The sequence below is a fragment of the Calliphora vicina genome, chromosome 5, assembly GCF_958450345.1.
Source record: "Calliphora vicina chromosome 5, idCalVici1.1, whole genome shotgun sequence".
Lineage (NCBI taxonomy): Eukaryota > Metazoa > Arthropoda > Insecta > Diptera > Calliphoridae > Calliphora > Calliphora vicina.
This window is the reverse complement of record NC_088784.1, coordinates 25,225,994-25,363,085: the sequence shown is the minus strand read 5'-3', so window position 1 is coordinate 25,363,085 and position 137,092 is coordinate 25,225,994. Positions and strand designations below refer to the sequence as shown.

At 30.4% G+C, this 137,092-nt stretch overlaps 17 protein-coding genes and 1 non-coding gene across 24 annotated transcripts; 10 read left to right on the top strand and 8 right to left on the bottom strand.

Annotated features, from left to right (window-relative positions):
• Positions 1–5,200: 5,200 nt before the first annotated feature.
• On the bottom strand, positions 5,201–5,273 carry TRNAR-ACG (transfer RNA arginine (anticodon ACG)). Its single transcript has one exon. It is a non-coding gene; the product is annotated as a tRNA-Arg (tRNA).
• Positions 5,274–15,956: 10,683 nt separating this feature from the next.
• PCB (Pyruvate carboxylase) lies at positions 15,957–45,587 on the top strand. 3 transcript variants are annotated; one of them, XM_065513309.1, is made up of 9 exons: positions 15,957–16,098; positions 16,360–16,514; positions 34,579–34,696; positions 36,368–37,877; positions 39,716–39,763; positions 40,628–41,025; positions 43,045–43,304; positions 43,374–44,403; positions 44,591–45,587. In XM_065513309.1, exons 3-9 carry the CDS (start codon positions 34,598–34,600, stop codon positions 44,837–44,839), a joined length of 3,594 nt encoding a protein of 1,197 aa, XP_065369381.1. In that variant the 5' UTR covers positions 15,957–16,098; positions 16,360–16,514; positions 34,579–34,597; the 3' UTR covers positions 44,840–45,587. The 3 variants fall into 3 exon arrangements, with proteins under 3 accessions (XP_065369381.1, XP_065369383.1, XP_065369382.1); XM_065513311.1 differs by lacking the exon at positions 39,716–39,763; XM_065513310.1 differs by lacking the exon at positions 16,360–16,514 and having other exon boundaries at positions 16,076–16,098.
• A 1,359-nt stretch (positions 45,588–46,946) lies between these two features.
• LOC135961097 (transducin beta-like protein 3) lies at positions 46,947–49,498 on the bottom strand. The gene is made up of 2 exons (XM_065512586.1): positions 49,397–49,498; positions 46,947–49,329 (listed from the first exon to the last, which is right to left on the bottom strand). The coding sequence occupies exons 1-2, from the start codon at positions 49,420–49,422 to the stop codon at positions 46,986–46,988; spliced, it is 2,370 nt and encodes a 789-aa protein (XP_065368658.1). The 5' UTR covers positions 49,423–49,498; the 3' UTR covers positions 46,947–46,985.
• Positions 49,499–50,476: 978 nt separating this feature from the next.
• Prosalpha7 (proteasome alpha7 subunit) lies at positions 50,477–51,700 on the top strand. The gene is made up of 3 exons (XM_065512566.1): positions 50,477–50,638; positions 50,702–51,270; positions 51,342–51,700. Exons 1-3 carry the CDS (start codon positions 50,618–50,620, stop codon positions 51,511–51,513), a joined length of 762 nt encoding a protein of 253 aa, XP_065368638.1. The 5' UTR covers positions 50,477–50,617; the 3' UTR covers positions 51,514–51,700.
• A 2,322-nt stretch (positions 51,701–54,022) lies between these two features.
• Hao (Hydroxyacid oxidase) lies at positions 54,023–55,582 on the top strand. Its single transcript, XM_065513312.1, has 3 exons — positions 54,023–54,246; positions 54,313–54,585; positions 54,837–55,582. Exons 1-3 carry the CDS (start codon positions 54,110–54,112, stop codon positions 55,534–55,536), a joined length of 1,110 nt encoding a protein of 369 aa, XP_065369384.1. The 5' UTR covers positions 54,023–54,109; the 3' UTR covers positions 55,537–55,582.
• A 351-nt stretch (positions 55,583–55,933) lies between these two features.
• Positions 55,934–57,628, top strand: AsnRS-m (asparagine--tRNA ligase, mitochondrial). Its single transcript, XM_065511471.1, has 4 exons — positions 55,934–56,075; positions 56,149–56,356; positions 56,423–56,649; positions 56,705–57,628. Exons 1-4 carry the CDS (start codon positions 55,986–55,988, stop codon positions 57,563–57,565), a joined length of 1,386 nt encoding a protein of 461 aa, XP_065367543.1. The 5' UTR covers positions 55,934–55,985; the 3' UTR covers positions 57,566–57,628.
• A 712-nt stretch (positions 57,629–58,340) lies between these two features.
• Positions 58,341–60,246, top strand: NiPp1 (nuclear inhibitor of protein phosphatase 1). The gene is made up of 6 exons (XM_065510655.1): positions 58,341–58,493; positions 58,557–58,771; positions 58,839–59,056; positions 59,127–59,198; positions 59,257–59,779; positions 59,879–60,246. The coding sequence occupies exons 1-6, from the start codon at positions 58,465–58,467 to the stop codon at positions 59,998–60,000; spliced, it is 1,179 nt and encodes a 392-aa protein (XP_065366727.1). The 5' UTR covers positions 58,341–58,464; the 3' UTR covers positions 60,001–60,246.
• Pex6 (peroxin 6) lies at positions 60,178–65,967 on the bottom strand. Of its 2 annotated transcripts, XM_065510654.1 has the most exons (6): positions 65,823–65,957; positions 65,504–65,616; positions 63,378–63,887; positions 62,540–63,313; positions 60,626–61,874; positions 60,178–60,565 (listed from the first exon to the last, which is right to left on the bottom strand). In XM_065510654.1, the coding sequence occupies exons 2-6, from the start codon at positions 65,522–65,524 to the stop codon at positions 60,420–60,422; spliced, it is 2,700 nt and encodes an 899-aa protein (XP_065366726.1). In that variant the 5' UTR covers positions 65,525–65,616; positions 65,823–65,957; the 3' UTR covers positions 60,178–60,419. The 2 variants fall into 2 exon arrangements, with proteins under 2 accessions (XP_065366726.1, XP_065366725.1); XM_065510653.1 differs by lacking the exon at positions 65,504–65,616 and having other exon boundaries at positions 65,823–65,967.
• A 770-nt stretch (positions 65,968–66,737) lies between these two features.
• mute (muscle wasted) lies at positions 66,738–79,289 on the top strand. The gene is made up of 13 exons (XM_065513452.1): positions 66,738–66,977; positions 67,164–67,311; positions 67,381–67,662; positions 67,725–68,055; positions 68,119–68,190; positions 71,609–72,740; positions 72,800–73,142; positions 74,024–74,155; positions 75,714–76,917; positions 77,001–77,134; positions 77,196–77,524; positions 77,595–77,730; positions 77,847–79,289. The coding sequence occupies exons 1-13, from the start codon at positions 66,826–66,828 to the stop codon at positions 79,167–79,169; spliced, it is 5,718 nt and encodes a 1,905-aa protein (XP_065369524.1). The 5' UTR covers positions 66,738–66,825; the 3' UTR covers positions 79,170–79,289.
• Positions 68,875–71,422, top strand: LOC135961833 (uncharacterized). The gene is made up of 5 exons (XM_065513453.1): positions 68,875–69,011; positions 69,076–69,253; positions 69,311–70,275; positions 70,336–71,021; positions 71,088–71,422. Exons 1-5 carry the CDS (start codon positions 68,959–68,961, stop codon positions 71,351–71,353), a joined length of 2,148 nt encoding a protein of 715 aa, XP_065369525.1. The 5' UTR covers positions 68,875–68,958; the 3' UTR covers positions 71,354–71,422.
• On the bottom strand, positions 74,800–75,546 carry Ufm1 (Ubiquitin-fold modifier 1). The gene is made up of 2 exons (XM_065513455.1): positions 75,384–75,546; positions 74,800–75,276 (listed from the first exon to the last, which is right to left on the bottom strand). The coding sequence occupies exon 2, from the start codon at positions 75,242–75,244 to the stop codon at positions 74,990–74,992; it is 255 nt and encodes an 84-aa protein (XP_065369527.1). The 5' UTR covers positions 75,245–75,276; positions 75,384–75,546; the 3' UTR covers positions 74,800–74,989.
• A 405-nt stretch (positions 79,290–79,694) lies between the features above and the next one.
• LOC135961834 (glyceraldehyde-3-phosphate dehydrogenase) lies at positions 79,695–80,801 on the top strand. Its single transcript, XM_065513454.1, has one exon. The coding sequence runs from the start codon at positions 79,738–79,740 to the stop codon at positions 80,743–80,745; it is 1,008 nt and encodes a 335-aa protein (XP_065369526.1). The 5' UTR covers positions 79,695–79,737; the 3' UTR covers positions 80,746–80,801.
• A 647-nt stretch (positions 80,802–81,448) lies between these two features.
• LOC135961695 (protein C1orf43 homolog) lies at positions 81,449–82,883 on the bottom strand. Its single transcript, XM_065513236.1, has 4 exons — positions 82,500–82,883; positions 82,285–82,444; positions 82,014–82,230; positions 81,449–81,955 (listed from the first exon to the last, which is right to left on the bottom strand). Exons 1-4 carry the CDS (start codon positions 82,761–82,763, stop codon positions 81,529–81,531), a joined length of 1,068 nt encoding a protein of 355 aa, XP_065369308.1. The 5' UTR covers positions 82,764–82,883; the 3' UTR covers positions 81,449–81,528.
• Positions 82,884–84,322: 1,439 nt separating this feature from the next.
• Positions 84,323–86,744, top strand: LOC135960363 (uncharacterized). Its single transcript, XM_065511635.1, has 3 exons — positions 84,323–84,824; positions 86,167–86,389; positions 86,502–86,744. Exons 1-3 carry the CDS (start codon positions 84,431–84,433, stop codon positions 86,593–86,595), a joined length of 711 nt encoding a protein of 236 aa, XP_065367707.1. The 5' UTR covers positions 84,323–84,430; the 3' UTR covers positions 86,596–86,744.
• A 193-nt stretch (positions 86,745–86,937) lies between these two features.
• LOC135961152 (uncharacterized) lies at positions 86,938–88,383 on the bottom strand. The gene is made up of 4 exons (XM_065512649.1): positions 88,275–88,383; positions 87,547–88,104; positions 87,163–87,297; positions 86,938–87,098 (listed from the first exon to the last, which is right to left on the bottom strand). Exons 1-4 carry the CDS (start codon positions 88,381–88,383, stop codon positions 86,947–86,949), a joined length of 954 nt encoding a protein of 317 aa, XP_065368721.1. The 3' UTR covers positions 86,938–86,946.
• Positions 88,384–88,664: 281 nt separating this feature from the next.
• On the top strand, positions 88,665–90,425 carry 128up (GTP-binding protein 128up). The gene is made up of 5 exons (XM_065512260.1): positions 88,665–88,845; positions 88,959–89,082; positions 89,158–89,872; positions 89,966–90,088; positions 90,158–90,425. The coding sequence occupies exons 1-5, from the start codon at positions 88,804–88,806 to the stop codon at positions 90,258–90,260; spliced, it is 1,107 nt and encodes a 368-aa protein (XP_065368332.1). The 5' UTR covers positions 88,665–88,803; the 3' UTR covers positions 90,261–90,425.
• Positions 90,426–95,982: 5,557 nt separating this feature from the next.
• Positions 95,983–107,714, bottom strand: pds5 (cohesin associated factor B pds5). Of its 3 annotated transcripts, none has more exons than XM_065510989.1 (14): positions 107,273–107,714; positions 105,265–105,402; positions 104,811–105,196; positions 104,537–104,744; positions 104,309–104,477; positions 103,179–104,184; positions 99,606–99,699; positions 98,698–99,519; positions 98,493–98,629; positions 98,128–98,207; positions 97,774–98,042; positions 97,372–97,701; positions 97,221–97,305; positions 95,983–97,158 (listed from the first exon to the last, which is right to left on the bottom strand). In XM_065510989.1, the coding sequence occupies exons 2-14, from the start codon at positions 105,343–105,345 to the stop codon at positions 97,118–97,120; spliced, it is 3,708 nt and encodes a 1,235-aa protein (XP_065367061.1). In that variant the 5' UTR covers positions 105,346–105,402; positions 107,273–107,714; the 3' UTR covers positions 95,983–97,117. The 3 variants fall into 3 exon arrangements, with proteins under 3 accessions (XP_065367061.1, XP_065367060.1, XP_065367059.1); XM_065510988.1 differs by having other exon boundaries at positions 107,299–107,714; XM_065510987.1 differs by having other exon boundaries at positions 107,317–107,712.
• A 1,767-nt stretch (positions 107,715–109,481) lies between these two features.
• Mppe (Metallophosphoesterase) lies at positions 109,482–112,889 on the bottom strand. Of its 2 annotated transcripts, none has more exons than XM_065511404.1 (6): positions 112,437–112,889; positions 112,237–112,346; positions 111,161–111,260; positions 110,628–110,790; positions 110,061–110,565; positions 109,482–109,997 (listed from the first exon to the last, which is right to left on the bottom strand). In XM_065511404.1, the coding sequence occupies exons 1-6, from the start codon at positions 112,460–112,462 to the stop codon at positions 109,804–109,806; spliced, it is 1,098 nt and encodes a 365-aa protein (XP_065367476.1). In that variant the 5' UTR covers positions 112,463–112,889; the 3' UTR covers positions 109,482–109,803. The 2 variants fall into 2 exon arrangements, with proteins under 2 accessions (XP_065367476.1, XP_065367477.1); XM_065511405.1 differs by having other exon boundaries at positions 110,061–110,538.
• Positions 112,890–137,092: the final 24,203 nt, after the last annotated feature.

The window sequence follows — 137,092 nt, the reverse complement described above, 5'->3', positions numbered from 1 at the left end:
CATAAACAACAACATCAACAACAACAACTACACCAGCAATAACATAAACAAAGCGCGTCTTCTGTTAAATTTATGCCCAAGTATGTGTGTCTGATTGTGTATGTGAGTTGACAGTGATTGCCAAGTGTAACGGGTTCTATGTTAAACTAAAAGAAAAACCTACAAAAAGTAACGTTTATTTTTTTTAGAGTTTACAGACGACTGTTAGTGTCTAATATTAGTTTAGACGTAACAGTGTGGAAGAAAATAGTAATACTTGGGTTGTTTTCATAAAGAAATGTATTATAATTAGGGATAGAAAATGAGAAACTTAAAAAACAATTAAGAGAGCTATATTCGGCTGTGCCGAATCTTATATACCCTTCACCAAATTATACTTCAAAATACAAATTTGAAATATTTTTAGGTAAACAAAATTTATTTTTTTTCCAGTTGTTTTTTTAATTTTTTGTAAAAAATTTTTTTTTCGAATTGTTATTTTAAAATTATTTTTTAAATTTTTAATTTTTTTTTTAAATAATAATTTTTTTTTTTTTTAATTTAAAAAAAAAAAGTTTTTTGTTTTTTATTTTTTTTTTTTGGTGAAAAAAAATTCGGGTTATAATTTTGACCCATTGTAGGTCCAACTTACTATGGTCTTATATACGTCGTTGCAAAGGTCTTTGAAATATCTATCATTAGATATCCATATTGTAACCATCAAATAACCAATAAATAACCAAAAAAATTTAAAAATTCGGAAATTATTAAAAAAAAATCATATTTATATGATTGAAGAGCGATTGTAAGCAATTTTTAACTAATCTTTCGTTTCATCGATAAATTACTTTACATTTTTATTCGATTAATCGTTGAAATTATCCGAATAATTTTAAAAATTTGTAAAATGTTTAAATATTTTTTTACACAGTTTGATTTAATAATAATAAATATTGTTTTCTATTGAATTTTTTTATAACATTTGTCTAATTAATTTAAATTATTCAAATAATTTTCAAAGTTAGGAAATTATTTAAAAATAATTATATTTATATGATTTATGAACGATTTTTAATTAATTTTTGGATTAGTTGCTGATTTACAAAATGCATTTGATTAATCGAACCGAATAAATTTTAAAATTTGAAATTTTTAAATAATTTTAAACGGAATCTTATCGCAGAATAATAAATATTGTTATTTATTGAATTATCCTGTAATATTTATCCGATTAATCGTATACATTAATCGAATAATTTTTAAAATTTGGAAATTATTTTAAAATAATTATATTTATATGAATAAACAACGATTTTTGTGTATTTTAAATAAATTTTTCGATTAATCGTTCATTTACTTAAATTTTTATTAAATTTTAACCGAATAATTTTTGAAATTATTAACATTTTCAAATAGTTTTTTAAGCAGTTTGATTTAATAATAATAAATGTTGTTTTCTATTGAATTTTCCTATAATATTTGTCCGATTAATCGTTTAAATTTATCGAGTAATTTTAAAAAATTGGAAATTATTTAAAAAAAATATATATTTATGTATGTGAATGAACAAAGATTTTTTAGATAAATTTTTCGATTAATCGATAGTTTACTTTCCATTTTTTTTATTCGATTAATCGTTGAAGTAAAACGAATAATTTTAAAAATTTTTATCATTTTTAAATATTTTTTTACACAGTTTGATGTTTTCTATTGAATTTTCCTATAACATTTGTCCAATTAATCGTTTAAATTATTCGAATAATTCTTAAAATTTTGAAATTATTTAAAAATAATTATATTTATATGAATGAACAACGATTTTTGTCTATTTTAAATAAATTTTTCGATAAAACGATAATTTACTTAATATTTTTATTCGATTAATCGTGAAATTAACCGAATAATTGTCAAAATTTTGAAAATGTTTAAATAATTTTTTGCACAGTTTGATGTAATAATAATAAATGTTGTTTTCTATTGAACTTTCCTATAACATTTGTCCAATTAATCGTTTAAATTATTCGAATAATTTTTAAAAGTTTGAAATTATTTAAAAATAATTATATTTATATGAATGAACAACGATTTTTGTCTATCTGAAATAAAATTTTCGATAAAACGATATTTTATTTAACATTTTTATTCGATTAATCGTTGAAATTAAACGAATGATTTTTAAAATTTTTAAATAATTTTTTGCACAGTTTGATGTAATAATAATAAATGTTGTTTTCTATTGAACTTTCCGATAACATTTGTCCAGTTAATCTTTTAAATTTGTAACGACACGTTTTTCCGCTGGTTGCTGGGGTAGTCTCAGCGGAGTCCAGGGTCGTATTGTTGTCTTGATTGAAGAGAAGTTCTCCTATGTCGTCTCAGTAAAGAGAATAAAAGACGCAGTTCTCTTAAACGTTATAATACGTATCACTTTATTTTAATTTTATAAATAACACAAAAACTCAATCTAGAGAGTAACGCCAACTGTCTGAGTGGAGCCACGGGAAGCAAGGTAGCAACTAGTCAGTCGTGCTGAGATAAAATCTGCTGGCGACGACGCTGTTGGGCTAAAGTAACAAGCGACTATTGGGACTTGCCTACACCACGTCGCTAACGTCGTAGGTGTCGGACAAGAGTGTCACAAGATAGAGGTATAACCTCTGGATGTACCACTGGTTTCCCACTAGTGCCTCTTAGAATAGCCAATTAGTTGTACCCTGGTGAGCTAGATCAATAAGCTACTATTGGGACCTGCCTACACCACGTCGCTAACGTCGTAGGTGTCGGACAAGAGTGTTACAAAGTAGAGGTATAACCTCTGGATGTACCACTGGTTTCCCACTAGTGCCTATTAGAATAGCCAATTAGTCTTAAAATGCCTCTATTGGGACTTGTTTACACCACGTCGCTAACGTCGTAAGTGTCGGACAAGAGTGTTACAAGGTAGAGGTATAACCTCTGGATGTACCACTGGTTTCCCACTAGTTGCCTTTTAAAGCTAACCAATTAGTTAGTACTACTCGTCGCTAACGTCGAGTGGTTCTTACCGCTTGGCCTCCTGCTGGCAGACTGACTTCAATTTCACAGTGTGCCTTCTTTTATACCCGTGTCGGACAACTAAGTGACTACAACCATCGTTAGTAACGATCGTACTATGGTACTTTTATTACATTCTGCATGGTTGTATTTTGGGGTAGTGATATTAAATTGACTCTATTATTTACCAACAGATGGAGTACTCATATAAATGAAACCGTTAAATTTAAATACATAAAACAAATAAAATAATCAGATTAAAACTAAACATAAAATAAAATATATATAAAATAATATTTAATGGTGGCAAAAACGAGTCTACGACTTTTGTCATCACAAATTATTCGAATAATTTTTAAAATTATGAAATTATTTAAAAATAATTATATTTATATGAATTAACAGCGATTTTTGACCATTTTAAATAAATTTTTCGATAAAACGATAATTTACTTAACATTTTTATTCGATTAATCGTTGAAATTAACCGAATAATTTTTAAAATTTTTAACATTTTTAAATAATTTTTTACACAGTTTGATGTAATAATAATAAATTTTGTTTGCTATTGAATTTTCCTATAACATTTGTCCAATTAATCGTTTAAATTATTCGAATAATTTTTAAAAGTTTGAAATTATTTAAAAATAATTATATTTATATGAATGAACAAAGATTTTTGGCTATTCTAAATAATTTGTTCGATTAATCGATAATTTACAATAAATTTTTATGCGATTAATCGTTGAAATTACCCGAATAATTGTCAAAATTTTAAATAATTTTTTACACAGTTTGATTTAATAATAAATATTGTTTCCTATTGAATTTTCCTATAACATTTGTAAGATTAATCGTACAAATTATTCGAATAATTATTAAAATTATGAAATTATTTAAAAATTGTTATATTTATATAAATGAACAACGATTTTTGGCCATTTTAAATACATTTTTCGATTAATCGATAATTTACATTAAATTTTTATTCGATTAATCGTTGAAATTAACCGAATAATTTTTAACTTTTTTATATAATTGTTTGCACAGTTTGATGTAATAATAATAAATGTTGTTTTATATTGAACATTCCTATAACATGTGTCCAATTAATCGTTTAAATTATTCGAATAATTTTTAAAAGTTTGAAATTATTTAAAAATAATTATATTTATATGAATGAACAAAGATTTTTGTTTATTGCAAATATTCGATTAATCGATAAATAACTTAAAATTTTTATTCGATTAATCGTTGAAGTTATTCGAATAATTTTCAAAATTTTTAATATTTTTAAATAATTTTTTACACAGTTTGATGTAATAATAATAAATGTTGTTTTCTATTGAATTTTCCTATAACATTTGTCCAATTAATCGTTTAAATTATTCGAATAATTTAATAATAATACTGTAATTTAATAATTAAATTTTAACATTAATTCTTTTGCCAAACATTTTTCTACACCACTGTAACACTTACACTTTCTGTTAACATAAATGAAACACTTACTTAACAGATAAACTTAAAAAATTATAATTGTTATCAAACAATATGTCAGCAAACGACAATTTTTAATGCAAATTCAATCACGTTTATATGAATATCTCCAGACACATACTTGCCCACATACATAAATAAATAAAGAAAAAAATAAATTTATTATTTATCGACTCTATTTATTGTGCATAATTTAACAAAAAAAACATGTAACAATCAATGAAAAGTCCAAACAATACTTAATTTGAAAAGGCAGATTACAATAGGGAGGCATTTTTTTACGTTTAAAAAGCAGATACATATACATAATAGGCATACATAAATAAATTTACAATTTTGTTTAAAAAGGAAGAGGCAACAATTTTTATAAAATTTAAAAATCTGATGTCATTTATAATATTCGAATACGTATAAAAATATCAGCCTTATAAATGAATAGCACCTCAATAAAACGTGACACTACTAAGGAGTTGTCAAAATCAACAACAAAAAAATAGCTAGACAAAGTATTTAAAAAACGGGTTAGGGGGCTGGAAAATATAAATTGACACACACTTTGAAAATTTATGATCAATGTCTACAATAAATCATTTATTTTCTACTTTTACTATTTGTGTTCGTTGATCTTAGTTGAACTTGATCATTTAATATTTTAATTATTGGAAACAAATAAAAAAAAAATTAGCTGCGATCCTGCCAGGAGTCGAACCTGGAATCTTCTGATCCGTAGTCAGACGCGTTATCCATTGCGCCACAGGACCATATGTTTCAAGCGTATCAAGTTTCTATTACTGCTTTGCTTTCATATATAACTATAAATAAAAAACTATAAAAAAGCTTTATAACACATTTATATGAGAGTTGTTTGAGTATAACAACTTGCCATATATAAAAAGCTTTTTTTTATGATAGAGCTGCCACACAAATGTTTCAATTCTAAAGCTTAAGTTGCCATATTAAAAGCTCTTTATTGTTTCTATATTAAAGAGTTGCCAGAATTTAAAGTATTAACATTCCCAATTAAATTAAATCAAAATTCCACTGAACGTTCAGTGGATTCGTTTTATAGGCAACAATATGTAGGATATACAATTAACCTTATCTTATATACCCAAATTATACTTTAAAATAATTTCAAATATTTTCAGGTAAAAAAAATTAAGAAATTTTTTTTTTCAAATTTCGCTTATGAAAAATTTAGAAATTACAAAGAAACATGGTGAAGGGTATACGAATTTTATATTTTTCTGAAAGCTTAGAAAATTTACCGTTTACAAATACATGTCTCATAATTTTGGAAAAACATTTTAATGTCATTAGCAAGATGGCATAAAAATCTAGCAATATTGATAGCTTTTAACAAGTCTCAAATATTAACTTTAGCTGATTTTTTCTTTGAAAATCATAGTCCATCTCTTGCTTTATACACTTTTTCTAGTATTTATTTTCTGAATCTTAAATTTAGCAAAAGCTCTTTATGTTTAGCTTAATGTTTAGCTTGAAGAACCCCAGTCAAAAGTTTTTCAAATGGAAATTTTGTTAGTCATTATTTTTATTATATTATTACGTTTTTACCTTTTAACAAGTAAGAGATCTATATTCGGCTGTGCCGAATCTTATATACCCTTCACCAAATTATACTTTAAAATAAATTTTTTTAAATATTTTTAAGTAAACAAAATTTAATATTTTTTTAATTGTGTTTCAAAATTGTTTTTTTAATTTTTTTTAAAAAAGTTTTTTCCAAACTTTTTTTTTTTTAAAAAAAATTATGACAAAAAAAAATTTTTTGATGAAATAAAATTCGGGTTAACAAATATTTTTCCCGATTTTGACTATACTTACTATAGCCTTATCTACATCGTTGCAATGGACTTTGAAATATCTACCATTAGATATCCATATTGTCTATATTAATGACTTAGTAATCCATATATAGATAAAAAATAGATCAAAAATCGAGGTTGTCCCGGTTTTTTGCTCATATCTCCGTTATTTATGGACCGATTTTGCTGATTTTAAATAGCATACTTCTCGAAAGAATGTCTGACAGAATTATAGAAGATTTGGATCCCGAAGATATCTGGGGTCTTCAGAAAATTGATTTCAACAGACAGACAGACGGACATGGCTTAATCGACTCCGCTATCTAGAATATATATACTTTATATGGTCGGAAATGAGAAATGTTTAAATTTCAAACGGAATGACAAATTTATATATACCCTTCTCACGAAGGTGAAGGGTATAAAAACGGTGGATTGAACATTTGGCCATTGTTAGCTTTGACCTTTCCCATCTTTCTGGCAACATATGGATTCCGAGCCAAAAGAACTGTTCATCTATTAAGGTCAAGAACGAATCAAGCCAATATTGGATACTCTGTTCTGGAGTGAAGTAAATCCCAGAGATAGAATATTATGATTTTATGTCTGGCAGCAAATTAAGGGCGTTTTTCTACCAATGCTAGCTTCAAACGAATCAGGTGCATTACAGGTTCCCTGAGATGGTCTGGTCCCACCAAATACAGAAATTACCTTATCGTCGTGGATATTTCGCTTCACATGCGATCTCTTACGCTTCGGGTTATTGTAATGGATACATTTTTCATCGCAAGTCGGTGCAAAATTGATTTTCTTTTATAGCATTCAAACATCAGTTCAGACATGCAAAATCGTCTTTCAAGGTCTCTCTGCTTCAATTCGTATGGTACTCAATTCCCCTGCTTTTTAATGAATCCTACTTCTGATTGAGTAGCTCCGAATGATTTTGCAAGCTCTTGTTGAGTTTTACAACAATCTTCATGGATTAATGCCTCCAATTATTGGACTTCAAACTTTTTTCAATATGTTTGAAGTACTAAATTCTCAAAAGAATGAATACAATATGTTTAAAGTACTAATGAATTAAGCCTATAAATTAATTTATAATAAATTCTTTAAGATAATTGTTGTGAGATTGTATTAATATTCATTTTGAAAATTTAATTAACTATTGAGTCTTTCGAACCTTTGAACTTGATATAAGAACATACATATAAAGGGTCTTCCATTTTGCATTGACTCTGGCGCATAAATCATTCATAATTTGACCGATGACATGGGTTATGCTGACTTTGGGGGCCGCTGTAATATGTTGTTATTCGCATAGGCCTGCGAGTAAGAAAACCCCACAAGAAAAAGTCTACATCAGTTTACATCACTTCCACACGAGGTGACCATGCCCTAAAATCATTCTTGCAGAATGTCCAAATTGGCATGAGCTGTGTGTCACGTAGCGCTATCCTGTTGAAACCACATGTCGTTGGTGACCATATCATCCAATTCGGGACAAAATATATTCGAAGTCATCTCCTATAGCAATGATGACCTGGCCAACGTTCGTTCTCAATGAAATATGAACCGATTTTTTCGAAATGCATTGGACGCTCTTGGATCTCATGTGAATTCAACAATTTTGTATGTCAACGTACCCATTCATCCATAAATGGGCCTCACCGTAAAATGGATGAAGTACGCGAAACTTTGCCCGAACAGAACACCCATTTTGATGAAACATTTTTTATCATTTGAACGTGTTGTTGAACGCTATAACCATCCATGGAGATTTGGCAAAACAAACTGAATAAATGATAGCCAATGCAACAGATGTTGCTTCAACTGTCAAAGTTCGAAAGTCCTTAATGAAAGAGCCTTTATAATTTGCCGGTAGCAAAAATACTTCAATAATTTGATTTGTAGTTATTTAACAATAATGTGAGGAAAATAGCCAGTTTTAAATGTGTTGGGATAATTGCATAAATATTTAAAAAAAAACCTTTTGCAATGAATATAATAAACTCAGAAAAGTCACACTATTCTGCTCCCCTTATAAGCAGACAGCCATAAATCACTGTTACTTATCGGCTTATCCTTCGTTGTAATTCTCATTATTGTTTATTTTTTAATCATAAACTGTTATTTGTCAAAAGATAACACCTTGACACTGACACTTGCTTGCGCTTGACAATTATCATCACAGTCAGTGAGTGAGCGAGTGCTATTTTTATTTTAACGAGCTGGGAAATAGAGGTGTGTGCTTTTAATTTTTGTGCACTTTAGATAAGAACTCTGCTACTAGTACTATTTATAATATAAATAAAAAAATAATTTAACAAGATTTCAACATTTCTATGTTCCATTTAAATATAATAGGTAGATAAAAATATGAATATTTATACACATGAATAACACGTGTTCAAATTTTCATTTACTTAAATTTTAATAAAATTTTAGCATTAAGAATACTTGGTAGGTTGGTATTTTTTACCATTCTCATATCTCTTATTCGTTATCGTACACTAACAACTGTCAAGTTCGGCACACTTATTTATAAATTTATATTTGAAAACACATCCAACCAAATCACCTCCATCCATCCACTGACATAAACAAAATGGAAAATTTGCAAAAACAAATTTAACACTGGACCTGACATTGCTCTTTATTTTCGAACTAGTACTAAGCATAACGGTAACAATAACAACAATAATTGATAACACAAACAAAATAAAAAATAACAATAACAATAAATAATATAAATGTCAAGTCGTATGATTTGGTTTGTTGTTATTTTTGTCTCATTATGTTTTTTGCCTAGAAATCGAAGAAAACACTTTGAGCTTTTCTAAGCAGATAGTAGTAGCAATATTTAAAGAGAACCTGAGATCGTTATTCAGACATAATTTAAGTGGATTTTTCTAACGTAACAACTGCCAAGCATTGCGTGTGCTCTCTCTCAGTCAAACATACATAAATAATAATCATTATCAACATTTTCAATCTGAAAAATCAAAAACAATTTTGGTCTAGTGTTTAGACTTGCTGTCTAAAAGGAAAGTTTTTTAAATTGTTGTAATTTTTAAAAGATCTTGACAATGATATATATGATGTCTGTACTAAAAAATAAGTGTGTGTGTATATGGCCAAAAATGGCGCTAGATAAACATAGTGTTGTCATTTGGAACAACGGTAAATAAATACATAAATGTAAAGATAGATAGGAAATCAAAAACTAGTGATCGCACAATAGCGGATTTTTGAAGATAATGCTACGTTGGCTACCGCTACAAAACAGTAACAAGTAAGATATCTATGTATGTATATTCGGCTGTGCCGAATCTTGTATACCCACCATCAATATGTGACAATAAAATACTTTTCTGATATCGAGGTTATATGGGAAATAGGGTAAATTATGGAGCGATCCTCACAAAAATTGGTAGAAAGATTTAGGTTCATATAAAACTTGTTTATGACCAATTTCATCCCGATATTAATTATTATAATTATGAATGTTCAAGCCATTTTCTGAGGGGGGCCTTGTATGGGGACTAAGGGCAAATGCTAGCCCATTTCGTTTGGTCCCTATCGTGGATTCAACAGACAGATGGACATAGCTAGATCTCCGCTAGACTTCCGAACTTTTACAGTTGATAGCAGTCATGTTGTTAGCGAATATAATCCATGATAGACTGTCAGCTGGTTTCAGACCACACTAAGATCTGTCATATAAATAGCATATCGACTTCCCCATGCAATGGAATTCCACCTGAGCTAATCAACCTTATCAGAGCTCTGTATGGCAACTCAAAAAGCCGAGTACAGCATGAACGCATGTTAAGCAAACCGATTGGTATAAACACTGGGGTACGACAAGGATGAATCCTAACTCCGCTGTTATTCAATATTGTATTGCACTCAATTAGAAGAGGCATTACATGGGGTATGAATGGTCGAGTGGATGATGTTTACTACACTGATGATGTTTGTCTGCTCGCACATAATTTCAGTCAAATTGGATCAGATACATCAGCTGACACTAATGCCCAGTTTTTGACTTGTTATTTAAATACGTATTTACTTAATTTTTACTTAAAATTAAGTTGTATTTAAATACAGTTTGAGTTTTTCAGTGCTACATAATTTGTCTTATTTAAATAAGATAAAAGTATGGCAGCACTACTAAATATCAAAAAATTATCGATAGTTTTGCTTAAAACAGCTGTTCAACCAAAACAAAAATTGTTACATTTTGCCCAATAAGAAATGAAAGTTTATTAAACAATAAAATTATTGGTAGGAAAATGCACAAAAGAAGCTCCAATTGCCCCGCATCGGAATTGTAGTTTTTGCAAGACGCTTTTTTTTAGCAAAACGCTGCAGCGCGCTGCTGTTTGGTTTTTTTTTCACTACAATAGAGTCGAAAAAAAAACTAAACAACAAAAGTCAGCTGTCAAAAACATATGGTAGTTTATGAAACTTAAATAGAATTTAAATGGCCAACGTTGGCCATTTAAGTATCATTTAAAAAAGCACTGTGAAACTCATTTTCGTATTTAAATAGAAATTAAATATAATTCATATTTAAATACGAAGTCAAAAACTGGCTCTAAGGTTCTACGTAACAATACAACTAATCTCTCCAAGTTCAGCTTAAAATAGTATAGAGAAACAAGGTAATAAGCTAATCGGTATGTATAATGATGCCAATGTCAAATCCTTTCCTGTGTTCTGTATCATAATAATTTGGGAGATTTTCGAAAAAACTCCTTCAGACAAGTTTTCATTGGAAGGTGTTAATTAATTATATCCTGGACAATTTTTTAGGTTTAGATTGTCTTTTATGATTTTCTGAACATTTTCTAGACTAAAATTGATTAGTTCAGAATCCGTTTCTATACGAACAGGTAATTCTCCTAATACAAAATAATTTGTTGGGGTGTGATTGCCTTATACTTTGCACTCATTGACCTGATACCATCAGATATTCTTATCGGATTTTGACCCTCTACCGGTGGCTTAATGTACTTTGCTGCCTTCCAAAGGGAGGCTTAGTACTGGTTAAACTTTCAATATAGTTCCGATTTCTGCGATCCTCTTCCGAATGAAGGGCTATTTTTAATTTCTTACTTGCAGTGGACAGAATCTGCTTAGCAGCAGGAGATCTGTTATGTTGTAAATCTCTTCTACATCTCCTCAATTGGAGGAGGAGTTTATTAATTTCTGTATTAAAAATATAGGCCCATAATCATAGTCAAACACTAAAGTCGGTTCTTTTTAAAAACAACTTTAAATTAAAAACCCGATTTATATTAGTTCCCAACTATAGTCAAAATTAAAGTATGTTTTAAATTGAACCGACTTTAACTGGGTGCCACCTCAAATGTAGAAAATGTTTCATACTATATACAACAAAAGACAAGTGGCACCGCTGAACAGCTGACATAGAAAATTAAAACAAAAACCAAAAAAGGTAAACAATAAAAGTAACTTTAACTTGTATATGGTAGACCTAAAGTCCACTCTTAAGTAAAGACGACTTTATTTCTATTAAAATATACTTTATTTCTGACTATGATTATGGGCCATACATTTTCGGAATTTGTCACTTAGAGTGTTCCAAGACTTGATGTCTCTGATACAATTGTTGATATCTTCCTCACACTGTATGTTAAAATTAATCTTTAAAAATTAAGCTTCTGTATGAAACGGTGGATATTTTCCGTAATAGTTTAGTATAACGGAAGAATGATCAAAAGATAGTTCGTAGGACGTTTCTGCACTATTAGAGTTTCTACTTAAATTCCTTGTTATGCTAAATCTATTAGATCAGGAATATTTCTAAGATCAGAAGGACAATAAGTAGCCTAAGCTGTTTTTTCGATCATCTAGAGTTTTGTACAGCTGTCTGCCTTAAGGATTCATTAATCAAAATTCCCATAGCGTTGAAGTCCCCACAAGCCAGAAAACGATATGCTTCAAAATATTCCTTAGTCACCGAAAATGGTGTAGGGCAATAGCGTTAAAACTTAGAGTTAAATCTCCAACTCCGCATTCTAAGCAAATGGATGTTGCTTGCAAATTGTCTTTGTTGAACTTTCTTGGATATAATGTTTTATTCTATTAGAATATTTTGGTGCAATATCCTGTGTTCAAAACCAAATAAGTTTTAGGAAAATATATCGAAACTAGGGTACACTACCAATTTCGTAAAAGTTATATACAATTAAAACACTATTTGAACTTTGTACCTGATAGAATCCAAACTGTGTATAGCAAATTTAAACATTTTATGAAACTTAAAATTTCGTATTACCACAAAGAATCCGTGTTCTAAATTTCAATAAATTTATAACTTAATATTTAGACTATTTCTTTCCTTTAGCTGTTCAATACAAATCAATAATTTCCATCCAAAACTCTGCACGTTTAATTAGTTGGGGGAGAGATGATAACAAATCGCCTTATAATCGTGGCGGCATGAATTATTTTATTGTGCATTATTATGACTATTTCTAGTACTATTCAAGATCATCAATACATTTTTAATAAATATTATGGTGTCATATACATAACATCAACAATGTATATAAATATAATATTTTTAAAAAATTTTAAGAAGTGATCTTTGTACATTTATACTGATAATACACATCACGATGACTTAGCTGTGTAATGGACAGGGTAACAGAAAATTAGAGGGGATATGAATTTTCAAAGCTAATTTATAGATTTTATTTTAGGGAATCTTTCGTAATGAAAGTACTGGAAAAATAACAAATACCGAGTTCACTTGGCCAAGATACAGATTTTGATTTGTCTAATTTAAATCACAGTCGTTATTAACAAATGTGAACTCACTCGAACGAAAATTTTCGAAATGAGTGCTAAGTGAAATCATGGGCCTATATTGACCATTTTCAATACCAAACAAACCTTATCAACATAGAATATTTCAGACAGCTAGCTCCTTTAGTTTGGTCCCTTTCGTATTTTCTACAGACAGACGAACGGACATTGCTAGATCGTTTTAGAATGTGGGTCTGTGACTAAAATATTTTTATGTGTTACAAACGGAATGACATAATCAATGTAAGCCTCATCTTTTTTGATGGTGGGTATATAAAAAGGAAGCATTTGTCCCTAATTCACCATAACATTTTGTCGAATGTTCAAATCTTAAAATTTTTGAACTTTAAATATTATGAGCCCAACATTCGCATTAAATCGGCGCATTGTTGTTTCACTTTTTGCCCAGAATGATTATGTAGAACTCTCAAAAGCTTTTTCATCTGTTTGACTTCGAGTTTATGCCCTGTGCTTTTACTTTAATCCGTTCCAAATTCCCTTTCAATCATATAGTCCAAAAAAAAAACGTATTCATTATTATGGAATTGACGAAACAATGGAAACTTTAATTTCATTTTAACAAACATTTTCTGACCTTTTAGTGACACAATTCTTTGTTGGAAATCCCTTGTTTTATTACTGCTTCACAGCGACGATGTTTTGAAGCAATTTAAGCCGCACATAATAAAGATTTCTTCGTGGAGTAGGCATTCGGTTACAAGCCTAGAGGTGTGTTTTTGGCCATTGTCGTGCTGAAATCTCCAAATTAGGGGGATATTTTCATAAGCATATGGATATATTACACTGTTTTAAATGGTTCTGCATCCGATCCATGTCATAGTATATTCTATGAAGTGAATTTGACCCATACATTTCCATACAAAGCAGACCCACGCCTTAATATTGCCACCGTCAAACTTGACTGTTATTTGTGTACTTGGAGTCTAGACACTTTATCCCATTACTACCTCTTAAATTATATTTGGATTCATTCGAAAAGAGAACAGCACTTGTTGTATACGAACAGTATGATTTTAACGGAAATAAGATAATTTTTCTCGGGGCGATAGCAATCAACATAAGGTTCATTTGCCCTGCGGCTAACAGTTCCAAAATAATACAATTTTCTCATTTTATTTCTAGTTTCCTTCGTGTACGTACTATAAGGGCAGTAATAGATGGGGATCTTCATATTGAGCTCTGCAGTCCCCCAGGGCTCTGTTCTTTCTCCTTCCCTTTTTTAATTTTCATGAACGATTTACTAACAATCACTTCAAATCCTCTTTATTCTTTCGCGGATGACAGTAATATACATATGTCACTCATATTCATTCGACCATAGACCAACACTTTCTGAGATTAAACTCTCTAGAATGAATATAGACGACTCGATGAATCGTGATTTTACGACAATCTCCAGATGTGGTGAATTGAACACAACTGTTGAAGTTTCAGATAATCGTTTGATTCTAGGTACGAGAATACAGTGTGACGTCCGTTGGAATCGTCATATATTCGATGTTGCGAAGGAAACTTTTAGGTGCTAGGGTTTCTTGAGACGGTGTCGGACATATTTCTCCCCTTCTCATGATGGAATATTACGGTTTCATGTCTGGCCGCATATTCTGAGACGAATCAGTTGTGTCCAGTACAAGTTCCCTGTGATGGCCTGGTCAGATTTCATCAACTCATAATAGGACCCTTTTGCTCTCACCAAATACAGAGAATTACCTTAGCGCCATGGATATTTGGCTTTGATATCGATTCGGCTGGTTGGCCGTCTTCACATACGATCTCTTACGCTTCGGATTATCATAATGCATCCATTTTTCATCGCAAGTAATGATTTGGTGCAAAAATTATTTTCTTTTATAGCGTTCAAACATCATTTCGGACATGCAACATTATTTCAAGGTATCTCGGCTTCAATTCACATGGCACCAAATCCCTGCTTTTGGATGAATCCTGCTGCTCGCAAACGTTTTGAAAATGTTGCTTTAAATCCCAAATTTTTAAGTCATGCACCCAATAATAGGTAAAAAGTTTGGTTTTTGGTTATCCGAAATTACGCAATATAATTTTCATAAAAAAATTTCCATTGTATTGTCACTCAATGTAAATTCAAAACGAATATGTAGTTTGAAATTTGTTTGGGGTGTTTTTTCGAGGTACCATTTCAGATGGAGAAGATCGCAAGTTAAATTACTTCTCAACTTTTCATATTTTGTACAGAGTATACCAGAACCTTTGTTCTTTTCTCGTTTACTTAACAATCCGGCCACGTATAAAACTTACAAATTACTTTATTAGTACTTATTTGCTTATTTTCGAGAATATGATTCAAAATACCGGTTTTTTTCGCTTGTAAATAACAACAACTTCTATAAAATGCCAGACACATTGCGTATTAACGCTATAAAAACACAGGTAATTGGAAAAATAAAAAGCTTTATTAAGAAGAGCAATGTTAAAGCTTCTTTTTTTCTGTTTTCTTCCCCAAACTAATGGCGGCAGAGGTAGCAGCAGCAGCTGCAGCAACAATAACCGTTATCGTTTTGGGGGCTCACTCTCGTGCTCTTTGTGTGTATCTGTATGTAGCTCTCTCGTGTTGGAGCTCTGGTGGCTTTTAGAGAATTTTAGAACATATGTTGTGTGGTGTTGTTGTTTATATTTTTTTATTTTCTTTCTTGCTTTTTGTATATGTTTTGTTGTTTGTGATAATAATTTTGTTCTTCTTTTTTTTCTATATACGAATTTTTTTGCATGTAAAATATATAGATTTCTGTTTGCATTTTGTCATTCAGTTAGTCGGTCGTGAGACTTTGGTGCGAGTGGGTCGTTCTTAAAGATTTAAACGGAGTGTTTTTATTTTATACTTAAAGTATAACAAAAAAAAAAGAATTGTTTCTTATATTTGGTTAGTGATTTCTTTTTTTTTTTTTTGGTTTTTTTGATAATATATTTTTTTTTATTATAAATGTGCTTTTTTCAATTGCGTATGTGGAAAAGATATATAGTTTTTGTTATAATAATTAAAACAATTAACTTAACACTACCTAAAAAGTTGTTAATTTTGTAATATTTATGCAATCCACAGGCATATTGAAATTATTATTTAATTTTTGTTTTCTCTAATCTTTTTTTTTTCATTTTCTATATTATTACCCAAAACAATTAGCAATTTTCATTGCCGTGCAAAAATAAGACAATTTCTTTTACAAGAGGATTTAAATAATACAAAAAAAAAATTAAACGCTAAAAGAAAAATCACAAAATTCTAACACACAGCCAGAAAAAAAAGTTACGTCAAACACTTGGATTATTGAATAAAAGGTAAGTGAAGCAGCTGAAGATGAAAAAAAGAACACATGTCAATTTTGAACAAAATAATTTTGGTAGATTTTTTGAAGCAAAAGGATTTTTTTTATTAGTGTATAAAAGACGAGTGGAAAAATCAAATAATTGCAAATAAAATGTATTCACATTGACCTCTAATATAAACTTGAAATATTTTTAATGATATTAATCGTATGTAGATATTTTTCGATGTAGAAAACATATCACCGGTTTTTATTTGTTCTTAATTTTGGTGAAAAATACGCAAAACAATGATGAATTGTCAAAAATTATGAAACTGACATATACACACACAGTAGTTAAACATATTTTTATTGAGTCGGAGAATAAATGCGTGTGTTTGACATTTGTTGGCAACGTAATTAGTTTTTTGTTGTTGTTGTATTGTATTTAGATTTTACACACGCGAAAACTATAATGATAAGGGTTTATTTGGTTTAATTCCATTAGCTGAGAGAGATCTTTGGAATTTGATGTAAAATGTTAACTAAGTTATACCCTACACCAAGTAAAGGCAAAGTCTTAAAGGGGGTACTGTACCTTAACCTCAAGAATCAGCTGATTGATAACGAAATGGTACAGTACACTCTACTAACAGCACTCATCCAACTCTGTCCTAGTTTTTCCACACTAAACTCTAGTTTATGGCTACAAGAAACAAAATTTACTAAGTGCTGGTTCACACAAGTCAAGTTTACATGAGCAAGTCTTGAGTTTACAGAAGAGAGAGGAAGGAAAAAATGTCCAATCTCATCTCTATTCTATAAACTCCAGACTTGCTCAAGTAAACTTGACGTGTATGAACCAGCACTAATCCAGCAGTTCTAGGTGACAATCTCGAACTACTGATTTTACTCATCATTTAGAACTAGTTACTTCAATAGCTACATGACTAGTTATTTTAAAACGTGCATGTCCTAAGCAGGGGGTCAATTGACCCTTTTTGATTACAACGACCTGGTCTAAAGTAGTCAACGCTTTGGATTCACATACTGGTTACATAGAGATCAGCTACATAACTAGTTATTTTAACATGTACGGGTGCTAATTGACCGCAAATAGTCATCTAAAAAGACATATCGCTTACAGTCCAATAATCGATTGCTTGTAAACAAACCTTCCTCCTACAACAGTTTACAGTGACTTCACTATAGGATACTAATAGACACTAAAGTGGCTATTGACTTCGCTATGTTACTGTATGAGAATTATATCAACACAATTTGTATATAACCAGTTTAAAGTTGATACACTCTAGATTACTTAGAGACACTTAAGTGGCAATTATCTTCACGCAAGATTACCTGGGTAATCAATTGTCTTCTCTCTGCACTACAAACAGCATATACGTGTAAAATGCCCCAAAATATATATTGGAGTCAGCCTAGTGTAAAGACATTTGTGCACAGTTTGTCCTCTTGGGTGAAAGATTGTCTTGAGAGCGTGTTCACATCTTTTCTGTCTCTTCCTTGCCATTTTCGCTTAATTGGAGCTTTGCAGTTACGTTCTTAGCAACAACTTCAAGATCCGGCAGATCGCATATTTTCTGCTTAGAGATTGTCTTGGCAGTTTCTTGTGACAATGCGAATGAGACTGCAAACGATGGCTTTCGCATGTTTTACTTCAAGATCAAGAATGCCCATCACAAATGCTTCAATATTGAATCGGATAAGACAGGTGTACCAAACGTTCAATATCTATCGCGAAATCCTGCAGCGTCTTGTTGGCTTTCTGCACTCTACCACGTCATTTCATTCGTTATATATCTTTCTTGTGTTCGATACCTTCAGCAGCTCAGTAGTACACATTCCAGAACTTCTGCTGCATTTCCCTTCAAGGTCAAAATCAATTCTATAGCTTTTTCTTCATTGTTCCATAAGTTTGTCTTAGCAACTGTATCAAACTGAAACTGTGTTCGAATAGCAAATGGTGTGATGCCATCTGACAAGCCTTTGCTTTATTAGAGGTGCAGTTTTTTATCGACCTTGAATTTTCGTTTCCACTTCAGCTAGCAGTTTCTAGTTGTTGACTTGAACTTCAGCTATCCATTTCTCGTTGTTTACTCTAGAAGTTTCTTGAAATTTCATTTCATTTCCATTATTTTATTTTCTTCTTTAACTTCAGCAAGAAGTTTCTTGTTGTGGACTTTAGAAGTTTCTTGAACTTCAGCTTTAAATGCAGCTGTTGGCTCTCGTTGTTGGCTCTAGAAGTTTCATTAAATTTCTCTTTGTTTCCGGCTGTACAATTTTCTTGAACTTCAGCTTTAACTGCAGATAACAGCTTCTCGTTGTTGGCTCTAGAAGCTTCTTGAAATTTCTCATTCGTTTCTTTGAATTTTTCCAATATAACCGCAAACATTGTGCTTAAATCCAGACCTCCGTTTCTTTTTTATACTCAAATTCATAAGTTGCGATGTCAATGTTATGCCGCTTGAATTCACCTATGGGTCTTTTCTGCAATTCCGCATTATTACCTGCTGTTGGTAGCTCCAACTTAATCAATTCTTTCTGGAGTTGTTCTACACCAATTGTTATGTTTTTACCTTTTAAAAGCGGTAGTTTATTTGCTTTAAATAAACCGTATTCTTTTAATTGGATTTATTTAAATTAACACAATAACAGTGACTAAGATATACTGACTACTCTGCAACTCGCTATAGACACAGTGCCATCTTCTAGTAGTTTCATGAATTATCTAACGGACAAAACTAGAATCTTCTATTTCTAGAGGGGGGGGGGGAGTTCTTAGTTTCCTTATCTGTCTGAAAAATATCTGTTATCCATTTCCCCTGTGTTATAATAATCTTCTAAATTAATCGTTAAACTTTGAGTTTAACACTCAACCTAAAAACTAGACCTTATCTATCTACTTTATGTACTTAAGTAATTTAAAAACTAAATAGATGCTTTTAAAGGTGGCTCTTTATTTTCCAATTTTCTTGCTTGATTTCATTAGGTTTTATTGAAAATTCCATGACAATGATAATCCTTAGTATGATGGTGTAATAAATCACACTTACAATGTACGAGTATTATTTGCAAAGCAGAGATGGACAAGGGAGATTTCAAATTGGTGGTTTCTCAGTTTACTAAAGTACTAAATTATTGTTTGAAAATAAAGCAGGTAATTACAGTTCATTAGAAAGAGAAAATAATTACGAAAAAAATTGGTTGAAAAAAAATTGCGTTGCAGACGAATTTACAATTTTTATTTGATATTTGATTGTCTATATATAAAACTTATTTTCCGAGTTATATTGCCAAATATTGCATATTGTAAACCAAAGAAAAGTCAATTGATTATTTTAATCTAGAGTAGATACAATTTTCACTTGAATGTTCCTAAGAAATCTAAAGTGTGGTCAGTTTAAACATTTGTATATATCACTGTAAAATGTAGTAACTTTATTCAACACAAGTAATCTATTGAGGAGCCACTCTGTTTTCAATTTTAGTTTCCATTTCAATGGGGATAAGTCAAGTCCTAAATGGAAGATAACGTCACTACATCGGGGCAGTAACTAGAACTCCAGGAGGGTTACTGGGCTTACAAATACAGAATATGTACATTTACCGGTTTTTAAATGTCAACAATTACAATTGTACTAAATTATCCATATCTGATTTGCACAGTATATTGAAATAATGACGCTATTTTACGATGTTAATAATTGCATAATAAATGTGTGTGTCTGTCAGTCTTCTATACAATAAATTTATTCTATTCAAATTCTCTTATAAACTCTCCTTATTAGCAGTATATTTTTCAAATTTATTAATTGTCATTTTTTTTTTGTCTGCTTTCTATTATTATTTGCCTACAAGTTTAATGTAAATTTTATTAAACAAATTTACAAAACGAAGTGCAAACAAAAGAATAATACAAAAAAAATATCCACAAAATAAACGCTAATTTATTAATAAGGGTGTTAACAGTTTGTTGGGTGAGATTGAATAAAAAGATTATAAGAATTTGTTTTTAAATAAAATAATTGTTAACAAAAAATTTTAATTTATACAAAAAATACTAACAATTAGTTGCATAATTTACTTGTTAAAAATTTTTAATGTAAATTAATAATATTATTGTAAATAAACAATAACAAATGTGAGTTGTGGTTAGTATTTAAATATTTTAATTAACAAGCGTCAAATATTACATTGCAAGAAATTTAATCTGTTAAGAATTTAAGTAATTTTTAATTTAACTCACCGCTTTAACACAAACACAATACATTGTTCAATCGATTTATACCAGCAAACACAAGATTTTCGAAAGATAATACTGAAGATTTTCTATAGAAAATACTGTTATACACTAGATATTCTATAGAAAATGTTGCTATAGTAAAAATTTCTACAAAAAAATACTGTAATACACCAGATTTTCTATAGAAAATACTGTAATGCACAAGATTTTCCATAGAAAATACTGTTATACACAAGATAATCAATAGAAAATACTGTTATACTGAAGATTATCTATAGAAAATACTGTTACACACAAGATTTTCTAACGAAAATAGTTCTATATAATATATTTACTTTTATATACGATTTTCTAAAAAAAATACAGTTGTACACACGATTTTCTATAGAAAATTCAGTTTAACACAAGATTTTCTATAGAAGATACTGTTATACACAAGATTTTCTATAAAAAATACTGTTATACACAAGATTTTCTATAAAAAATACTGTTATACACAAGATTTTCTATAGAAAATACTGTTATACACAAGATTTTCTATAAAAAATACTGTTATACATACGATTTTCTATAGAAAATATTATTATACACAAGATTTTCTATAGAAAATACTGTTATACACAAGATTTTCTATTGAAAATACTGTTTTACACAAGATTTTATATAGAAAATACTGTTATACTCAAGATTTTCTATTGAAAATACTGTTTTACACAAGATTTTATATAGAAAATTCTGTTATACACATGATTTTCTATAGCAAATACTGTTATAGTGAAGATCTCTATGGAAAATACTGTTATTCTAGAAAATATTTTATAGAAAATATTGTTATACACAAGATGTTCTATAGAAAACGCTGAAGTTTAATACATTTTAATAGAAAACCTAATAAAATTTAATTTAACTTAAAAATATTTTGCAAATGGTAATTTTTTAAACGTAAATTACGGTATATTGTTTTCAAAAAAAGTTTCCATTCTATTGCCAGTCAGTGTTTATAAGATCAGTAAATAGTTCTAAGTCTATTTTGTCTTTTTACATAAAATTCTGAAAATAGTTTGAAAGTCTCGGAATAACCTGAGTAATTTTGTATATAAAATATTTAGTACCAAAAATAGTACGAACTAGAGTATCCAAAACCGAAACCCAAAACCGGCCAACCGGTGTTTTCATCTTAAACTGCACCGGTTTCGGTTTTTTTAACTTTTCGGTTTTTTGACAAACCGGTTTTTGTAAGACGGTCAACCGGTTTTAATGAAATATATTTTCTAAAGCTCACTCAAACATATTTATGATAAAAATATTGATTTATTTTATAGAAAATTATAAATTGCATAAAGTTAAGAATTAAAAAATGCTAAATTTCGGAAGATTTAGTAGATAGTTCATAATTTACATTTTCTATTAGCGTCCACAAATAAAAATAAATTTAAGAAGACCTTTTTCATATTAAATAAAAATTTAATATAAAATAAAAAGGCAATAATCAAAACCAGTTTTTTCAAAAACCCACTTTTTCTGTTAAACCGGAAACCGGTTTTTCAAATTTTCCGGCTTTTTGGACACACTAGTACTAACATATCAACTTTTTATCCCCGATATCAAGTGCTATTTGAAATTATTCTTCATATCATTAAGAAAATTTGTATGAAAACATCCCTAATTGTTGTTAAAGCCAAGGTTTTCCTTGGATTCTGTAATATTTACTTTGATTTCTAAACATTCTAAATTACAGTTCAAAACTTTGTGTTTGCTGGGTTTGAAATGTTACGATTGAATGGCAAATAAAAAAGAAATTTGTTATATTAAACGTTAAGAAAAATGTGATGAAAAGTGTTTTGAAGCATTTACTCAAGTGTAACGTAGTGTACGAAACTGTTTGTCGCTTTTGTGTAACATTTATGAGTATCCTGAGTATCTTAAGTACCTAAAACAGTGATCGGCATAAAGGGAATTTGAGTTAACATAACATGTTAAGCAGTTTATAGTTCTGTTTTAATTTGAATATCTATTTATTGTAATTGTTGTTTTTTATTATTTTATAATTTTAATGAACTTCATTGAGATTTGTGTTATTTACAAGTAACATAACTACATAAAACAGTGGTCGACATAAAGAAAACATGGATTATCATAATATGTTATGCTCTGACTTTCTATGTTGTTATCTGACCAGCTATTTATTAAAATGTGTGTTTCTTAATTCATAGTTTTAATAAACTTCGTTGACAATCTTGTGGTTTGGGCCCTTGGGTGCTATGAATGCCGACCACTGATGTAATTATAAAATAACGAACAGCTGTTTAACTTATTTTAACTATGATGTAGCTTTTTATCTACTATAAATTTCCAACACTTGGAAGCTTAGTTTGTTCTTAAGGATTTTTCAAGTTCTATTATTTTTTAATTATATATTTTATGCACTGTCCAGAACATGTGCTTTCATTTCATTTTCTTCTATTTTAAACAATAAAAACTTATACAAATGATAAAAATATTTTTTTTGTTGTCCATATTTTTTTTATATTTTGTTTAATAATAGAAACTTGTTTGTGATATGTATTTCAGTTAATTTATGCCATTTAAATGACAACACAAAATAAAATCACGAGGGTCCATAAAATTGCTATTTTTTATAAGATTTTTTCATCATCTTGATGTGTTTCTTTAGTTCTTCACGACAAAAACAGAATCTTAAACTTTTTCATCATAGTGTTTATTATTGTTGTTCTTATTTTATTATTATTGTTTTTCTTCACACATGACAATTTTGTTGCTGGTGTTGCGTATTTTTATACGGCTTTTTGTTTTGTTATTGTTCTATTCAGTTGTTGTTGTTGTTTTTGTCTTTTGAAGAAAAATCAATTTTCTTATTTTAACCAATCAACTTGTGAGTAAATTAATACTCATAAACAATCAAACATACACACTACGCATTTACAAACACTTGCATACATTTGTTTTGACCTTTATTAAGTTGTCATTAACTTAAATATGGTGACAGGAAGAGGGAAGTTGTTGACAAAAAAAAAGAGGCCCGTTAGAAAAGCAGTGTTGCCAATACCAGGGAATGGCTATAGTGTCTTAAAATGCCGCATTGCTTTCAAAATGGCCTTGAATGCGTAAATAATGCATAATTGGCAGGAATTTTATGTTTACAAATTAAAACGTGCTGTTTTTTTGGTGATTTGGCAAACGTTCCAACAATTTGTGGTATTTAATGTGTGGAATTATGACAAATACTAATAAAAAAATACCTATGTGACGAAAAAAATTTAAATTAGAATTTATACATGGCAACAAAATATAAAAAAAATCTGAAGACTTTTTCTGATAAAATTTTATCAATATTTTGGTAAATAAAATTAATTATAAATTAGTAAAATTCAAATTTCTTTAATTGTTTGCTTTAAATTAATGTATTAATTTCCTCTTTTTTAACTTTCTTTATTGTAAATTAAAATATTTATTTAATCTTATCTCTGTAATACAAAAAAATATTTTATTATTTTTTTTAACATACATATTTCAAAAAAAAAAACACATGTTATCATTATTTAATTTAAATAACAAAAGTAACTCAAACACATACCAGAACACTGTTTAAAGAAATGTATTTCAATAGCACTAGACAGTTTATTCCATTTATTTATTTATATTAATTTAAATACACATACAACATTGACATTTTCAATTGTCAAAGTCCAGATTCCAAACTCAATAATGTTTGCAGCTGAGAATAAAGACAAGCAAGACTTGATGAATTTTTGTTTAAAACATTAATAATGTTAATGATGCAATTTGTAAAGCTCAAAATATGTTGAAATATTCACTGATAAAATAGTCAGTCCATCCATACATTAAATATTTTTGGGCCATTTAACAACAAAATTATCAAATAATTGAAAATTGTGTTATAAATCATTATTTGGTGTTGTGAGCAATTTAAAAAAAAGAAATTATTTGATAATAGAAATTTTTGCACTTTGGCTAAGTGTTAAGTGTTAAGTGATTGTTGATAAAGATTTCTGGTTTAATCCAATAATAATAAAGGTACCTAAATAAGAAATTTTAAATAACCTTGATTCTTTAATTAACTTAATTTTTTTATAGTCTTTAGATAAATTTGTTTTTAAATAACCTTGAATGTTTGATTTCCCTAAAATTCTAAACCTGTAAACACTTTCATTTATTTAAATATGATTGATTTGTTTCAAATTGATAACCTTTTTTCGTTTGTTGTATTGAAATTTATTTATTTTCCATTAATTTTATTTAAATTATTATTTACATAATAAACGCAACTCAAGTACTTGTACATGCATAGAAACAAATAGAAATACATTTTTAAATACATATGTCTAGACTTTGAAGGTATTAAATCGCTTAAAGTGCAAACCATAGATAAATACACATACATAGATCGGAAACTCTCTTGTCAAAGACCTAACTCAGCTGTCAAAAACCTTAGAAAAAAAATCTATGTGAAAACAAAAACAACACTCATATGTGTGATTACTTTGAGTAATATTTTTATTTGAGTTTATTTCTAGTTTCCGCTCTATGTCTATTTCTCTATGGCGCAAACATTGTGAAAAGTTTGATATTAAATTAATGGAAATTCCAAAAAAAAAATCAATCATATTTAATTTTGGGGGTATAAAACATAAATTTGTGACAACATTGACCTAGAATACATTAATTTTGCTATTGAATCTAAGAGACATAAAAAAACTAACTCAGTTTGATAAACTTCCATTAGAGACCTTCCTTGAACGGCTGTAAGCCGGTTGAGCCTTGCCGCCGTAGAATTTTAAAAGCAGCAGCCTCAGAAAATTTTGAAGTTTAAGTCAGCTTTAATGAACTCAACATACATATGTTCGTTAGTAATTTTTTTTTTACAATTTAAGTATTTTTTTAAGTTAGCTGGCTGACGGATGATTTTAAGCCGTCCCGATATTTTTTGGGGGTCAGCTGCCGCCATGGAATTTGGTCGGCGTTGATCTCTGGCCCCCATAAAAAAACCCCTTGGACTTTCTCACATCCCGATTTCTGGAAAAAATATATTTTTCGGTTTTCATGAGAGCTATCCTAGGAACTGTTTGAAATGTCATAATTGTCATCTCTTGTTTATTGCGCTTTTAAATCTGATTATATCTGATTCCAAATTTTACATAAATTTAGAATAATAAATTATCTAAAATGTATTCATACCTTTTTATTTAAAAAAATTGCATGTTCTGTCGAAAACATTTTCAAAAGTTATTAAATAAATAAAATTTTTTGTTAAATGTTTATTGTGAAATAAAATATTGTTAAATTAAATGCGGTTAATTAACGTGTTTTCCATTCACTTTTGTTTTGCAAATTTTGTTGTAATTGGCATATTAACAATAATAAAAAACAAAATTACAGAAAAAAAAACAATGAGTAATATATAGTTCAATGAACAAATAATACAAATTTAACAGTCATGAACATAATAAAATGAAAATTAACCCGCTAAAAATGTTGATTAAAATGTTAACTAAAATGTAAACCACTGAAATTTTGAATTGAAATACTATGACAAACATAAAGAGGACGTTTCTAATTTTATTTTAAGATTTATTTTAGTTATATAACATTTCTTTCTTTTTATCATCTTGCCTCAATGTTTACACTTTTATGGCAAATAAATTATACTACTAATAAAAATTTTTATTTTCTGTTTTCTAAAAAACAACACAAACATTTTAAAACTACTGACACCCACTCGTTATATTATATTTTATAATTTGTATACCCTACAAAATAACACAAGGTATATTTCAAAGATGAATAAAAAAGCAAACAAATTTGACAAACTAGTAACAGCAAATCAATTTTCACACTCTTTGATTGGGTAAATTTACATTAAATGTTCTAAGTGAGAATAAATGACATATATGTACCCTTCAAAATGACATATAAGTTATTAAAAACAAAAACTTTGTTCAAAATATAGGCCATATATTGGAAATCCCGGAATTTTAAATCAATATTTGTGAACTTTATTATATAATTTGTGAACTATTAAACTATCGTTTCCGATATAACAGCAAATACCTTTACCGCTAAGCTGTCATTACCGAAATCAGCCAAAATGCCGTTAACGATAAAATACCGTTACTGAAATAATCCAAACTAGCGTTGCCGCTACCTTTTTACTTCTTTGAATTGGTATTGGCAACATTTCATTTCTATTCACTTTTGAAGTGTAAACAATGATTGGCAGCATTTCATTCCTACTCCCTTTTTAAGTGTAAACAATGATTGGCAACACTACATTAGCTCTCATTTTCAGTTAACAAAATCAATATTTTCAATTGTTTATTTTAGCCCTTAAATAATTGCGACGCTACTATTTCCTTATAAACTATTTATTTTAATCAACAGGTATCTCTTCCATAGCTATTTTAATCTTACACAAAACACCTGTTGTTATTTGCCCTAATTAAATAGAAAGGAATCAATAAAAAAAACCTTAACACCTAAAAATATATTACGCACAATTTTTTTGTTCGTGAAAAACATGCGGTTTTCTCATTTTGGGACATGATACGAATAGATATTAGCGTATGTTATAAACTATTTTCAGACTTTGCTAATTTATCTATATTTTTTTTTGTTTTGTTTATCTTTAAAATGTGTACAACTAAACAATGGGTGTGTTCGCTAAATTCGCATTTAAATTTAATGAAAATTAAATGATTTTTTAATGAAACAGTGTGGTTGCATACATTTTAAGAAATTTAAAAATAAATTTTGAAAAATATTTGTCAATTCTTAAACAAGTTGGGTTAACTTTCATTTAAATACCTGTGTGCTAAAAATAAATTTTAATGGTTTTTTATTGAAAGACTTATTTTATTTATTTATTCAAATCAACTCATTATAGTCTATATGTATATTTAGACAAGTTTAATTAAATTATTAATACAAACTAGCGAGACTATTTGTTTAAAATTTTTATTTAAACATCAATAAAATGCAGTTTAATGACCCACTTCAAAAGTCTTAATGATTTTCCAGTTTTAAAAGATATGTATTCGAATCGTTTAATTTAAAAATTAAAAATGGTTTAAACTTGAATCAAAAAATGAGTAAAATTTAAAAAAAAACATCAATAAATTAGCAACAAAAGTCTTTTCAGTAAAACGTTAATTAGACTTACTAATTGTTAAGTTAAAGATCCAGAGGGGATGCATTAGGAATTCCAAACCAAAAAGTTTTCATATAAAAAGGTAAAAAAGGAAATATGTAGAACAAATTTTAATGTTTCCCTCCAATCTGGATCCACGCCTAAATTAAAGGCATATTCAATATATAAATAAAACTTAAAAAATCAAGAATAAATAATAAAAGAATTTATTAGTGCTCCCAGACATCCCATTACATAACTCTGAAATTCTATATAATTTTCACTTTGACATAAACAACTAGCGAACGCAGCTAATATTTATTTTACAAATATTTACTTTTTTAATTTACAATTTAGAGTTTATAAAGAACACACATTCATATATAAATATTTAAATTTTATTTAAATAAACAAATAATTCTCAAATTTGTTTTCCGCTTCTCACTTACTTTGTTAACACGCGCCAATTTTTTCCAAAAAAATAAAAATAAATTAAAAAAATCGCACAAAACTGTCTAAAGTTCAAACCAAAATTTAATTTAAAAATTATGATAATTTAGCTAACAAGAGGGGGACATAAAAGAATGGCAAAAAATACAGCAAAAAAACACACACCAATTATTTTGCACACATATCTCGTAAAATACAGGGGGGCTCGTCTTATACATACATTTATACAAAATTATCTTTTGTATATGTATTGAAATAACAAAAACAAGTTCAATTTTTTTATTATACTCAAATAAAAACTTATCTACATTTTGTTTTAATATGACTTTTAAATGTCTAGCCATAGAATAATGGAAAAAAACTTGATATGTATGTTATTTTTAGTTAACAAAAAAATCTTTAATAATAAGCCCCAGTCATCATTAATAAAATATGCAAGATGTGTTTTTGACCGCTATTAATTTAATCAAGGGGGATCGTCTTATATAAAATATAATTGTACATAACATAAATAAGGCAACATTGTTTTTTTTTATTTTGCGTTATCAGAGGCGTTGCCAACTTTAATTGTTTGCTGTAGAAAGAAGATTAAAGCAAACATTTATTTCTATTGACGCCATAGCATATTTGGCCACAGTGATATTTTTGCCCATAAAATTGTTTATTTGTACTGTATTTTTGGTAGGTTATCAACTATATTTATTAGTATTAAAAATAATAAAAAAACTAACCCAACAATAACTAGACATTCATTAAATGTCATCATTAATGTTATTGAGCCTGTTCTCTCTCTCTCTGACTCTCTCTTTGCCTTCCGCTTTTCTTAAAGTTTGTTATAATATTTAACGAGTTTTAAGTACTTAGCAATTTATCAATCTTTTGTTTTAAATTCTAATTGAATCACGAATAGTGACTAAAAAAAAACTATTTATTTTGTTTTAAAATTCCATTAAACTATTTGTCATGCATCTTAACATAAAGTCGCTGGGTAACTTTAAAGGTATTCATTGTTAATTAATTTTAAATTATTGATAACTTATCGAAAATAAAAAAAAATATTTTAAAGATAAAATAGCTGAAGGCTTTAAAAATTTACTATAGCTTTTTTATAGCCAGTGATTTGATAAGAATTTGTTATAGCTTACAAGTAGGGTGCCTAATTTCCCGGGAAATGTTCATTCCTGGGAATTTTTAATACTAGTTTTAATCGGTCAAAAGTCAATAATGTCTCTTAAATGACTAGATACTTGTAAGGACTATAATTACCCATCGAACTTCCTTCCAAACATTTTTATATTGAAAATACAATTTTTCATATACATACATTGATTGACAATACAATGGAAACTTTTGCAAATACGCCTTTGTTGTAAATCTCGCATTTTTAAGTCAAGTTTAAGTCAATCATTGCTAAACTAACATTACCGATATAACAGAAAATACCTTTACCGAAATAAGCAAAAATATCGTAACCGAAATAATCCAAATTAGCGTTACCGTTACCTTTTTACAGTTTCGAATAGGTAGCCAACCTTGATTTTATATATAAAAATAACATAATTGGCAACATTTAATTCCTATTTCCTTTTGAAGTGTAAACAATGATTGGCAACACTGCATTCTCTCATTTGCAGTTGACACACATAACGCCCTCTATATGTCAAATCACATCAATATCATATCTTCTCTATTTATTTTAATCAACAGGCATCTAGTCAACGAATCCCTTATAGACAGTAATTGTTACTAGGCTGACTCCAATTTATATATTTTGGATCATTTGACATGTATGTGCTCTTTTTAGTACAGATAGAAGGCAATTGGTTATTTTATATACCCCAGGTAATCTAGCGTGAAGTCAATCGTCACTTAAGTGTCTCTAAGTAATCTAGAGTGTAGTCACTTTAAAAAAAACGTTGTTCACTCTAATGAGAGATATGTACTCTTGAAAATGACATAAAAGTTATTAAAAACAAAAACCCCATTCAAAAGATATGCCATTTATTGTACATCCCACATTTCTTAAGACATACACCCAATATAAACAGGATGACAAACGTATAAACACCCTTACCATAGTGAAAATAGTTTTTCATCTATTTTTAACACAATCTTTTTTTCAAAGTATACTGTTACGTTTTTACCTTTTAAAAACAGTGGTTTATTTCCTTTAAATAAACCGAATACTTTTGATTGCAAATAAAAGCAGTACAGTGGTTTAAAAATTGTAACAACTCTTTATTTATTTAAATTTACACAACAATTTAAACAGTCACTCTATTTTAATACACACACTTAAATTACACACTTTTTAATGTACAAGTATACACTGGTAATACAGTTGATGTTACTTATAGCAGCGTCTATCATAAACTGACTAACTACTGCAACCTCTGTCACTATGTATACACCGCGCCATCTTTTGAGTAGCTTCTACAATTATCTTAACGGACAAAACTAGAATATGCAAATTCTAGAGCTTTTAGCAGCTTTAATGTTAATGTTACCAGCTTAAATATTTAGTGTTGCCGTATTTACAATCAATGCTAATAACATTATTGATAAGTAGACTACACCATTTCCAATTGTATTTCAGAAGTTTCTAATTTTATTTCAGAAAATTCCAATTGAATTTCAGAAATTTCCAATTATATTTCAGAAATTTCCAATTATATTTCAGAATTTTCTAATTATATTTCTGAATATTCCAATTATATTTCAGAAGCTTCCATTTATATTTCAGAATTTTCTAATTGTATTTCAGAATTTTCCAATTATATTTCAGAAATTTCCATTTGTATTTCAGAATTTTTAATTTATACTTAAAAAGTTTCTAATTATATTTCAGAATTTTCCAATTGTATTTCAGAATTTTCTATTTGTTTTTCAGAAATTTCAATTGGTATTGATATTAGAATTTTCTGAAATACAATTGGAAATTTCTGAAATATAATTGGAAAATTCTGAAATATAAATGGAAAATTCTGCAATGTAATTGGAAATTTCTGAAATTCAATTGGAATTTTCTGAAATATAATTAGATATTTCTGAAATACAATTGGAAATGATGTAGTGACTAGCCATCGATTTGTAAACTCAGCTAACAATTTTGTGTTCGCACATGAATTTGTCTTGTTTGGACACCTTTTTCAATGTTATACTCCTGACCACGCGAGCTAATTCATGATTTTAATTTAAAAATGTTCGAAATTAACTGAAAAATCATTGTTTTAAAGAATTGTCAATGAATTTAAATACAAAATACCAAAAATTCTTAAATTATTATCAACTTTAACCAGATTTGTCTTTAAATTTAAAACGTGCATGTTTAATCGATTTTATATTATTATTCGTCTAAAATGTTCAATGAACTCTTTTATGCACGAAAACCTTGACAACGATCCATAAATACATGATGTACATACAATATTTGTATGTTCATTTATATATAAATACTTATTGTTTATTTGCATAAAAATTATTTGTATATTAGAAGACACACCACCAACCAGCCAAAATAAACAAATAATATATAAATAAATAGATACCGGCAAATATTTAAAATAAACATTTTAAAGACTTTAATATATAAATAAATAATTAACACCATTTATTTTTTTTAATATTACCTCTATATTAATAATGTAAAAATTGTGTCAGCATTTGTTTGAAAAAATTCCCAACATTTTAATTTAAATATTAATAACAATTTGTATAAAGGTGTTAATTTTATTAATTTATACTTTCTTAATTATTATTTCAATTAATAATTATAATCTGAAAGAAAATTATATAGCATTTAATTGAATAATTTTTATGATCATTGTTTTACACATCGTGTGATTTATTTTATCTTAAGTTATTAATTAAATGGAATTTTCTATTGTTGGAAAAGAAAACTGATAAGATTATAATGTCGATTTAATAAGGAAACATATCAATTAGTGTCACTATAGTAGGGAAACATTAAGGGGGATACAATATAATGCTAACTCTCTGTCTATACTTGACAAATATTTATCATAACAATTAATGACGTTTGTTGTCAAGACAAAGTTGTCTGAGCAAAAGCACTAACAATTTTGTCATAACGAAGCAATAATACTAATAAATGGAGACTGTACCTATATTTTTATCTTGACAACCATTTTGACGTTTATCGTGATAAAAATGTATCAGGTATAGACAGAAGGTAAAGAAACAAATTGATTTTGGCGAATCAAACGAGAAAATCATCAAGAAAATATTATTATTTTTTATACAAAAAACTAATTTTCTAGATATTTACATAAGTATAAAAAATGTTTCGATTAATTTCAAATCTTAAAGATCTTAGACTTTAAAATATTCCTTTATAATTTTGAAATTTTCTTTTTCATTCTTGTAACATTCACTGTTCGTTGTTTACTTTTCGTATGCAATTTTATTTATTGAAAACCTTTATCCAGGAATTGGTTTTTCATTTTCTTACTCCAATATTTACTGATGTGATTGTCTATAAACATGTCCAATTGTGCAAACATATGAAGGTTTATTTATATTGGATAGGTGTGTCCTTCTTAGGGTTTGTAATTATTATTGTTTAGACATTTACACAAGGGTTGGACTAAGAAATTGTAATTTATTATACATTTTTATACCCTTCACCTTCGTTAGAAGGATATATATTTGTTTGTCATTCCGTTTGTAATTTCCACAATATAATTTTCCGAAACTATAAAGTATATATATATTCTGGATCCTTATAGATAGCGTAGTCGATTAAGCCATGTCCGTCTGTCTGTCCGTCTGTTTGTTAAAATCAATTTTCTGAAGACCCCAGATATCTTCGGGATCCAAATCTTTAATAATTCTGTCAGACATGCTTTCCTATTGAAAATCAGCGAAATCGGTCCACAAATGGCTGAGATATGAGGAAAAAACCAAGACTACCTCGATTTTTTACCTACATATATCTGGATTACTAAGTCATTAATATAGACAATATGGATATCTAATGATAGATATTTCAAAGACGTTTGCAACGACGAATATAAGACCATAGTAAGTTGGACCTACAATGGGTCAAAATCGGAAAAAATATTTTTTCACCCGAATTTTTTTTTTCACCAAAAAAAATTCAAAAACAAAATAATTTTTTTTAAAAATTCAAAAAAAAATTATTAAAATTTCAAAAAAACGAACAAATTTTTTTGAAAATTTATAAAATTTAAAAAAAAAAATAAATTTTAAAATTCGAAAAAAACAACTGAAAAAATTTTGTTTACCTAAAAATATTTTAAAATTTTGTTTACCTAAAAATTTGTTTACCTAAAAATATTTAAAATTTGTAATTTGAAGTATAATTTGGTGAAGGGTATATAAGATTCGGCACAGCCGAATATAGCTCTCTTACTTGTTTGTTTTAACATTGTAACCAAAAGGAAAGGATATTGTAAACAAAGTTTTATTTAGTAATTTATGGCAAACTTGTAGTTATTAAAGCTAAATTTAACTATAAGTTTGTAAATTACTGCTTGTGGAAGGAACATTTCTGCATAAATGAAAGTACATATTAATTAAATATTTTTTTCAATACATTCCCTTTTGATTTAGTATTCTGACAAACGCTTAACTTCTTAAAAATAAATTTTAAGTTAAACCGGTTACAAAATTTGCAAAATATATTCAATATATGTAAATATATTCAACAAATTTATTTATATACATCTATAGAAAACAAATTTTGTCTGGTCATTCAAAAATCGTAACATGTTTCAAGTTCAAGTTAAATAAAATGCAATTTAAGGCCAAAATTGTTTTAAACATGCAAACAAAATGGAAACACGTTTATTAGCCAGTGATCATGTGACTGTCAGTGTTTTTATTTGTTTCAAAATTTTAAAAGGAAAAGTAGAACTTACTGATCGTTATTGAGCGGCACACACTTTATTTGGAATAAATTAAAACGCTTAACTAAAAGTACCTAATTAAAAGCATATCAGACATAATCAATTTTAAAGCACCAAATTTTTATCAATCGGAACCCATTACCCAATGTATAAATCTAATGATTCTTTAAACTCTTTACAAAATTTAATCTTTACAAAACCTATTGTTTATGTATTTAATATTAAAAATTATAGAAAGATCTTTATTTATTAATTTTAATTTATGTTAATCTATTTAATTTTTATTATAAATATTAATTAACTATTTATTTTTCTTTATTTTTAGATTCTAACAAAACATAAAGATGTTGTTCGGAGTTGCCCAAACAGCATTCAAGTCTTTACGGCAGACTGCCCCCCGAGTCCGTGTCTTTTTATACAACAGAAATGCCTACTCCACACAGGTAAATAATAAAAAACAAATTTTGCAAGAAATCGTTTAATTCTACAGTACGAATGAAACCGAACTAAACCCTACCTAATATTCGTCGTAATTCAAAACTAAATAAAACTTTATCAAAGTTCATATAAAAATTTGTGCTTCAAAATTTAATAATCTGGATTGTCCCGTTATTAAAAAATCGACCATTCGATTTTTTACCTATTTTTGATCTATATCTGGATTACTAAGTCATTTATATAGACAATATGGATGTCTAATGAAAGATATTTCACCTTAAGACCTTTGCAACGGCATAAGGCCATAATAATAAGTCGGACCTACAATGGGACAAAATCGGAACAAATTTTTAAACCGAATTTTTTTCACCCCAAAAAAGTTTTTGTCATAAATTTTTTCACAAATAAATTTTTGACATAAAATTTTTTTCACCAATAAATTAAAATCAACTTTCGGAAGACCCCAAATAACTTACAAACACGATTCATACATCAATATCTCCGGAATTCCAGGACAACCTCGATTTTTTGCCTATTTTAGACCCTAATGATAGATACATATTTCAAAGACCTTTGCGTCGACGTATATAAGACCATAGTTAGTTGAACCTACAATGGGCCAAAATCGGAAAAAAAAATTGTAACCCGAATTTTTTTTTACCAAAATTTTTTTTCGCTTAATATTAAAAAAATAAAATTTAATTTTAAAAAATCAGTTCAAAAATTTTTTTTTACAAAAAAATTAAAAAAAAATCTACTTTGGAAAAAAAAAATTTTGTTTACCTAAAAATATTTAAAATTTTTATTTTGAAGTATATGGCCGATATCAAAGTTCGGAAGCCTTTATTGGAAGACCCTTTATATCCTTTTAACGATTCCATTAAACTTTAGTACTCCAAACGTATTGTACTCATTCCTTCAAGAATTCATTCTTTTTAGAACTAATTCTTTATTGATTGAATTAATTCCATTATGAATTAGTTCAACGATGAATGAATTCTATTTAAATAAAAGCCTTTGAATGAAGCTAAACAATTAGAATTTGGGAATGGTTTTATGGAATGAATGGTTGAAATTTTTTATTTTGATTTTTTATTTTATTTTAGTGAATTAAGCCCAAATTAAATTTATTAATTCGAAGCTCTGAAATTTTACTACGAGTACAGTCCTAATTTAAATCCGAATATTCGGTCGTACTCTATTCAATTCCAAAAACTATTTATCTCACCCCCATTAAAAATATCAACTTAAACTTACCTATGAGTCTTACCCCCAGTATCACGAAGGCTGGTTATGTGTTAATTAATAGTTATACTGACAGTTTTCATACAAAAATAATTTTAACCGAGAGTATAACTATTAGTTAAGGCATAACCAGGCTTCTTGTTAATGGGGTTTAGTTTTGAAAATTTAGGCGAACTAAATTTGGTGATTAAATTTAACTAATCCCCTAATTCAGAAACAGGAATGGAAAACAATTTTAAAATTTGTGTAAAACAAATTATTTCTAACTGAAAATTAATTTTCTGTTCGTGTTTTTGAGAAAATGTTCAATATTAAGACCCAGTTAAGTCTTTACTTTTAAAGGGGGGTTAATATATTTTATTTATCCATTTAAATTCAATATCCAATTCATTCAATTTCACTCTCTATTTCCTTTTCCCCGAACCGTTTAGGTTGAATACAAACCCATTCGCTCCGTGTTGGTGGCGAATCGTGGTGAAATTGCCATTCGTGTTTTCCGTGCCTGTACCGAATTGGGCATCAAATCGGTGGCCATCTATTCCGAACAAGATAAAATGCACATGCATCGCCAAAAGGCTGACGAAGCCTATCTGGTGGGCAAGGGTCTGCCACCCGTTGAGGCATATTTAAGCATTCCAGAAATTATACGTGTCTGCAAAGAGAATGATGTGGATGCTGTGCATCCTGGTTATGGTTTCCTCTCCGAACGTAGCGACTTTGCTCAGGCCGTCATCGATGCTGGTCTTCGTTTCATTGGTCCCTCACCCAAGGTTGTCCAACAGATGGGTGACAAAGTAGCTGCCCGTATTGCAGCCATCGAAGCTGGTGTACCTATTGTACCCGGTACTGATGGTCCCGTCACCTCTAAAGCTGAAGCTGTTGAATTCTGCAAGAAACATGGTCTGCCCGTGATCTTTAAGGCTGCCTATGGTGGTGGCGGTCGTGGTATGCGTGTGGTACGTAAAATGGATGAAGTCGAGGAAATGTTTGAACGTGCCAGCTCAGAAGCTAAGGCTGCTTTCGGTAATGGTGCCATGTTTATTGAGAAGTTCATTGAACGTCCCCGTCACATTGAGGTGCAGTTGTTGGGTGATAAGGCTGGTAATGTGGTGCATTTGTATGAACGTGATTGTTCCGTGCAACGTCGTCATCAAAAGGTGGTGGAAATTGCTCCTGCTCCCCGTTTGCCCAGAGAAGTGCGTGATAAAATGACCGAAGCCGCTGTACGTTTGGCCAGACATGTTGGCTACGAAAATGCCGGTACCGTTGAGTTCTTGTGCGATGAATCGGGCAACTTCTATTTCATTGAAGTCAATGCTCGTTTGCAAGTTGAGCACACTGTAACTGAAGAAATCACCGGCATCGATTTGGTGCAATCACAAATTCGCGTAGCCGAAGGTATGACTTTGCCCGAACTCGGCTACACCCAAGAGAAAATTCAACCACGTGGCTATGCCATCCAATGCCGTGTCACCACTGAAGATCCCGCCAACGATTTCCAACCCAGCACCGGTCGTATCGAAGTATTCCGTTCCGGTGAGGGTATGGGAATCCGTTTGGACAGTGCCTCCGCCTTTGCTGGTGCCATTATCTCACCCTACTACGATTCCTTGCTAGTCAAAATCATTTCTCATGCCACCGATCTACAAAGCTCTGCCTCCAAAATGAATCGTGCTTTACGCGAATTCCGTATTCGTGGTGTCAAGACAAATATTCCCTTCCTGTTGAACGTTTTGGAAAATCAAAAGTTCCTTCATGGCGTCCTCGATACCTACTTCATTGATGAGCATCCACAATTGTTCAAGTTCCGTCACTCACAGAATCGTGCTCAAAAACTGCTCAACTATTTGGGTGAAGTTTTGGTTAACGGACCTCAGACCCCCTTGGCTACCACCTTGAAACCCGCTGAAGTATCTCCCCATGTACCCAATGTTCCTTTGGGTAAGTATTTTTATAAAAACTGGGTTTTGCTTATGTTTTATTGTTATTGTTGCAACTAAAAAATAAACTGTTGTTTATTTGCTTTTATTTGAAAAAAGGAATGGCTTTCAAGGTCTTCGTTTAATGTTTTGGTTTCTAACCTCACAAATATGTAATCATTCGAAATTTATGCAAATGGGCGTTATTCACATTTTGTTTAAAGGGTTTTTTATGAGCTGTTTAGTTTTCAGCTTAATTACACAAAACACAATTTTATTTGAAATAAATTGTTGGAAATTGCACTTTTTGCACTAAAAAAATATATAAAAAACTGAGTAATTTACTTACAAAAATTTCAAGATTCAATTTTTGTTGTCCTTTTCGATATTCTAAACGAAGTTTCAAAATAATTAATTCTTAATATCATTTTCAAAATCAAATTAAATTTTATCTCTTAACAATTCCCTTAAAGAATTCATTGCGAATTAATTCGTTGTATTCCTTAGTACTTCAAACAATTTCACATGAAATATTTTCCCTTTTCCTTTTTTCGTTCATCAACTTTGTTCACGTGATAAAATTCCCCTTGTTGTGAAATTTTTAGATGGAATTTTGTAAACAATAAACAGCTGTTACGAACAAAATTGACTATTGTGAATGAAATGTTCATGGGAATATCACGATAGCAATTTTCCCTTCGAGGGAAATGGATATTTCATGGCAACAAAATTTCACATGTTATTGCCGATAGGGGTGAGAATTTATTCTTTAGAGAATTAACTCATTATAGATTCATTCAAGTTCTCTATAATTCAAATCTATTACGAATACAAATAAGCTTTAGAATTTTTTTTTCAACTCATTTTTGTAAATGATTAAAAGCAAAAAATCTAAGAAATCTTTCATAATATATTGTACGTATATAGAATACTTCTAATATACATACAACTCTGTAATTTGGAGCACTTACCTCCAATGAAAACCACCTGTTAAATTCATTGGAGTTGTTATTAAAAATGGAACTACTTCAGGTTGTGTTTCAGCAATGATTTTACCAATGATTGGTATTCTTTTTTTTCTGGTTATATTAAGTAAAATGTTTTTCAAAACTTAGTTTACGGAATATAGTTTTTAAAAAAAGGTTACATTACATTGTAAGTCACTGGAAATAGCAGTATAAAAATTTAATTTAATTAAAGGAAATTAGTTAAAATTTTATTAGTCAGATTTACAGGTTTTAATTACAAAACTCAAAAATTAACATTGAAAATCTGTGCAGTACAGAACTTTGAAATTTTGCTCATATTTTTAAAAGTTTCAATAGGTTTCTTTGCACATTTTAATAATAATTAAAAATAGTGGAAAAAATTCACAAATACTATTAATAAAAACTTATTTATAAACAAACCTATAAAAAAAACACATCAAACAACATTTGATACAGGGATCAAATTTCTTATCAAAATTGTGTGCCCTCGTTACGTGCAGAATATTGATATTTTTCTTTTTCAACAACAGAACGTCATCACTTGGCTTGATTTTCTTTTATCAACTTATGTTTCTAAATCATTAAATGTTTATATTATTTTAGCTTTATTTGTTTAATTACTTTCCTAATTTCGTATTTATTTTCTTTTATATGTTGCATTTTGTTATTAATACACTGAAAAAAAACAATCCAAACCAAACACATCATCCATCTCTCAAAACTATTTCGAAAACATAAACAAACAAACCAAAAACAAAACATCATTGTTGCCAATTAACAAAACAAACAAAAAAATAAATGTGGCCACTCAAATAAAATAATGTTGCCAACGTTCTTCGCCTTACAACGGTAATTAATTGAAATAATGAAGATTTATCTCGCGAAGCCATAGAACGTGAAGAACGTGGTGAAGCTAAAGGTATGTTTAATGTCATTGTGTGTTGTGACAAATTTCAAATGAAATTATTAACATTAAACTACATAAAACATAAGTACTTAAATACATACATTCGTCTACATACATACTACAAGATGGTTAAAAAGAAATCGGTACAGATTTATATCAGTAATATATAATTCGTTAAATACTTTAATTTGTTAATAAAAACTATCTCTTAACAAAAACAAATCATTGTAAGGTTAAAATGTTATTAAATAAAATTTGATATTTCCCAATAAGCATTTCTCCTGGAATTCAAGTTGAAAGCATGTTTAATTCCCGCCTTGAGTCAAGTGTCACTAACATTCTCCAGTAAAAAAAGAAATTTAAATTCAAATCAAATATTTTTTGTTTGAAAGTATTTTAAATTTTCATATATTTTTCAAGTTTAAAATGTAATACTATTTCAATTCAAGTAAAATTCTAGCAATATTTTCAAGTCCTTGAATTTTTAGTTCTTTAATGCTTATTGGGCTCAGTTTTAAATAAAATTTAACAGTTAAACTAAGATTAAGAACTACCAAATAGTTTATCCATCTTGTTTTAAACCATTACCACATCCACTCACCTTTAAATTCTAATTAAATATTACCTTAATTTTGTTATAATTTTGTAAATGATTTTAAATGTTCTATGTTTTTTTACCTAGACATGGGCTTTTTTTTCCAAATTTCTTTACTAACTCTTATATGTATATAAGGGGCTCAAAGTATTCCTATAACAGCTAAAGCTTTAGCCTACTACCATGCATCTTATATTTTACCTAAACCCCATTTTTTTCTAACAAATAATAATAATTTAAACTTTTATACAAATCCCCTCAAAACCAAAAAAAATGTTTAGTTACCGAACCACCAAAGGGTCTGCGTCATATTTTGACCAGCCAAGGTCCCGAAGCCTTTGCCAAAGAGGTGCGCTCTCGCAAAAATCTCTTGTTGATGGACACCACCTACAGAGATGCCCATCAGTCGTTGTTGGCCACCCGTGTTCGTTCTCATGATCTTTTGAAGATTTCTCCCTATGTTGCTAACAAATTCAATAATTTGTATGCCTTGGAGAATTGGGGTGGTGCCACCTTTGATGTGGCTCTACGTTTCTTGCACGAATGCCCCTGGGAACGTTTGGAAGAGATGCGTAAATTGATTCCCAATATTCCTTTCCAGATGTTGTTGAGAGGTGCTAACGCTGTTGGTTATACCAATTATCCCGATAATGTGGTCTTTAAATTCTGTGAATTGGCGGTAAGTAAAATGTTTAAAATAAATTGTTTTTAGTTGTGCAACTATGTTCTTACTTATTATAATATGAATACAGAAAAAGATCAGCTGCCAAAAATCGATCTCGTGAGATTTTTTGGCAATAAATTTTGGGTTTTTATGTAACTAACCTATGACCTACAACTTTTCTAAGAAAGGTCAAAAATTGTTGTTTAAATAGATGTTCTTTAATTTGTTTCCTGTTTAGCTAATATAATAATGTAGACTACATTATTTCTTGTTAAAGGAATGATGCCAAAAATATATCTCATAACTGACCTAAATATTTTACACCTTTTCTAGCTGAAATTGAAATTAGTATGTTCTCAAAACTCCTTGACTGGCAATATTTTAAGTATTTTGTTTAGATGTTTAATGTTTTTCTTCTCCATTATCCCTCTTGGGTGCATATGGCTTCCACAAAGCATTTGTTTTCGCTTCTTTTCCATGTAAGATTACACTGTCCTTGAAGTATCGTGCGTCTCCATGTACGATGTTGGCATTGGCTCCAGTCTACTGTTATTTTGCCTTGTATCAGTTTCGTTGTTCCAGCTAAATAGATGATTGGTCTGCTGTAGCAGGTTCTAGAATACATGTACGATCTTGCTATAGGATCCAGTCTATTGTTATTTTGCCATGTATCAGTTTCATATAAGTTTCAGACTCAATCCCGATTTCCTTCTAAAAAGCACATAGTTACCACGAGAACTTACAGTTCGAAATAGCGCCAAAGAATTTGGCTTTCCTTGAAAATTCCAGATTGGTAACGTCCAACCATGTTGGTACAAATTCCAATATTAATCTTCTGGAAAAAAGTGACTGGATAGACTACCAGACCGTTTTCTTTGATTTAGTAGTACGCCAAAATCGGATTCCTTACGATCTCTTGTGGTTGGATAAAATGTTCCTTTCATCAGCAAATACTATCTTGGTACTCATTCCACTGAGCCTGAAAAGTTTTATATTCACGACAAAGTTCCACAAAGTGGAGATATAACTCTTCTTTTCGGTGTGACTCTAGTCACAACATTCCTTGTTCTACTCATGCCTAAACTAGAATCGTATGGCCTACAATTATGGGGAACAGTCTCTTCATCCAACATTGAAAAACTGCAGAGAAAACACCAAGACTCTTGAGAGTAATGACCGGCGCTCCATGTTATGGTAATAAGGCTGCCTTCGTCTCGTACAGCTCATCGTTCCTTTTGTGATACCTGAAGAGGAAAAAAGAGAAATAGAAGTTGGAGAAAAGGGAAGTCTATAGATTGAGTTAGAGTGAAATTTGCAAGAGCAGTGTATAGGTAGAAATGGGAGGAGAAGAGGTTAATAATTCAAAGAATTCATCTAATGCTAGGTTCCTATGAGGTGCAATTTGCATGTTCGGTCTTATCAACCACCTGCTTTCCCTGATAAAGGCGTCTATGCACCTTAGTTCCTTCACAGATAATCCGGAGAGGGTACTAAAGGATCGCTCACCTAAAAGCCTGGCACGTAGATCACGTAGTGTAGGATAGTCTCTTCCTCATTATGACAACTTCAGCAGAAGTTGTGATAAGGTAACCCAAGAGGAGCTCAAGTACTCCAGTATTAGCTACATGGTAAAAGTATTAAAACATCCAAATCCTCTTGTAAGGGAGCTACTATCTTTTGAGGGACATAGTCGCTTAAGAAGATGATGATACTCTATGTATTTCAAAGGCATTTTGAGTACTTCTACCTAAAATTATCTAATTAACTTAAATGGGATATTATCGAAGTAGCTCTCTTCGAGGATTGCGCTTTATCTCTTATTTCATTAGTTATTTTTCTTACGCAACTGTATTTATTCTTTTGCAATTGTCATTAATAATTGCCCTTCGTAATTAGTCAGTCTTAGAACAAACATTTTAAAGATCCGAACTATTTGTCAATCTAGCTGAATGATTATCTCAATTAGGATTTTGTACTAAAATCATTCAATTAAATCATCACACTTATTAACAATAATTTCCCTCGCAATTTCAGGTCCAAACTGGTATGGATATTTTCCGTGTCTTCGATTCCTTGAACTACTTGCCTAATTTGATTTTGGGTATGGAAGCTGCCGGCAAGGCTGGTGGTGTTGTTGAGGCTGCTATTTCCTATACTGGTGATGTCAGTGATCCAACTCGCACAAAATACGATCTGAAATACTACACCAACTTGGCTGATGAATTAGTCAAGGCTGGCACACATGTGTTGTGTATCAAGGATATGGCTGGTTTATTGAAACCACAAGCTGCCACGTAAGTTTGAATTTAATTTAATGTCTCAATTTAATACTCATTAAATTGTTGTTTAATTTATTTGAACAGACTTTTGATCTCTGCTATCCGTGACAAACATCCCGATATACCAATTCACATTCACACTCACGATACCTCTGGTGCTGGTGTTGCCTCCATGTTGGCTTGCGCTCATGCTGGTGCCGATGTTGTTGATGTTGCCGTAGATTCCATGTCTGGTATGACTTCTCAGCCCAGTATGGGTGCTGTGGTAGCCTCTTTGCAAGGCACCCCCTTGGATACTCAATTCCCATTGAGTGATGTATCCGAATACTCTGCCTACTGGGAACAAACACGTACCTTGTATGCTCCCTTCGAATGTACCACCACCATGAAGTCTGGCAATGCTGATGTCTACATGAACGAAATTCCCGGCGGTCAATATACCAACTTACAGTTCCAAGCCTTCTCTTTGGGTTTGGGCGATTTCTTCGAGGATGTCAAGAAGTCCTACAGAGACGCCAACTTGTTGCTGGGTGATATCATTAAGGTTACTCCCTCCTCCAAGGTTGTGGGTGATTTGGCTCAGTTTATGGTTCAGAATAAATTGCAAGCCGATCAAGTATTGGAAAAGGCCGAAGAATTGTCATTCCCCAAGTCGGTGGTTGAATTCTTGCAGGGTTCTATTGGTATACCACATGGTGGCTTCCCCGAGCCATTGCGTTCCCGTGTCTTGAAGGATATGCCACGCATTGAGGGTCGCCCCGGTGAAAATTTGGCCCCCTTGGACTTTGACAAGCTGAAGAAGGATCTTAAGGATTCTCATCCTAATATTACCGAACGTGATGTTATGTCTGCTGCCTTGTATCCTGCTGTCACCGAAGAATACTTGCATTTCCGTGAATCGTATGGCCCCGTTGATAAATTGGACACACGTATCTTCTTGACCGGTCCTAAAGTGGGTGAAGAGTTCGAAGTTAATCTAGAAAAGGGTAAAACATTGAGCTTGAAGACTTTGGCTATGTCCGAGGATTTGACACCAAATGGTGAGCGTGAAGTGTTCTTCGAAATGAACGGTCAATTGCGTTCAGTATTGATTCGTGATAATGAAGCTTCCAAGGTGAGTTGAACTATTATATTAAACAGTGACAGCAAAACATTGCTCAATTATTTTAACACTTCGTTAAGCCAAGTTTAACTAATTAAAGATGAGAATGAGACCTTGTTTTTGACTCGTTAGTTAAACTATTGTCTTTTATTTTTGGTTTATTATTAAAACTTGATTTATTTCTTCTCTTTTTCTCTAGGAAATGCACATTCATCCCAAAGCCTCCAAAGCGAACAAGAACGAAGTTGGTGCTCCAATGCCTGGTACTGTAATCGATGTCCGTGTTAAGGAAGGTGACAAAGTTGAAAAGGGTCAACCTTTAGTCGTCTTGTCGGCCATGAAAATGGAAATGGTTGTTCAATCACCCAAGGCTGGTATTGTTAAGAAAATGGAAGTTATCAATGGCATGAAATTGGAAGGCGATGACTTATTAATGATTGTAGAATAATTTAGCAAATAATAACGATTCAATCGATCATATATATGTGTCACTTCTCCCTCAACAAACCACTCCCCCATGTCCATCCCTCATTCAATTTAGGTGTAGTTGAAATATGCGTGCGCGATTTTAGAAATCTTTACACAAATCACTTTCTACAAAATATAATAAAATTAAATAAATAAATAAATTTATAATATAAAATAGAATTAACGCTAAAGTACCAGTGATAATGTTTAAAAGGCCAATCAAAAGTTCAAAATAAATGACATCATGTAATACGTTTATATAAATACTTAATTAAGCTTCAAACTAAAAAACAAAAAAAAAAACATTTTGTTAATTCTTTTCATTTTTGTTTTATTTTAATATTTTTTTTATATTTTTGGTTTTATGTTGGTGAACTTTTGTTTTGCCCTTTCTCTTTACGCACAATACAGTTGTAAGTTTTGTAAATTATAATCTTTAGTTCATTTTCTTTTTTCATTTATTGTTTAAAATAATATGAGTCCTTTTTTATAGTAATTGTTAAGTGTTGTTAACTTTTATTATTTTTTAATTTTATAGATACATATATAATTTTTTTCATTTGTTTCTTTAAGCTTTAAAGTTATGTATGTATTGTATATCTTTTTATTTTTTTATAACAATTTTTAATAAAAATATGTATAATTTCTTTTTTGTGAAAAGTTTTAATTAAATTATCCGTTAATATATTTGAAATAAAAGTAAACTAAAAAATATTTAAAAATAAAAATGTATTTTAATTTTTCTTAAATTATCAGGGGGTGCTTCAAAAACTTGATTTTCAAAAGACAAAAGATGCAAGATTGAAGCTAATCTATGACTATAGTCCCACTATTGAAGCTAATTTCAGACTATATACAGCCCAATTATGAATAAAAATTCCCCGGGAGTTTTTTCCCTTTTCTCATTTTTCCTATTCAAAATTAATGGGGAAAAAATCCCGGGGAATTTTTTATTCATAATTGGGGTGATAATCTAAGGTCTACGATTGAAGCTAAACTAAGACTATTAAAGAACCACGATTGAAGCTAATCTAAGACTATGTGAAGACATACGATTGCAGCTAATTTTAGACCATCGATTAAAGCAAACCTATGACTATATAAAAACATACTGTTGATGCAAATCTAAGACTACGATTTAAAATAATGCAAGTCTATATGAAGACCTAAGATTTAAGCTAATCTATGTTTATATAAACACCTAAGATTGATGTTAGTATAACATTACATAACATGCGATTGAACCTAATCTATGGCTATACAAAGACCTTCGATTGAAGCTAATCTATGACTATCAAAAGACCTATGATTGAAGCTAGTCTAAGACTATATAAAGGAATACGATTGAAGCTAATCTAACAGTATTTAAGGACCTACGATTGAAGCTAATGTAAGACTCTATAAATACCCAAGATTGAAACTAATCTATGACTATACAAAGGCCTACGATTGAAGTTAATTTAAGTTTATGTAGAAGTTAGTATAACACTTCATAAGGACATGCGATTATAGCTAACCTATGCATTTATAAAGACCCTGGATTGAAGCTAAAGTATAAAGCGACCTACGATTGAAGCTAATGTAAGACTATATAAAGACCCAATATTGAAGCTAGTCTAAGACTATATAAAGGACTACAATTGAAGCTAATCTAAAAGTATATACGGACATACGACTCCAGCTAATATAAGACTATATAAGGACCTATGATTGAAGCCTTCGATTGTAGCTAATCTAACTAGTCTAAAACTATATAAAGGCTTACGATTGAAGCTAATCTAACAGTATATAAAGACCTATGATTAAGCTAATATCAGACTATATAAAGGCCTACGATTGAAGCTATATAGACCTACGATTGAAGCTAATCGAAGACTATATAAAGACCTATGATTGAAGCTTTATAAAGACCTACGAATCACGCTAATCGTAGACTATATAAACCCTACGATTCACACTAATCTAAGACTTTACAAAGGAGCTAAACTAGGAGAGACCTGCGATTGTAGCTAATCTAAAACTATAAAATTTTCTTCGAATGAAGCTAATCTAAGCTTATATAAAAACTAGGACACAAATAAAATCTCTTTTTTTTTGTTTAAATATAAAAATATATTTATTTTAATTTATATACTCTCAACAATAAAATCCAAAAAATTTAATTCTTTACTTAATTCTGTAATACGTTTAAAATGACGCTGCACATAGGGTGTAACAACTTCAACCAGATTTTTGGAATTTAAAGTGCGTTGCATTTTTGGTTCCACCAACATTTCCGCTAACAATTGCTGCAATACCAAACTGGAGACCTGTGAGTGGCGGGAATTACAACTCCACACCTTAACATGATCCAAGAGCGTTATCTTTTGATCATTATTTAAATTGGATATCATTTCTTCTATTGCCTTAAAATCACGTCGTCTGACATACTGATTTAGTATATTGTAGGAAACTTTAGGTTTACCTAATTTAAGAGCCAATTTAAAAGCCTTTTTCAATTGATTATTTTGATGTAGTAGCAGCTGCAAAGCTTGTTCTTGCTGCAGCATTTCTTGGCGGTTATCAATTTCAGTATTTTTACATTCTTCTGTTACGTCCCTCCATTTGATAAGTTTAGAATCGGCGGCGGCACTGAAGAAATATTTTTGTGTTTTTGAGGAAACGGCTAAAGACCAAACACGATCGTCATGCTCATCCAAGGTTTGTATGCAGGTGTTGGTTTTGATGTTCCAGAGTTTGAGAAGACCATCCGAACCGGAGGATAGAATATATTTGCCATGATCTATAAATTCGGCTCTCAATACGGTGGCTGATTGCTCTAGACGCTTAAGACAAGTAAGATTGGATAATGACCACAGACGTAAGCTGCAATCAGATGAAGTAGTCAAGAGAATTTGATCGGTGGGCGAGAAACGAACACACCAAACACCGCGTGTATGGCCCTTCAAAGAGCCCAAAATGCTGTGGCTATCGGCTGACCATAATTTGGCAGTTTTATCTTGAGATGCTGTAGCTATGATCTTGTTATTGGGAGAAAATGCAACACAGTTGACTTCTTTGTCATGAGCAGCAGCAGCATATTTCACCGAAAATTGATAATCGTCATTTTGTTTTGATTTGCCTTTCAAAGTCCACACCTTTAAGCTGCCACTCTGGCAAACCGAGGCAAAGGCATTGTCGCAGTGGTAAGCAAAACTTATGCAGCCTATGGTAGCTGTATGGCTATTTATATGTTTGGCCAAGCATATTAAATTGGCATTTTCATTGTCCAATTGCCACAGACATATGGTGAAATCTTTGCCAGCCGATAATAGCAATTTACTGGAACCGGGTGTGGACAGTGACATTACGGTATCCTTGTGACCCGTTACAATATTACAATTCATATGGTTGCCTATATCGTATAACTTTATATGTTTGCTATTGGTGGCCATGGCCAGAAACTCTTCAGATTCTCCCAGAAAACATACATCAAGAATTTCATCATTGAAACCTATCAATTGCTTAAAACTGTCCACTTTGTCTTTGGACTTTATATCAAAAATTAATATGTTATGGTCTGCGGTGACAAATGCCAACTGCTTGTTAGTGATATTAATCATTAACGTGGTGATTTGGTACTCTTCCTCTTGGCACTCTAAAAGGGTAGATATTTTACTGGTTTTGCTGGAAATCTGTTTTAAATTGCCCTTAGCTCCTGCCACTATAATTGTTTCGTTATCTTTGTATACTACTCCCACCAACTCTTCATACATGGGTATTACTTTCATTTGTTTGCCATCCTGCAAGCGCCAAACTATCAATACTTTGTCACGACTGGCGCTGGCTACAAATTCACAATCGGCTGTTTGATCGGCAAAAGCAAAGCCTGTTACTTGTGATAAATGTCCTTTCATTTTGGCTTCCACTGTTTTGGTCTCATAATTCCATTTATATATGCAATTATCTGAACCAGCAGCAAATATTTCCAATTTTGAGGTATTAGGATGGAATTGCAATAGTACCGAAGGTCCGGTGAAATCTTTTAAAACCGCCAAGCATCTACTGTTTTCGTAATCCCAGACTCTCAAAGTTGAATCGGCTCCACTAGTACATACCAAGCGTCCGTCCGCATTAAATACAACTTTAACAACTGGACCACGATGTTGACTTTTCCACAACTTCTCCACTTTTCCTGAAGACAAATGCCACAGTCTTAACAAGCTGCTACGGTGCACCGTAACCATATATTCTTGGGTTGGCGATAAATCAAAACAATAAATTTGATCATCAGTTTCTTCCTCCTCTTCACTGGAAATTTTCTCGCCCTGTTCATTGTAATTTAAGCCATAGGAGCGTGATACTAAACCATTTTCCACTTCAACTTTTGTCACTTCGCTGCCATTTAAGCAATAAATCCATTTGCCATCTTTACTCCAGGCTACATCGCCACCAGCATAGAAATTGGCATAACGTGCTTCCACAGCATAACTACAAAGAACAAACACAATATTTTAATGAATATTTAATTGGTAATTTTATTAACCTCCTTTATTACCTCTTTTCACTAATGTTTAACGACATTTTACATTGACTTTTAATTAAATTGTTTAGAATTTCTTTTATTCATCCGCGTGTAGAAAAAAACACTGAAATTCTCTCAGAAAAAAATGTAAATAACAACATGTGCGAGGAATAAAGTTACCAGATGTGTTAGATGTCCACAGTAAAACATATGGTAGAGTTGCTAAGTATTTTACAATTTAATTAGTGTAAATAGGAATTGAGGGATTTATACAAAACATGTTTTAAAACGTTTTTTTACAATTAATTTAATTTTTTTTACAATGCAATAATCATATATATAAAGCCAATAGTTTATTTATTATTAATTTCAAATATTATTATAAATTTGTCAATTTAATTTTATCAATGATAATTTTCAGACTTCCATAAATTAGTTGTCTGACATAACATTTAAATTACAGTGAGAATGGCAATACAATGGAAACTTTTTTGAAAACTATATTCCGTAATTACATTTTTTAAAAAACATGACATTCAATCAAATAAGTATTAGGGTTTAGAAAATAGAATTTCCACTACGACATATCAAAAAAATCATTTTCAAGGCGCCCAAATTTCAGAAAAAGTCATAAAAACGCTGATGAAAATATGCCTCCACTCCAAATGAACTGCCCAATCGCCAAATTTGAAGAAATAAGATTTATCAGATGCAGTTATATGGGAATTTCAAAATATTTCAACACAAACGATTGAAACCTTAAAAAGCTCGAAATAATTATTATAAAAATGTAACCAAAGTTTCCATTGTTTCTATTTTCACAATTTAATTAATTATGTTTTTATTTTTTTTGCTAACCTTATATAAAAGTATATATTGAAGACATACTAAAAATATCTATTAATTGAATGCTTGGAAAAGTTTCCACTGTATATTGAGAAGTAAACCTGAAATATAAACAATTGTGTTATATAACCATAAAGTAATTAAATATATTAATTTTTAGTAATTATAATTAATCTTTTTCATTTTAGCGCTTTTGCAATGTTTTTTGTATATCAATCTGGTAACGTTTGTACAATGAAAAGTCGAAAATTTCAACTGTCAACTGTTAACATAACCTCAAAATAAACTAAACAAAAAGCCGTCAAATCATCATCCAAACAACTTGCAAAAATTACAGAGAATAGTTTTTTTTTGCAAAGATATAAACTAATTATTTTATCCTTTTAAATTTAATAGTGAAATAAAAAAATGAGTTCAATTGGAACAGGTGTAAGTAATTAACTGGATTATAATGATAAAAAGAAAAATTTAAATGATTTTTAATGTTTTTAGTACGATCTATCAGCTTCACAATTTTCACCGGACGGACGGGTGTTCCAAATTGATTATGCTGGTAAAGCTGTAGAAAAAAGTGGCACCGTTGTTGCTCTACGCGGAAAAGACAGTGTTATTTTGGCTGTTGAGAAAATTGTCACCAGTACATTATACGAAGAGGATGCCGGTGCACGTATCTTTACCGTGGATAAAAATATTGGTTTAGCTATAGCTGGTCTGTTAGCTGATGGTCGTTATATCGTCGACATAGCACGCCAAGAGGCTGCCAACTATCGCCAACAGTTTGAACGTACCATACCATTGAAACATTTGACCGAACGTATTGCCGCTTATGTACATGCCTATACTTTGTACAGTGCTGTAAGACCGTTTGGTGTTTCAGTTCTACTCTCCGCTTGGGATGAAAATCAAGGTGCACAATTGTATAAAATTGAACCTTCAGGCTCATCATTTGGCTATTTTGCTTGTGCTAGTGGCAAAGCTAAACAACAGGCTAAAACTGAAATGGAAAAATTCAATTTCCCCGAAATGTCCACAGAAGATTTAGTACAAAATGCTGGTAAAATGTAAGCTATAAGGCAATGACTATTTATAGTTCATATAGAAGACTTATTTAACTATAATTCTATATTTTTAGCATCTACCAAGTCCACGATGAGTTAAAAGACAAAGATTTCCGCTATGAAATGAGTTTGGTGGGTAAAGAAACCCAAGGCTTGCATCGTATTAACCCAGTGCCCTGGCATAAAATGGCCATTGAAGCTGGCGAAGCATTCAAAAATGAGGATGATAGTGATAATGAAATTTAATTTCTCTCTATTTTTTTAATATTTTATATAATTTTTGCGAAAAATTAAAGAAACAAAAACTCATCTAAATTTAAAAATGTGTTTGTGGTTTTAAAAACAAAACTGATTTGACCATTGATGTGAAAAAAGTTTATGAATTTTGTAAGAGATTGAAGTGTGGTAAGGAAAAATAAACTATTAAAATAAATTGTTAGTTTTATTTTGAGGCCTGATTTAAATACTTTTAAAACCTAGTTTTTATTGTATTCTAAATACAAATATCCCAAGAAAAATCTTATTAGTTTCGTAACTGAATCCATGCATAAAGCCTATTCTAGCTTGGCGTATTTTTGATTTTTGTTTTTTAATTGTCAACTCCTGAACTTGTTCTAAAGATGAGTTGCGGAACCAGTTCTATATTCAATGATTTTTGTTCAAAATTGTCACCCTCGGAACGAGAAGGTTTACGAAGCAAACACAAATTATGAACAGTTTTAAAACTACACCATTTCCAATTGCCTTTAAGAAAGTGATACGAAATCGTGTTGGTTAGAGAAAATTATTGCGGCAACAATAATATTCGTATGTGAAATTTTCCACCTTCGGAATGGTTTGTGCATACAGGTATGTGGAGAAAAATTTTAATATTACTGTAATGTCTGATATCATAAATTTATTACGTAGCTGAAAAACACATGGATAAAAATTATACCAACGACAATTTCACAATTAAAAAAACTTGACAAAGTCAAAAAAAAACTAATTATTGTGACATCATTAGACCCACTACTTGAAACAAAGTGTTTTTTCTAAAACAAAATATAATTTAACAATCGTTTGTGACATTTATAAAAAAGTTTTACATGATTTTCAATAATGCTATTTTGTAATAGATTTGAATTAAAGATAAATTGAATGATTCAATCGTATTTGCACAGATTTTTATATTTTCAAATCTGGATTAGCATGAAACTACAAATATATTTTAGATACAAAAATCTGGTTTTACAACAATTTTAAAATTTTTGTTATGAAAAACACTCAACATTTTTTGAAAAACAGTGATTTTCATACAAAAATTTTAAAATTGTCTTCCCACGATCGGAAGACAATTTTAAAATTTTTGTATGAAAATCACTGTTTTCCAAAAAATGTTGAGTGTTTTTCATAACAAAAATTTTAAAATTGTTGTAATTGTTCAAATCACGATCATTTGAACCAGGCCCTAAATTTATTTTCCCTAAAATCGCAGTATTTTGTAGCAATAATCGATTTTGAGTGATCACATATAGAGCATATTTTCCCTAAAATTACAGTATTTACACAGTTATTACCGATTTAAAATATTTGATTAAATATTACATTTGAAGAGAATTTAAGAGATGCGGGATTACAAGAAATTAGATACGGAAATTATTCTAAAATTTTACAATATAATTTAAATTAAAAAATATATATAAATCACTAATTATTGATGTACATATGTATTTTCAAAAATGTTTATATATTAATGGACAGGTATTTTATATACATACATTTAATTTGGTACCAAATTTATCTGCAAGCGATATTTGTTATAGTACCAATATGGCTTTGTTCATAAGATTGTTTTCTTTTTTTATATCGTGTATTTTTCTGTTAAAATTATCTACTATTTAAAATTTAATATGGATAAAAACAATTGACATTTACAATGTCAATATTAAAATTAACATATCTCCCGCCTTTTGAGATTGTTATAAAACTCCCAAAACTAATATTTATACCCCTCACCATCATAACTGGGTAGGTATATTGTGTTAGTACTGATGTTTGTAACATGCAAAAATATTCTCCCAACACTCACCTTAAAGTATACCAATCTCATGAAATTCTAGTAATCAAACTACAGGTCGCAAGGTCAATTCAACAAACTTTCAGTAGGCTTAGAATTTGCTTAGAATCGGTCCATTATTTCATGTAGACCCAATACAACTGTCCTATATGAAAATAGTTAAGCTCTCATAAATATCTTAATTTAAGATATACAAACAAAATTCTGCATAAATAAGTTTTATGGAATCTAATCTCACAGTGCTTTATTTTGTGTCGATAGGTCCATAATTTTCCATAACTGCCATACAATGATAACTCTCGATGTTGGTATCCAAATGAAATTCAACACAAATAAGTTTCATATATGCAGAATTCAGTCACCAAATTTTATAACGATCGGTCCATAATTAGTCATAACTCCCATATAAATTTTAAAAGAAAACTCTTTATAATAATATACTCGGTGTAGGGTATCATATACCCTATGCCGACTATACCATCTTACTTGTTTTATTATATAAAAAAATTCCTATGTGTATTGTCTGGAAAAGTATCTCATTTTGTATATAAAACATTTGTTTTTACGAGAAAAATAATATTCATACAAACATTATTATGGTTGATAAGAAATCTTATCACTGTTATTGTTATTCGTTTATTAGAAGCTGCATTTACTATCTATCACTTATAAAAGCAAGATGATCTTTAATAATGAGTATTTTAAATTAGTCTAACACTAGACTTCAGCCCAAAAACACTGGTCTTATAAGTTTCCAATAAAACTTGATACTAAAAAACAATAATGGCTCCTCCATATGTGTGTGTTACAGATTTCGAGGAAAGAGCTCATCAAACCATAGAAAAAAAGGCTTTAGATTATTATCGCAGTGGAGCTGGAGAACAATTTAGCTTAAATTTAAATAGAGAAGCTTTTAGAAGGTAAGAATAGACAAATTACTGTTTATTTAATTAATTTTGTATAAATTGTTATTTAAAAACTTTTAGGTTACGTATACGTCCCCGTTGTTTGCGAGATGTTTCACAAGTGGATACTTCATGTAGAATATTAGGCTGTGATTTAAAATGGCCGGTGGGTATTGCACCAACAGCTATGCAAAAGATGGCTCATTCAGATGGTGAAGGTGGTAATGCTAAAGCTGCTGGCGAAATGGGTTCCATTTTTATACTAAGTACCTTGGCAACTATGTCTATTGAAGAAGTAGCACAAGCTGCTCCATTTACTAATAAGTGGTTTCAACTTTATGTATATAAGGATCGGTATGTATAATAGGTTTAAAAAATTAAACAGTTCGAATTTAAATATACGATATAATAAGTTTCATAACAAGATTTGTTTAAAATCGTAAGCATTATGTTCAAGGCGTATTATGATAGATTCCCGAGATAATTTCTTAAAGGAAAATTTTCGAATGATTTTAAATTTTTAGTAAATAACTGTTTTCAAAGCAGTAAAGTTATACATTTCGATATATTAAGAAAAACATATTTTTTGCTCTTTTCTTTCTCAGTTCCCTTACAGAACAACTTGTACGTCGTGCGGAAAAGTGCAATTATAAAGCTATAGTTCTTACAGTAGATGCCCCGATATTTGGCCAAAGATGGTCTGACGTACGTAATAACTTTAGTTTACCATCACACCTGCGTTTGGCCAATTTTCAAACGCAATCCTCTCAATCAGATGGCGTTCAAAGTGAAGAGGGTACTTCGGGCATTAACGAATATGTGTCCAGTCAATTCGATGCCACTCTCACTTGGAAAGATGTCGAGTGGTTGGTTAAGCTTACCTATCTGCCTGTGATTGTTAAAGGTATTCTTACCGCGGAAGATGCAATTCTGGCTCGTGAATTTGGTTGCTCCGGCGTTATTGTTTCCAATCATGGTGCTCGTCAGTTGGATGGCGTACCGGCAGCTATTGAAGCTTTACCGGAAGTCGTTAAGGCTGTGGGTGACGATATGGTCGTTATGTTAGATGGTGGTGTTCGCCATGGCAACGATGTTTTTAAAGCTTTGGCTTTGGGAGCTAAAATGGTATTTTTGGGACGCCCGGCTGTTTGGGGTTTAGGATGTGGCGGTGAAGCTGGTGTCAAGGACATGTTAACGGTGCTCAAAAAGGACATGGATATAACAATGGCATTGGCTGGATGTCAAAAATTAAGTAATATAAAGGGAAATATGGTGGTTCATGAATCTGTATATGCAAAATTGTAAATTAGTAATTAAATAAATATTAAAATAGTTTGTACATGTATTAAAATCGTTTTACTTGTTTCCTTAATAATGTCAGGGTTTGTTCACTTGCTAGTTTTTAGTAGCTTTGGAAATGTTTAATACAAAAAGTAATGAAAATATTGGAAAATTGTAAAAAAAAAAATTTTCCTAATTTAATATCTTTTAAATGATTCGTTATCTAGGTGGCATCTTATATATACAAATCCTACCAATATCCAAATGGTAGCCGAACTTTTTTATTTATTTTTAAATAACGTTTTATTATCACACTTTAATTTATTACAAGTCACCCTGTTTGCTGATGATAATACAATTTAACATTACTGTTAAATAACATTCGCTTAACTGTCACAACACAGCTGTTGGTTTTGCAACACTTACCGGCTGTCATAATAAACAATTTTGTCTAAAGAAACTAAAATTCTAAAATGTTATTAATTAAAAGGACTTGTAGTAATTTTCATCGTATTAATACAATACCCAAAACAAAACAGCCAGGAGACACATTGGGAGTTCGGGTGAGTTCCTTAATAGCTAACATTAAATGTGAGGTTATAACAGTATTCTTCGTTTTTACTTTTTTTTTTAAAGGGCTGGATAAAAAATGTCAGAAAATTAAAAAATAACATCTTTTTGGATATAAATGATGGCTCAACGGCGGAAAAATTCCAAATAGTTTTACCCAAAAATGAGGCTACAAAAAACATAACAGCAGGCAGTTTAGTTAAGGCCATCGGTAAAGTGCAATTAGCTCCTCATGGCCATTATGAGTTACATGCCGAAGAAGTTAATATGATAGGTGTAAATATGTCACCAGTTAAAAACTAGGAATTGGAAAAACTAATTTATTAATTATTATATTTAGCTGATGGCCATTTGACGGAAGGATTTCCCTTTTCACCCAAACAACAGCATGCCCCTGAGTATGTTCGGGATTATTTGCATTTACGTTCGCGCAATGATGTTGTGGCCGCCACTATGCGTTTGAGGCATAAAGCTCAAAAAGCTTTGCATGATTTTATGGATCATAATGATTTTGTGCAAATTAATACGCCCGTTTTGACAACAAATGACTGTGAAGGTGCTGGAGAGGTAAATACAAATTGTTGTTTTAAATGTAAATTGTTAATTTCTTCTAAACCTTTAGGTCTTCACAGTACATCCCGATTCCAAAGAACTTTTAAAACAAATGTCTCGCCCTGGTATAGAAATGGAGCACAGTTATTTCGATTCCAAAGTTTATTTAACCGTTTCTGGCCAATTGCATTTAGAATCAATGTCCTATGGCTTAGGCAATACATATTGCTTGGGGCCAGCATTTAGAGCCGAAAATTGCAAATCACCTTTACATTTATCTGAATTTTACATGTTCGAAGCTGAATTAGTCTATCTCGATCATATCAAGCAACTTTGTACATTTATTGAGCAAATGCTTAAGCAAACAACTAAACAATTACTTGATCATAATAGTACGGATTTGGAGTTTTGTCAGAAAAAGAATTCGGGAGAAATTATGCAATTCGATTGGTTGAACAATGCTTGGCCTATACTCAGCTATAAAGAAGCTTTAGAAATTATTGTACAAAATAAAAAGAAATTCAAAACGGCTATAACTCCTAGTGAAGGTTTCTCTAAAGAACAGGAACTATACTTGGTAGATCACTGTAAATCACCTGTATTTGTGGTGAATTGGCCGGCTGACCAGAAACCATTTTACATGAAACAGTCACGAGAAGATTCTTCCTTGGTGCATGCTTTAGATCTACTCATGCCTACAGTGGGTGAATTGTGTGGTGGCAGTTTACGTGAATGTGATGAAGAAATCCTAAGAAATCATCCTCAGTTGCCACAGGGCTTGGAATGGTATTTAGAATTACGTAAGTTTGGTGGCCTACCAACTGGTGGCTTTGGCATGGGTTTCGAACGTTATTTACAATTGCTGACTGGTGTTAAAAACATTAGAGATGTCATATCTTTTCCTAGATATCCACATAGTTGTAAAATGTAAATTAATATTGTGTTATTTTACTAATTTTAAGTAATAAATTGTTAAACATATACATATATATAACATTTTCTGGGCTATTTTCTTTAAAATAATTTAAAAAATATATACAACGATAACAATCTATGAATTATTTTTAATTTATTTTAATTTAAATGGTTTTTATAGAATGAATATTCGATATTTTTTAAATTTTAGTAAATGTGCACAAGTCGAAAAATAGAAAGTTAAAAATTTAAAAAAGTCGAATGTCCAACTTTTTAAAAATGGAAAAAAAATCGATAAGTCGACTTATTGTTTCAACCACAGAACCCTAATTTCAACCATTTTTTCCAATTTAAGATAGAAATTTTAATACATCTATAGTTGAAACAAAGCGTCGACTTTTCGATTTTTAAAAAGTCGAGTTTTTTTAATAATCAACTTTTGCAATTTATGAAAAGTCGACTTTTTTCGACTATTTTATATTTTTCATCATATTTTAATCTAAAAAATATGGTAGCTATATTTCTTGATGATAATAACGCATTTTATAAAATTGTTACAAAAAAAATTTAACATTTTCTACTTTTTATTTATTCCGAGTAATATAAATAGCCTTTAGACTAATATATATTACAAAAGAAAATCCCTTTTATAGACTTTTTTGGTTAACGTAATCGATTATTCGACTTTTGGAGCATAAAGTCGAATAATCAACTTATAGAACCCTAACTGCAATAGAAAAACAGTCACATCTGGCACCACTTTTAATGCAATCAATTACAGGGTTGTTTAACACGCTGACATTTATTAAAAAAAAAGTTGTAAAAACAGCAAAATTATTAAAATATTTTTAATTTTGCCAAATTATTACGTTTTTCTCAAATATTATTAATGTATTAAATAGATTTTAAACTGAAATGGCTAACAGCTATGAAATACCTTCTTGGTAAGTACATTTTTCTAAAAACTATTCAGTATGAAATACAATTAATTTTCTTCGGAATAAAAGGGCCGGCAAGCCACCTACAGGTTTACATTTGGACGTACTGAAGGATGATAAACTTGTTCAAAAGTTAATGGTTGACGAAAAGAAATGTTATTTGTTTGGCCGAAATGCTCAAATGAACGATTTTTGCATAGACCATGCTTCCTGTTCACGGGTACATGCGTCCTTTGTCTATCATAAACATTTGAATATATCATATTTGGTGGACTTGGGTTCGAGTAAGTATAATTGAGTTTTATTGGTTTGAAGGTGATATTTAATTAATAAATACAACATTTACTATAGCTCATGGCACTTATATAGGTACTATGCGTTTGGAAGCTCACAAACCCACACAACTTCATGTTAATAGCACATTTCATTTTGGTGCTTCTACCAGGCGCTACATTTTACGAGAGAGGCCCTCTGCCGGCCAGCGTAATAGCATAATGGAGGATATACCAATGAATGAAACTAGCGATGGTGCACTATTGGGTCTGCCGGAAACACAAACAGAATTGGATGTATGTTAAAGAAATTCTTTTGGCCGTTTTATTACATAGGTATTAAATTGTATATTAAAATATTTTGCAGAATCTCACGGAATATAATACAGCGCATAATCGTAGAATTTCCATGCTGGGCATAGCTGACGACGTAAGAAAGGTATGTTGAAAATTATAAACAATTAACAACATTTCTAATAACTTTAAACAATTTACAGAAAACATCACGTAAGCGACGGAATGTAACATTCAATGACGAGGAAATCATTATAAATCCTGAAGATGTCGACCCCAATGTGGGACGCTTTCGTAATTTAGTACAAACCACTGTGGTGCCTACTAAACGAGCACGTTACGATGGCGCCAATATGGGTATATCAGTTAACACAACAACAACGATGCATAACAATATCACACACACTAGTTCCCATCAGTTATTCCAACAAACTTATCAAGAGCACATGAAAAGTCTTGGTAATACTCCCAACTCGCCAACTAATGCTACGCCATCGTCGCCCACTTCGCTGTATCAGGGATTACCGGCAGCAAGTGCTCATGAAACACCAGCCGCAAGGCCTACAACAGCAGAATTTGATGTTTCAGGTCCTTTAGCAATTGGAGCCAAATTGGGTTTGCTTTTGCCAAATCCAGCACCAGATGTCACACCCATAGCAGAGGCAGTCAGTTCAGCGCCCACAAACTCTGCTGTTGCCCATAAATTGGCGCTGGCTAATGCAAATGGTAAGTTCAGTCAGATGTATTATCTGTCGAATCGGATGAAACTGAATTGTTGCTCTCTATATATATTTATAATGGGAAATTACTTCCATTTAATTGCAGTGCGCTATGAGGATCAACATCACCATATTGCAGCAGATGTCTCTAATAGTTCTGGTCCACAAAAGAAGAAATATGCCAAAGAAGCTTGGCCTGGACGTAAACCGATGCTGGGTTCATTATAACACAAATTTGTTTAATTTTATTTCATTATAATTAATTATATTAATTAATTTCTTTCTTTTTTTATACTTTATACAAAATAATTTCATTGTGTATCAAGATTTATTGATAAATTGTGTGCGAAAATTTGTAAAATTTAAAATAAAGTAGTAATGCTTTTAATAAAAACAAAATTTCAATTGTAAAAAAATATTAACAATTTATTTAAAAAAGAAGAATTAAATAAATAACAAAACCAACACCCCAAAGTCAACACTCGTTGAAGTCTTTATAAATTTTTGGCTTACAATAGATCCATTTAGTATCAGTTTTCCAATAAAATTTTTTTTATAAATAGTAAAAGTTTCAAGTTGCTAAACAATACTAATAAAATCGCTTCAATTTAGAATCATACAACTTCTAATTTCCTTATTCCGACATTTTATACACTATACGATGATTTTAATTTATTAAAGTAATCCAAATCCTGTCTGCTAATAGAGGGTATAAATTTACCAAATGATTTGGTAAAATCTTCAACTTCAACAACAACGTTGTCCGCCACCAAGTCCTCATCCCTTAAATCGCCTAAAAATTAAAAACTTTAATATTTTTGTATAAACAACACAAAACACCAGCATCCTCTACCTTTTAAATGGCGATCAATGGTCCTTCGCACCGCTGACAACCAAGCATTTGAACATATTGAATATAAATCGGCACCCGACATTTCTCCTTTGAGTTTTTCGGCTATCTCCTGCATATTACAATTATTAGCCAATTTGAAACGTCTGGTTTGAGCCTGCAATACTGAAGCCTTATCATCGGCCGTAGAACAGGGACCCACATAAAATAGTTTATCAAAACGGCCGGGTCTCAAAAGGGCAGGATCTATTAAATCGGGGCGATTGGTAGCGGCTAAAATAAATATGGGTTTGCTGGCATCACCACCCATGCCATCCATTTCGGCCAATAATTGAGAAACAACGCGATCCATAACACCACCCGAATCACCAGCTACACCACGATTGGGCGCTAAAGAATCCAACTCATCCAGAAATAAAACACAAGGTGCCGCAGAACGAGCGCGAGCAAACACCTCTCTGACGTTTTGTTCACTTTGACCCACATACATGTTAAGTAACTCTGGTCCTTGGACAGAAAGGAAACTCAAATTGCATTCCGTAGCCACGGCCTTGGCAACTAAAGTCTTGCCGGTACCAGGGGGACCATATAAAAGTATACCCGAACGTCTTAAATTTTTACCCATTAAATGTACATGTTTAAGCGGCAAACCTATACTCGACTGAATTTCATCTTTCAATTTAGCCAAGCCACCAATATCCGACCACATTACCTTGGGCACTTTAGGTGCACCCAAGCTATCTGCAAAGGATGCCTGCATTATACTCAAATAATAAGCAAAGTGTTCAAAGCTAAGCTTCTTTGCCTCTTGTTCTCTCTTCTGACGCACAGCATTATTATGCAAAAGCTGTAAATCTCCCAAAAGGAAACCTTGCGATTTATCAGCCACTTCACGTAAAACTTTTTTAGTACTTTGCCAATTTGTTTGCAGTTTACACAAATATCTCTCTTGCATTTCTAGCTCATACAAAGGCAGATTGTCCAGGTCTCTTAAATTGAACACTTTGTTTTTGAACAGTTCCTTTTTGTGTAGCCATTTTAAAATTTCATATCTTTCATCCTTTGAGGGCATTTCGAGGCGTATTATTTCCAAGAACATACGCTGTATCATGGGTTTAATGTTTTTTTCACTGGTCAAGGCCACAATAACAACCGGATGTTTGCGATTGTGCGTGAAAAGTTCCTGCGTTTGTACTTGAAAAGCGGCCAAAAGTCGTAAATCTTCATTGCCCTCATTGTCAATTCCGAAAATCTGTTAATATGTAATAATTAGCTGCTGTATTAATAAAATTTTTATTTTTAGAATACAATCTGAGAAGAGTTTTTAAAAATTTTAAAAGATTAGAATGTATTTGTGTGTTCGAAATTAAATTGTGCTTTGTCGTAATTTTTGAAAATTCGACGTTAATTTCGAAATGCATTAAAATTTTAAGACTAACATTTTTATACCCTTCACCGGTTCGGTTGCTATTTAAAACCGAATTTTTTTAAATTTTTAAATTATTTTTCAAGTTCGAAAAGATAAAATTTAAAAAATCTTTCAATATTTTTAGAAAACAAGGGTTTTCTCTGACGTAAAATTACCAAAAATTTAAATTTTTTTCAAGTTCGAAAATATGTATAAAATTAATTCTTATCCCAATTTCAAGTTCGAAAAATTATTCTTTGTTCGAATACATACAATTTAAGAATAGCTTAAAAATTTGTAACTAAAAAGGTTGTCTTTCGAATTATTCGAAATTGGTTTACCATACAATTTTGTACACAAAATAAAAATCCTAAAAATTAAATTTTTTTAAATTATTTTCCAAATTCGAATTCTTGCAAAACAAGGTTTTTCTCATGTTCGAAAATATGTATAAAATTAATTCTTATACCAATTTTCAATAGTAGACCTTCCAAATTATGTATATTTACCTCAAAATTATGAAAACATATCAGCAACGGCTCACTTATTAAGCTCTTGGCAAAAACTGCCTTCAATTTCATTTCCGTATGCGATGGTACTTGCGATACAATTTCCGCACAATCAACCCCAAACAAATGCATGCCCAAGTCCCGGGCTACAGCATTTACCAATTTCGTTTTGCCCGCACCGCGTTCCGCCTGTAGAATGAACATGGGAAAGATATGTTTCGAGGATAAGCATGTAGTTTTTCTAGGCAAAAAAGCATCAATGGATGAGCGCAAACATTCGTAGGTCGTTTGCAACCCCAAAGGATAACCTTCTACAATGGTCATATCATCTAAAAATTGGCGCGGCACAAACTGATGTGTATGAGCGATTTGTACCAGATTGGTAAAACCTTTAGCTACTACAGCTTGCATTTCGAATTCGCTACCCTTCACCTCCAAATGGACACAACGAAAGTGTACAAATTTCATGTAGGCAAATATCAAATAATAATGAGCGTACTGTGAGGTTCCTATTAGATCGGCATTAACTTCTATGCGATAAGTATGGCCACGATGCAAAATACGTGGCGTATTAAAGTAATTGCCCAATATTAATTCTGAAACATCTGGCGGCAATTCGTAAGGATTATTAAGTAGATAGACATGAGCTTTAATTGCAATATTTGGTATGGTTTGCTCTTCATTGAGATGATCTAATTTGGCCCAGAGTTTTGTTTTGTTAACATTGGCATTGTTGACATTAAAGCGATCCATTAAATTCGAAAAGAAGTTTTCCTTAAAAAAAATTTTGTTTTATATTATTAACTGTTTAAACACTTCTAAAGAAATTTCTGTTTACCTGTATAAACACACAATGAGTTTGACATATTTTCAAGGGTCTCATCTGTGCCACTAATGTATGCGGTGCTTGATTCAATATTTGCTTTAAAAGCGTTTCACTCTCCTTCTTTTCTTCGCCATTTGTTATATGCTTTTCTACTACCGTTTGCCTTCCGCAACTCACTATCAGGTTGACAAAATTCACTTCCTCCGATTCGGCATATTCTTCGTAAATATCTTCCGAGGTAAATATGATATGTTCCGATTTAATTAGTTCATTTTTAATTAAATGTTCATAGAGAGTATTTGGTATGGGCACTAAGCGATATTTATCTTTGAAATATTTCATATAACGTTGATAAATGGCAAATTGCAAATAACCGGGATAAATATACCAAGCGTATTTCGGATATAGTATAGCAACGGCTGCATTGTAGGCTTCAATGAGTTCACGCATACGCCCCGTATAGCTGTACAACATTGAGGTTGGTAGGCCATTGTCAATTGATCGTTTTGTAGATGATTTTTTCTAAGGTTGTTTAGTTTAATTAAAGAATTATTAAAAGAATTCTAAATATTTCAGTTATAGGAATAATTATGAACATGCTAAACTTAATAATTATCTGTTAAAGTGCATATTATTTTTGTATGAAGAGCTGGCCACCGTTACACAGTAAGCTGAACGTAAAAGAAAATTAAATATAACTTGTATAAACGGGTGCGTTTAAAATAATAAGAATAAAGTCACTCTTCAATTATGGAAATTTTGATTATAGTAGGATTTTTTTAAGCATATTGATACTAAACTGTTTCCTTTACGTTATTTTGTCTAAAACAAAGTTCATAATAGATACTAGACTTGAGTCGGATACAGATGTTAGGAAAATATGTCCCTATTTAATTTAATTTACCCTGATACAAGTTTTCATTTCCACACATTTCTCCGTAAAATAGTTTGTATTTAATTTGTTTTTGATACCATTTAAAAAAATATCCAATATAGGTACCAACGATTTTATAACGGTTAACCACTCTAAATACTTAAGCAAATGTTATCTAATGATTTGTGCGTGAGTGTTTTGGTATTGAGTGAGTTTTACAAAAACGCTTTTAAAAATTGTTAGAAACACATTTATCTACTTGGAGAACATACCAACAAATACATATATGATTAAAAAAAAATATTATTAGTATACATATATGGAGGTAGGTATATTGCTGTTTTTATAAACAATATAACAAAATTGATCATAAAACTATATTTTAACACGATTTTTAAACAAATACTTCTTACCCATAACAGCTAGTTGGTCCCCATTTATTATTTAATGGTATTTAACATCATATTAGTTCCAGTTACACCTTTAAATGGCTTGTACATATGATAATATTAGATACACAATAGGTATATTTATAAGGAATTTCGGGAAAAAGAGTTATAGCAAATTGCCAAGAATATGTCTATAGAACTGGATCTATTTTAGTAATATAATTTTGAATACCAATTGTTTTTTAATAATACATTTTTAAAAATAACAAAAAAATATTTGAATTGAGGAAAAATCGTATGTATATTAAAAGCCAATTAAATTGTTTTAAATTCCACAATTTTCAAATCCATATAAAAAAATTTCGAATTTATCAAAAATAAAGTAGAAACATTTAGAAATATTTGCATTATTTTCGCCTATCAGTTTATATTGAGTATTGTTTTGAATTCCACAATTTTCAGCTTTGATCAGAAAATTTTTTAAAATCAATTTTAAAAAATGTACCTATTCAAATATGAAATTTTTTAAACATAAAATATCAACATTTAAATATTTATTTTTTTTTTCTATCAGTTAGAAATTTTAATTATTAATATTAAAAAAATAAACACCTGCTACTAAATATGAATATTTTTGTAGACTTATTGCATTATTACGAAATCTTATCGTTAATACCAACCATTAAGATAAAGGTCATGTTTGCCACATTTTATGAATGACTGAGATGTACATGAGAAATGCTTCATTAATTCTAAATGGAAATTTAAATTACACTGCTTTAAAAAAGCAAAAATATGTAACAGTTTTTGTCAGTGTATTTAGTTATTTATACACCAAACAAAATAAATTAGTAATTCCCAATAGTACAACTTACCACTTCCTCTATTTCAACCATAATGTTACACACAATAAACAAAAACAAAACACTTTATAAGGAAATGCAATAAAAATAAAACAAATTCTTTTTTTTTACACAATATACGTAATCTGCAAAAAGAAGGGAATATTTTTAAGAGGTTAAATTACAGTGCGATAATTAAATACATGAAATTATTAAAATGAAACTATTTGATTATGTTATATTATTGTTTTTACACTAAATAATGTATATTTTTGACTTGTTAGCCAAATAAAGTTATATTTTTTTTAGAGAAACCACACCGTATATTTTTGTTAAAAGGTTCGGATTTTACCTTTTTTACTACTACTCTCTTTTTCATGTTTCACTGAATATTATTTACTAAATTTCTTATAATTTAAGAATAGTAATTTCAATTTATTTGTGTATCAAAATCACTTTTAATTGAAGAAATGTTAGATGATTATTATTTCTCGTGCAACAACACTGTCATTTTATCTAGGGCTGCAACAGTGTTGTCAGTATTTGTTCAGTACTCATTCCCAGTTAACGCTTTTGTATCCCCAAAATTCCTCAACAACATTTTACTTTATGGACCGATTCTCATAAAATCAATTAGTATGATTTCGGTATTTGTAAAAGATGTTTGAGGTTCAAAAGTTATACATATGTCGTCAGCTTATTATTGTTTTTAACAGTTAATAAAAGCTAAATTCAAACAAATACAACAATTCGAAAACAACAAGCATATTGTTTAAATGTAGAAGAAATGTCAAAATCAAGCCGAATTAAAATATTGCTATTGTTATTTACAATAACAAATGTAAACATAAACAAAGTTTGACAGAAGACTTACATTAAATCACGGCGAATTAAGAAACAGCTGATTTTAATTTAATTATATTGTTTGATGATAACAAATCAAATGCAGTAAATGCAAGCACCTCGTTTAAATTTAATCAGAATTTGGTTGACATGTGAGTAACAACAAAGTACCTGTTTTTTGCATTATAATTAAAAGCACTTTTTTCCCCGTTAAATTTAAAATAAAAAATCTCTCATTTGAATTCGCCTTAGTTATTAGTTACTTTACAAATAATTCACAGTAGTTAAGTTGTGTTTATTATTCATAATTTTGAGCAGTGTAAACACGCCCTATCGCTGCTGCTTCACATATCGCTATTGTTAATGAAATCTATCAAAACATCTGCAATTTTCATTGTTTACAAAAGTGCTCGCGGAAAATGTTAATAAAATTGATTCGTTAAACCAGATATACTAACATAAAAATATCAAACAAGTGTTGCTTTTGAATAAATTGTTTAAGTAAATTGAAAATGCCACAAACTCAAGCAAAAAAACGTAATAGTGATAGAGATTCCTCGGTTATATCGCAATGCGAGGATAGCAACAGCAGCATTGCAGCAGGTACAAATGCAGGAGTAAATCTAAGTAATGGCAGCAGTAGTTCGGGAAAATCCAGAAAAAGGTATGTTTTATTAATATTTTAAGGAAAATTACATCAAATATATTAAGACCTTTATACTCTTTCTGAGTTTGGGGAAAATATACACTTTAACCCTTATAAGTGCTAACGATTTTTGCCACTTGCCGTTGTTGGAGAAAATAATTTATCTTAAATCGTATAATATTTTGTTGAACATTTTCTTCATAGAAAACGCTGCAGTGATGTCCGTTTTAGTGATTTGGAATCTGAATTTGAAGATTGTGACCTTGAAGATGCTGCCGCTTTGGAAACTAAACTACGTAAAGTTGCTCGTACCAACTCCCTAACGCACGATGAAATGATGAAATTACTTCATGTACATAAATATATTCCTAAAAAATCTTAGTTTGTTACTAAACTAAATCCTTTTATTTAACATTTTTAGAAATTCGTTAAAAATGAGCATATTTTGGCATTAGTAACTCTGAAAGCTGAAGATGAATTGGCCCGAGAAAAACAAACAAATGAAGAAACAAGAGCTATACTAATAACAGAGAATCCTTCAGTACCAAAATTAACACGAGCTAAAGCCCGAGAACTGAATAAAACACCCATTTTAAAATTGCCCTCAATTAATCAGGAAGATCCAGAAATAGCATCCTTAATCAAAGATGATTTACGCTCCGACGATGAGGATGAAGAATATGTGTTCCAAGAAGAAGATTTTGTAATTTTTTATATTTAATTTAAAAATATTTATTACAATATTTAAAATTTTATTTCCTCTAGTCCGACGATGACCCCAACACTACCGCCTCGGATTTAGAATCAAATCCGCGTACCCCACAAACACCAGCTAGCCAATTTGAAGATTCACCGGTTAAACTTTCAGATGATGGTTGTTTTAAGGTACCCTTGAGTAAGAAAGCTCAAGAATTATCCGAAGAATTGCGCATAGCCACTAGAACAAGATCAAAGTTATGTCTGCAACAGACTACTATAGAAGATTTGCAGTCGGAATTTGTACCACCCGATTTAGATGATCCGTTAGAAACTGCAGATATGCAGCCCTTGGATGAAGATTGGATGCAGTTTTTAAATGACTTTACAAAACCATTAAGTAAGATTTTTATAAAAAATTCTTCTAAAATATATTAAATTTAAAAATGTTCTTGCATTATAGACGCCACTTTAGTAGGAGACGATGACGATCCCATTAATGATCCAGAATATGTGGCGGCAGAAAAAGTGACAGGTATGTTAAAAGTCCCCATCATACGTTTTTGGGTTATTATATATGTATTTTATGGAGTTTATTATTAATCATTCACAATAATGTTGTATTTTTGGATATTTTTTTTAATGTTTACATTTTATTTTTGGAAAATAGTTCGTAATAACCGTTTAACATGGATTTTAAAATATTAAAAAAAGTTATCAAAAAGCAGCAATTATTTTATAATACCAAATTTTATAACAATGACATATATGAACTATTTTAATAATGAAATTTAATCTATAAAGGCGCACTTTTCGAGCAATAGTAAATAAATTTTATTTTTAATAGATTTAACCGAAGTAGATTTTTATCGTATTTATAATATAAACACGTCAATTTGTTCTACTTTTCGGAATTATTAATGATTCAGCATTGGAACTTTTCGCATCATATATTTATTTGTTTACCCGTTTTGACCGACAGTGTATGTTAATGATTTTTAGAACATTGAAATGATTTAATGAAATTACAATTCGGCCGCTTAAATCTAAAAAATGTAAAAAATTCCGGAATTTTATTGTAATCCGTTTTTGTGTAATATTTAATGTTATATTATGGCAACTCTTTATATTTTGTTTATATATACATTCACAATAGTGTTGTCTTAATTAATTGAAAGAAGAAATAATTTTTATAAAAAATAGCTATCAGCTAAAAAAAACAATTTTCTGTAAAATTTAATAAAGTTGAAGTAATGTTTATATACTAATAAAATATAAAACAAGTGAACCTTTTTGTGGCAAAATGTCCTGTAATGAAGAGTTTCAAGTGAAAAACGAATATGATGATAGTAATTTGTAAGTATTCATGAAAAATGCTAATAAATTTTAAGTTTGTGTAATTAATGGCATTATTAATTAGCTCCAGCTATTATCAAGACTACAAAGATGATGAGCAAAGTGATCCCAGTTATGCAAATGAATCATTGGGAGTACTAACAACCATTAAAACACCCCATGGTGATAATATTTCGGTTTATTTAAGACTAGGTAATCGAATATTGTTTTGTTCCGGAAAATATTTCTACATAGAACACACGGTATGTTTTTACAGCTTTGAACTAAAGATATTGTTAAACTAATACATATTATTTTAGACTGCACAAACAGATCATCAAAAGGAATATACGGGTATTGTCAGTACTTGCCACACTTGTGGTGTAAGAATCAAGGGTTCCCTTAAAGTGAGTTCTAATTTTATATGCCACTTGAAAGCTCGACATCCTGAGGTTTACCAAGAGTTTCTTAAACAAAAACAAGAATCTGGAACAGGCACCAGAATTAAAAAATCTGATAAACTGTATGGTGGACATCGTACCAGCCCATATCCTGCTAATAACCATTTAGTAGGCAATATTTTACAACACCAGGAAACTCAGGAACAATTTCAACGTAATATTTTGCAATTTTTAGTTGCTACCAATCAGTCTTTATCCCTAGTAGAGGATGTTAATTTTCTGAAACTCTTTGAGTTTATGGATTTTCCTGTGCAACTGAAAACGGCTGCATGTTATGAACAAATTATTAAAGATGATTGCAAGTACAAACAATTGGAGCTAGCGAATTTTTTTAATCATAGTAAAGTATTTGTTTGCCTTACTTCTGACGTTTGGTCGTATGGAGAATGTAAATATTTAACATTAGCCTGTCATTGGATTGATGAACAATATCAACGTCAAACGGCTTTACTTGCCTGTAAACGTAGCTCAAGTCAAGGTGAACAAAGTTTACAAACATTAAAGAATGACGTCTTGTTACCATATGGCTTCCAAAAGGAATGTATTGTTAATACAGTTACGGGAAACATACAAAATTATACAACCGATTTTGTAGAATTTGGTATACAGAAAGAAGTATTATGTATAGATTCTAGGGGTACAACAGAGGATTGTACTTTTCTTAAGCAAATGCAAGAAAATCTTAAATTGTTGCATATAAGTAATGAGGACGAGATAAATGTGGTGCATCTAGACGTATTAAGATTAAACGAAATATGGATTAAAGACTTCACTAAATATCTTGACGAGGACACAAAAAACTTACATCGAACTTGTATGGAGAAGTAAGTAAAACATAAATTTAAAATTGACAAATATTCTTAAAGGAAATTTATATTTTTTAGATGTTGTACAATATGGCAAGTCAGCCACAGTAAGCAGTTCAAAAAAAGCTTTGAAACTATTTTAAATGTACCTGTAACACCACCCAATTTATTCTCGTTGACCTCCCTTTATAGCTCCCTTAAACAATTACTCCTCAACAAGTTACAACTCTCAGATATATGCTGTTTCTTAAAAAAACCTAGTTTTTCGCCTGCTGAACTACACTACTTAGAAGAATTGGTGGATGTGTTTGAGCCATTGCATGCAGCTTTTGAATTTCTAGATACTCCACAAAATCATTTCTATGGTTGTTTTTTGCCCACTCTAGTGACCCTCAAATGGAAATTGACTAGATTATTTAATAGTAAAAAACTCAAATATTTACAAGATCTCTTAACTAAATTGAAACAGCAACTTTTGACAGAATTTAAGTCGTATTATGAGCTAAATGATACAAAATCTGAAGCCATTGTGGCAGCCATTACTTATCCGCCAGTAAAGACAAGATTTTTAATGGGTTTACAGGATTCAGTATTGTGTTTTAATTTTCAAGCTAGAAACTTGCTACTAAAATATGGAAAGGATTATCATATAGTTGAAGAGAATCAAACAGATAACCAAGCAGTGCTAAATAATCAACAATATAGCATGGATAATATAACGACCGCAACGGACTTTTTTGATTTTGGCGATGGCACTGAAAAGTGTAAGTTTTTTTGCTCTTTATATATTAAGAAATATATTATTAATTATTTGATTTTTAATTTTATAGCTGCCGAAGACTCTCAGTTACCCAATTCTTTGAAACTAGAAATTGATGCTTATTTGGCAGATATTGATAATACGTTAATGTCTTTGCAAAAATATCCCACCATAAAACGCTTATTTTTTCGCTATAATACCTGTATTCCCTCTCCCTCAATTGTTTTACGCCTATTTCCTTTACATAATATATTAAGAAATAGTTTGTTAACTGCATCCACCCATGAACAATTTGAAAATTCTATATTTTATCAAAGTCACATTTTACACAAATAGTTTTAATAATTTTTTGTATGTATAGATATATATTTATTTAAGAATTTAGAAACTAAGTTTTATAAACCTAAACAAATTGTATATTTTTAATAAAAACCAATTTTAAAACTATATATTGAGAGCAAAATTTGATTGAATGCCATGTTAATTCTAGCTTTAAATGTAAGATATGACTATTGTGAATGATTAACCCTTAATCGAGTATTACGGATTTTAAAATTAATTTTAAACATTATTTATGTATATTTGTAACAGTTGATGCAGAGGAACTAAGAGATGTTAATATTTCGAAAAAAGAACTGTCTGAACTAGTTGCCGAACTTTATGATGGTTTAATGACTGAAGGCTTATCCATGGAGAGTATAGATTTGGAGACACCACGTAAATTTCTATTAAGCTATCAAGAAGACAGACTTAATACGCCTAGTAACTCACCCGAAAGATTAGAAGATAATTTAGATGTATCACGACAATTGGAATTTGAAAATGGTCAACAAGCTACAAAACACATTCAGGAAACACAAACTGTAACTAACGCCATAAACTCAACAAATAATTTAGATAGCCAACAGGATTCAGAAAGACAAACTGCATCTAATGTAATAACCTCAACAAGTAGTCAACAGGACTACACATTTCGGCCAGATATCATGTCTACACCTTCTACACAAAATAAACAACTTAATAATGAATACAATAACCTAAACTCTGATAATATGGCCCTAATACCCATAGGACAATCAGATAACAATAAAAATATTATAATAGCTTCAAGCAACATAAATACTCAACTAGACTTAATAGCTGTACCCATACCAGGGCAACCAAATTGTTTTCAGTTGGCCAAAGTAGTAAATGGGAATGCTGAAAATAATCAATCCGCTATACAAACAACTGAAAATGCCACCTCGTCGAAAAGTTTACGTGACAGTAAACCATACGAAATAAACTACTCTCGAGAATATGTGTCTGTACGTCGTCATATTATCGCCGAATATATAGATAAATTTAAAAGTTTACAACATGCCCAAGATAACAAAATATCTAGCACTACAACAGATACTACAGTTGCTATTCCACCAAATACTAATACAGGTTTCACTCAATATCAATATGATTTAATGCAACAGCAGCTGAGAATACATATACAACAGTTAACACAAAACTATGTGCAAACCTATTGCCATCCGGAATTGTGGAAATTGGCCCCCAAACCCAAAGAACTCTTACTGGATTTACAGGAGAAAGCTAAAACGAATGTCAACCTACAAGTGTGGAATTTAGAACCCGCCATAGAACTCATACAAAACTGGCAAAAAGAATTAGATCAGGATACACCAGAAAATACCGAATTAATGAACTTTTTGCATCATGAGCACGATGTTGTGTAAGTATAAGGAATTGTTTACATATTTAATTTATACTCATTATTATCTATATATTTAGCACCCATCAAATCCGCAAAATACCTCGTTTTCATCCACGCATAATAGATTGTTATCTTAACTCGCCCGTCTTCATGTATCCTCAGTATTTACCCAGAATGCCTTTTTCATCTAAACCATCAGTACCTATTTTCTCGCCAGTGGAATCTTATCTAGTTGCCATGGGTTTAGAAAAGCATTTACGGCTTATTTATGAGAAAAAGGAAAAAATATCTTTCAAGACGACACCTTTGAGAGTGGCCTGTAAAAGATTGGCTAAGGATACGGTGTGTGGTAAACGCCCAAGACGGATTTGGGGTCATATATTGCACTTACAAAATGTTGATTACTATAATCCAATTAAGGTAATAATTTGTCCTATTTTTCATCTATATCTGAATTACTAAGCCATTTCAAAGTCCCAATGACGGATATAACGCCATAGATATTTGAACCCACTTTGTATACCCTTCGCCATGAGTGGCAAGGGTATATATAAGTTTGTCATTTCTACATTTTTCATTTGCGACCCCACAAAGTGTATAAATTCTGGATCGTTATAGATAGCGAAGTCGATATAGCCATGTCCGTCTGTATGTTGAAATCAGCTTTCCGTAGCCCCTAAATAACTTACATACATGATTCATACATCAATATGTCGGGAATTCTTCCGGCTCGGTTGCAATTTAAAATCGGTCCAGAAATGGCTGAGATATAAGGAAAAACCCGGGAAAACCTCGATTTTTTGCCAATTTTTTATCTATATCTGGATTACTAAGTCATTAATATAGACAATATGGATATCTAATGATAGATATTTTAAAATCCATTGCAATGATGTATATAAAGCTATAGTAAGTTGCGATGTATATAAAGCTATAGTAAAATCAGGAAAAATATTTTTTAACCCGAATTTTTTTTTTTATAAATTATTTGTCCAAAAATAATTTTTTAAAAACTAAAAAAAAATTTAAAAAAAAAATTTGGAAAAAACTTTTTTTAAAAAAAAAATTAAAAATCAATTTCGAAAAGAAAAAAAATTTTATAAAAAAATTTCGACAAAAAATTTTAATTTTGTTTACTTAAAACTATTTAAAAAAATTATTTTTAAGTATAATTTGGTAAAGGGTATCTAAGATTTGGCACAGCCGAATATAGCTCTCTTACTTGTTTTTACAAACATTGCACTCTTACTTCTTTTTATTTTTGTTGTAATTTTAAATTGTATTTTTATGTATATTTTTAGTACTTTTTTGAACATAATAGAGCTCCACCGGTAGATCACGATCCTATTTGGACTTATGAAAATAATGTTGTATTGCCTCCCAAGGATCGTATACCAGAATTGCCATTAGTTTTTCAAACATATTTACAAAAGGTAAGTAATTTTGTTTACTGTTGTATTATAATATTGGCCGATTTTTTATGTTAGTGATTACTAGGGGGCAGATTTTCAGCATTTATAATTTATTAATATGCGCCTAAAATATGCTTAAAAAATATCAAAATATGACCTAAAAATTGGAAGAAAAAATAGATCGTGCATGTCCAAAAAACACACAGAAGTGTTCCCAGCAGACTCTTTAATTTATACCAAAAATTTAATTGTTAAAGTTTTAAAATTATAATTATTCTTCTGAGAAAACAGTGGAATTGTGATAAACATTGTACAAATGATGTATACAATTGTTAGGTGTTGTTAGTTATAAAGAATGGACTAGATTGGAGGTACCACATATAAATGGAAGGAAGCAATTTCAATAATATATAAATGAAATAACTTCTATTCAGAGAGCATTAGAACAGAACCTCGATTGTTGGGGCTAAAATCATTTCTTGGAGAATAAATTTCCATTTCATACAGATTTCAATTGGCTAATAAATTTAGGCGAGTAATATTCGGGTCGTACGTGTTAAGTACTTGATCCATTATATGTACCTACATTTACTTTACCTAAACTGTTGTAAAATACCGGCTAGAAACTTACTGATACGATACTACATATAAAAATTAAATTCATGTTTTCCAATTTCATAGTTTCCACAATTTCTCCACCCCTTTTTAGGGTTAATAAATAATTTTATTGTTGTGTTTACACATTAAATTTTATTTTAATTTATATAGTTTTAGAAAAGATTATATTAAATTAGAAAAAAATCTATAATATAAAAAAACAATTACTAAATGACATACAACATTTGAGTATTCCACTCAATGTCCTACACGATCTCTGGGAATTAAACGTAATTCAGAGCCGTGTTTCAAAAAGACATTGCCAGCAGTCTGTTGGGGGCTAATGCCAATACCATCATCGGTAATAATGGCACTGGTGGCTGCGGGTACTTTGAATTCTTCAGCAGCAAATTTCAGTACGGCCGTAAATGGGGTACCCTCGGGAACACTCAACACTTTGAAAGGTAATTTAGGATCCGAGGTTAAAGTAATTTTGAAGGTAACTTTCGACATGGTGCGTGAGTGGAGTTGTGGCAGATGACAGACTATAGTAAACAACAAAAAATGTTAGTGACGTGGTCAAATTTATTTATTCCATGTTATATATTAATTTATTAATCAAAAATTGAACATTTAATTAGAATATAAATACCTTTGTTGCAATGTATTTATTTTAATTAAAATTTTACAAATTTACTTAATATTTTATAAAAATTTTCTTTTTTTAGTTTAGTAAACACTGCTTTTTTTACAATAAGCTGTGGACTATTGTGATTGATTTAGTTTCTTTTAGAAAGTTGACATTTCCTTGTTTTTCTTAAAACAGAGACGTTATTTTGACATTTCACGTTATTGTGACATTATTCAATGTTTACATTGTATACATATACATTTCGACAAAATTGTTTTTAAACTTATGAATATATATAATTCTTAATTTATCAAAAAAAATATACAATGTTTGTTATTAAATTATTAACAGAAAAACGAACCTCCCAAACCAAAGCCTTGTGAAAATAAAAAATCACGCAAAAGGTCCTCCACAGTTAAGGTGTCAGACGCATTTAGGAATTCTTACTTGGAGTTTGTGCAAGAGGCTGTTGGTCAAGATCTGCATATGCCCATTTATGACCCAGTTGAGTCAAGTGATACGCCACTATCAGATGCCGATTCTAATACTGTTATTGGTGAGAAACGTAAAAAGTTATCAAATCCCAAGCCAGCGGCAAAAAGAAGACTGCCACAATCACTGACCATAAATGTGAATTATGTTTATGGTAATGGTTTAGATATCTCCACAACATCAGTAAACTCATCTTTGCCAGCATTACCTGCACCTTCATATACAATTGAGCCTCCTCAACATACTCCCATTAGAGATAATTCAACATCAAACTTCTTGAATTCAACAGAAGCTGAAGAAACAAACATTACTAATCTTAACACTAGTAACAGCAGCCTACCAGATTCTACTATAAATAGTACAGTCGATGTGACACAAAACAATTTGAATAATACAGCAGCAAATCCCGAGTGTCCCATTATTACATACAATTTCGATTGGAGAACAAAAACTTTACAGCCAGCCTTTGATTCTACTATAAATGAATCTGAGCCAGTGGTCTTTGATGATTCCTCTCATCTACCAGTTATAATTAATAGTTCAAATTCGCCTCATAAATTGAAGGATGAAGTTTCTTATCGCTTGCAGAAAAAACAAAAAATAATCAAGAAATTAAGAAGAACATCTAAAAAAGTTGGGGGCACCATTAAACTACACAAAAATATCAAACAAAAGTCTTCGGCTTATCGTGAGAAACGCAATTTACAACGACGTTGTGAGGAATTAATAACAACGTACTCTTTGCATTTAGATAAACTACTATTGAAATATAAAGACTATCCTTTAATACAAAATTATTATCGTCGTTTTAAGGCTTTGGAATTATACACTAACCTCTTAAAAAAATTAAAGTCTATTTGTGCTAAGAATTGTAGCGCTATGTCAAACTCCACGAATAACAGTCCCTCCAATTTGAAACGTACACGTAGCAGCAACTCGAATACAGAAGATGATAATAGTCCATCGTCGGCAAGGCAAGTGCGAAAATTAAATCGTCAAGAGGAAAATTTTAGACACATGCTGTTGCCCGATACGCCAGAGGAGGTAAATCGTAAAGATGCTAGTAAGTAGATTAAAATTATGTTAATTTGTTCCTTTGAATCAATGTTTTGGTTATTAAATATTTATATTTGATTTCTTTTTTAGTTTATGCTTTTAATTTCTATGAAAAGGTGGAAGAAGCTTTTAAGGCTTCTAACAAACCTGAAGACTGTAAAAAATTCAATGCCATACTGAAATCATTTGATCCCAAAAAGGACAAAGTATCAGATTTATATTATGTGAGTAGAAGTCACCAACATTCTTTCGTTTATGTTTTATTGTAAATTATTTTATTTTCAGAAATTAGAAAAACTCTTTCTGCCCGATCATCCCGAGCTGGCTCAAGTGTTTCTCACTTTTCTCCTGCCTTCCGAAGCAGCTGAAATTGGGAAATTTTTTGAGCACTTCATGATCAACAACATGACCACCTTTATAAATAAATTAAATATTTATTTCAACAAACAGCCGGCTCAAATACGTAAAATCTATAATAGTTTAAATGATTTGGCGGAAGATCCTGATGTTAACATGAAAAAAGTAGAAACAAAAATCATACCACTATTAAAGGGAAATCAATTTTTGATCGATTGGTTTATGCAACAATTTCCTCAAAACACACCGCCCGAAAGGTAAGCAAAAAAAAAAATACTAAAAGGAACGTTTTTTTATACTTTTATTTCGATTTAATTTTTGTAACAGATTGTTTACCAACTCGGAACATATAAATCTTAAGGATCAGCAAACTAATCGTACTGGAGAATATGTGGAGACTGTAACTGATTTAATGGATTCGCCCACAAATGATGCCCAGCAACAACAAAGTTGTCAGTTGAGGGTGAGTGTTCTTCATTATACAATTAACTATGAGTGCTAACTCAAAACTAATTTATTTCAACAAAATCTTAAAGTTCCATAAAATTAAAAATATGGTTTATTTTCTTTTTATTTCAGTACATAAATGGCCGCATGTTCTATGGTTCCAAAATGTTATTACCCGCCAAATTGTCTTTTATGGCGGCAACTTACAAAGACAAACCTCAGTCTAACGATGCTTCAACTTCAGTAAACGCCTGTGTGCATGGCATTAGAGAACATGGCGAAAAACGTCTACAGGCTGCCGCAGATCTAACATCAACACACACAAATATCACAGAGGTGCCTTCAAGTGATGACCAAGACAAATCAGAAGAGGAAGATGTCTCAAAGGCTTTAGTTATTGACACAGGCGATGAAGAGGACAGTTGTTCTTCGGTGGAATTGTGTGATGAGGCCACCCTAAGGTCTCATGCCACCAGACTAAATCCTACTGTTTATAGTTCCACCTGTTATGCCACAGCCAATGCCACTAGTACACCCAATTTGATTAACAATTTTCAAGCTCATCATCCCAATGCTAAAAAGACTTCTTTGAATTTCAATGAAGAAGCCAAATTATCGCCACGTAAAAACTCTATAACAACCGCAACATCTTCACAATCGAATATAACGTCTCCTTTAGCGGCGGTAATTTGCAATTCTCCCATAAACTCCAAAGACAAAAGAAAATCTCCTAGTAAAAAAACAAAATCACCTTTAAACAACAGCAGCAACAAGAACATAAGAACTAACCATGCTTCTGCGGTACAGCCCATGGTAGTTATACATGAAACTAATTCAGCTATACAGTGTGCTAAACGTTTGAAATCTCTTATCGACGGAGATGGACAACAGGGTGAAAATAATGAAGAAGTAATAGATTCTAAAGAAATTATACAAATCGTAGCCAGAACTAAGAATTCGCTCAAGTCTACGCAAAGCTTAACACCAGCTAGTACTACTTCCATATGTGAAGAAGTTAAGGAAGAAACCTCCGAAGATTTAGAATTTCTGGCCGAAGACTCAGCGCTAAGTCCCAGTCCTTTCCCCTGTCTGCGTATGGAACCCGATTCCAATGAAGAAGATGCTTATAATACAACACCCCCACCGCCACCATCTCAACCGGCTGCAGCTGCCAGTGATGATGACTGTAAAATTGATATAGTAACTTCATTAACCACCGACGTTAATGGCTCAGCTGTACCCTCAACTGATAAAACCACAACAGTTTTACCTTTAAATGCGGCATGGACCAGAGATGAAGATAAAATAATACTCATCGAAATGAAACTGGGCTCTCAGAATCGTCAAGAACTATATGAACGTATAGCCGAAAAACTACAAAATAGGACAATGTTTGAAATAACGTCACGACATCAATTTTTAATGGATTTTCTGTCGAAATTACAAGGAAAATAATTTCGTGAAAACTTGTTCATTGTTAATAGTTTTGTTTTAGATTAAGGAATTTCAGAATTATCTTATTTGTGTATGTATTTCCTAAAATATGAAATATACGTTTATCTCTTTAACAATAAACTTGTTTAATTGAGAGTGAACTTGCGTAAAGTATTTTTTTAACTGCCACTTTGGAATTTTTATTTTTCGCATGAACTATATCCTAAAAACTAGCCCTAGTTGCTGTTGTAACAACTAGGGCTAGATGTGGTCGAAAATTTACATCATTGGGCAAAAAATCATCCGATCGCTGGGTAAACATTCTTTGGGAGAATGAGGCTACGGAACAAAGATCCAATTGTCGTGGGAACGAAAGCGCTCTAGTGACTATCCTAGTGACTGTCCGAGTAACAAAAACTAAATTATTAAGTTTAACTTGTTATAAAATACTTTTACATATTTCAAATACAGTTACCCAGAAATACTACTCAAAAAAATTTTGTTTTCGTTCCAGAAAAACAATTTCCAAATAGACAAGAAAAAAAAAACACGTATTCCACAAATTATAACACAATTTTTAAATAAATTCATGTCACGAATTGGCATAAATGGTTTCGGTCGCATTGGCCGCATATTTTTAAGGCGTTGTTTGAAAAAAGATGCCTGTGTCTTGGCCATAAACGATCCTATGATTAATTTGGACTACATGGCTTATCTGTTAAAACATGATTCCACACATGGACGTCTGAATGCCTCCATATGTGCGGATGATAAACATCTTATAGTAGATGGTAGGAAAATACGAATATTCAACGAAAAGGAACCCGCAAAGATTCCATGGTCTGATGCAGCTGTAGAATATGTGGTAGAAGCTACTGGCAAATTTCTAACTATAGAAACTGCGGGTAAACATATAAAGGGTTCGGTAAAGAAAGTGATTATCTCAGCACCCTCTAAAGACGCTCCAATGTTTGTGTGTGGTGTTAATTTGGATAAATACAAGCCAGATATGAGTGTAGTTTCAAATGCCTCTTGCACCACCAATGGTTTAGCCCCCTTGGCCAAAGTGTTACATGAAAAATTCGGTATTGTTGAGGGTTTAATGACCACATGTCATGCTCTTACTGCTACTCAAGCTACTGTGGATGCGGCAAACAAAAATTGGCGCAGTGGCCGTGGAGCTCTACAAAACATTATACCAGCTTCAACGGGTGCTGCCCAAGCGGTGGGAAAAGTTATACCCGAATTAAATGGTAAATTAACTGGCATGGCTTTTCGTGTTCCAATAGCTAATGTATCGGTGGTTGATTTGACGGTGCGCATAAATAAACCAGCCAAAGCAGAGGTCTTAAAACAGGCAATAAAAGCTGCTGCCGAAGGTCCTCTTAAGGGTATACTCGGTTACACGGAAGATGATGTAGTTTCTTCAGATTTTAACACGTATTCCATATCCTCGGTATTTGATGCAAAAGCTAGCATTTCTTTAAATGAAAATTTTCATAAACTTATTGCTTGGTACGACAATGAATATGGTTATTGTTGTCGTTTATATGATTTATTAGTACACATGCAAGAAGTCGGCGGTAAATGTAATTAATTATTTTTTTTATTTATGTTATAATGAAGTTATTTTACTTAAAAATACATATGTATATAAATGAAAATATGTTTAAGTTTATGGTGCAAATTAATTTTGAACTGAACTCTCAGAAACTGTGAAAAGGTTAGATGTGTTAACCTTTGCTGCGGTACATATTCTTTAACACTTTCTGGTAAAATTCTTTGTTAGAAAATGACTTAATATTGGTTCCTAAATAGAACATGTAATAAGTTACCCAAAACTTTTACCGTGTGAATTAAACATACTGGTAAATGTATTCGGGGATGTAGCTTCGTAATTTATAAGGAAATACTTTGAAATGGTATCATACAAATTAGAATAGAGCTACGGCTTAATCGGCGCTTATTAATATAAGCTCTATTATTGGTCTGAAAAGTACATTTTTTTAATTTATATTTGGAGACCCCCTAGATTGTTATAGAAAAGTCTATAAATAAACAAAATATTAAATATGTAAAAGTTTATACATTTTATAATACTGGCCATTAGAACATATTGGCAGCCGTTTTTTTCTTTTAATTTCATAAATTACTTCAACACGTTGTTATACAAATGTTGTAATCTTATTATTGCAGTTTACCTAAAATACAAAACATTATTATTTTGTATAAAAAATTTAAATATACTTGACTTACCTTTTTCCTGCCTTTTTTAAAAATTATATCTTTCCCTTGTCGGGTTTTCACTTCCGTTTTTCTACAAATTATTTAATATGTTTTGTTCTTAATTATTAACTGGCTACTGCTAGACATCTTATCATCATACAACACTAGAATTATCATTAAATTTAACCGATGAAATGCTCATAATTTCATCATCTCCACCCTCAATTATCTCATCATCATCGGGATCATTGACTATATCATCTAAAGTTGGAGTTTTTATGCGATTTCTAATGATAATATCACGATCGGCTGGTGTTTGTAAATGCAATGGATTTGTAACAATCTCACAACCATCAATATCTCGTCCATGAAGACCTAATGTCAAATTAACTTTTGATTGATGGCCAGCAGTTAAATCACTACCAGCTGTAGACAGTTGGGCACCAGTTGTTCTTACACCAGTGGCCGGTGGGGGTTTGAGACGCGATGGATCGAGTAAGGAAGGCATTTTTGTGGTCTTCATCATAGAACGGGCTGGTGAACTTTTGCGTGAGTTATTAAACGGTTTCAATTGTTTGGCTCTGTAAAATATATTTTTAAGTATATATCCCTTAATTTTTAGAGAAGACCTGGACTTACGCTTCTATAAGTTTTAACAAAATTCTATGATATGCTTCATACTCTTCACTGCCAAATTCATTGGGATCATGTCTTGCATGCTCGTACATGTCGCAGTACTGATGGATCATACGTTGTCCGGTGCCAGTAAGACATGATGATAGGGTGGTCAAGAGAAATGCTCTTAAATTATCATATGGATGTCGTGTGGAACCATCATATTTTGCTATTTCACGTTCTAAATTAAAAGTGTTTTATTTTTATAGTTTTTTCAGATAGTTCTAAAAAATACCTAAAATTTTTATATCATCCACAGCCTGCATACGATAATAATACGGAGGCAAACTCTTATCGCACTGTAGAATATATTTATCATCATTCCATAATAGTTTGGGTTCTTGGGCAATTTTTTGTATACAATCCAAACGACGTTCTATTTCCCTTCTTAAAGTCTATAAGGAAAAGTATTTTAAATAAATGCAATTGTAAAACATTCCCCTCCCTTACCTTCTTAGCATCATTGCCCACTGGTACATGTGGTCCTCTTCTGCTCCTCAGGGTAAAACGCATTATTTGTCTTTTGGCAAATATGAATAACATCACAAAAGTCAATACCCCTCCTCCAATTATAATAATTATCATAACACCCGACAATTGCTCCATTTTGCTGCTATTATTGGCTGCTGGTACTTTTTGGAAGGGCGGAATTGTATATAAAACTCCCGAAGTTTTATCGATATCCTTTAACTTTTTCCAATATAAACCATCCATAGACAATAATTTAAAGAAGTTTTGTGAAATATAACACAATTACTGTTTTAAATATTATTTTTTCCTTATCAATGCAAAATATAATTGATTTTACATTGTTGTTGCAAACAAGAGTTGCCAGTTTTTTCAGTCCTAATCCCCAGTTAAGGTTTTTGTATCCCAACATGTTATTAGAGCACATTATGAAATGATTGTCATAAGAGCTTTTAGTGGAATTTTTGGAATTATATGAAACTTAAATGTTCCTAAATTTTAATTTAATTTTTAAATTTTTATTGTAAAATTTGTTAATAAAAAATCCAATATTGGAGATTGTATTGGCAACACTGTAAACAGCTGTACACAAGGCGAATTTATACAAGGTGGAGTCAGCCAAACAGCTGATAACTTTTTTTCGCTTTTTGGTTCTAACAACTGTCAAAGCTTGTTTTTATATTTAAATATCTACATATTCTAAGCTTATTAACAACAAATTTATTGTTTACATAAATAATTAAAGTCCTTACTATTCAATAATCTGCACTATATTAAGTCTAAATAATTATTTGTTTAATTTTTGGTTTTTTGACATTTGTTGACATTTGTTTTTGTAGAACTGACACCACCTAGTAGGAATTCGCCTTGGCTGTACAGTTCTTTGTTGTTGCTATTGTGAATGATTCATGTTTCTATTATGAAAATAGTGATAAAAGAGAGCTGGAAAATAACGGACATAAATAATGTAGCCAGATTTTTTTTTTGATACAATTATTCAGAAAATATAACACATGATTAATCACGAACGATTGAATGTGAAATGATGAAATTAATGCGGAACTCATTTACATTTCTAAATCATAAAATAAATATCTGCAAAAATTATAATTCGATCTAAAATGTTTTGATATATTTTAAAAGGGATTGAAGTGCCAAAGATGATCGATATAATTTTACAATGCAGAAATTGAAAGGCAGAAATTTTTGTCATTCTCTTTTGAACTAACCTAAACCTGTTGAAAACACGCTCTACCTCTTCAACCCCTCCCCAACAAACTTCGTCTGTCTGCCTTTCAATTTCTGCATTGTAAAAGGGGACAAAACTCTCCATGTAAATTATTTTTTTTTTTTTCAAATTTTATACGATTATCAACAAGCTATTTCGAATTTATTTTCGAAGTAGAGGAAAGATTTTCTCATCCGGGGAATATACAAATATTTTTCTCTTAATATCCGATTTTTGGTCGAACAAAGGCCGACACATGTAAAAACTTCTGTATAAATTCTAAACTTAAAAAGAGAAGGAATAAATATTTGCAGTTCGTTTAAAAAATTAAAAAATTTGCCGTCTTTAAGAGTACTATATTTAATTTATATATTTTTAAAATAAATTGAAATAACGTTCTGCAATGACGTGTAATATATTACAAGATCCGGCATCCCTTTATTCCTTAAATTTATTACTTTCGTATACAACCCTGTAACTTATTGCGTCACTAAAAAAAGTGTTTACATTTTTTCTTCAACCTGTACTACGTCACTACTGAAAAAGTCCAATTGGTGTAAAAAATTCTATTTCGATTTATGCTTTTGTTGTTATTCTTTTTTCAATATTTCGGGTGTGTAAACAGAAGAATTTCCGTTAAGCTTATCGAATATATCAAATTGTTTAATACGAAACAATAATAAACATGGAAAAAGAATCAATACCATTGTTTTCATCGACACCCGCGGAAAACAATAACACTTGCTCTGACGCTGCTAATGCTAACGACAATACAAATTGTGTTAGTTCCTCTTCTAACTTTTCATCATTTAATCTACATATAACAGCTTGCTCTTCACCTTATACGCCAAGTGTAAACAGTTGTATCAGACAACCGAGTAATAGAAACAACCACCACCAACACCACAACGGTCACAATCATTTGCGGGGCAAATTAGACGGTAGAAATCTATTTAATACAGAACATTTTAAGGCCAACAAACTAAGCAATTTGGGCGTATTGCTGGACAAACGTTTAATTGCACTCTTGGTGTTATTTGTCAGTATAATAGTATTCTATAAAATGGTTATTGTCACAAGTAAGTACATATGTATATTCTATATTTTTATTTTAATCTAAATTTATATATAGTATGTATATAGGGAAGATAATTTATTCAAATGAAAGCAAACGAAAGAATTTCAAAAATGCATAGAGTTTTAGTTATTTTTGAATATTCAGGGTCATTTGCCACAAAACTGTTGCTATTTGAATTCAAATTAAAAATTTTGATCTCGTACTATTTATTTTCTATGTGTGTATTTATAAAGAGTGCTAATAAAAATAGAAAAATAAAAACGCATTTGAATATTGGCAAAACTATTGATGATCTCACTCCATTGTTAGAGGTTTACATACACTCTCCTTCCGTTAAACATATTGCCAGTCAGTCAGTCTTCCACTTTACGTTTGAAATACATATCTTAAGAGTGTCGTTTTTTTTTTGTTTATAAAAGTAATTATTCACTTGTGTTTTCTTTTTTTCTTCTTATAATGACAGTAGCTTTTGTGTTGTTATTGTTTCTTTTACCATAACGGTATTTTCTTACTTTTAATAATGATTTAATTGTTGTGAAATATTAAAATGAAATTGTTTGTTTGTGTAACTGCTAAATACAAATTTGTACTTCCAAGGTTTTTCTAGTGAAAGATGGAAAAAATGTAAACAATAGAAATACACTTAGTGACAAAAAATGTATTCTTATAAAAAAATATAATTTAAATAAAGAGCAAAATGATTTTTTTTTGGAATTAAACATGTTATCATGAATACAATAAAACGCAATATAAATTGAAATGATATTCCCTAAAATAAAAATGTGTCTTAAAGTGAAATTTTATTAGTCAAGGGAAATTTCACAGTGAAATAAGTGAAATTTTTTTTTCCTTCATAAGGAAATTTTTAAAAATTATGTTTAAATGAAGATTTTACAATGAATACAATTAAAAATTGTAATTTTTTAATTAATATCCTAAAAATTTCCTTTCGAGTGTCATTTTTCCAACAAAAATAAATAAAGAAAACGTAATAAAATTTGTGTAAAAACTGGAAAAAAATTAATAGAAATTTAAATAATTTGTTTTAATTGGTATATGTATGAACTTTTTCTATATCGTCAACTGTATAAAATCTATTAATGACTTAAACAATTTTGTATCCATATGATATCTGCGGTTTGTTTTAGACGAACCCCTCTAGCTAATCATTTTTAGTGTATTTGTGGTATATTATTTATTCTTTTGTTTCTTAAGCAATTAATAATGATTGTTTTAGCTTTATCTCGAAACTGATAAAGACGTAAGAAATAAACGTAAACATAGTTTGATAATGGCAAACAATTTTACATACATATATTTTAACATTTTTATTTTCATTTCAGTGCCCTATGCCAATTCAGAAAGTCTAATCGATTTGAAGAAATTAGCTGAAAGTCGTTATCGTGATGCCATAGATTGGGCCACCGAGCACAATGTTGACAGTATTATTCAGCCCTTATTATGTGGCTTAGTTATAGCCATATTTGGCTATACATTAGTGTATTTAGATAGTAATATTCCGGGCATAAGTCCACCATCACCATTTTCACCACGCAAAAAGTTACAGTAAGTTTTTTAAATCATAATTTTATAATTTTTAATACAAATTCGATATAAATGTATTAATAATTTATATTCGATATCTTTGTAATTGAATCTCTTTGTTTTCTTACTCCAGTTATTACCAACAAAAAAGCAGCATTCACTTGGGATATTTAACTGCCTTAGCCGTGGGTATTGTCATAGGAGTTCTCATGTATTTAGAGGTCTAAATATGTTATAAATGATGAGCTTAATTTTTAGAAATACCCATACATATTATAATTATTATTTATTTAAAATCAAACAATTTATAATGCTATATTTTCTTTTTAATTTTACATTTTTAACTTCTATTAAGAATTGAAAATAGGCACAATCAAAGTGAAATTCAAAACTCATTGAAATCCTTTCATTTAAACTCATAAGTACAAAGTATTATAGTTTCTTTCGCTGAACTACTTATTATATTAAAAAAAACTAAAACTTATTTACATTATTTCTCATAAATGCTTTAACACTAGTAGTTAGTAATTTACTAATTAAAATGAATATACATATTTTCATATATCATTTAAAAAATATTAATTTGTTTGATTTTGTAATAGAACAAAAGAATTAACATTTTGTATGCGCATTAAACTTGATAACTGAAAAGGTTTCTGCAAAAGTTGTATCTTAAAAACTCTCAAACGATTGCAACCATTTATGTGGCCAACTACACGTACGTTGGAATCTGAAATGTGTTATAAAAAAGGAATATTTACAATAATAAATGGCAAGCATTAAATAAATACTACCGCTGTTATAGGTCTCCAGAGAATTGTCAAAATCATAATAGACACATTGCAGTATAGGGCCGTCTCCTTCGCTATTGCGCATTAGTAAAATGTGTTCATAACGATTTTTTCCCTTGGAAATTTTAAGTAATTTGCCTAAAATTAAATACAAATTTGAAATGTATAAAATGCTAAACATATTTTCGAAATTTTATATCTACAACTTTATAAAAATATGTACTGTTTTTTACACAGGTTAATTAAATTTTGGTTCGCTCTTTAGCTAGTTTTACTGTTTCCCAGTATTATGTTTCGATTTAATATAAAAAATTTACAATTTATGTTAATAAATCTTCAATTTAAGCTAAGTATACAGATGTCCCAATAATTAACCTTTAAACTTACCATAAACATCCCACAAAACATTAATTGTTGGATACATTTTTGATATTTTCAATACAAAATCAACTTTTCCCACTAACGCCAGCATATTACGACCAGCTTTTGCCATAATATCAGTTGTTGAAGTCGACTCTACAACATGTTCATTATTTTCTTTATAGTTCTTAGTACTACTGCAGGAAGGCTTTTCCAAACTGCCCGCATTACCACAAATAGTTTTATTCAACATAACCTTACTTTCTAGTACTTTCATTTTAGGCGAAGGCATTATGAACAGCTCAGTTTTTGTCTCCATTTGCTGACAAGTGGTAAAAGTATCATTTAGTGGATCGTGTGGTCGTTTTAAAGAACGCCGTATATACAGTTTAGTTTGTTTTAGATTGGGTTTCTTTTCCAATAGGTCGGTTTGAGCAGAATCCAAACTGCGATTGAAAATTTGATCTTCATTTTTGGTTAATTCGCTGACAAATCTATTTCTCGAGTTTTTCTCGCGTAAAACTTGAGCTAGAGGTTTGGTTTGTTTGGCTAGGAAAATATAATTTAAAGGATTTTTAATAAATTCTTTGTATTTTAAATAAAATAATACCTGTGCGAAACATTCTGTTTACTAGGAAAAACACGTTTTTAAGGGAATAACGGTTTTTTATTAGAGTAACGTAAACAACAAAAATGGCTGAGAATTAAATTGATTGTCATTGGTAATGATGTCTTTCCAATGTGAACACTATTACCACTACGTCGTATGACCCTAGAACTGGAAAATAGTGTTGTACCCATCACTAGGGAAGGACACTCTACTGAATCCAGTCCTTTCAAATGTTGTGGAACATATACATACATATTTTACACTATTTAATCCTTAATTGGTTTTTAGTTTTATATGTAATTTTAAATGAAGCAGTTTGAACTGTCAATTTATAACTGATTTACTAATTTAAAAAATGGTGCCAGATTGCTCACACACCGTGCGTTTGGTTTTGCTTATGTCAGCGGCTCACGACGTGGGCAGCGATGCCATACCGTTCTACTTAACAAGTGTTTCTCTGCACGCAAAATATGGCAACATTAATTTCATTCTCTTTCATTACACCCTATTTTGACATTTCTGTTGTCAATTTTTTTTTTTGTGTTGTGTGGTGGAAGGAATTTTTGTCCACGCGAGTTATTTTTTAATTTAGCCACCAACATTTTTTTAAATTATTGAAAAAGAAACCATTTGAATTTAAAATTATTATATGAAAACAAGTTAAAAACGTTAAGATGAGTACTATTTTGGAAAAAATTGCAGCCATCGAAGGCGAGGTTTGTATTTCAATAGCAGAGACAGGTAGCAAAAAATCTAACCTTTATTTTTCTGCATTGTGTGTGTGTTTGGATCTTATCCCCCGGTTGGTTACAATGATTGGCTTTAATAGATGGCTCGCACCCAAAAAAATAAAGCCACATCGGCTCATTTGGGTTTACTGAAGGCTAAATTGGCCAAATTGCGAAGAGAATTGATTTCTCCCAAAGGAGGCGGCGGTGGTGCGGGTGAACAGGGTAAGTATCTGAAATTCTAGAATTGTCTATATTTAGCGGCGGGGAATAATTGTGCTTTTTTTTTTGTGTGTTTAGGTTTTGAAGTTGCAAAGACTGGTGATGCCCGGGTGGGTTTCGTGGGTTTTCCGTCGGTGGGAAAATCCACATTACTATCCAACTTAGCCGGTGTGTATTCGGAAGTGGCCGCCTATGAGTTCACCACGCTTACTACCGTTCCGGGTTGTATTAAATACAAGGGAGCTAAAATTCAGTTATTGGATTTGCCTGGTATCATTGAAGGTGCTAAAGATGGTAAAGGTCGTGGTCGTCAAGTTATTGCTGTGGCCCGTACCTGTAATTTGATATTCATGGTACTCGATTGCCTTAAGCCTTTGGGCCACAAAAAGTTGTTGGAGCATGAATTGGAAGGATTTGGTATACGTCTGAACAAAAAGCCACCAAATATCTACTACAAACGCAAGGACAAGGGTGGTGTCAATCTCAATTCAATGGTACCACAATCCGAATTGGATTCTGATTTGGTAAAGACTATTTTATCGGAATATAAAATACACAATGCTGATATTACGCTGCGTTACGATGCCACCAGTGATGATTTGATTGATGTCATTGAGGGCAATCGTATCTATATTCCCTGCATTTATCTGCTGAACAAAATTGATCAAATTTCTATAGAAGAATTGGATGTCATCTATAAGATTCCTCATTGTGTACCAATATCGGCCCATCATCGTTGGAATTTTGATGATTTACTGGAAATGATGTGGGAATACTTGAGATTGGTTCGAATGTAAGTTGGTTGATATTGTTAAATACTTTAAATAAATTTCCAAACACAGATTTTAATAATATGGTTGCACAATCCATTAATTACTTTTTACAGTTACACAAAACCCAAGGGTCAATTGCCTGATTACAATTCACCCATTGTATTGCACAATGAACGCACCACAATTTCTGATTTCTGTAACAAATTGCATCGTACTATAGCTAAAGAATTTAAATAGTAAGTTTTCTTTTTTTATTTTGTATTAAATGTATGTTTATAACATGTTTTATATCTATTTTCCTACAGTGCCTTAGTATGGGGTTCATCCGTTAAACATCAACCGCAAAAAGTTGGTATTGATCATGTGCTCAACGATGAAGATGTTGTACAGATTGTTAAGAAGGTCTAGAAAAACAGATTTGACAAATATTTTTAAATATATTAAATAAAATAGTTTTAAACTAATTGATTGCTAAACAAAGTTCTATGTCATTGATTTTTTTTAATATGTCATATATGCTAAAATCAATTTGGAAAAAAATAAAGAAGAAAACGAACTACCATCTAAATGTGATTGGAAATTTGAAAGTTATTTGGTTAATATGGGAGAGGTATAAGAAGTTTTTCAGTTAGATTTTGATATTTTATTACACAGTTGTATGTTTGAAGGCTGTATTTTTAGAGCGATTCATTATCGGAGGGCTTTAAGAGAGCGATCGGATTTAATGTGATAAAAGCTTGACTTCTGATACATTTTCACATTTGGCGATCCCATTTGAAATTCATTATTGAAAATGCGTATTTAAATTGACTCAAACAAAGTCTGTGATGAGACTGTGAATGGGGCTGCTGACTCTATTGCCAGAACAATTAGTCTTGCAGCCTTTCTGCTAAAAACCCTATAAAGGGTGATTGACGTACACTTGATCTGTGGAAACAGATCTACATTCACATACGGAGTATTCACTTATTGCCTTCCTCGATATTGAAGGAGCTTTAAACAATGTCTGGTCCGATGCAATTCTAACTGCGATGGATGAACTTGGGATTGATCGATGTGTACGCCGAATGGCATTAGTGTTTCAAAAGTGGCCAATAGTGGAACCCCGCAGGGAGGTGTACTATCAACACGTTTGTGAAATATGGCTATGAATACCCTTCTGCTGAAAATGGATAAAAGAATAAAAACAGTCGCGTTAAATACACTGAGTGAGTGTAGTGTTTCGAGTGGACTTAGTGTGAACCCTAAAAGACGGAACTGGTTGTCTTCACAAGGAGGTACAATATAAATGACTTTAGAACACCTGGACTGAATGGAATTAGTCTTGAGATGAGGTATAACGCAAACTACCTTGGCATCATTCTAGATAAAAGATTACACCCTAATTTGATTCGAAATCGTTTCGAATTACAATGTACTTAGCACACACATTCGAATATTTTCGTTTTCGGATTGAGTTATGTAGTAACCGCCCTGGAATATGAACATTCAGACTATGTGGCCATATACTCTTGCAAAAGGGCAATTGGTGCTAACTGTGGTATTATGCCGAGGGGTATCAATTGGATCTTCAAAACAGTTGTTAAACTCATCTAGTTTTATGGAGTACTGGTGTGGAGGCATGCCTTGGAGAATGCTGCTCACCGGGAAGGCCGTTGAACGATTTCTAAGGACTATTGCGTTACTGATTACAAGCGCTATAAGGTCTACCTCCTCTAAGGCACTTTTTACTATTTTAAACTGGTTACCAGTTGATTTGATGGTGATACAAATGGCTCTCAATTCAGATGTGAGACTGAATGCTGGCTGTTCGTGGTCTGGTAGGAACCTAGGGCACTCTAAGATTCTGAATTACTATGAGTAATGTCGATTAGTGCATCGCAAAACATTTTTTGATATGCATTTCCTCTTTTCTTTTTTGAAAACTTTCGGACAAAATCCTACTTTAGGGTACCAAACTTCTGTACTGCTCTTCAGGTGAAAATTACTGCTATTAAACGTGTATCCAATTGGCTGAGGTATTATCGAATATCTGTTTATATACATATGTATATTTAGTGATAGCAAGGCTGTCGTTAGCGGAATAACGGGTGTCTTCACGACATCTAGGTTAACCGAGGAATGCCGGGTTTCCTGGACGCGATGGAAATCAGGGTAATTGTATAGCAGATGAATTGGCCAAAGGGGGTGCGATGATGGATGGGGAGGCGATCGACTCCTTTTCAGGTATTTCCCTTGCTAAATGTAAGATGGTTGCACAGCAGAAACTATATGTGACTGCACAAAACAGGTGGACCAATGAACCATCCTGTGCTTTAAAGAGGTCGACTTTGCCCGTATATGATGCCGGCAGGACGAATCTACTTATGGAATTCCGTCGTGAGCAAATAAGGCTAATTGACTGGGAGGAGACTGTGTCTCACAAACTTGAGGGAACGCATCCTCGGAATCCCATTCCTAGCTTGTTTGGATTAGCTATCAGGAATGAATTTAAGACGAATTCACTCCTTCATCAGAAAAGCTGGTAGTAACCTGACGTATTATAAGTACCCTGCTGTTTATCTCTTGGGTATCACAATGGGATCAATTTTGAATGCTTGACGAGTGGCATCGGTTTTCATTACATACCTAAACATTTTGTATAACATTTTCATTTACGAATCAAATTACGCATGCTTATCTTTGAATGAATTTGAAGGTTATCATGATAAGTTTCAATTAAAGTAATAACAACAATTTTAAATTGGATTTTTAATATTTTTTTTTTAGTATTGAAAAAAACAATATTTCATTTTTATTTATTTTTTTTGTATTTAAATATATATGATTATATATATGTATATACATACAGATCAGTGGTTAGATTTTTCGTTATCTTTGTTATTGATGTAGAGATGATAATCTTTTTTTTTATTACTAAAACTAATTTAATTAAGTTTTGTTTAAATTTTTGTTTATTATTCTTAAAGGGTATTAAAAATTATTTTTATTTAAATAAATTTTTTACTGTTTTTTTTTTACCCATATACATACAAATATAATTATGACCAAATCTTAGGTAAAACTTATTTTAAAAATCATTTCAAAATAACAATAAAAAAAAGGTTGGTATGTAATAAAATATTTATTTAAACAACTAAAAATATTTTTTACAATTTAGTTTTAAAAATTATAAAAATTTATTTTATATATAAACTTTTTGTTTAGATTATACATACAAAATTACATGGCATAAACATGATATAAACAAATTACAAGATAGTTTCATTTATAATTGTTTGACAAGAAAGGAGATTAATGAAGTTTATTTTTTTTTTAATATTCTAAAAAGCATTGCCACATTTAGAGGAAGGTTATAAAACAAATAACAAGTCACACTACTGATGTGTAATTTATCTTTAAAAATAATTTTAAAAAAATGTTTCTTTAATAGGTTGTACTTACTTTATCTTGATAATTAGAAAGCAGTAACAAAAATTTAAATATGTAAGTCTTTATTAAGTTATAATATGAGAATTATTTGAAAAGCCGCTAAAAAGAAAATGAACCTCAACAAATATAAGTTTTCTCAAACCAAAGTAGGGAACGATCAATGGACCCAAGTGAGCTTGATGAGATTGAAATACTTTGTAAAATTTGTTTTATATGTAAATTAAGTTTTCATTGAAATTAGTTTTATGTTTTTGTATTAAAAGAAAAATATATTTTTCATTCTAATTGTAACATTCAAACATTCAAATACATAATTATTAAATAAATAATTACAAAAGGTAATGGACGACCATTCTAACGATCATACGAAAGCTATTAGCAAGACTGAAATTCCCACGACAGCCGGTTCTACGCATCGGAATGACCCGGGTTCACTCGGCCAAGGACTGTCAACTCAGCAATCCCTGCTGCTACAACAACAACTGAAATTATCGGATGATACAAAAATGAAAGACCACACTTCATTGAATTTGATAGCCTGTTAAGACAACTGAAATCGTCTGATGCAGAATTAGCTGAAATTGATTTGCTGTCGTAGCTATTTGTAACTCTTCCTGGTAGCTATGACCCTTTGGTAACTGGTAACTGCTTTGGAGAATATAAAAGAAGTAGAATTGACTCTTCAAAAAAGGTATGACCGTAATGATTCAACTGATGACTGTACGTTTTTACGACTAAGAATATTGTCGATTCAAACGAGAAGCTAACCATGATAAAAACAATCAGTAAAATACTTAGATTTTTGAATTTGAAGAAGATAAATTTAAAGATGATCCTGTATGCTTTATGTGAGAGAAAATAAAGATGTTGCCATTAATACAAATGAAACAGAATTCCATATTGTGGAAGATGAATCATGTGATGTTGATGAGATTGATGACAATATATATCGGAAGTTTCAAATTCCATTCAGCTTGAAGTAATTTCTATAGATGATAGTGAAAACGTTTCTAAAGGAACAATAAATGATACTTCAACATTAAGACGAAGTGCTCCTGGTCTAATCCCCAAGGTATTTAAAGCTTATTTCACAATATATATAATGCTGATATACATGAACAGACGGTAGAATATTCTCCAACAACATTTAATGAAATTGAAATTCTCAGAGATTGTAATAAGTGGATTGAAGCAGTAAAAGAAGAACTTAAATCAATGAAAGATAATAACATGGACCATAGTTGAAAACCCTAACCATGTAAAGACATTGAAATTAATTGAGTATTTCGAATCAAGAAAAATCACAGTTTATTGTGCAGGGGAAACACCAACAAATTAAAAAAAAAAAAATTTCCTCTACCTATGATTATTGAAAACGTCCCGCAATCGTTTTCGAATCCATTCTCGCTACTTGTTGCTAGCGTCAACAACTTTGCATCTATCGCTATTACATCTGAGTCCAATCGCCTATCGTTCCGAGCTCGGTATCCGTGAAAACTCAAAATGGCCTAAAATATCCACATCAGCAAATAGGGCTTACGCGTAATAAGAGTCTCATCCAGTAACTGGCACATCGATCTATACTTTCGTATAGGAAGCCGGAATTCTCGAACTCAACTCCTGAGTTTTATGGTCTTCACCAAAAGCCAACTTAAGTTCAGTTTCTAACTCCACCAGTGTTCCAAATTGAGTTTTGTTTGGTATTCCACCAAGACGAATTATAAGTTATAAATTATAACCAAGACGAACCGTAACGCGGTAGTACAGTTAGATGACGCCAACCATAAACCAATGCGAGTGAAACGCATTCCCTCGAAGGCAGCGAAAAAAGGACGAAGGCAATCAGGCCCTTAAACTACAATGGCAATGACGCGCGAGTATTTTCATTTGATTTTTGCGATATTTTTTCAGAAAATTAATTTCTCTAGCATTTTCAAATACTTTGGTTTGAGAAAACGTTAGTTTGGTAAGAGCCATTTTCTTTTTAAGTTTTAGTTCTCATAATTATATATTTAAATTTTTTTAATGCTTTCCAATTTTAAGATAAAGTAAGTAAAGCTATTAAAAATTATTTTTTAAAATTAATTTTAAAGATAAATTACACATATGAGACTATCAGCGCAAAAGTGGTGTAACCCCAAACAATATACTTAGGAGTAGTGATAACTTACACCACATTTGCTCTATAACTTTGTTATATTATGCTCTGTGCAAAAACGATTTTATGCAGCTCCATCTGCTTTTGAATACCAAAATGTGGCTTACTCCACTTTATATTGATAGTTGGTAATATAAAGAATGTATGTAACACCAGAACAGAAACCAATAAAAATTTTGGTTTACACCGCTTTTGCACTGATGGCCTCATATTTCATTCAAAATTTCTCGGAGTATTATAACATTCCTCTAAATGTGACAACGCTTTTTGGAATATTTCAAAAAAAAAAAATAAACTTTAATAATCTCCTTTCTTGTGAAACAATTATAAATTAAACTATCTTGTAATTTGTTTATATCATGCAAAATTATATGTTTGTTTGGTTGTTTTTCTTTGTGTAGAGCATAAGAGAAACAAATATTTATTAATAATTTAAATTAAATTTGAATTGTTTAGAAAACACAAGAAATATTTAGAAACAACTAATTAAAATGAATATATAAGTTCAACATGAATTAACAAGGTTTACCTAAGCAAAGAAGGTTTGTTATTTTTTTTCTCAAGAGAGAGATATATTTATTAAATATTGGAAACAATTAAACGATTTGTAACATAGTCTTAAAAATAATTTATGGTGTTTTTTGGTTATAAAACCAATTGTTAAATCTTATTTATTAGGTCACGACACTGAGTTCTTTCAAGGATTTTTAATGGAATAAAAATTCAATTATTTTGAAAAAAATGGATGACAACAGACAAATTCGAATATCATTATTTCGAGACACAGTATAATTCGATTCGAAATTGATTCAATATTATTTTCATATTTTTTTTTATTTTTATGGCCTCTAACAATTTATGATATTTAATTGATTCATGCAATAACCCCCTGGAGGTATTGAATTATACGGTAAACCCCATGGGGTTATTGACTGTTGATTCAAAAATTAATAATTTGTAAAGTCCTCTTTCTAATCTATGCTGTGCCTACACTGAGGAGTTCTCATGTATTGTAATGTATGCTTTATACAGATTCTAAAGAATATATTTTCAAATTGAAACCCCCGGGGGTCTATTGATTGTTTTGAATCAAAATTTAGGTTATCTTGTATAGTAATGTATCATTTATACAAGTTCTAAAAAATATCTTTTGATTGGAAGGTTATTATTTTGGATTTAGGCAAAAACTACCCTAAGGGGTTTTATTTTATTGTAATGTATAAAATTTCTAAACAATTTATTTTTAAATCCTGGGGATATTACAACGAATTACACTGTATTATTTATAGAAACTCGTAGGTTTCTAACGAATATAACTCCTACAACAATTAGTTTGCTTTCCATTAGATTGGAACTCTGTTACATGCCTATTTCTTTGTTTAACATTTGATTTATTTGGCAAATAGTTGCTTAAAATCACACCGTTTTGAAATCAACTACACTTTGTGTGTTTTTGTATTTTGTTTTTTTTGATTTTTTTTCTTTGTAAAATTAAGAATTAAATAAAATTAAATTAAACATAAAATAGAAGACTTAAAAACGAATATTACTAATTTACAAGTACAGATATTTTCTTTTTTTTAATTTTTGTATTCAAAATTACCTTTTTTCACCATATTCAAAGTTTGTTTGTTTGATTGTGGGGAGGTGTTTGTTTTAATGTGGTCAACTGGATCTACCAAGAATGTTGTTGTTTTTGTTGTTGTTTTTTATAGACTATATATATATATATAAAATAAAAATTCCTGTATGATTAATTAATAACATTTACGTTTTACCCGCATGCATGACATTTGTTCGACTTCTTTTGGCGCTGGGTTCAGTAGTATCGTCCTTAACACCATCAAACAATGAGGCGTTTTTCTAAAATGCAAAAACCAAACAAATAACAACAAAAATCCATTAAAAAGGAAAAACAATAAAGCTTACCAATGAATTTTGATCTATGGAGGTTAAATGTTCCGAGGCTGGACGTTTGTCAGCTAAAGATTTTATTGTCGATGGACCCCCACTGGTGGTGGGTTTCAAGGCATTTGCTATTTTCTTAGCGGGACCCAGGGTAGTAATCAGCGAATACATATCGAAGGGTATATAAATTTTTGTATTTGGCAGAAAACCTTCCGTGTTGGGGGGAGGTTTTTGGAAATACAAGGGTGGTAATTTAATGGGTACATTGAATGTTTTGTTTGGCGTTAAATCACATTGTCCCATTTTGGAACATATAATATAATTAGCGAGATCACAACAAGCCCACATTTTCTATAATAAATAAAAAACAAAAAACATAATTTCAAAGAATAAAGAATGTAATATTTTTCCAAATTTACTTACCAAATTATAGGCTTGATTATCTTCATGCGGCGTTACCACATAATGATCCTTCATTAATTCAATTAAATTCTTATAGAAACTATATGAAAAGGCCTCCGATTTAGCCATTAAAGGATCTAATATAAAGCGTAAACATTTCTCAATTTGTTTTAATTGTGTGCGATCCTCGTGATCATTAAATTTCGGATCGTGCACTAAAATGGGTATAGCAAAAGCTAATATAAAATCAGGTAGTAGGTGTAAATGTTGTTCGGCAGAAATGTCTGGATCTGTAAGTAGGCAAATGAAATGAAAACATTTTTATGTATGGATGCATTGAAAATGAAAAAATCCAATGCAACAGAGTACACTTACTTGTGGATTGTATTGTTTTTAGATATTCACGTCTTCGATTGATATCTGCTTCCAAAAATTGACGTTTCAAGTCCAATAATCTGTAATAGTAGAAATAAATAAATTAAAATAACGATTACAAACGGTTTAAAGGTATCGGTAATGTAAATTTGACAATTTATGTATTTTTGAATCATATTTGGCCATAAATAAACATAATAATGTATCTAGACTTCGCTGATGACATATATATGTCTTTTAAGTCAATGCAGCTTGCTCTCCTACTTGGTTTTTAAAATTTTTTTTACCATAACAGTTCATTCCAACCATATTTCTTTTCACTAATTAAATTTTTCAACAAAAGATATTTTAAATTGTTTACTCACTTTTTGTCCGTCTCATTACCAGCAAAAGCATAGAAACCCATAAAGTCTAATGGTAGACAGTTGCTGGGTAAACCTTTGTTTAAACCTTTATGCAGTTTGCGGGCAAACATTTCTCGAACCTGAGGCACAGGATCACACTTAAAACAGAACACAGAAACAAATTGCAACATAACGCTAAAATAATTCATATTTAATAAAAATCTACCATTAATTGTGCTAAACTGTAATACTGCTCGGCAGTGTACTGATCACCCACACCCTTTTGTTCGCACACTTTCAGCATGGCACAGGCAGCCGCCACACGAAACCACGACGATTCGGCCGCAAACATACGCCTATGATTCAACAAGTCACCGCCATGATGAATGAAGGCAATTAGCATGCGGAATGTCTTCTTGGCTGAGGCCTCGTCATTTTTCAAACCCAATAGCCAGCGTGCCATTGTCTTCAGGCCATCCAATTTGCACAAAGTATCGGCTGGCAATAACTCCTGTTCACACCAATCACCATCGATTTTCGAACAGATCCTATCCTCAGGTACCGGCTGTATCAGCAATTCCTTGACAATACGTCGAGCAATCATATTTTTGATTTTATCGGCAAATGCCTTGGGCATATTGTAGGCTATGTGACCCATGGTAACAACTTTTGTACGCTGTTTCACACAATTCGGTTTTAAGGTAAGACGTAAATTATCCATGATGTCGTTAAAGATCGGATGTATCATTTTTGGTGTGTCCGCGCAATCGTTGCCGCCATTTACCACCGCCTGTGTATTGACAAATATACAGCGGACCGCATGTTTGGCCTGTTTGGGTGTACCCTCGATGGCAAAGTCCTTGCAAACAGGCGCCAACTCTTCTAAAATATTTGGATCAACGGCTATTAGAGGTTTATAGCGACCCAGATGTGTTAGAGATTTTAGTATGAGCGGAGCAGCATAGTCTTCTTCGTAGCTGAGTAGAGAAATCATGTGGCGCAGAGTTTTGTCGGTGAAAAAGTGCGGTGAAAATAAATATGATAAAGCCTTGGGAGGAAGGAATAATTATAAAATAATAATAATAATAAGTTTAGCATTTTGTTAGAGGTAAGTTTAAGTAGGGGAGAGCTTACGGTTAATAATTTTAAACCTTGTTCACCAGCCTCATTTGGAGGCATTCCCATTTTCCTGGCTGTCTCACCACCACGCATACAATCTTCTATTAAACTAAAATTAAAAACAAAACAAAGGGTAATGTTGAGTAAAATATTTGAAAAAAAGTCCACTTCTTAAAATTAAAAATAGTAAAAAAAACTTTTTATTGAACTGTTTTCTTAATAATTTAGTTGAAATATTAAAAAAGTACGGACAAAAAATACCTTTTTCAAAATTATAAATAGTAGTAGCAAAAATACTACTTCTTCCAAGGTTTTTTTGCACTTTTTATCGTAATTTTAATTATCAAATAATCATATTAAAAAAACTACTTTTTAACAAAATTAAAAAGTACGCAGAAGTACAAAAAAAAAACAAAATTAAAAAGTACGCAGAAGTACTTTTTTTACCAAATTGTAGTTTTAGTACCAAGAAGTACTTTTTTTACCAAATTGTATTTTTATTATTTTTTACAGGCTTCTTAAAAATTTAATTGAAGTATTAAAAAAATTGCAAAAAATAAAAAATTTTTAGAAAAATAAATATTATTTTTTTTTTAAAAATTGATTTGTAATTTTTTTGATTAAATAGCATTAAAATATGAAAAAACCTAAATTTAAGAAAAAAATTAAATTTTCAAAAAAAGTATTTTTGACTCTTTTTATAGCATATGGGCAATTCCACGAGAATCGCAACCGCGACTGAAAAAACAGAAACCCTTGAAACTTTTTCAAGATGAAATAATAAAATAATAAAATGTTACTATGTGAAAGTATTTAGATCATATTACAATATTTTAAAGACAAAAATAATAGTTTAAACTGATTATATTTAATTTTTTAATGTTTTAGGCTAAAATTGCGGCGAAAACTAGGCTTCCAATTAGCTTGTAGTATGAAATGAATTTGACTCTGATTGTGTTTTTGCTATTGTCAAATTGTTTATTGAAACCGAATGTATATTTTCTATTCATTTTTTTAGTTTTTGTATACATATATTTACAGAATATATATTGTTTTATTATAAGAGAAAAATCTGTCACGTACGGTATGTCACGTACAATATTAAATTTTATTTATTATAAAATAATCCAAAGATTGTTTTTATTTAAATATGACGGATTGTAAAGGAAAAATATTTCGTTTAGTGTAAGAAATTAAAAGAAAACATAACGTCTCTCTCGATTCGAAAATTTTCGCATATTTCTACATGTACCTCAAAATGACTACCGTTTTATGTCACGTACGATATACCCTTATTTCGCTCAATATTTTGGACAACAATATTTCGAAAGAACTTTTTATTATTTTAAAATATAGTACCCTCTGAATGGAACATAAAGACCAAATTATTTTTCAGATTCTCTTATATTTGCAAAATCTATTCCACTTTATAGGCGTACAAATGTCACGTACGATGATATGGAATTGCCCATATGTAAAAATAGTATTTTTTTACATTTTTTTTAATTTAGATAAAAATATAATTAAAAAAATACAATAAATGAGAAATATCAAAAAAGGTACCAAAATATGTACTACTGTTTTTATTAAAAATTGTATTATGGTATATTTGGAATATTAATTAAAGATGTTATCGAAATATGTATTTAAAATTGGTAATATTGGTACTTAAAAAAACAAATAAGAGAGCTACATTCGGCTGTGCCGAATTTTATATACCCTTCACCAAATTATACTTCAAAATAATAATTTTAAATATTTTTGGGTAAACAAATTTTTTATTTTTTCCCAAATTTTTTTTTTAATTTTTTGGAAATCAAATTTTTTCAAATTGTTTTTCTAAAATTTTTTAAATTTAAAAATTTTTTTTTTTAAATTTAAAATTATTTTTTTCAATTTTTTTTAATATTTAGCAAAAAAAACTTTTGGTGAAAAAAAAATTCGATTTTGACCCATTTCAGGTCCATATACGTCGTTGCAAAGGTCTTTAAAATATATATCATTATTATCATTCGGAAAGTTGATTTCAACAGACGGACATGGCTTAATCCACTCCGTTATCTATAATGATCCAGAATATATATACTTTATAGGGTCGGAAAATTATATTGTGGAAATTACAAATGACAAACTTATATACATATACCCTTGAAAGGTATAAAAATTTAGAAAATTGTGGAAACAAAATTGTAATTTTTGATAACATATCAATGAAAAGATTGAAAAAGTTAACATTAGGACTGAGATCGTAAAATTCTTAACACACGTTTTTCATTAAAACTTCTAACCCAAGTTTTATTTGATTTTTGTTTGGATCAAGTTACCTTTGTAAAGCATGTCATCAATTATGTTCATTTGTTGTTAATCTGATTAAAATGAGTGACCAGAAAAAAAGTGAGTACTAACTAAATTTTTTTTTTTTTTATTATTATTTATTTTCAACAACCTAGCCTATTGGCCATAATCGGTTATAAATTTCTACTTACATTTTTTAAATTTTTTAAATATTTTCAACAAAACCCTACTACGTCCTACAAAAAAGTTTGCCAAACAATCAAAGGTTTGCTATCAAACTGTTTCCAATATTATTAAACAGTACTGTGATATAAAACCTGGTTCAGTTAGAAGGAATGGTCCACATGATGTTTCTAAAGCCAAAAAAATAGAAAGCATTTTCAAAAATTCTCAACACCTCCGGTAGGAAATCAGTCCGGTTAGGTCAGTACTCAGACTATTTGGTGCGAGGCTCAAAAAGTTCCTGACAGGTACTCTGCTAACAATTTAGAGGCCAAAGATAGAGCACGGAAATTTAAGTCAAATTTTATACAAAAAATATACCTGCTGCATAATGGATGACGAAATGTACGTATGGAATATTTTTCGCAACTTCTGGGTCAATTTTTTTTTATGTTGCAGATGCTCGAGTGAATGTTGAGGAAAATTTCCCAAAAATTTCTTGGCATGGCAAGCAATATGCAGTTGTGGCAAAAAAGCCAAACATTTGTTACAAAAGGCTCTTGAGTGGTACAAGAACAATAATTTGGTATTTGTACCAAGAGAGGCAATTCCTCCAAACTGCCTGGAGCTGAGGTCAGTGGAGAGATATTGGACTCTTGTTAAAAGAGAATTGAAGAGCACAACAAAGGTGTCCAAAAATGTGGTAGATTTTAAACGGAGATGGACAACCTGTTTGAACAAAGTGACATAAAAACCATAATGGAAGGGTTTTCGAAAAAGGTTAAAGATTTCATAATTAGTGTTGTATCAGTTCTTAATACAATGTTTTAAAAAGTAGTATTTTGGTATATATGTGATATATACCAAATAGTGATATTTGTCATTTATTGTATTTTTAATTTATATTTTTATCTAAATTAATAAAAATTCTTGAATACATTTTTTAAAAAAAAATACTTTTTTGCAAATTGTAAATTTTTTCTTTGAAAATTTAAAAAAAAATCCCCTTTTTTTTGTTTAACTTTCGTTGAAAAATTGTAAAAAATTACATTTTTTTTTTTGAAATTTAGATGAAAATTTCTTTTATAAAAATAAATTTTGAAATATCTCTCTTGCCATATTCCAACTTACCCAATTAATATACCCACCGACTCCTTATCAATCATTACCGAGGCAATACGTTCTATTAACATTTTCACCGTCTGATAGTACAGATTCGTCATAATGGGCGTACCCAATTTCTTCAACAGCAACGACATTGTATCGGCACATTCTTTACACGAAACATCCCTTTTCAATATGGTTTCCATATAACGAAACAGTGTCGGATCTTTACGTAAATTCGTACTAAATCGACTGAGAAACTCGGAGGCCTTGAGAGGATCCGCCAGTAATTTACAAATGATGGACTGTTTGATATTCAGTTGACTTTGTAGCGACGGTGTCATATCCTTGGTTTTATGCAATTTCACCCATTCTAGGACGGTTTTACGTGTTTTCATTTGATTCTTTTGCAGCTCTATAAATGCCTTGGTGGCATTGTCGTCAAAGGTGCCCATTAAATGATACAACTGTTTCATACGATCAACGGGTGTTAGTTTATAGGGCACTAATGAGGTGATTAACAAACGTTCAACTTGTAAACGATCTTCTAGGGTGGGCATGTAGTAGCCATGCATGATTTTATTTTTAATCCATTCTATTGACTTTTTGACCTCGTCCGTTAGGTCGTTGGGTTCACAGATGGCCTTTTTGTAGACGAACGCCAAACCCCACATGGCTTCTTTACGTATTTTGAATTTCTTATCTAGCGTACGTTCACGTACAAAATCCAACAAATCCTCCGATTCGCAGACTATGGTAAATTCCCGCTTGGCGGTTTCCACTATGGCCATGACAACTTCATAGCGTACATTTTCATCGGAGTCGTGTTGGCGGGCGCGCAAGCAGGAGATGATATCGTCACGCAGGTGGGGTTGATTGAGTAAGAAGTGCATAGACGATTGTACACACTTGACGCGTATGCTAACGGATATGTCACAGAAACGACCCAAAAACATGCGCAATAAGGCAGAGTGTTTTTTCGATAGTTGAGAATCTTTTTCGGAGAACATGCGAGCCAAAAGCGAAACAGCCTCTGTAATACAACATGAAATAAAGAAAAATATAATTGAGTAAATTGTTTTCTTGTGCTTGCAATGTAATTTTCTCATTTATTCTTATTTTATTTGCTTTCGTAGTTGATAATTATGTTTACTTACTTAAACGCTCTTGTTCATTTGATGATTTCAGTTTACACTCCAACTGAGGCAACACCGAACACAAGATATTTGGACATATGATGTGTAATTCATAGATTAGATCGTATATCTTATGACATATCTCGTAACTATTATCAATTTTATCCAAAACCAAAACTTGATTAAAGAACTGTAAACAAATAAATAAATAAAATTTTCTCTAATATTCAAGAAGATTTTGCAACATACCAATTTGATTATAGTCTCCAAAGAGTCACAGGTCTTGACAATCAACTGTTCGGCTAATTGGTAGGCAAATTTGTTGTGTGATTTTTTGGGCTCAACAATATTTATCAATATTATATCCAAAATGTCTGTGGTGAAATTATCGGCTTCATTTATCAAAGGCGACATGATATCGATCATGAAATTTTTAACTTTGGCACTGTGCTCCTCACTGCAATTGACATTACAATTATATTAGTACAAATTATCATTCAATACAGGTAAAACCGAAACTTACTTGACAATTTTAAACATCATGCCAAATAGTTCACAAAATATTTCCGCACAATCTTCCAATTCGAAGCACATATTAAACGATTTAACATATGCCAAATTTTCCAACAGATAGAAATAACGTTTAAACGAAGGATCCTTTGGATCTTTAAGACCCTGCAATTGTTTAATGAAAAACATAAATATATTCTTGATTTGTTCTTGATCTTTGTAGGGAGCCTCTGGTGCATAAACACGCAATACATCGGCTATACAGCAGGCCACCAACAATTGTACATCGCGTGATTGATGATGCAGAAAGCAATAGTCTGCCAGATGTATTGAGAGTGGTATATACTGTTGATATAAGCCATCATCTTGACCCATGGCCTGTAGAGTATTGGCTAAGGTCTAAGGAAATAAATAATAGCAAGAAATAAGGCGACATGTTTGGTAAATAGAGGAGGTAAAGAACTTACCTTAAGACGTCGTATTAATTCATCCGTTCCCAAATCTTCTGTTAGGGGTTTGCATCCCGTTGGATATGCAATATCCGCCATGTTTTATAAATAAATACCGGCAGATTTAAAATTTTTGTATTCGATACAAATCGAAATCTATAAAAAGAAAATAAACATCTATTCAAGTGTTGAAAAATCAAACAAAAAATTCAATTTGAAATCAAAGTCTTAAAAAATCTCTTCTCTTGATAACAACTTTTAATTAATACAAACTTAATTTTCATAAAATTTCAAAAACTACTAAATCTAAAATATTTGAATTACTTTACTTCAGTGTTTAATAAAATATCGATTTTGTTTAAAAAAAATCTAACAAAAAACAATACTGAAAAGATTTTTTTAAATTCTGATTCTAAAATAAATTTATCAGCGTCTGAACAAATTCTGTATAGAAATATCTTTCCGTAACAACTTTTGCATAAAATATACTTCAGAAAAACTTTTTAGAAAATTTAAGGAAATCAGATTTTCAATCAATTTTTGTATAGAAAATTGTCAAAATTGTATATGAAACATTTTTTTGAAAGAAAATTTATCAAAATCACATTTTGACACATTTTTTTGAAAGAAAATTTATCAAAATCTCATTTTGACACATTTTTTTTATATAGAAAATTTTTCAAAATCACCTTTTTGTACAAGAAAATTTGTCAAAATCAAAATTTGATAAAACCAGATTTTAGAACAATTTTTGTATAGAGTTTTTCGAAATCACATTTTGGCACAATTTTTATATAGGAAATTTGCACAGTCTTTTTTGTCAAAATCAGATTTTGACATAATTTTTGTATAGAAAATTGGTAAAAATCTTAATTTGAAAATTTTTTTTAAAGACCAAGATCACATTTGGGAAGAATTTTTACAAAGAAAATTTGTCAAAATCACATTTGACACAATTTTTATATAGAAAATTTGCCAAAACCACTTTTTGACACAATCTTTTTTGTCAAAATCACATTCTGACAAAAATTTTGTATAGAAAATTGGCCCAAATTTTAACTAAAACATTTTTTTTAAAGAAAATTTGCCAATAACACATTTGGCACAATTTTTATATAGAAAATTTGTCAAAATCACATTTAGTCACAATCATTTTTATTTGTAATAATTTTTGAATATAAAATTGGCAAAAATCTTACATGAACCAATTTTTTAAAAGAAAATTTGTCAAAATCACATTTCAATAAAAGTTTTGAATAAAAAATTTGTCAGAATCACATTTTGACACAATTTTTATATAGAAAATTTGCGAAAATTACATTTTGGAACAATTTCTATATAGAAAATTTGTCAAAATCACATTTTGCCACAATATTTTTTGTCATAATCACATTCTGACCTAATTTTTTTTATAGAAAATTATTCAAAATCTTAATTGAAACATTTTTTTTTAAAGAAAATTTGTCAAAATCACATTTTCACATAATTTTTGTACTGACATTTTGTCATAAATCACATTTTCACACAAATTTCGCACAGAAATTTTTTCAAAATCTCATTTTCACACAAATTTCGCACAGAAAATTTTTCAAAATCTCATTTTCACATAATTTTTGTACAGAAAATTTTTCAAAATCTCAATTTTACACAATTTTTGTATAGAAATGTTAAACGCATAATTTGGAAATCGCGACAAATTCATTAAAAACTTTTTACAACTTTCATTTAAAACACAACAAACGATTTAACTCCTTCCAAACTCTGTTAAAAATGTCCCAAAGCATTCCACTAGCATGAGATCTTTTTTAATCCAACAAAAATTCTTTGCTAGCACAACAATGTATTTATGGAAGTATTATTTATTGGTTTAGCACTACGTGAGTTTGAGTGTAAAGTGACACCGCTTTACAATAAAAATAATAAAGAAAACACGCACAATATTGCAGTGAAGGAATTCTTATCCTTCATTCTCTGTTATCTACCACAATCGCTATTACATTTACAAAAATAATTAAATTATTCTTACAATTCTAATCAATTCACTGCAATTACTTTTTCTTTCGTTGCTACCTTTTATTAATAATTTTCTTTTCAGTATTTTATTTTCACTTCGTGGCTGCTTCTTTTTTGGCTTTGCGTTATTTTTTTTTATCTTCTCTTCACGTACAACCACAGCAGCGTTTTTTGGTTGCTTTTGTGAATCTATTTGATTTTTGCTTTGTATTTGTTGTTTAAACAATTGTGTTTGTGTTCAGATTCGTTATTTACATGTTTAGTATGCGTTTAATTATAGTAATTTGTTATTAAATTGTATCTTTTCCACTGATTTTTACATTTATTTTCCCCGAGAATTATTTTTTTACGATTTGTTTAGCACTTTATAACAATTAATATACGCCATCTTTTGAGGCGTCACAAGATATTTTTTCACAACCGACAGATGGCAGCAGTAGTGAGTATAGTGTGTGTGTGAAATAAAAATGGCAGATGGCAGCACATGGCTGTGTGTGTTTCATTCAGTGTTGCCACTTAATTTGTAATTACACATGTCGTGTGTAATTTTTGGAAATTTATGTCGGTTTATCAGTTTTCTTTTCAAAATAAGAATATTTAGATTCGTTGTATTAACCAAATTTGGTGCTAATTGAATGATACCATTATATATCCATAGATTTTTTTCGGTTCTAGCAACAAATAGTCAGTTGACAAAGAAGCCTTACAGTTTAAATAACCGAAAGTCTAAAATTCGAAAAAAAAACGGGAATAAAACGATTTTATAATTTTCTCCTGGGAAGGGAAAAAGTCCGGGAAATTGGGAAACCTAATGTAGATGTGCAATTTCTGATTATCTCTACGTAAACAGTAATTCAGAGTTTCAAATATATAAACTGATATCTTAAAATATCCAGAGTCACATCTGTGGTAATATATAGAAACTAGAATATCAGATATTTGGCACATAACGTCATTATGTCATACTGGTTGCAGGACCAGGCACAGTTTATTCCATGTAACGCCTCCATATCAGGAAACTACATTAGTTTGTTTAGTTTGATTGTGTTCCATTAAAAGTCTTTTGGGACATCGAAAGTTAGTGTAGTTAAACAAATTAAATAAATTGGCAACACTGGTTACATTGAACAATACACTGCGAAAAATTAATTATAATTGAAGTCCTTTTAAATGATACAGGGTGACACGGAATGAGCTATATGGTTTAAGAGGTTTATAACTTTTTTATTTATGCGATTATTATAATTTTTTATACCCTTCACCTTTTTACCTATTTTTGACCTATGTATATCTGGATCTAATGATAGATATTTCAAAGACCTTTGCAACGACGTATATAAGACCATAGTAAGATGGACCTACAATGGGTCAAAATCGGAAAAAATATTTTTAAATCCGAATTTTTTTTCTTCAAAAAAAAAAAAATAAATTTAAAAAATTAAATATTTTGTTTAAATTTAAAAAAAATAAATTTTAAAATTTAAAAAAAATAAATTTTAAAATTTGAAAAAAAATTTTAAATAATTCGAAAAAAAAATTTTCCAAAAAATTAAAAAACAACTGGAAAAAACAAATTTTGTTTACCTAAAGATATTTAAAATTTGTATTTTGAAGTATAATTTGGTGAAAGGTATATAAGATAGCTCTCTTACTTGTTTTAAATACAAATATGAATCCCCAAAGAAAACTGTCAGGAGCTGTTAAATCCGTTGGCATGTGCAGTACAGCTGACCTGTACTCTATCGTCCGATACCGTTGCTTTATATGGGAACAAGTCTAATGTACTCAAAATTCTCTGCAGCGGCGCCGTGATAGCCCAAGTTGTGTTGAACGTCTCCTTGTTTTACAATCAATTTCTTAACACATTGCTGGAAAAAGTATCTCAGTATTGTAATCGAAAGGTTGTTTATTTAAAATTGTCAGAACTTTTATATTTAATTAATTTTCTAGTAAAAATTCGATTTGAATATGTTTCTAACAAATTTTCTATATAAAAAATATCTAAAGACGAATTTTCAAAAAAAAAAAAAAAAACATTTCGGATTCGGATTATAAAATTTCTATTATGAATTAATGCAGCCAGATTCTGATAAAATTTATATTGAAAATTGTCTCAGAATCAGATTCTGATACATTTACTATTAGTTTTATTTTCCGAATTTTTCATACTCAAACTCCCTCTATTATCTATTCTAAGTATTTATGAATAAAAGTCTTGTAAATTTATGGTGTAAATTGGTTATATTTTTTTTTTATTAAATAAACAATTAACTACTTGTCTTTTCTAGAAATAGTATTTTGTTTAACACATTTTTCTTTAATAAATATTAAATAAATAAATAATTATAGATATTGTTAAGTCGTTGGAACTAATGTTATTTTTATATATGATTGTTTAAAGTCTAGTCAAATTGTTAATAAATTCGTTACATACACATAACAATATGTATTTGTATAATATAATAAGTACATACTTAAAAATTATTGGAATAATAAATATTTATATACTACTTGTATATATGTATATATATAGAGATTTTTTTATTAATATTCAGGTGTACTATTGTTAACGAGTTGATATTGAGTTTGACGTTTTGAGATTTTACGAAACGGACAACGAGTCATCATGCGAAATGTAAGTATCATGCAAAAAACGAAGAGTAACCAAAACACATAGACTAATAAAGATATAAAACGATTTGGTAGCCATAATACAGTATAACTGAGATCATAATTTTCTGCAAAAAATAAAACGAAAATAAATAAACATATTTTCAATATTAAATACTAGACTATCTTACCTAATACGGCATAACCCATGCCTATATTTGTTTTACCCATGCGATATGATGAAGTCGGCACCATTATTTCCAAATAACTGTGTTGTTGTTCCTTCATTTGCTTTAAATTGAAATGCTTGACGGTAGGTTCATAAAAACTAATTACCTTTGTGGAGGGATGTATAAATATACGAGATTCATGCCAATGGCCGGAAAATATAATATGCGGATCTAATTCCGTTAATATGGCTCTTAATAACGGTCCGCCACCAATAAGTATAGGTGCATGTGATAGACCAATGCGTAGCTTTTGTTTATTATTAAGTCTATCGGGATTTGTAAAATCCAGCATCATGCGATTTATTTTAAAGAAACGCAATAGATTATAGTCGAATATATCGCGTTGTGTAAAGGCCTCTTCAAAGCGGTGTATATTGAGATTCGATATATATTCACCATTCTCACCGCCAATATCATTGTCTCCCGGTATATGTATAAGCTGATTGAAAGGTGAAAGCATTTTAAACTTTATATAAGTTAAACTATAGTCTTAAGGTGATTTGTTGTGTGTAAATAAGAAATACCTACTCTTATATCTTCGTGAGTTTTATAAATACTGCGAAAACGTTGCACATAACTTTGGAATTCATCGGGAGATGCCACATTACCTTCATCCAAGAGATCACCCAAGAAACAGATAATATGGGGTTTGGTAAAGGTCAATGCTTGTTGAAAAGTTTTTTGTAAATATCTAGAAAAATAAATTGATTTATCAATGATACATTTTCTACAGAAAACTTATTATTTTATCAATTAAATATAGTTTATGGACGCCATGGAAAATAATGAAAAAAATATTTAAATAGTAAGAAGTTGATTTTTTGTCGCCGGCCATATTTTCCGAACTATGGGCCTCTGAAGTTGAAATGCTAATTTTATTTATAGCTCATTCAAAATTTATTTTAATAAGCTGTCCAATGAGGTATATATTGAACAAATCGGATAAAAAACAACAAAAAAACAACATATCCAATATTCGAACTTTGGATGGCCATAGAATTGGCTTTTAACTATTTTTTTCTATAGAAAACTTGTCCGTTTTAAAGCATTTTCCTTCTTACCTGTCAGAATCGTATCTGGCCACCCCACTGTAAAATGATTTATCATAAGTTAAGCCCAGCAGCTGTGGGTCTGCTATTAAAAGCATACGAGTGCAGTTATCTAAAAATAAGAATGTAGGGCATTTAGTCATTATTAATACAAATTTATTATACACAGAAATTACAGTAAAAACTCTTTATATGAAAAATTTCTGAAACCCATTTTGAAATCCAAATAAAATCAAATTGAAAGCTTAGTATATGTGGAATTACATTAGCCCCATATTCGGCATTTTATAACAAAGACAAAAAGTGGGATTTTTAATAAATGTCATATCTATTGAATGCGGGTTTTTAATAACTTATATGTAATTTTGAAGGGTACATATCTGCCATTTATTCTCACTTTGTTATTGAACATTTTATTGTAAGTAAATAAGTTTTTTTTGCTTCGAAAATGTCGAATTTTGTGCCAACAAATCGTCATATGCGGGAAGTTTTGCTTTACTTCTTTAATTTTAAAAAAGTGCCGCTAAGTACATGGATTGCTCATCGAATCTTATGGTGAAAGTGTTTAATCGGTTTTAACTAGCGAATTTAGAAGTGTCACAGGTCAGCCAAAAAACTTTGAAGACCAAGAATTGGAGGCATTACTCCATGAAGATTGTTTTCAAACTCAACAAGAGCTTGCTAAATCATTGGGAATTACTCAGCAACAATTTCAAATCGTATGCGAGCAGCAGGATTCATCCAAAATTAGAGAAATTGGGCCGAGACCTAAATAAAAAATATTTTTAAACCAATTTTTTTTCACCAAAAAATATTTAAAATTTTTATGTTTAAGAATACTTTGATGAAGGTTATATAAGATTTGGCACAGCCGAATATAGCTCCCTTACTTGTTTTAATTTATTATTTATTTCCGATATTTCGATACTCCATTGTGTAGCATATTCAAGGAAAATTAACAATTCAATTTATTCCAAATTTTGTCACTTTCACAACTTTTCAGAATACACAGGTAAGTAATTTCTTTAATTCATTTAAATCAGACCCATCTATCGAGTTTTCACTGTAACGCACTTTTACAAACTTACCCAATTTGCAATTGATTTCTTGCCAAGAAGTTCGATTAAAGTAATAAATGAAAATTTCATTATAAGCGCCTAATAATAACGTAAGAAGCAAAAGGGTTCTTGTAACTAATCTGCAAGTAAAAAAAATCAAATCATAATTAAATCAATAATCAATCATTTCACTTAAAGAATTCATCCAAAAAAATAAAATACCCACTCACCTATTAGCAAAACGCATAGAAGGCATTTTATGTTGTTGCTGTTGTTTAAGTGTGTGTTTTTTTTTGTTAGAAGCAAAAAATAAAATGCTTTTATTAAAACTGCATTTCTGTTCTTGCGATTTCAGGCCATTTGTGTTCCCTTGTATTGTTGTTTACCACTGGTCGGTCTGCTGTCATAAATTCATTTATCCACATCATTGTATACAAATAGTCACATTATTATGTCAGCATTAATTTAATTAGCAGACGCTAAGGGGTTTTTGTTGTTGACACATCTTCTATGGGGTTTTATGGATTGACTTTGTTAACTTATTTAAAACATTTTATTGCACAATGATATGTTACACACATTTAGTGCGAAATTATATACTTTTTATTTTTAGTTTAGCAACAAATTAAATAAAGCTATAAAAATACTAAAATTTTTGACTGATTTTGCCTGATTGTTGTTGGTTTGTGTTTACAAACACACTCAACATCTGTTGTTGTTTTTTGCTTGTGTCAAACATATGTGTTGTTAGAGTTGCCAACTTCGTATTACCGTTGTCAATCTCTGTGTACCAGTGATGGGATTTGAGGTACAATTGTGCCATTTTTGTCACTGTCACGTTTTGAGTGCCACAATGGCACAGTCGCAACTTTAAAGCGATCATAATTTCAAAAGTGAATGATTAACGGGATTTATGGCTAAAAACACAAGCAAATTTCATAAATTCTATTTCTAATCGCATTTGGAAAACAATAAATATAAATACTCAATATATCAATTGAAAAAAATTAAGATACGTTGTTTTATTGAAATAAAAGTTTTTAATCCGATCGATTTTGTTTTATGTATTTCTGATTTTAATTTGACAGCGTTTTTGATATTATAACAAAAGTGAAGTTTTTGGTACTGAAATTGATTAAAAGTTTTAGAAAAAAAAATAATTACAAAGAAATATCAATTTCAGTTTGAAAACTGATAGTGGTTTCATTCCGAATGCAATTTTTGTTTTACTTTTTTTTGAAGAAGTGAAATACGGAATTAATTCCACTTTTCCATAGAAAGGGAATTGTGTGACAGGACAAAATATATCGTTTTATAATTTCCTTATATATTAGACTTTTTTGCTGAATTTTCTAGGCATTTATTTACCATATTTTCATATTCCGGTAAGAAATTTGAATGGAGGCTAGGTACTAAAAAACGTTATATTCGAAAACATGTACAATAAATAAAAAAATAAACTATTTTGAATGAACGTTATTGACTCTACTCTTGCAAAATTTTGATCTTGATATTTTGCTCTAGAATTTTGTGGAAATTAATATTTTTTATAATTGAGCTTAAATCTAATCTAAGTCTATATAAAAAGCCACGATTAAAGCTAAACAAAGACTATATAAAGAGCCACGATTAAAGCTAAACAAAGACTATATAAAGAGCCACGATTAAAGCTAAACGAAGACTATATAATGAGCCACGATTAAAGCTGGTCTAAGACTACATAAAGATCCACGATTAAAGTTAATCTAAGACTATATAAGGAGTCACGTTTAAAGCTAATCTAAGACTATATAAGGAGCCACGATTTAAGCTAATCTAAGACTATATAAGGAGCCACTATTAAAGCTAATCTAAGACTAAATAAGGAGCCACGATTTAAGATAATCTAAGACTATATAAGGAGCCACGATTTAAGATAATCTAAGACTATGTAAGAAGCCACGATTAAAGCCAATCGGAAACTATGTATATAAGGAGCCACGATTAAAGCTAATCTAAGACTATGTAAGAAGCCACGATTAAAGCTAATCTAAGACTATATTAGGAGCCACGATTAAAACTAATAGAGGCTTATATAAGGAACCACGATTAAAGCTAAAGGAGGACTATATTCAGAGCCATGATTAAAGCTAATCCAAAACTATATAAGGAGCCACGATTAAAGCTAATAAAGGACTATATACAGAGCCACCATAGAAGCTAATGTAAGACTATATACAGAGCCACGATAGAAGCTAATCTAAGACTATATAAGGAGCCACGATTAAATCTAATAGAGGACTATATACAGAGCCACCATAGAAGCTAATGTAAGACTATATAAGGAGCCACGATTAAAGCTAATAGAGGACTATATTCAGAGCCACGATTAAAGCTAATAGAGGACTATATTCAGAGCCACGATTAAAGCTAATCCAAAACTATATAAGGAGCCACGATTAAAGTTAATCTATGACTATATAAGAAGCCACGATTTAAGCTAATCTATGACTATATAAGAAGCCACGATTTAAGCTAATCTAAGACTATATAAGGAGCCACGATTTAAGATAATCTAAGACTATGTAAGAAGCCATGATTAAAGCTAATCTAAGACTATATAAGAAGCCACTAATAAAGCTAATCTAAGACTATATAAGGAGTCACGATTAAAGCTAATAGAGGACTATATACAGAGCCACGATAGAAGCTAATCTAAGACTATATAAGGAGCCACGATTAAAGCTAATTTACGATTATATAAAGTTTCACGATTAAAGCTAATTTAAGACTAAATAAAGAGCCACGATTAAAGATAATCTAAGACTATATAAGGAGCCACAATAGAAGCTAATCTAAGACTATATATGGAGCCACGATTAGAGCTAATCTAAGCCTAAATAAAGAGCTACTATTGAAGCTGATCTAATAATATATAAGGAGTCACGATTAAAGCTAATCACGTTACAAACATCAGCAATACAATGATGGTGTAGGGCAAAACAATTATGGTAACATTTGAATTTTAAGATCACAAGTTATATGATAATAACGTCAATTTTAACTTATCTGTTTTCAATTGCAAAACGTAAACTCTATTTTAAAGAACAATATCTAAGTAAGTAAATAGTTTATCTTAAGTTTTGTATTTTATTCATTTATTAATTGCCATCTTTTACAATTCCCAAATATACACTTTTCAATACGTTTATTGGATTTAGCTGTTGCCAAATGAATTGCTTTGCGAAAAAAAACATGTTAAACCAAATATTTGTTATTATATTTCAAATAATCTATTTAGTCTTCTCTAAATAAAGATTTTTAGGGATTTGATTTTTTGTAGCTTAATAAATAAAAAAATATATTTGAATATAACAAAAAATAAAAAGATATCTGATGATAACAACGTAAAACTAATAGAAAATTTTGAATAAAAAAAAAATAAAATAATAATAGTCCCTCACCATTTAAAACAGATTTGGTGATGTTGATGTTTTTTTTTTTTATAAAAATTTTCTATTTTGCAAAAACACACACAGCGTGTAGGAAAAACAAATACTCCTTTGCTCACTAGATGGTAGCTGGAAAATTTCATATGGGAATTGATATGAAACCAAATATATTTATACAGATCTGTATGAGGATGTATGTATGAAAGTATGCATACAGTGTATGAACATATGAAAAGAATATAAACTCTGTATATACATACATATGTATATAAGAATGTATACACCATTTCATTTGTATATATGTATAGGTTCATTTGTATCTCTGTTTGTGCCTCTTGTATGACATCAGGTGAATATTTCACGGAAACACTTTTAGCGTACTAAAAACCGTTATATTCGAAAATATGTACAATCATTTAAAAAAAAAAATAAACAATTTTGGGTACTATAGTCGGTTGTGATGAAGGCTATAGACTCTACTCTTGAGAAATTTTGATATTTTTTGCTCATGAATTTTGTGGAAAGTAATATTGTTTATAATTAAGATATTATGGATCGACTAAGCCACGATTAAAGATAATATACGACTAAATAAGGAGCCACAATTAAAGCTAATCTAAGACTAAATAAAGAGCCACGATTAAAGCTAATCTAAGACTAAATAAAGCCACGATTACAGCTAATCCAAGACTATATAAGGAGCCACGATTAAAGACAAATCTAAGACAATATAAAGATCCATTATTAAAGCTACTGTACGATTATATAAAGAGTTATGATTACAGATATCTAAGACTACATAAAGAGCCACGATTAAAGCTAATGTAAGACTATATAAAGATCCATTATTAAAGCTACTGTACGATTATATAAAGAGTTATGATTACAGATATCTAAGACTACATAAAGAGCCACGATTAAAGCTAATGTAAGACTATATAAAGAGCCACGATTAAAGCTAATCTAAGACAATTTAAAGAGCCACGATTAAAGCTAATCTAAGACTACTCAAAGAGCCACAATTAAAGTTAATCTAAGACTAAATAAAGAGCCACGATTAAAGCTAATCTAAGACTATATAAAGAACCACGATTAAAGCTAATCAAAGACTATATAAGGAGCCACAATTAAAGACAAATCTAAGACAATATAAAGATCCATTATTAAAACGATTATATAAAGAGCTATGATTACAGATGTCTAAGACTACATAAAGAGCCACTATTAAGGCTGATCTAAGACTAAATAAAGAACCACGATTAAAGCTAAACTAAGACTAAATAAAGAGCCATGATTAAAGCTAATCTAAGACAATATAAAGATCCATTATTAAAGCTACTCTACGATTATATAAAGAGTTATAATTACAGATATCTAAGACTACATAAAGAGCCACGATTAAAGCTAATGTAAGACTATATAAAGAGCCACGATTAAAGCTAATCTAAGACTATTCAAAGATCCACAATTAAAGTTAATCTAAGACTAAATAAAGAGCCACGATTAAATCTAATCTAAGACTATATAAAGAACCACGATTAAAGCTAATCCAAGACTATATAAGGAGCCTCAATTAAAGACAAATCTAAGACAATATAAAGATCCATTATTAAAACGATTATATAAAGAGCTATGATTACAGATGTCTAAGACTACATAAAGAGCCACTATTAAGGCTGATCTAAGACTAAATAAAGAAACACGATTAAAGCTAAACTAAGACTAAATAAAGAGCCACGACTAAAGCTAATCTAAGACTATATAAGGAGCCACTACTAAAGCTAACCTATGACTATATAAGGAGCCATGATTAAAGCTAATCTAAGACTAAATAAAGAGCCACGATTAAAGTAATGCAAGACTGTATAAAGAGCCACGATTAAAGCTAATCTAAGACTAAATAAAGAGCCACGATTAAAGCTAATGCAAGACTGTATAAAGAGCCACGATTAAAGTTAATCTAAGACTAAATAAAGAGCCACGATTAAAGCTAATGCAAGACTGTAAAAAGAGAAACGATTAAAGCTAATCTAAGACAATTTAAAGAGCCACGATTAAAGCTAATCTAAGACTATTCAAAGAGCCACAATTAAAGTTAATCTAAGACTAAATAAAGAGCCACGATTAAAGCTAATCTAAGACTATATAAAGAACCACGATTAAAGCTAATTTAAGACAATTTAAAGAGCCACGATTAATGCTAATCTAAGACTATTCAAAGAGCCACAATTAAAGTTAATCTGAGACTATATAAGGAGCCATGATTAAAGCTAATCTAAGACTATATAAGGAGCCATGATTGAAGTCATTCTAAGACTATATAAAGAGCCACGATTAAAGCTAATCTAAGACTAAATAAAGAGCCACGTTTAAAGCTAATCTAAGACTATTTAAGGAGACACGATTAAAGCTAATCTATGACTATATAAGGAGCCATGATTAAAGCTAATCTAAGACTAAAAGAGCCACGATCAATACTAATCTAAGAATATAAAAAGTGACACGATTAAAGCTAATGTAAGAATAAATAAATAGCAACAATTAAAGCTAATCTAAGGCTAAATAAAGATTAAAGCTAATCTAAGACTTTATAAAAAGCCACGATAGCGTGTGACTGTAATCGAGCTCCACTGATTTACAATCTGGCTGATCGGCTGAGGATTATTTTGCGGTACTGCTGACTGATCAATCGGAGATTTTAGCTTCAATCCTAGGTCTTTATACTTAATCATAATTTGTCTGGGGACTATGGAAAGTTGATTTCAACAGACAGATAGACGTTATTAAAAGACACTTCTGTCTATAAGGATCCTCTAGCTATACACTTTTTTTGGATCGCAAATAAATTTTGTAGAAATTACAAACGCAATGACAAATTTATATATACCCCTGCCATTCTTAGTGAAGGCTACAACAAATAATAAAATACGCGCACCAAACAAAGTGCATAGAAAAATGGACAGGAAATTGTGGCCAAGGAAAGCAATTTATTGTCGACATCTAAAACAACATATGGATGCATGATGTATATATCAAAACATTCACTCACTCACTCATTCATTCATTCATCTAACCAAACCATCCATCCATATACGACGACTATAAACATTGAAATAATATTCTAACATTGGCAGCACAATCTACACAATAACATGCCACCATAACAGCTTCCATCATAGTCTCCTGATGATATTACAATAAATGGTGATGATGCTGTAGTGGTAGGATGATGGGGTTGGGTGATAAAGTTGTTGGCACTGATGATGATGAGGAACAACTAGTAACTTCATGAAAAATAATGTTTGTAGCGTGAATAGATGATTAAACAAATACCAATGTATGGATATTTTTAGTACACAAATATGGCGAAAAATGCATAGATTCAGGATACATACATAGCATATCTTTGTATGGGTATGGGGTACATAAGTTTATAAAATTTAATACTTTTAGCGTACCATATGGGCCATGTTAAATTAGACAGTGATTTCTAATGCCTTTATCGAGTTTAAAAGAACTTTATTTATATACAGACATGATACATAAAAGTAGCTATGAGTTGGTACATAGTCTTCCAAATGGAGAAAACAAATCGTTCTTTGGTTGAATACATAAGCGATCACAGATTATCGTCCTTCTTCCATTTGATAAAGCAGTACTTAATACATTTTTTCGATGATACAACCGAAGTTAGTAAATAGTATTAAAAATACACTTTGAAAATTTAATAAAAAGTACTAAATAATTAATGTTTCTTCGTTTATAATTAAAAATAACAAATTTTTTAATTCAATTTACTTTAAAAATAGTACTAAAAATACTATTTTTTGTGTAAAAATTCATAAATTATAAAAAAAAGTATTAAAAAAAATGGCAAAATTTTTTATTCATTGAAATAAATGAATATCAAAGAAAAATTTTAAATTTCAAAGCTTTTAAAAATAGTAGTAGAAATACTACTTTTAGAAAAATTAAAAAAGTACAAAATAATCAATGTTTCTTCGATTAGAATTAAAAATAAAAAATTTTGTAACTTAATTTACTTTCAAAATAGTACTAAAAATACTACTTTTTGTGTAAAAATTCTTAAATTATGAAAAAAAGTATTGAAAGAAATAATGCAAAATTTGTTTTTCATTTAAATAAATGTATATCAAAGAAAATTTTTAAATTAGAAAGCTTCTAAAAATAGTAGTAGCAATACTACATTTTTTAAAAATTAAAAAATGCACTACAAAAATGTTTAGTGATTTATAATTAAAACTAACGAATTTTGTAATTTAATTTGCATTCAAAATAGTACTAAAAATACTACTTTTTGTGAAAAAATTCTTAAATTATGTAAAAAAAGTATTGAAAAAATAAGGCAAAATTTATTATTCATTTAAATAAATGTATATCAAAGAACATTTTTAAATTTCAAAGCATTTTAAAATAGTAGTAGAAATACTACTTTTTTTAAAAATTAAAAAAGTACAAAAAAATAATGTTTAGTGATTTATAATGAAAATTAATAAATTTTGTAATTTAATTTAATTTAAAAATAGTACTAAAAATACTACTTTTTGTGTAAGAATTCTTAAATTATGGAAAAAAGTATTGAAAAAAATAATTCAAAACTTGTTATTATTTAAATAAATGTATAACAACGAAAATTTTAAAATTTCAAAGCTTTTAAAAATAGTAGTAGAAATACTACTTTTTTTACAAAATTAAAAAAAGTACTAAAAAATAATGTGTACTGATTTATAATGAAAAATAATAAATTTTGTAATTTTATTTACTTTCAAAATAGTACTAAAAATACTACTTTTTGTGTAAAAGTTCTTAAATTATGTAAAAAAAGTATTGAAAAATATAAGGCAAAATTAGTTATTCATTGAAATTATTTTATGTCACAGAAAATTTTTAAATTTCAAAGCTTTTAAAAATAGTAGTAGAAATACTACTTTTTTACAAAATAAAAAAAATTACTAAAAAATAATGTTTCTTGATTTATAATGAAAAATAACGAATTTTGTATTTTAATTTACTTTAAAAATAGTACTAAAAATACTACTTTTTGTGTAGAAATTCTAAAATGATGAAAAAAAGTATTAAAAAAATAAAGCAAACATTGTTATTCATTTAAATAAATGTATATAAAAGAAAATTTTTAAATTTCAAAGCATTTAAAAATAGTAGTAGAAATACTACTTTTTTAAAAAATTAAAAAAGTACTAACAAATAATGTTTACTGATTTATAATGAAAACTAACAAATTTTGTTATTTAATTCATTTTCAAAATAGTACTAAAAATATTACTTTTTGTGTAAGAATTCTTAAATTATGGAAAAAAAGTATTGAAAAAATAAAAAAAATATTTTATTCATTTAAGCAAATTTAAAGAACATTCAAATTTTAAATTTCAATACTTTTGAAAATAGTAGTAGAAATACTACTTTTTTCAAAAAAGTTTTGAAAATTACTTATTAACACTTATTAATAATTTTATGTAGATTCCTATATTTTTCTAACCATTTATCAGGCAATCTGCCTCACTGTCCTCATTGTATACAAACAATAACAAATAACTTACAAATATTGTTATATAAACAATTTAAAATTTTCACTTTTGTTTAAAAATAATAATAATGCAACAAAACCCACGTAAAACTCGTTAGAATTATAAATGTAGAGTCCTCAGTCATAGTATTTATGTATGGTTTCATTCATCTCAATCCCTAGCTGCAAGTTACAAACATAGATGCTGGATTACAAGTATTATTTTTATTATTTTAATATTTGTTTAGCACAAGCAGCAACATCATTTTCATAGCTTAAGGGAGAAAATGCAATTCTACTAAATTAAAAAAGGGTTTTATATAAAAAATTATAAAAAAATAGCAGGAGGGTGATTAACGCATAAATTACTACCAAATTTACAAAAAATTCTTGACTCTCGCTCTTGACAATTTGGACCCTACGTGCCTCCTTAAAGTATGCAAAATAAACAAAACAAACAAAAAACAACAACAACATTTAAACGCATGTAGTTACGTGCATAATTTTGCTTAAAATTCTAGCAAAAAAAATTGTATAAAAATATTGTTGGCGTATAATGGAATGCAACAAAAAAAACAGCCATCAAAATATCTTTAGAATTCTTAAGGATACTTTTATTCCTAAAAATAAAAATAAGTAAAGAGTGCTGGAGCTGGAGAAGTAATAATATTGCAGAGCTGTAACAGTGCATCACAACCATCCATAAACAATAAAAATGCAATTTCATATTCATATTCTGTTAATTAGCAAACGAGGATTTCAGTTTTTTTTTGTGTTTACTCCTGTTAAGATGGTTAGGAAGAGCTAGGTAAGTGTCATACATTCCTATACTTGCTTCAAACTTATAGCAAAACCTTGGTTTAAACATACATTACATTATATTTTATACATTACTTCATTACAAGTGCTGCTTGCTTGCTTGCTCGCTCCTCGTGCTGCTGATTCACCATTTCAAGTGTCTCTCATGCAGGAAAAAAATATATAAAGGGTATTTTTCTTAAGCCTGATAGAACTTACGAATTGGTTAACTGTCAAACGAACTAAAATATGACTGTATAGAGAACAACGACTGAAGCTAATATCCGATGGAAGCCAAAATATGACTGTATAATGACCTCTGATTGTAGCTAAAATATGACTGGATAAAACCTCTGAGTGAAGCTAAACCCTGACTCTATGAAGACCTAAAATTGAAACTAAAATATGACAGGTTCTATTTCAGGTTCTATTGCAGGTTCTATTTCAGGTTCTATTTCAGGTTCTATTTCAGGTTCTATTTCAGGTTCTATTTCAGGTTCTATTTCAGGTTCTATTTCAGGTTCTATTTCAGGTTCTATTTCAGGTTCTATTTCAGGTTCTATTTCAGGTTCTATTTCAGGTTCTATTTCAGGTTCTATTTCAGGTTCTATTTCAGGTTCTATTTCAGGTTCTATTTCAGGTTCTATTTCAGGTTCTATTTCAGGTTCTATTTCAGGTTCTATTTCAGGTTCTATTTCAGGTTCTATTTCAGGTTCTATTTCAGGTTCTATTTCAGGTTCTATTTCAGGTTCTATTTCAGGTTCTATTTCAGGTTCTATTTCAGGTTCTATTTCAGGTTCTATTTCAGGTTCTATTTCAGGTTCTATTTCAGGTTCTATTTCAGGTTCTATTTCAGGTTCTATTTCAGGTTCTATTTCAGGTTCTATTTCAGGTTCTATTTCAGGTTCTAGTTCTGTTCTAGTTCTGTTCTAGTTCTGTTCTAGTTCTGTTCTAGTTCTGTTCTAGTTCTGTTCTAGTTCTGTTCTAGTCCTGTTCTAGTTCTAGTTCTGTTCTAGTTCTGTTCTAGTTCTGTTCTAGTTCTGTTCTAGTTCTGTTCTAGTTCTGTTCTAGTTCTGTTCTAGTTCTGTTCTAGTTCTGTTCTAGTTCTGTTCTAGTTCTGTTCTAGTTCTGTTCTAGTTCTGTTCTAGTTCTGTTCTAGTTCTGTTCTAGTTCTGTTCTAGTTCTGTTCTAGTTCTGTTCTAGTTCTGTTCTAGTTCTGTTCTAGTTCTGTTCTAGTTCTGTTCTAGTTCTGTTCTAGTTCTGTTCTAGTTCTGTTCTAGTTCTGTTCTAGTTCTGTTCTAGTTCTGTTCTAGTTCTGTTCTAGTTCTGTTCTAGTTCTGTTCTAGTTCTGTTCTAGTTCTGTTCTAGTTCTGTTCTAGTTCTGTTCTAGTTCTGTTCTAGTTCTGTTCTAGTTCTGTTCTAGTTCTGTTCTAGTTCTGTTCTAGTTCTGTTCTAGTTCTGTTCTAGTTCTGTTCTAGTTCTGTTCTAGTTCTGTTCTAGTTCTGTTCTAGTTCTGTTCTAGTTCTGTTCTAGTTCTGTTCTAGTTCTGTTCTAGTTCTGTTCTAGTTCTGTTCTAGTTCTGTTCTAGTTCTGTTCTAGTTCTGTTCTAGTTCTGTTCTAGTTCTGTTCTAGTTCTGTTCTAGTTCTGTTCTAGTTCTGTTCTAGTTCTGTTCTAGTTCTGTTCTAGTTCTGTTCTAGTTCTGTTCTAGTTCTGTTCTAGTTCTGTTCTAGTTCTGTTCTAGTTCTGTTCTAGTTCTGTTCTAGTTCTGTTCTAGTTCTGTTCTAGTTCTGTTCTAGTTCTGTTCTAGTTCTGTTCTAGTTCTGTTCTAGTTCTGTTCTAGTTCTGTTCTAGTTCTGTTCTAGTTCTGTTCTAGTTCTGTTCTAGTTCTGTTCTAGTTCTGTTCTAGTTCTGTTCTAGTTCTGTTCTAGTTCTGTTCTAGTTCTGTTCTAGTTCTGTTCTAGTTCTGTTCTAGTTCTGTTCTAGTTCTGTTCTAGTTCTGTTCTAGTTCTGTTCTAGTTCTGTTCTAGTTCTGTTCTAGTTCTGTTCTAGTTCTGTTCTAGTTCTGTTCTAGTTCTGTTCTAGTTCTGTTCTAGTTCTGTTCTAGTTCTGTTCTAGTTCTGTTCTAGTTCTGTTCTAGTTCTGTTCTAGTTCTGTTCTAGTTCTGTTCTAGTTCTGTTCTAGTTCTGTTCTAGTTCTGTTCTAGTTCTGTTCTAGTTCTGTTCTAGTTCTGTTCTAGTTCTGTTCTAGTTCTGTTCTAGTTCTGTTCTAGTTCTGTTCTAGTTCTGTTCTAGTTCTGTTCTAGTTCTGTTCTAGTTCTGTTCTAGTTCTAGTTCTGTTCTAGTTCTGTTCTAGTTCTGTTCTAGTTCTGTTCTAGTTCTGTTCTAGTTCTGTTCTAGTTCTGTTCTAGTTCTGTTCTAGTTCTGTTCTAGTTCTGTTCTAGTTCTGTTCTAGTTCTGTTCTAGTTCTGTTCTAGTTCTGTTCTAGTTCTGTTCTAGTTCTGTTCTAGTTCTGTTCTAGTTCTGTTCTAGTTCTGTTCTAGTTCTGTTCTAGTTCTGTTCTAGTTCTGTTCTAGTTCTGTTCTAGTTCTGTTCTAGTTCTGTTCTAGTTCTGTTCTAGTTCTGTTCTAGTTCTGTTCTAGTTCTGTTCTAGTTCTGTTCTAGTTCTGTTCTAGTTCTGTTCTAGTTCTGTTCTAGTTCTGTTCTAGTTCTGTTCTAGTTCTGTTCTAGTTCTGTTCTAGTTCTGTTCTAGTTCTGTTCTAGTTCTGTTCTAGTTCTGTTCTAGTTCTGTTCTAGTTCTGTTCTAGTTCTGTTCTAGTTCTGTTCTAGTTCTGTTCTAGTTCTGTTCTAGTTCTGTTCTAGTTCTGTTCTAGTTCTGTTCTAGTTCTGTTCTAGTTCTGTTCTAGTTCTGTTCTAGTTCTGTTCTAGTTCTGTTCTAGTTCTGTTCTAGTTCTGTTCTAGTTCTGTTCTAGTTCTGTTCTAGTTCTGTTCTAGTTCTGTTCTAGTTCTGTTCTAGTTCTGTTCTAGTTCTGTTCTAGTTCTGTTCTAGTTCTGTTCTAGTTCTGTTCTAGTTCTGTTCTAGTTCTGTTCTAGTTCTGTTCTAGTTCTGTTCTAGTTCTGTTCTAGTTCTGTTCTAGTTCTGTTCTAGTTCTGTTCTAGTTCTGTTCTAGTTCTGTTCTAGTTCTGTTCTAGTTCTGTTCTAGTTCTGTTCTAGTTCTGTTCTAGTTCTGTTCTAGTTCTGTTCTAGTTCTGTTCTAGTTCTGTTCTAGTTCTGTTCTAGTTCTGTTCTAGTTCTGTTCTAGTTCTGTTCTAGTTCTGTTCTGTTCTAGTTCTGTTCTAGTTCTAGTTCTGTTCTAGTTCTGTTCTAGTTCTGTTCTAGTTCTGTTCTAGTTCTGTTCTAGTTCTGTTCTAGTTCTGTTCTAGTTCTGTTCTAGTTCTGTTCTAGTTCTGTTCTAGTTCTGTTCTAGTTCTGTTCTAGTTCTGTTCTAGTTCTGTTCTAGTTCTGTTCTAGTTCTGTTCTAGTTCTGTTCTAGTTCTGTTATTTTTTTTTATTTCAAGTTCTGTCGGGCTTAAAAAAACATCCTTTTTATATGTACTTGGAATCTTGGTTGCTGTTGTGTTATTATATTTTTTTTTATTTTGTGTACACACATGTACTTATTTACTAGCAATTCATTCAACTCGTTGCATTCAACAAAATCTTCAAGTATTGTATATTTGAATGTCATCATGGTCGGAAAGAAGGAGTTGTAATTTATCCCATACTTACTGGGAGTTTAGGGGATATAATTTTATTGAAATACTTTTAGGTAATAATAACTTTGTCCAGGCATAGGAAACAGTTCAATAGTAGGTTTTTTTTATTGGGCAACAGATTTCTAAATATTCGTTCTCCAACTTTACATAAATTTCAATTTTAAAATGATTTGTTCGCAAATAAAAGTGATCAGTAGTTTAAAAATTGTAACAATTCTTTATTTATTTAAATTTACATAACAATTTCAATTGACATTTTCTTTTGAGGTTGATGTTAAGTCTAACAGCGCCTACAATAAACTGTCTAACTGCATTTTGCTGTTACTATTTATATACACAGTGCCATCTTCTAGTAGTTTCATGAATTATCTAACTCTTTTTCAAAGTGGCGAAATGTAAACAATGTTGCCATTTTCGAATTGGCAAAGAACGCAATATTCTTGTCTCTTTTTCAACATGGCGTAATAAAAAACAATGAGAGCTAACAATAAAGTAAACAGAGACCAACAAAAATGCTGCCAAATTTAAGTAGCTTCTTTCTGTTAAAAGCGTTGTATTTAATTCTTTAAAAGCTTAAAGGTAACATTATAAAATTCTTTAAAAAGCAGCTCAATACCAGTTCGTTTCCCACCTTAAACATACATTTCTGGCAATTTTTTTATATTCGTAGGATTTTTAAATCATTCTAAAACACATGCCTATTTTGTGTTGGATGCAAGGATGGTGCAGGAATGGTGGCTGGCTTGATTGTTTGGTTTGCTTGCTTGCCTGCATTCATTGTTGAGGTGTCCTTTTTTTTGTTATACCCCCAAATGAATTCATATTTGTTTACACCCAGCTAAGACCATGATAACATTTTATGGCGAACAAAAAAAAAGTGCACAAAATAAAATAATGACAACTTGCATTTTGTATGAATGCACATGGAAATGAATGCTGCATGCTGAATCTGTCAACATTTTTATACACCTGAAATCAAATCCTACAACAAATATAGACATACTACATAATAAATTTGTAGCACTTGCAGTGTATAGTATTTCAAAGCACTTAAACGTTTTTTTTTGGAGGCTGTCAGTATTTTTTTCTTTCTTTTTAAACTTTAAACATTTTATAGAGAAATAACAAAATCTGTAAATAAATCTTTATTTTAAATAGCCAACAAATTGTAAAAATCAAGGTGTGATATGATAAGATCCCGACAATTATATAAATACACACACTCAAACTCAAATACTCAAACATTTGACTACAACTGTATTGATTTAAGATTAATCTTGCCATAAAGAATCATGGATGCATTTAAGATTCGGCGTCAGTCGGTAAAATTTCATTGATTGATGCTCTTTTTTTAACTTTTTTGCTTCTCATATTGGACCTGTTTTGTTTTGTTTTCATTTCGTTTTATTTTTTGTAAATATTTTTTCTGGCTTGTTTTATCTAGGGAGTTGTAAGGAAAAAAAGAATTTGTGTTTAAATTTACCAGTATATAAACAAATATCAAGTTCATGTTTAGTTTAGTGCATCTTGTGCAGCATCATACTTTATTTACTCAATTCACACATTGGATATTGTCGGATATTAGGGGTAATCACAGTTGATGATTCCTATTCAAAAGCAAATGAAACTAGAACAGAACTAGAACTTGCACTAGAACCAGAACTACAACCTGAACTAGAACAGAACTAGAACAGAACTAGAACAGAACTAGAACAGAACTAGAACAGAACTAGAACAGAACTAGAACAGAACTAGAACAGAACTAGAACAGAACTAGAACAGAACTAGAACAGAACTAGAACAGAACTAGAACAGAACTAGAACAGAACTAGAACAGAACTAGAACAGAACTAGAACAGAACTAGAACAGAACTAGAACAGAACTAGAACAGAACTAGAACAGAACTAGAACAGAACTAGAACAGAACTAGAACAGAACTAGAACAGAACTAGAACAGAACTAGAACAGAACTAGAACAGAACTAGAACAGAACTAGAACAGAACTAGAACAGAACTAGAACAGAACTAGAACAGAACTAGAACAGAACTAGAACAGAACTAGAACAGAACTAGAACAGAACTAGAACAGAACTAGAACAGAACTAGAACAGAACTAGAACAGAACTAGAACAGAACTAGAACAGAACTAGAACAGAACTAGAACAGAACTAGAACAGAACTAGAACAGAACTAGAACAGAACTAGAACAGAACTAGAACAGAACTAGAACAGAACTAGAACAGAACTAGAACAGAACTAGAACAGAACTAGAACAGAACTAGAACAGAACTAGAACAGAACTAGAACAGAACTAGAACAGAACTAGAACAGAACTAGAACAGAACTAGAACAGAACTAGAACAGAACTAGAACAGAACTAGAACAGAACTAGAACAGAACTAGAACAGAACTAGAACTAGAACAGAACTAGAACAGAACTAGAACAGAACTAGAACAGAACTAGAACAGAACTAGAACAGAAATAGAACCTCAAATAGAACCTCAAATAGAACCTGAAATAGAACCTGAAATAGAACCTGAAATAGAACCTGAAATAGAACCTGAAATAGAACCTGAAATAGAACCTGAAATAGAACCTGAAATAGAACCTGAAATAGAACCTGAAATAGAACCTGAAATAGAACCTGAAATAGTACCTGAAATAGAACCTGAAATAGAACCTGAAATATAACCTGAAATATAACCTGAAATAGAACCTGAAATAGAACCTGAAATAGAACCTGAAATAGAACCTGAAATAGAACCTGAAATAGAACCTGAAATAGAACCTGAAATAGAACCTGAAATAGAACCTGAAATAGAACCTGAAATAGAACCTGAAATAGAACCTGAAATAGAACCTGAAATAGAACCTGAAATAGAACCTGAAATAGAACCTGAAATAGAACCTGAAATAGAACCTGAAATAGAACCTGAAATAGAACCTGAAATAGAACCTGAAATAGAACCTGAAATAGAACCTGAAATAGAACCTGAAATAGAACCTGAAATAGAACCTGAAATAGAACCTGAAATAGAACCTGAAATAGAACCTGAAATAGAACCTGAAATAGAACCTGAAATAGAACCTGAAATAGAACCTGAAATGGAACTGAAATAGAACCTGAAATAGAACCTGAACTGAACTATAACCTGAACTGGAATTTGGACTGGAATTTGGACCTGAACTAGAACCTGAACTTTAACTAGAACCTGAACAGAAAACTGGAAACATTTTTTTCCTGAAAAGAAAGCACCATTCGCTTATCCTGTCACTGTGAATACCCCTAAATTTCTCATTTATATTTACATTCTACCATTTGTTTTACAAGATTTACCAGTGTTAGTGTAGTACATGTCCGTGTAACTGAAGTAATGTACAACAAAAAGGAAAAATACTGCATTTACAAAAACAAACAGAAGAAATAAAATAGTACTAAATAAAAAGAGAAACAAAACAGTAGTACGTACGTAACTTCTCTCACTAACTCAAACGATACAATGTGTTGAGCATATGATTTGGTTTGGTTCGATTTATTTGTGTTTATTTTACAGCAGCACTTGTTAACAGATAAATTTTCTTCATACCAATTGATTTTTCCTTTTTTTTTCTTACAAAACTTTTGCTTAGTAGTTTCTGTGACTTCTTCTTTAGAATGGCATGTGCTCTACTCCCCCTTTCGCCGCCTTTTGGAGTATCACAAAGTTTGTGTAAAATGTGTGGTATTGATGGCGGCATTACCATCCATTGATCAAAGAAAATTAGCTGCTGTTCATTTACAGTTCGTTGTTGTTTTCTTTTTTTTCAGTTTAATTTTGTTGTTTTTTTTTGACTCTCTTGGAAATTGAGATTGAAATTAAATTAATACATCTTCAATGGGGTATTTAAATAACAATATTTAATTGTTATTACAGAATTTAATTGGAAATTATGTTTTGTATATTATACATAGTACCTACTTAGAGTATTTGTTAAGTTATGTTAATTAAAGTTAATGATTTTCTTTAAATATCGTTTTTATTTGTTTGAGGGAAAATAAAGGGACCGAATGGTTTGTGTTCAAGGAAATTTATGAATTAATAAACAATTTTCAAACAAAAAGGTTGTTTTAGTGTTTCAATATCTTCATAGTTAAGAAATATTTATAATTCTTAGAACATTTTTAGAAATTTTAAAAATTTGGAGTTAATATTGCCAACACATTGACACTAACTGATCCATATTAAAGCGGATTTGATTAAAAATCTGTCTGAACCGCATTTCAGAAATTTCCAGAATTTAATTATTGCGAATTATGGTTTTTGTAGCCATTAATGAGACTAGTGGAAAATATAAGATTTTTGACTCAGTACTAATTTTTAAACAATTTTATTTATAAATAGTTTTAAATTTGTTGTTAATTAAAAACGAGTAAGAGTGCTATATTCGGCTGTGCCGAATCTTATATACTCTTCACCAAATTATACTTCAAAATTTTAAATATTTTTAGGTAAACAAAATAAAATTTTTTTTCCAGTTGTTTTTTTAATTTTTTGGAAAAATTTTTTTTTTCGATTGTTATTTTAAATTTTAAAATTTTTTTTTTTTAAATTTTAAAAAAATTGGTTGTTGTTTTTTAAATTTTTTTTGTGAAAAAAAACCAGTGGTACATCCAGTGGGAAACCAGTGGTACATCCAGAGGTTATACCTCTACCTTGTAACACTATTGTCCGACACTTACGACGTTAGCGACGTGGTGTAAACAAGTCCCAATAGAGGCATTTTAAGACTAATTGGCTATTCTAATAGGCACTAGTGGGAAACCAGTGGTACATCCAGAGGTTATACCTCTATCTTGTGACACTCTTGTCCGACACCTACGACGTTAGCGACGTGGTGTAGGCAAGTCCCAATAGTCGCTTGTTACTTTAGCCCAACAGCGTCGTCGTCAGCAGATTTTATCTCAGCACGACTGACTAGTTGCTACCTTGCTTCCCGTGGCTCCACTCAGACAGTTGGCGTTACTCTCTAGATTGAGTTTTTGTGTTATTTGTAAAATTAAAATAAAGTGATACGTATTATAACGTTTAAGAGAACTACGTCTTTTATTCTCTTTACTGAGACGACATAGGAGAACTTTGTGGTTTCTCTTCAATCAAGACAACAATACGACCCTGGACTCCGCTGAGACTACCCCGGCAACCAGCGGAAAAACGTGTCGTTACAATACATCGTTGCAAATGTCTTTGAAATCTATTATTAGATATCCATATTGTCTATATTAATGTCTTAGTAATCCAGATATAAGTCAAAAATAGGTCAAAATTCTAGGTTGTCTTGGTTTTTTCCTCATATCTCAGACATTTGTGGACCGATTTTGCTGTTTCTAAATAGCAAAATTCTCGAAAGCATGTCTGACAGAATTATTGAAGATTTGGATCCCGAAGATATCTGGGGTCTTCAGAAAATTGATTTCAACAGACAGACGGACATGGCTTAATCGACTCCGCTATCTATAAGGATCCAGAATATATATACTTTATTGCGTCGCAAATGAAAAATGTAGAAATTACAAACGGAATGACAAACTTATACCCTTCTCACGAAGGTGAAGGGTATAATAAAAATTTGGCATCAATTTCAATTTTTTATATTCCCGGGGTACCCCATTTTGGGGCCTTAAGCATCCGGTTGCCCTTGCTATTTAAAGTTCAAATTTAAAACTTAAACTCAGCTACACCTCCTCCATAGTCATGCAAAATTGTATTAAAATCGGTCCATCAGTTTAGAAGTTACAAATTTATTTAAAACATTTTTAGAAATTAAATTGGCACTTCTAAATGACTGGTCCGATCGGGATAAAATTTGACATTGTCGTAGCCAAAAAATTTGAGTTTAAGTTATTAAAATGGGCCCTACAAATGCTACAGGGCAGCGCTATGGGGCTCAAAGTAGGGTACCTTCGATATGTAAAATTTTTAAACACTTTAAATTTTTTTGTTTGCCACCCGATTGCAAATATTTTTATATTTTGGGAAAGCGCTCGGCTAGGTCTTAAAAAAACATGCTTGTGTGTGCTATTTATCTCTTATAATTTCCGAGTTATAGGCATTTCAAAATTAAAATTTTAAAATTTTGCAATTCCTCGAACGCTTATTGGCCAAGTTATTAGGGAATTTAGATGTTTTGGGTTTTTATATAAACAATGATTTTTGGTCAGAAATATAAGATGTCACAGATCAAGCTCTTTTCCTTGATTAAACGCTTATTAGCCAAGTTATTAGCGAATTTAGATAATTTGAGTTTTTATAAAATAAAAATCGATTTTTGGTCAGAAATATGAGTGATCACAGATAGAGCTCTTTTTCTTGATTAAACGCTCATTGGCCAAGTTATTAGGGAATTTAGATATTTTGAGTTTTTATATAAATAATTGATTTTTGGTCAGAAATATGAGTGATCACAGATCGAGCTCCTTTTCTAGATTAAACGCTTATTTGCCAAGTTATTAGCGAATTTAGATATTTTGAGTTTTTATATAAAAAATCGAATTTTTCTGAAAATAAGCAAATTCACTTAATTGTGAATAAATTAGAAAATAATCAATCGATTTTTATGATCGATATCTCATTTTGTTCCTATTACACGTGTCTTTGCTATAAGGCAATAAATCTAAACAATTTCTGCCGTTTTCGATTTTTCATGATTTTTTTAAAACAAAAAAATTGGATATTTTTACATAAAAAATAAATTTTTTGCTTAAAATTGTTATTATAACTTCGAAACTACGGAGCCGATTGAAACGCAAAATATACCTAAAAATTTGTACATAGCACGGGGAAAATGTTTTCAACATTCAATCAGTCGAAAGAAGAACATTAACTGCTCAATTTTATGTATATCAAACAAAAAAGGTAAATTTTGTGAAAATGAGCGAATTCACTTAATTGTGAATAAATTCGAAAAGAATCAATCGATTTTTATCTTTGATATTTCATTTTGTTGCTATTACATGTGGTTTTATGATAAAGCAATAAATCTACACAATTTCTGCCGTTTTCTATTTTTTATGAGTTTTTTAAAACAAAAAAATTGGATATTTTTACATAAAAAATATATTTTTTGCTTCAATTTGTTATTATAACTCCGAAACTACAGAGCCGATAAAAACGCAATATATATGTGTGAAAATTTGTACATAGCACGGGAAAAATGTTTTCAATATTCAATCAATCGAAAGAAGAAGATTAACTACTCAATTTTATATATGGGGGATTTCATGTCAAGTGAACCAACTTTTGAAATCGATGTCTTCCGATCGGGATGAAATTTGCACCAAGGTTAGCTCTATTGGATAGTAACTCAGACACAATTTTTCAACAACATCGGTCGAGAACTCTCTGAGTTATAGGGGGTAAAATTTTGACAATTTGGTCAAACAGGGGTTTTTTCTTATCCATGTAACTTATTACCTATTGTTCTTAGCAAAATGTGTTCCAAATAGTATAGATAGCTATTTCTTCGATCTTTCGAAAAAAAATATTTAAAAAAAAAAATAAAAAATTTTTAATATTTTTTTTCCGAAATCAAAAACTTTTTTGACTTTTTTTTAAAATACGCTATTTTTTTTTATTTTTTTTTTTTCTTAAAATAAAGTTTAGATATTTTCCTTGAACACCTACTTGGTCGCTTAGTGGGATGCGAGTGGGATATCTATCAAAATAAATATTTTGTAACTCAAAACATAAAATTTTTGACTTTTTTTGCAAAATCAAAAACTTTGTTGACTTTTTTTTTTCAAAATGGACCCTTTTTTAATTTTTTTTTTTAGTTCAAACAAAAGCTTAGATATTATCCTTGAAGACCCTTTTGGTCGCTTAGTGGGATGCGAGTGGGATATCTATCAAAATAAATATTTTTTAACTCAAGACTTACAATTTTTGACTTTTTTTTTTGCAAATACGATTTTTTTTCCAAATGGGCCCTTTTTTTAAAATTTTTTTTGTAGTCAAAAGAAAGCTTAGGTCCATTCCTTTAAGATATTTTTAGTCCCTTAGTGGGATGCGAGTAGGATATCTATCAAAATAAATATTTTGTAACGCAAGACATACAATTTTTTAATTTTTTTTTGCAAAATCAAAATTTTTTTCCAATATGGGCCCTTTTTTAATTATTTTTTTTTGCTCAAAAGAAAGCCTAGGTCCATTCCTTTAAGATATTTTTAGTCCCTTAGTGGGATGCGAGTGGGATATCTATCAAAATAAATATTTTGTAACGCAAGACATACAATTTTTTAATTTTTTTTTGCAAAATCGAAATTTTTTTCCAATATGGGACTTTTTTTTAAAAATTTTTTTTGCTCAAAAGAAAGCTTAGGTCTTTTCCTTTAAGACCTATTTTGTCACTTAGGAAGATGTGAGTAGGATATCTATTAAAATAAAAATGTTGTAACTCAAGACATTCAATTATTGACTTTTTTTTTGCAAATTCGAATTTTTTTTCAAAATGGGCCCTTTTTTAAAAATTTTTTTTTAGTCAAAAGAAAGCTTAGGTCCATTCCTTTAAGATATTTTAGGTCCCTTAGTGGGATACGAGTGGGATATCTATCAAAATAAATATTTTGTAACTCAAGATATACAATTTTTGATTTTTTGGCAAAATCAAAAACTTTTTTGACTTTTTTTTAAAATGGGCCCTTTTTGTAATTTTTTTTTTTGCTATAAAGAAAGCTTAGGCCTATTCCTTTAAGATGGTTTTGATCGCTTAGTGGGATGCGAGTGGGATATATATCAAAATAAATGTTTTGTAACTCAAGACATACAATTTTTGTGTTAAAAAATTTATTTTGATAGATATCCCACTCGCATCCCACTAAGCGACTAAAAATATCTTAAAGGAATGGACCTAGGCTTTCTTTTGAGCAAAAAAAAAAATTAAAAAAGGGCCCATATTGGAAAAAAATTTTGATTTTGCAAAAAAAAATTTAAAAATTGTATGTCTTGCGTTACAAAATATTTATTTTGATAGATATCCTACTCGCATCCCACTAAGGGACTAAAAATATCTTAAAGGAATGGACCTAAGCTTTCTTTTGACTACAAAAAAAATTTTAAAAAAAGGGCCCATTTGGAAAAAAAATCGTATTTGCAAAAAAAAAAGTCAAAAATTGTAAGTCTTGAGTTAAAAAATATTTATTTTGATAGATATCCCACTCGCATCCCACTAAGCGACCAAAAGGGTCTTCAAGGATAATATCTAAGCTTTTGTTTGACCTAAAAAAAAAGATTAAAAAAGGGTCCATTTTGAAAAAAAAAAGTCAACAAAGTTTTTGATTTTGCAAAAAAAGTCAAAAATTTTATGTTTTGAGTTACAAAATATTTATTTTGATAGATATCCCACTCGCATCCCACTAAGCGACCAAGTAGGTGTTCAAGGAAAATATCTAAACTTTATTTTAAGAAAAAAAAAAAAAATAAAAAAAATAGCGTATTTTAAAAAAAAGTCAAAAAAGTTTTTGATTTCGGAAAAAAAATATTAAAAATTTTTTATTTTTTTTTTTAAATATTTTTAAATCCCCCATATATCAAACAAAAAAGTAAAATTTAGTGAAAATGAGCGAATTCACTTAATTGTGAATAAATTCGAAAAGAATCAATCGATTTTTATCTTTGATATCTCATTGTGTTCCTATTACATGTGGCTTTGTGATAATGCAATAAATCTAAACAATTTCTGCCGTTTTCGATTTTTCATGAGTTTTTTAAACCACAAAAATTAGCTTTTTTCACATAAAAAAATATATTTCTTGCATCAATTTGTTATTATAACTCTGAAACTATTGAGCCGATTAAAACGCAATATATAAACAGATTAAAGGCTATGTAAATTTGAACTTTTGTAATTTTATTTAAATAATATCGGAATAATCCTTTTTGAGTTATCATAAATTATGTGGAGAAACATCTAAAAAAAATCACAATTTTAGAAAACAAATTTTTTAAAAAAAAAATCTATCCATAGAATTCAAAAATTTTACCATTTTTGTACATTGGTAACCATTATGCATCAAATCTATATAGTGGTTAGTGAAGCCTTTTTTTTGCTGTTGACCTGTGTTATTAATGAGTGAATGATCAATCAAATTGATTTTCAAATCGATTTTCAATTGGCAGTACTTTAAGAAATTCGATTCAGATAATTAAAATAAGTTTAAAACACTGCAAATTTTGTTATCTCAACTGAAGCAGTTGTTTCCACAAACAAAATCATACAATTGACAACAAAACACAACCTAAACACATTGAATTTATATTCTTTGTGCAGGAATGTATCTTAGAATTCCTTTCTATCTCAGAACAAAACCGTAAACTCTTTGTTAATTTTCCTTTGTTCATAACTTGGACATTTAAGAAATTTCTGCTCAATTTTCTAAAGAAATTTATTTGCCAAGCTAAATACCTTTTCTCAGGCGTTTAAAATTGATAAAAGAAAGAGTGATGGTGGTGGTGGTGGTGTGGTTTACAAATGAAACAAAACCGAATCTAGTAGTTGGTTGGTAAGGAGGAAAGGGGGAAGGAAACAAATGGCAGCTATTTCGTAGAAAAGTACAAAACAACAATAACAATATAAGCTGATATTTAGTAAGAACGGCAGTGGCGGCAAAAGCAGCAGTTCTAGAATAGAATTGAAGCAGTTACAAACAGTCAGTACGAGTATTTAGCAGCAGTTGTGCTGTGGCAATAACAGCAGACGCCATGAAACATAAATTCTCTAGTTTATGGCATCAATAAATGTCAAAGAATGAAATGATTTCGTCGACGACTACATTCGTCCTCATCGTCGTCTTCGTCATTGTTAGTTGTATTATGTGTGTGCCAAATTCAAATTCCACCCCTTGTCCTGTTCAAATTCACTCCACTATTACCCGGATACCCCATAAAAACTTAACGTTGTAATGCCACGATATCAAATGAAACTAAACAACAACAAAAAAAGGATTTTTATAGCATTTTTGGTGTAATAATGCCGCACCAAACAGCAACAGCAGCAGCGGCAAGCAAGCTCTACTCACACATTAGAAAAAAAGGATCTCGATTCCTTATTTTTACTACTTCTACTTCTACCACTACTACAACTTTGTATCTGCATACATACATCCATACAAACACATTTCACTTAAACTGTTAAAATGCTAAATTTGAACACAGAAACAACAATCTGCTCAATGCATTTGCCAGAGAGGGGTTGGAAACAAAAAACTATAAAACTGGGAATTACCGCTAGGAAGTGCGGTAGTAAAACAGCAAGCAGTCCTTTTTATTCCATTTTTATTTTGTTTTTGTTTCATCAACTTATTTATATTTTGCCGTACTTACGTC

What these genes read in the sequence shown, in the direction of transcription:
- PCB (XM_065513309.1), top strand. Translation starts at nt 34,598, where the DNA reads ATGTTGTTCGGAGTTGCCCAAACAGCATTCAAGTCTTTACGGCAGACT. An exon ending in TGTACCCAATGTTCCTTTGG is followed by an intron (nt 37,878 to 39,715) that starts GTAAGTATTTTT and finishes GAAATAATGAAG; the next exon opens with ATTTATCTCGCGAAGCCATA. An exon ending in GTGATAATGAAGCTTCCAAG is followed by an intron (nt 44,404 to 44,590) that starts GTGAGTTGAACT and finishes CTTTTTCTCTAG; the next exon opens with GAAATGCACATTCATCCCAA.
- LOC135961097 (XM_065512586.1), bottom strand. Translation starts at nt 49,422, where the DNA reads ATGTCGTTAAACATTAGTGAAAAGAG. An exon ending in TTAAACATTAGTGAAAAGAG is followed by an intron (nt 49,330 to 49,396) that starts GTAATAAAGGAG and finishes TGTTCTTTGTAG; the next exon opens with TTATGCTGTGGAAGCACGTT.
- Prosalpha7 (XM_065512566.1), top strand. Translation starts at nt 50,618, where the DNA reads ATGAGTTCAATTGGAACAGGT. An exon ending in TGAGTTCAATTGGAACAGGT is followed by an intron (nt 50,639 to 50,701) that starts GTAAGTAATTAA and finishes TAATGTTTTTAG; the next exon opens with TACGATCTATCAGCTTCACA. An exon ending in GTACAAAATGCTGGTAAAAT is followed by an intron (nt 51,271 to 51,341) that starts GTAAGCTATAAG and finishes CTATATTTTTAG; the next exon opens with CATCTACCAAGTCCACGATG.
- Hao (XM_065513312.1), top strand. Translation starts at nt 54,110, where the DNA reads ATGGCTCCTCCATATGTGTGTGTTACAGATTTCGAGGAAAGAGCTCAT. An exon ending in AATAGAGAAGCTTTTAGAAG is followed by an intron (nt 54,247 to 54,312) that starts GTAAGAATAGAC and finishes AAAAACTTTTAG; the next exon opens with GTTACGTATACGTCCCCGTT. An exon ending in CTTTATGTATATAAGGATCG is followed by an intron (nt 54,586 to 54,836) that starts GTATGTATAATA and finishes TTTCTTTCTCAG; the next exon opens with TTCCCTTACAGAACAACTTG.
- AsnRS-m (XM_065511471.1), top strand. Translation starts at nt 55,986, where the DNA reads ATGTTATTAATTAAAAGGACTTGTAGTAATTTTCATCGTATTAATACA. An exon ending in GAGACACATTGGGAGTTCGG is followed by an intron (nt 56,076 to 56,148) that starts GTGAGTTCCTTA and finishes TTTTTTTTAAAG; the next exon opens with GGCTGGATAAAAAATGTCAG. An exon ending in CGAAGAAGTTAATATGATAG is followed by an intron (nt 56,357 to 56,422) that starts GTGTAAATATGT and finishes TATTATATTTAG; the next exon opens with CTGATGGCCATTTGACGGAA.
- NiPp1 (XM_065510655.1), top strand. Translation starts at nt 58,465, where the DNA reads ATGGCTAACAGCTATGAAATACCTTCTTG. An exon ending in TTTGGTGGACTTGGGTTCGA is followed by an intron (nt 58,772 to 58,838) that starts GTAAGTATAATT and finishes CATTTACTATAG; the next exon opens with CTCATGGCACTTATATAGGT. An exon ending in GGCGCTGGCTAATGCAAATG is followed by an intron (nt 59,780 to 59,878) that starts GTAAGTTCAGTC and finishes ATTTAATTGCAG; the next exon opens with TGCGCTATGAGGATCAACAT.
- Pex6 (XM_065510653.1), bottom strand. Translation starts at nt 65,849, where the DNA reads ATGAAAAAGAGAGTAGTAGTAAAAAAG. An exon ending in AGAGAGTAGTAGTAAAAAAG is followed by an intron (nt 63,888 to 65,822) that starts GTAAAATCCGAA and finishes AAACAACCTTAG; the next exon opens with AAAAAATCATCTACAAAACG. An exon ending in TATGTTTTCATAATTTTGAG is followed by an intron (nt 61,875 to 62,539) that starts GTAAATATACAT and finishes ACATATTAACAG; the next exon opens with ATTTTCGGAATTGACAATGA.
- mute (XM_065513452.1), top strand. Translation starts at nt 66,826, where the DNA reads ATGCCACAAACTCAAGCAAAAAAACGTAATAGTGATAGAGATTCCTCG. An exon ending in TGACTTTACAAAACCATTAA is followed by an intron (nt 68,056 to 68,118) that starts GTAAGATTTTTA and finishes CTTGCATTATAG; the next exon opens with ACGCCACTTTAGTAGGAGAC. An exon ending in TTCAAACATATTTACAAAAG is followed by an intron (nt 74,156 to 75,713) that starts GTAAGTAATTTT and finishes AATTATTAACAG; the next exon opens with AAAAACGAACCTCCCAAACC.
- LOC135961833 (XM_065513453.1), top strand. Translation starts at nt 68,959, where the DNA reads ATGTCCTGTAATGAAGAGTTTCAAGTGAAAAACGAATATGATGATAGT. An exon ending in ATTTCTACATAGAACACACG is followed by an intron (nt 69,254 to 69,310) that starts GTATGTTTTTAC and finishes ATATTATTTTAG; the next exon opens with ACTGCACAAACAGATCATCA. An exon ending in TGGCGATGGCACTGAAAAGT is followed by an intron (nt 71,022 to 71,087) that starts GTAAGTTTTTTT and finishes TTAATTTTATAG; the next exon opens with CTGCCGAAGACTCTCAGTTA.
- Ufm1 (XM_065513455.1), bottom strand. Translation starts at nt 75,244, where the DNA reads ATGTCGAAAGTTACCTTCAAAATTACTTTAACCTCGGATCCTAAATTA.
- LOC135961834 (XM_065513454.1), top strand. Translation starts at nt 79,738, where the DNA reads ATGTCACGAATTGGCATAAATGGTTTCGGTCGCATTGGCCGCATATTT.
- LOC135961695 (XM_065513236.1), bottom strand. Translation starts at nt 82,763, where the DNA reads ATGGATGGTTTATATTGGAAAAAGTTAAAGGATATCGATAAAACTTCG. An exon ending in GGATGATATAAAAATTTTAG is followed by an intron (nt 82,231 to 82,284) that starts GTATTTTTTAGA and finishes CTTTTAATTTAG; the next exon opens with AACGTGAAATAGCAAAATAT. An exon ending in TTGTTAAAACTTATAGAAGC is followed by an intron (nt 81,956 to 82,013) that starts GTAAGTCCAGGT and finishes TATATTTTACAG; the next exon opens with AGCCAAACAATTGAAACCGT.
- LOC135960363 (XM_065511635.1), top strand. Translation starts at nt 84,431, where the DNA reads ATGGAAAAAGAATCAATACCATTGTTTTCATCGACACCCGCGGAAAAC. An exon ending in TAAAATGGTTATTGTCACAA is followed by an intron (nt 84,825 to 86,166) that starts GTAAGTACATAT and finishes TTTTCATTTCAG; the next exon opens with TGCCCTATGCCAATTCAGAA. An exon ending in TCACCACGCAAAAAGTTACA is followed by an intron (nt 86,390 to 86,501) that starts GTAAGTTTTTTA and finishes TTCTTACTCCAG; the next exon opens with TTATTACCAACAAAAAAGCA.
- LOC135961152 (XM_065512649.1), bottom strand. Translation starts at nt 88,383, where the DNA reads ATGTATGTATATGTTCCACAACATTTGAAAGGACTGGATTCAGTAGAG. An exon ending in TGTTTTGTGGGATGTTTATG is followed by an intron (nt 87,298 to 87,546) that starts GTAAGTTTAAAG and finishes ATTTAATTTTAG; the next exon opens with GCAAATTACTTAAAATTTCC. An exon ending in TCTGGAGACCTATAACAGCG is followed by an intron (nt 87,099 to 87,162) that starts GTAGTATTTATT and finishes AACACATTTCAG; the next exon opens with ATTCCAACGTACGTGTAGTT.
- 128up (XM_065512260.1), top strand. Translation starts at nt 88,804, where the DNA reads ATGAGTACTATTTTGGAAAAAATTGCAGCCATCGAAGGCGAG. An exon ending in CGGTGGTGCGGGTGAACAGG is followed by an intron (nt 89,083 to 89,157) that starts GTAAGTATCTGA and finishes TTGTGTGTTTAG; the next exon opens with GTTTTGAAGTTGCAAAGACT. An exon ending in TACTTGAGATTGGTTCGAAT is followed by an intron (nt 89,873 to 89,965) that starts GTAAGTTGGTTG and finishes TACTTTTTACAG; the next exon opens with TTACACAAAACCCAAGGGTC.
- pds5 (XM_065510989.1), bottom strand. Translation starts at nt 105,345, where the DNA reads ATGGCGGATATTGCATATCCAACGGGATGCAAACCCCTAACAGAAGAT. An exon ending in TCGGTGGGTATATTAATTGG is followed by an intron (nt 99,700 to 103,178) that starts GTAAGTTGGAAT and finishes TTTTAATTTTAG; the next exon opens with TTTAATAGAAGATTGTATGC. An exon ending in GGTAATGAGACGGACAAAAA is followed by an intron (nt 98,208 to 98,492) that starts GTGAGTAAACAA and finishes CTACTATTACAG; the next exon opens with ATTATTGGACTTGAAACGTC.
- Mppe (XM_065511404.1), bottom strand. Translation starts at nt 112,462, where the DNA reads ATGCCTTCTATGCGTTTTGCTAATAG. An exon ending in TCTATGCGTTTTGCTAATAG is followed by an intron (nt 112,347 to 112,436) that starts GTGAGTGGGTAT and finishes TTTTACTTGCAG; the next exon opens with ATTAGTTACAAGAACCCTTT. An exon ending in CATGGGTTATGCCGTATTAG is followed by an intron (nt 109,998 to 110,060) that starts GTAAGATAGTCT and finishes TATTTTTTGCAG; the next exon opens with AAAATTATGATCTCAGTTAT.